A 142,385-nucleotide genomic window follows, 5' to 3' on the forward strand; every position below is an offset into this window, starting at 1 on the left:
TGGCATACCAATTATCTCTCTCTTGCTCCCTCTCTATAAAAAGGGGAGGGGGCGGGCATGGTGGCACACACACCTTTAATCCCAGCACTCAGGAGGCAGAGGTAGGAGGATAGCTGTAAGTTCAAGGCAACCCTGAAACTACATAGTGAGTTCTAGGTCAACCTGGATAGAATGAGATCCAACCTTGAAAAACCCAAAAGGAAAAAAAAGAAGAAGAAAAAGTGAGCATAGGACTGGGGAGATGGTTCAGAGGGTAAAGGCACTTACTGTGCCAGTGTGAAGGCCTGAAAGGGCCTAATTTGCCTTGTGTTTGATTTCCTAGCACTCACCTGAACAGCTGAGCATGGCCAAACATGCCTGCTACCCTAATCATGTCGGGAGCAGAGATGGAGAATCACTGGAGCTCACTGGTCAGCTAATCTGATTGAAAAGCAGCAGCTCCAGGTTCAGTGAGGCTCAGCCTCAAGGACACAGGTGGAGGAACAAGAGAGGAAGTACACAGTGTTCTCCTCTGGCCTCCACGTGAATGGGCCTTCATATGTGCATCTGCACACACCACACACACACACACGCACATGTATGCACACATTTCCAAATAAAAGTGAGTGTGGAGACAGACGGGAGGCTAGAGCTGGAAACCTCCTCCCCCAGCCATTTTGGAACCCAGATCTAGATTCTGTCCACCTGGGCCACAGCTGGGCACTACACAGGCAGGGCAACCAAGAGGAAAGTGTATGTCTACTCAGCAACCGAGAACAGGCAAGGATGAGCAAGGGGCCAGCAGCCCCCGGGGGGGAAATGAACGGCGGGGTGTCTGGCTGTGACCTGTTGTGCAGTTACCTGCTGGGCTATTCCTGCCCACAGCTACCTGGCAACTGGCAACCTGAGCACAGCCTAAGGATGGCACTGCTCACAGCCCTCTGGAGACTAGATCACGGATCTAACACTGGCGTCAGTTCTGCAGCCTCTTGTTTACGGTCTGCACGATCTGTCCCACCTTGCTTTCCTTATCTCCTCTACCCTCCCCTACAGTCCTTCTAAAACTCTGACATCCCAGTCACAAAGGAATGCCTTTGGGTCCTGACTGTGCCATCTCTTTTAGGGCTCCAACCCTTTGCTGAGAGCACTCTGTTCTTTCCTCCGGAAATGCTGTTCCCTATGTTTCATTCTCTGCCTATTAAGTGTGATATATCCCATCTCAGTACCACTTCCTTCATAAAAATCCACCTGTTTAGAGAAACCACTCTCTTTCAAAACCACCACAAATTCTGTCTCATAAATAAATCCTAGCTACAAATGTTTAGACGTGCATGTGAGTTGGGGTAAAAATCAGTAGCAAAGGCCAGTAAGCTAGAAAGGGAGGGAGGGGAGGACTGAAGGGATGGTATTGTATATATGTAAATTAAATTAAATTCAAAATGGAATCTTAAACACCCCGAATGCCATTTATAAATATAATACTTTATTTTATCATGGCATACCTCAGAACTGGGTCTCAGTTTTGTGCCTCTCAAGCACCTGCCACATGCCTAGCACAAATTAAGTTCGATAGAAATCTATAAGTCTATAGCAGCAAGTCAATAAAATAATTGAGCCAGGAGGCTGAAAAAGGTTAATGGATCCTTAAGGAAAAAAAAAATAGTGCCAGGTGTGATAGAACATACATGATTCTGCCAGTTGGGAGGCTAAATCAGGAAGAGCACAAATTCAAGGGCAGCCTGGGCTATCTAAAGTGACCCTGTCTCAAAAAGAAAAGTACATTGCTCTCTTTACCACCATTCAGTATTTATAATACATCAAATATGTTTTTCACATGGTAGCTGCTTCCAGGTATAGATCTGAGACATAATGTCTACCTTCTAGTCTCTCTCTTCCCCTCCTCCTCCCTCCTTCTTTCCTTTTATCTTCCTTTTCTTTTTTTTCTTTCTTTCTTCATCTCTCTCTGTCTTTGAATGTGTATGTGTGTGTGGCATGCCTGCCTGGTTTCCATGTGGTGGGGCTCTGTGGTTACCAACCCACAGACAGGTGACAGTGTCTGCATGCTGAGGGTCTGGGCGGGGCAGCACGAAAACTTGTACACGGTGTGTGCATGCAAGTGTATGCTCATGCTTGAGGAGGCCAGAGGTCAACATCAGGTGTCTTCCTCTATTTCTCTCTACCTTAGTCTTTGAGATGGGGTCTTTCCCTGAACCCAGAGCTCACCAACTGAGCTGCACTATCTCATTAGCATGTCCATCCCAGAGATTCCCTGTCTCACCTCCCCAGTGCTGGCATTAGAGATGTGCACCACCATACCTGGCATTTAATGTGGGAACTTGGAATTCGGGACCTCATGCTTGCACAGAAATTTAGCCCAGGCTGGCCTTGAACTCCATATGTAGTAGAGGACAACTTTGAACTCTCTTTCTCTCTTTTTTTTTTTTTTTTTTTTTAGAGGTAGGATCTCATTCTAGCCCAGCCCAGGCCAACCTGGAATTCACTATGTAATCCCTTGAACTCAAGGCAATCCTCCTATCTCTGCCTCCTAATTGCTGGGATTAAAGGCATGTGCCATCATGCCATGCTAACCTTGAACTCTTGATCCACCTACTTCTACCTCATAAGTACTAGGCTTAAAGGCATGGTCTACCATGTACAGTTTATGTAGTACTGGAAACTGAACCTAGGGCTTCATGCATACCAGGCAAGCAGTCTTCCAACTGGGCTACATCCCCATCCCCCGTTTGGTTTGTTGGTTTGTTTGTTTGTTGAGGTAGAGTCTAGCTCTGGCCCAGGCTGACCTGAAAATCACTATGTAGTCTCAGGGTGTTACAGTAATCCTCCCACCTTGGTCTCCCAAGTACTGGGATTAAAGGTGTGTGTCACCATGCCCAGCAAGTATTTCATTTATTTATTTATGTGATACACACACACACACACACACACACGGGGGGGGGGGGAGAATAGGCATGCCAGGGCCTCTAGCCACTGCAAACAAACTCCAGATGCACATGTCACCTTATGTATTTGGCTTACCAACTGGGGAACTGAACCTGGGTCCTTAGGCTTCATTGACAAGTGTTTTAACTACTAAGCCATCTCTCTAGCCCAACAGGATAAATGAAAATATTACTCATGATCATCTGGAATAGTATACAAACTCTTCAAGTCATTAGTACATGCTGTGTGCCAGGGCTTCTGATAGGGGCTATGATGAGACAAATCACCCGATTCCTGCCTTCAAGGCAGCTACAGGAAATCAAACCTTGGAGGAATCTTGAAGCAATGGGAAGGGCTTGGGTAAGCAGAGGATGGCAAGGGTAGTTGAGAGGGCAATGGAGGAAGTGCAGGGCTGGCGGGAGAGGCTGTCTGGACTGCAGGCTTGTTTGCTTGGTGGCAAGGAAAGCACTAGGGTGAGGCCAGAGGGGAATTCCTTCGAGTCTCTGAGAATTTAATGCAGCTGGTGGTGAGGTAACATTGCAGGGTTTGAGGCAGGTTAGTGAAGCAATATGCATTGTGGAGGGAGGGAGGAGGGCCTGGAGATGTGTGGGTGACAAGGTCAAGGTAGAGAGATCCAGGCCTGGGGTTCTGAAGATAGGGGGCAGGAGGTGCAGTGAACTCTAGGTGGGGAGTAAAGACGACAAGGTTCTAGTCCAGCTTTGCTATAGGAATCTGAACACATACTTATCTGTTCTGGAGCTTTCCGTAAGCATAAAACCTAAAAGCCTTCACAGCCACATTTCAGAGGTGATGACTTGCCATAGAGGAGCTGAGCCTTCGAGGTAGGACCTCAGATACAAAGGAAAGCAGGGACTAAGCCAACGGACGCTGGTAGCAAAGCAGCTGGGAGATGAAGACCACAAAGACTGAAGTGGCCTAGCAAGGAGAAATGGGGGAACTGAGGAGGCGATATTTGGTTAAGCAATTCCATTTCCAGTTCCCCCTTTCTTCCCTTTACCTAACTCAGCTTCACCTTATTTGGTGGGGAAAGAGCAGAACAGATCCATCGCTCACAAATCTCCCGCCTCCCACTTACCTTCTCCGTCCCTTTTTCAGACCCCTCATCACCTGACCCTGGCACCTGCCTTCCTCTGGAGCAGCGCAAGCAGCCGGGCCAAAGTACAGAGGCAAGAATTAAGGTCTTCATTATCAGGCGCACAGTCAACCACTTATTGAGACCTCCCTGTGTGCAGGCGCTGTGCTCAAACTACCAAGCTTTCCTTTACAGCAAACCGAGGAGGGAGTGTCGCCTGATTTGACGTTAGAAACCGAGATAAAGTTGTTAAGTAATCTTGCCCGACGGTCACACACCTGTCACTGGTGGACGCTGGACTAGATATTAGGTTTGATTCCCAAGCGAGGGCTTCGGCTACAAGATGGGACCTCATCTCTGCCGGCTAGCAGCCTCTGTAATCAGAACTCACCAAGCCGACCTCCCCCGCCGCCCACGTGACCTCCGAGTCCCTGTCTTCCCGGCGCCAGCCCCGCCCACCCTAGGCGCCCGCGCGGGCAGGTGGCGCCGCTCGGGGGCGTGGCCCGGGCGCGGGGGGGCGTGGCCCGGGCGCGGGGGCGTGGCCGGAAGCCTTAAAGGGGCGGGCGGTGCAAGCCCGGGTGGCTAGCTGCTTCTCTAGTCGCCTGCCAGCCATCAGCGGCGTTGGTCGGCCACCACCATGTCCCTGGCGGCCTCAGCGGGCCGGGGTCCCGGGACCATGTGGTCCCCAACCCACGTGCAGGTGACGGTGCTGCAGGCGCGGGGCCTGCGGGCCAAGGGTCCCGGCGGCACGAGCGACGCGTACGCGGTGATCCAGGTGGGCAAGGAGAAGTACGCCACGTCGGTGTCGGAGCGCTGCCTGGGCGCGCCGGTGTGGCGGGAGGAGGCCACCTTCGAGCTGCCGCCGTTGCTGTCGCCCGGGCCCGCGGCCGCCGCCACCCTGCAGCTCACCGTGCTGCACCGTGCGCTGCTCGGCCTCGACAAGTTCCTGGGCCGCGCCGAGGTGGACCTGCGGGAGCTGCACCGCGACCAGGGCCGCAGGAAGACGCAGTGAGTGCCCGGGGTGGGTGCGGCGGCGGGGGGGGGCAGTCGCGGGACGGGGCTCCCCGCGCCGCGCAGTCTCACCTCCAAGCTCCGCGGCAGGCTGCCGTGCCTGGGGTGGGAGTGGGGGGTGTGGGTGTGGGTGTGGGCTTTCGGAAAGCAGGCAAGGGTTTGAATCCGCAGGGCTCCTCCGAGCGCCCACCCTTCGGTGGGCACTAAATGATCACCTTGATGAATTGAAACAGTACGTGGAGTCGGGGAATTCTTCCTGCCTGGTACACTAACTCACTCTTGTGGAAGGCCTCCTGGGCGCCTTACCGAGCGGGATGCTTTGAACTGAGAAAGACTGGGGCAGGGGGTCGGGGAGAATTAACTGGGAGTGGAAGCCCCGACGTCCCCGCCCCCCCAGCCGGACCTTTGCTAAGTGGTGTCTGCAGGAGCGAGTGGGGGCAGGAATGAGGAAAGGCACTTGTCTTGTGATTGCCAACTCCCACTCCAACCCCCACCCCGCCCCGAATTTGCCCGCCCAGAAAGAAGAGTAGTTTAGTGTTCGCCGTGGGTCCCAAATTACTAAGGATTTCCCAGTGATGATAGATGGCTGCACATTTTGCTCTTAGCTGGACAGAATTGGGCATTGTTGCTCCTTGGAGTTTGGCTGCTCCTACTTGCTGGTGGGTGGCTGCTCACTTGTCCACCTGTTGGCTCTGCTCCTTGGTGGAAGGTTCCCACAGGACATCTCATATCTGCAGGAAAGGCTGGACAAAGCCCCAGTTCACTTTAGAGTATTACTGTTTGATTTGTTCTTGTTCACGGGTGTTTGGGAAAGGCAGGGCTCAACTAGTGGAACATTTGATTGTGCTTATCTAGTATACCAAAGCTAGCTTGGATTAGCCTACCTGGTTACTTTGCTTGACTATAAAGATGCTAGAATGTCATGTTATTGCCTAAATCCTGTAATTTATTAAGCATCCTGACTCTGTGGGTTCTCTTTTCCTTGAGAGGGAGACAGGAAAAGCCAGAGGAGTGGTGGTTACCATGCTCTTCAAGGTGGGTTCAGTTTCAGCATGCATACTTGCAATGGAATATCTGAGTTGCTTATCTGGTCACAGATGAATAGGGGGCATTTCTGAACTCAGGTGAAAATGGAGAGCCTTGATGTGAGGCCAGATGTTGTATCCATAGCATCTGTTTACAAGCCATGAGGTGAGCAGTGTCTTTTCTAAGGAGGAGCCGAAGCAATGCTAGCTTTCCATCTGATTAAATTACATTTGGGGGTCTTAGATTGTTTGTTGGCTGTTGGCCCTCCTTTGTTTTGCTTCATTAAAGGGTGTTTGAATGTTCACTTCCATCTCTGCCGTCTGCTTCTCACATGAATATTTCATCTCCTTGCGAGACAGATTACATGTCCTTGCTAGAAAGGAGAGTTCCAGAGCCCAGCTCTGGTGTCCACTGTGGTCACTCTGTGACTCATAGCTGGGTTGCTCTGGCTCTAAATACCTCTGGGTCCCTATTTATAAGTGGAGCATGCTACCAGACTTAATTGATGTTTGTAAGGGTTTTTGCTTCCTGGACTAATGAAATCAGTGTAGTGCTTGAAAATGATCTGTATTGCTGTGTGAAGGGTGCCAGCGTCCTTGAACCCTGTTTCATCTCTGCATCTTTATTTTTCTCAATTTCTCTAAAGTGACTCTAAACTTAAATGGTCATTCCTGTTTCTGTTACATGAACTGATGGCCCCTTAATGACCATATTGACTCTTGACTCACAGGAAAATTTGCTTAGTTAATGAGTTTTTATAACTGCCATGGAAGGCATATTTGGGTGCAATTTCAGGTTTTCATTTACCACTGCCTGGGCTTTCCCAAGCGAACCCAGTTAATCTAAGCCTGTCTGATTCCCTTGTAAATCTCAAGGGTGCCCAAGGTAGCTGAGATTTTGAGACTTAGGTATGTGCTGAGAGGCGGGAATTTTAACAGAAACAGGTTGGGCTCAGAAAGTTATTTGAACTAGTTATTAATGTGTTTGACTCCACCTTGACATTAAAAACCAGAAACAAAACAAGAGCTAAAATCTTGGGTGGTATGTGTGTGCACACACAAGTGTGTTAATCTCTAACAACAACAACAAAAAAGAGTGGCTGTAACAGCGGCTTTTCTCATAGTACAAACACTGAAATTCAGGCGCCGTTAGAGCGTTAGGCGTCAACTGTGCTAGTATTTCTACTTCTCTTACGTAATCCCCAATATGTCAAAGTTATTTAGACTCAGAAATGTGCCTTTTATCATGAAGTGTAAATTTTGCTGGCCTCAGGTTTCATGTGAGGGTTTACAACTTTAAAACACCAAGCAGGCTTATACCAAGGCAGGATACATTTAATAGGGTGGGGTGTGTGGCCTTCAGTTAGGAAAAATAGAAACAAATTAAGTTATCACTTTTATATTTGTTAAAGACCAGGAGGCCTTAGTGGGTCTTGGCAGAATGGGACTCCGTTAGGTATGATGACCACAAATGGACTTGAGTCTGAGGTACAGTTGGGTGGCCAACATGTAGCTTCTGGTCTCATGTGGTTTGGGGTCCTAGATTGATTTAAAACAACTTATTTCTGAAAAATAATTCTCCACCCATGCTCATGCAGGAAACCCTAATTAACCTCAGTGAATCACATCTACACAAGGGAGAGAACAAAAAGACATCATGGTAGAAGAGAGATTTAATTGAGAAGAAAAAGAGGCTAGGAGGAGATGGGGTGGAGGAATAAAGAGAAGGTAATGAGAGGGGATAATGATCAAAATACACTGTATACATGTATAAAAATTGTCAATACCTGTTGAAGACTCAAGAGAAATAGCCTAAGTAAAACAAATCAGACAAACGAAATCTTTTTAGAGTCCCTGGGGGGGGGGGGGAGGGTGGCCTTTAACCCTAGCACTCTGGAGGCTGAGGTAAGAGGACTGCCATGAGTTCCACCAGGCCAGCTTAGGGCTGCAGAGTGAGTTCCAGGTCAGCCTGGGCCTGCCTCAAAAAAAAAAAAACAAAAAAAAAAACACCAAAACTTTTTATGATACTAAGAACAACAAAATTTGGAGAAATAATCTCTTAAATACAGATTAAAATATTTACTCACTTGGCAGTTGGAGAGCCATTGTGTAAATAAATACTATGAAACTTAATATTGCAATAGTCTTCCAGATAGGAAGATAGAGTGAATGAAGGAGGATCATTTTCTTGTATCTGTTAAAGACTCAAGGGAGAATTTGCTAGTATGAAAAGGTTTAAATATTGTCAACATTAGATGCTTTGAAGAACTGTGTCTTAAGATACTGAAATAAGGTGTCAATGGAAATTTTGGGGTTGTTAAAAAGAAACAAGGCTGTGTACTTAAGGGGGGGGTTAGATGCGGAGCAATGGCTGTACTGATCCCAGGGTCTGTAATTCGCGAATGCCGAGCACGTGCGGGTGTGTGCTCATATAACTAATCCTGTACACATTTTGGTTTTTCACAACATACTGGAGAATTGGAGCAATGTTGTTACTGGTTACTCTTTTTCTTTCTTAGAATTTCCCTTCAAGAGGACGTGGGGCCTTCCTGGAAGCCCTCCTCTGCTCAGGCAGCCCAGCCCCCACCCCCACTGAGTTCTCTGTAGGTCATGTGATAACCCTGCCTCGCCTTGAACAGGGACTGAAGTGACAAAAGGGGAAGAGCCTGTCAAAGCTGTCATTGAGAAGTGTTATCACTTGTGATTTCGTTTGTGAGACGTCCAGGTAGTGGGGTAGTGTGCTTACCTTTCCCCCCTTATTTTAAAATTGGGGCCTATGGATTGAACCCAGGGCCTTACATGTGCCAGGGAAGCACTTTGCCAGTGAGCTACATCCCTAGCCCTCATAATTGTTTGTTTTTCTTTTCTCTCTCATAGTTTTTAGTATTCTCATGTATGGAGTGCAGATGTAAATTACATACAGTTGTGGACCAGAGAGGCATGATCCTTCCCTCTGAGAAGTTCAGGGCCTTGCAGGGGGATAGAAATTTAGCAGATGAGCACAAAAAGAAGTAATCATGTGGAAGGCCTTGAGAGGAAAAGAACAAACCATCATAAAAGAAAAAGGGTTGGAAAGATGGCTCAACAGTTAAGGTGCTTACCTCCAAAGTTGGCTCAACAGTTAAGGTGCTTACCTCCAAAGTTTGACTCCCTTAGTACCCACATAGAGTTAGATGCACAAGATAGTGCATGCATCTGGGGTTCATTTGCAGTGGCTGGAGGCCCCAACATGGCCATTCATATTCTTCCTCTCTCCCCATGAAAATAAATAATTTTTAAAAAAAAATTCTTAAAAAACCATAAAGGTCAGGCTTTCAGAAAGGACATTGGGAAGAAGGGCATGGTGCAGCCCTGTCATCCCAGCTACTCAGATTGAGGCAGAAGCCCCAAAATTCAAGGCCAGCCTAGGCAATGTATAACAAGTCTGTCTCATAGAATAAGCCATGTGTGTTGTGGGCTTGGTGCTGGGAATTAGACCCAGGGTCCTAGGAATGAGCCAGGCATGGTGGCACACACCTCTAATCCCAGCACTTAGGAGGCAGAAGTAGGAGGAGAATCACTGTGAGTTAGAGGCTACCCTGAGACTACATAGTGAATTCCAGGTCAGCCTGGGCTAGGACAAAACTCTACCATGGGAAAAAAGAAAAAGAAACAGGAATGACTTTATTTGAAAAGCATAGGAAGCCATTGAATGTTAAAAGCAGAGGGACATTGTGATCCGGTTGGTCATAGATCACTGTGGCTATTAAGTGGAGAATGGATTTGAATCTGACCTAGCCTGGAATCTCACAGCCCAAACAGGAGGCTGTTGTAGTACCTTGGACTAGGGTGATGACCATAGAGATGGACAGAAGTGGGTGGACTTCTTTTTTTAACTATTTTGAAAGTGTAATTGACCTGATCTGTGACAGATTAAATGTGTTAGGAGGTGAAGGAAAGGAAATGATAAATTAAACAAATAAAAGGAGCTTGGTGTGGAAAGTAAACCAGGAAGTTGTGGCTGCTTTTTTTCCTCCCAACAATCACCCTGATACCAGGGTGAGGTCACCATGACAAAGACAGCTTTGGGCAGTGCCACCTGTGAGTTGTCTACTGCTGGAAGAAATGACTAGGGCATGCCACTGGAAGCAGGGTGTGTAAACGTATCTTCAAGTACTGACTGTCTCACTGCAGACAGAGTCCCTCTTTTGTAATCAGGTGGTTGTTGTAACCTCATTGGTATGGTCTGTGAGGTTGATGATGCCTGAGTTTGGGGGGGATAAAGGAACAAGAAAAGGAAAACATAACAGTGGGAAGGCAAACCCATGAATGCAAAATAATTCTCCAATAAGCAAACTAACTCTCACATTAGTGTTGAAAAGTCTTGTCTTTTCACTTTGCTAAACTTCTTTTTGGTTCCAAATGCCTCTCCAGTATTTTTCTACCTACTGTTGTAGTTTTTTCTTTTAATTGTGTGTGTGTGTGAGCACATGTGTTAAGTAAGGTCAGAGGACAACTTGTGGGTCAGTCCTCACTGAGGCAGAGTTTCTTTTTATAAATCTATAAATTTATTTATTTGCACATGTATGTGCCCATACATGCAAGTGTGAATAGGGCCTCTTGTCATTGTAAATGAACACCAGACACTTGTGCCACGTTTTTGTGGCTGGTTTACGTGGCCATGTAAGCTGTTCTTGGGAACTGAACCACGGTTGGCAGGCTTTGCAAAAAATCACCTTTAACTGCTGAGCCATGGTCCCCTGCCCCACTGAGGCAGGGTTTTGTGACCGGATTCTCATTTTGCTATTCTTTGCACTCACTGTTAGCTTCCAGGAAACTCTCCTGTCCTCTGGCTGGGATTAAAGAAGCCTGCCGGAGCTGCTGGCATTTTACATGGAAGGTTCTGGAGTTGAACTCAAGTACTCTAGCTTCAGTTGTGAATGATTTATCCACTGAGCCATCTCTCTACCCATTTGTTTTGTTTCTTTGTTTGTTTTACTTTGTTTTGTTTTTTGAGGTAGGGTCTGGCTCTAGCTCAGGTTGACCTGGAATTCATTATGTAGTCTCAGGGTGGCCTCGAACTCATGGCAATCTACCTATGCCTCCTGAGTGCTGGGTTTGAAGGTGTGTGCCACCACAACCTGGCCCTAACCATTTTTTTGTTTTTGTTTTTAGTTGGTTTTTGTTGTTGTTTGAAATAGGGTATCACTCTAGCCCAGGCTGCCCTTGAACTCAGTCTGATCATCCTACCTCAGCTTCCTGAGTTACAGGATTATAGGCATGAGCCATCAAGCTTGGCTTATTAATTATTACCGTCAAACTGTAATTATATTACAAGCAATATATGTACTTATTAAAATCCCATCAGCTCCAGCACGTATTTGCTGTCGTCACACTTCCCGTGGTGGTTTGGAATCAGATGTTCCCCATAAACCCATGTGTTCTGGATGCTTTGTGCCCAGCTAGGGGCAGTTTTGGAGGTGGGGCCTTGCTGGAGGAGGGCTGTTGTTGGGGGTGGGCTTCAGGGTTTTATTGCCAGCTCCCCAATCGCCAGAGGTCAGCTCATTCTCCTAGTGCTCTTTTCTGCCTGATGTGGCATGGAGGTGTCCAGCCTCTGCTCACACCATGCTTTCTTTCCCCTGCCACCATGAAGCTTCCCTTGGAGACTGTAAGCCAAAAAGAATTCTTTGCTCTCGTCAACTGCGTTAGCCCAGCTAAGAGAAGCTGACTACAGCACTCCCCTTCTCCCATCATCTTAACTAACTCTCCCATCATTTCAGTTACCACATGTCCTGTGGAATCATTCTTCACCCCCTGTACTTTTGAGGGGACAGCTAGTTCTGCCTTAGCTCCAGAGAACTTTAGGGAGCCCAGGCTTAGGATAGAGTGCACAGAGGTTATTTGAGGCCTTATCTTCATCTCAGAGTAGTTCCTGGCATGGCTTTGAGCTGGATCTAGAGTTGGTCTCTAAACTTCAGGATCTTTAAACTCTAGCTTCCCAATAGGTGTCCTGGGTGAGAGCTTATGCTGCTGGTGGCTCCGAGAGACTGTACTTGAGTCACCTGTTTTTGCCTGACCACCCCTACTGGGGTTCCTTGTTGTATGACCCAATGGAGGGGCTAGTCATGGTCTCTGGAGTGAGGCTGAGGTTTCTGTGGGGCAGGTGGTAGAGAGCTTTTGATTTTTGAAAAATATTTTATTTATTTATTCATTAGAGATAAAAAGAGAGAGCGAATAGGCATGCCAGGGCCTCTAGCTACTGCAAATGAACTCCAGACACATGTACCACCTTGTGCATCTGGAGTACTGGGGACTCAAACCTGGGTCCTTAGGCTTTACAGGCAAGCACCTTAGCTGCTGAGCCATCTCTCCAACCCCCAATTTTTTTTTTTTTTTTTTTTTTTTTTTGAGGTAGGGTCTCACTCTGGTCCAGGCTGACCTGGAATTAACTCTGTCATCCCAGGGTGGCCTTGAACTCATGGTGATCCTCCTACCTCTGAGTGCTGGGATTAAAGCCGTGCGCCACCATGCCCGGCTCCCAAATTTTTTTAAAAATAATGTTTGACGAAAGCTTCCTTGCTTGACTGACTGACTGACTGACTGACTTATTTAGTGAGATGTCTGTACTCCATCTTCTGAGACAGTCTTTTGCTTCTGCAGCAGCAAGCTTCAGATGCATCTGTCTTTATGAGAATATTGAAGAATTGAACCTGAGATGGTAGGTTTTGCACTCAAATGCCTTTAGTTGCTGAGCCATCTTTTTTTTTTTTTTTCTCTCTCTCTCTTGTTTTTGGTCTTTTAGGTTTGTTTGAGACAGGATCTCATGTAGGTCATGAACTCTAGATCCTCCTGCCTCAGCTTCACAAGTGCTGGGATTACAAGTGTGCACCATAACACCCAACCAAGATAGCTATTTAATCTTATGTGTAGCCTAATGGATTCAAGACTTGGGAGGTTGGTCCCAAATAAAGGGTCAAAGGTCTGCTTCTTTGAGTTTCCCAGTGCCCTTTGTTTTCCTACAGAGAGAAGTATGTTGATAATGTGGAAGAGAAAAAAAAATGGAAGCTCTAAGTCTCCAGGGTGTTGATAAGGGACACACTGAGGAATGTGCCTGTAGAAAAAGGCAGCTGTAGTATGTGTCTTTCCCCGAATGCTAGCCTCTGAATGACCTGGAAGGAAGGCATTTATAAGAGGTCCCAGAGAAATTTTCTAGAGATGTGATGTCACATCCTTCACTTGTTCAGTTTGCTCTATGATCAAGGACATGGCTGACCTCTACATAAAATTGTGGCTTCCAGAAAGTCTGGTCTAAAAAGGCCTCTTAAGGCAGGCATGGTGGTGCGCGCCTTTAATCCCAGCACTCCAGAGACATAGGTAGGAGGATCACTGTGAGTTCGAAGTCACCCTGAGAATATAGCGTGAACTCCAGGTTGGCCTAGGCTAGAGTGAAACCCTACCTCGAAAAAACAAATAAAAATAAAAATAAAAATAATAAAAAGGTCTCTCGTTACCACAAAGAACGGGTGTGGCTGCTGGGAAAGGCAGCTGCTGCAGGCTGGGTCTCGGGCTAGTTCTTAGTGGCTGTTGCCCTCCAGCGCCTCCCTGCAGGGCTGGCCTCTCGGGGACAGAGTGTGAAACACAGGTCACCAAAATGGAGCCTTTCCTTTTCACTAATCATTCTGTTATTAAAATGGGATTAAAAAATGCTTTTGGTATGTTTTTTTCCTGCTTTGGACTTACTGTGATTACAAGATAAATCTCACAGCCTCTGCTCCCTTGCCAGGAGCCCATGGATGGGAGTGTGTTTATGGGGTGAGGAGTGGACCAAATGTCCTTTGATGTTGGTCATGCAGAAATTTGTTTTCTTTTGTCCTGGCCAACGATTTCTGACTTATACTGTGCATTTTCTTTTCCCATCCTTAAAAATCTCTTTGCCCGAGACCCCGTGGTTGCCATGAGATGTGATTCCTTTGGCTGACTAAATGCAGTGCTTGGGTGACAGCTACACCTGAGCAAAAGGAGGGTTCCAGGTCTGAGCACAGAATACTAACCTCTGAGGCTGTCGGAAATATGATAAAGCTTTCTAAGTAGATGACTGCAGGAATGGTAGGCTTCCAGGTTTAAAAATTAGTTTGTATCAGACTCCTTTAATCCCAGCACTTGAGAGACAGAGGTAGGAGGATCACTGTGAGTTCGAGGCCACATAATGAATTCCTGGTCAGCCTGACCTAGAGCAAAACCCTATGTTTAAAAAAAAAAAAAAAAGCTGAGTGTGGTGGTACATGTCTTCATATCTTTAATCCTGGCATTTGGGAGGCTTCTTTTTTCTTGAAATGTAAGTCCATTGTTACCTATATTAGATGGCTAAGTTTGGGTATTTGGTAATAAAGTTAGAATGGTTGATAATGTAATTTTACCTTCAGGAACCTTCTGAAGGGGTGAATTAGCATATATGCACACTTCCTGGAATATCACATAACCGTCACAACTGAGAGTTCAGAGATCATATTGCCTCTGGTTCCAGGGAAGTTGAGTGATAGCCATGACTCACAGCCAGGCCCTCTTCTGCACCCTTGACATGTATTAAGCTACATGAACTCTATAATGTTCATATGGGTGGTGGCCTTAACCTTGTGTTAGAGGGGGAACTGGAACCAAAGAAAAGCTGAACAACTTGCCCATAGTCTCTTCCTGGTAATTGCTAACTATACCAGAACAAAGACTTAAAGAAATCTATAAAACAGTAGCAATCAGATTAGCATGAATTTGGGTTGATTTTTTTTTTTAAACATTTGATTTTTTTTCTTATCTGTACCATGTCTTGATTGCTTGTAACATGTCTTACTTATTGTGTGGGGCTTTTTGGGTAGTTGAGGCTTTTGTTGTTGTTATTGTTGTTTGGTTTTTTGTTTTGTTTTGAGACAGTCTCATTATGTATCTCCAGCAGCCTGAAACTCATTATGTAGCCTAGGCTGGCCTTGAATTCTCTTGCCTCAGTACTTCAAGTGCTGCGATTACAGACATACCCCGCTATGCTCTGCTGTCTTGATCATTTTCTGAGAGAAGTTCTATAGACCAGATAATCTAAAATAAGACTCCAAATATTTTTAACCTGCTCTTCCTATAGTTTCTTTTCCATGTCACCAGCCCTTAGGATTGAGTTTGTGGTGGCTCATAATTGCCTTTTCAGTGCTACTAACATGGCTGTTTTAGAAGTGAAGGTAAGAAAACCAGCCACAAGCTGTCCACTGCTCACAGGACGTGCAGTTCTTCCAAGCAGTGACAGTGAGTGAAGGGTTCAGGGAGGAAAGGTTAGCTGATGGGTAATTCCGTATTCAGAGTTAGGCTTTGATGGCCATCTACCACATTCCATAACAAAACGTGTGTAGAGTGCACACTGCTACCGCGTCACGAGTCACAAACCTTTCAGTCTCTGTTTGCTGTATGTTGCTTCTAAGCTCTCAGGGGCCAAGACTTTTAATAACCTTTTTAGATGTTCTCAGAAGCTCACCTTATGGCATCCTGTCTCATTTTTAGTCCCTAGGGAAGACAACGCCTGAACTGCTTTATAAAATGTCTTCATCTAGAGGTTGGGGAGATGGCTTAGCCATTAAAGGTGCTTGCTTACAAAGCATGCCAGCCCAGGTCCGGTTCCCTAGTAGCCACATAAAGTTGCTCATTGGCCAGACTTGTTCGCAGTGGCAAGAGACCTTGTCCCTCTCTAGGGGTGGTGGCACACGCCTTTAATCCCAACACTCAGAAGGCAGAGGTAGGAGGATCACTGTGAGTTCAAGGCCACCTTGAAACTACACAGTGAATTCTGGGTCAGCCTGGGCTAGAGTGAGACCCTTCCTCTAAAGAGACCTTGTCTCAAAGAAGGTGAAGCACAAACAACTTCTGACCTTGACACTGCTATGGCGCCTGCATATACATGCACGCATGGATGTCTTCACCTAGGAAAGATAAGTGTATCCACCAGCTAAACACCCCATCAGGTGGGATTCTGTCCTTCCCAGTTCTCTCCTCACCTGAGGCCATCATCCTCTGGTATAGTGCTGGGTTACTCTGGGGAAGACTCATGCTTCAGCCTGACCGCACTGACCCTGGAGACTAAGCCAGACCCAGAGACTGTGGTACCTTGAGACCACCTCTGACACATCTAAAGTGGTTGAGCTGGTGTCTTCCTTGGCTGCCTTTTTTTCCCCTGGAGTCTCCTGAGGGGTATTTATTCCATTTTCCAAAAGGTCCCTAAATAGGTGACTCTGATAGCTCCTGGGGACTTAAATTAGCTGAGACCTTATTTGTAATGAAATCATATACTTCAGCAGGAGTATTTTTTTATGCAGATGTATCTTTGCCTGCTTCAAAGTGAGAAAGTTGTCCAGTAGATATCTGGATGTTTAAAGGTAGAAAGTTGAGGCTGGAGAGATGGCTTAGTGGTTAAGTGACACTTCACTTGCCTGCAAAGCCTAAGGACCCAGGTTCAGTTCCCCACTAAGCCAGATGTACAAGGTGGCGGCACATGTGTTTGGAGTTTTCAGTGGCTAGAGGCTCTGGCGCACCCATTCTTTGTGTATCTGCCTGCCCCCCTCTCCCCCCCCTCTTTTTCTCTCTCTCTCTGAGAAATAACAAACAAAGTGAAAAAGTTGGCAGCTGTGGTACCAAAGGACCAGACCTGTTATGTTTTTTGATGTGGTGTTGTCCACCTCTCCTGAGGAAAGCTGTAAAAGGCCCTTTCACTTTTGTAATTCTGGTGCAAGGCATGTAACTGTGTTGGCACTGCATATTGGAAACCATCATTTCCCTGTGTGTTTGACCTCGGGAATGTTTGGAAAGCTTGTTTATTAGACATACAGGACAATCCTTTACCAACCAGTATACACCTGAGCTTCTGTAGGGATGCGTTAGGGTGCTCATTTCCCAACAGCAGAATAATTAGGAGTCTGGCAGTGGACCCCGAAGCTATGTGCCCTCCCCCACCACCAATCAGCACAGCTACTCCACAGGTAGACCTGTGTCCTGCATCTGCATCCTCTTCCACCTCGTTATCCAGGCTCTGGTGCTTCCCCCTCTCAACCTCTTTGGATCCTGCCAGCTTCTTTTAACATTAAATAAATGCTTTGGCAGTTAAGGCATTTGCCTGCAAAGCCAAAGGACCCAGGTTTAATTCCCCAAGACCCACATTAGCCAGATGCACAAGGGGGCGCACACATCTGGAGTTCGTTTGCAGTGGCTGGAGGTCCTGGCATGCCCATTCTCTCTCTCCCTCTCTCTTTCTCTGTCAAATAAATAAAAATAAAATATTTTTAAAAAGAAAAAATAATAAATGCCTTGGACCCAAGAAAATCTGTCTTCACTCTCTTTTCTATTAGAACCCAAAAACTATAAGGAAATAAGTAAGTTACAGAAAAGATCATTTGATTTTTTTTTTGATAGTTTGAAAGATGTTTTTCAGATTATGGGTTTAAAAATCAACTTGTTACCTTGGGATTATGAGAGAGTTTCTCTCTGAACTCTGCCCTGTGGATAGAAAAATGAGCCCAGCCCAGATTTCTGAGATAACTCGAGCTTTCTGGGCCTATGTGAAAGGTAAAGCCGGGACACACCCAACTGATACGCTGTGTGGCCACAAACTGCTTCTGAGGTGCAGGAGTCAACTCGGAAACACAGACAGACACTGAGAGAGTTGAATTGATCATAGTGTCAAAACAACTGTATGCCATCTCAGGATCTCTCAGGATGAGACATTCATAAATGTTGTACTGGAGTTTTTAGAGTGAAAGTGATGAAGGATTTTGGGTCCAAGGAGAACTTAAATTCCATAAAGATACAGGAGATCTCAGGCCTGTGAACCCCGACTTTTGGATTTTTATCTGAATTAGCAAAGAATTGAGAACACGGACTATGAGAAGTGTAAATGATACATTGTAAGTTCTCTTTTAAGGAGTTAGGATCCAGAGAGAAAGCTAGCCGGAAGCCCAAGCAGAAAGGGAGTTCTCCTTCCCTGCCTGGCTGGGGAAAGGGAGTGGGGCCAGAGAAAGTCTCCGTCACACAGGGAAATGTTTGGGGAGACACACACACACTCACACACACTCACACACACAGAAAGCAAGCATGAGAGCGCAAGTCAAAAGATCCCCTCACATAAGAGAACAGAGAGATGTAATGTAGCAAAGTGAGAAAGCATCTAAGAACAGAATACATGTAGGAAGCAAACAGGAAAATTCCCAGACAGATAAGACCCCTCCCCCTTCCATCCAGGCTGGGAGATGGGAGGAGAGCTTATCTCTGGGAGCCAGGAAGCCAAGATGAGTGAAGTGAAGAATAGTGAGGAGATACACACACACAGAGTTAGGCAAGAGAGCACCCCAACAAGACACATGTGGAAACCCAACAGAAAGGCAACCCAGCCGAAAAGAAATCCATCCTCCCCTTCACAGCCAGGCTGGGAGGGGGAGAGTTTACCAAAGCAAGGGCCCGAGAGTCAGCGCTAGGGAATGTTGCTTGCAGCCATATCAGATGAGGCTGAGTCACACGCAGGTTCTAGCCCTGCCAGGGCAGGGCAGGCCAGGGGGCATCCATGTTCTCCTTGGGCCTCTGTCCCTAGGTGACTGCCTGTAAAAGAAGCTGTCTTGCTCCTATTTCTCCTTCAAAAGCATGGGTTCTTGTAATCCCAACAAGGTTAGTCACCTTTTTTGGGTGAAGAATTTTGGGGTTCCTTGCCAATGCACCAGTATAGTATGACAACACACCCATAATTTGGGGGGTGTCTCCAGATTCTTGTCTTAGGAATTCAAAGAAAGAAATCCACAGACCAAGGGATACGGCTCAAAAAGATTTTATTACGGGCTGGAGAGATGGCTTAGCAGTTAAGTGCTTGCCTGTGAAGCCTCAGGACCCCGGTTCGAGGCTTGATTCCCCAGGACCCACGTTAGCCAGATGCACAAGGTGGTGCACGTGTCTGGAGTTCGTTTGCAGTGGCTAGAAGCCCTGGAGCACCCACTCTCCCCCCCCCCCTCTCTGACTCTTTCTCTCTATGTCTTTACTCTCAAATAAATAAATAAAAAAAAAACAAAAAAATAAATAAAAAGTATAAGCCTTTAAAAAAAAAAAAGATTTTATTACAACTTACAGCTTTAAGAAGGGCAAGCTTTAAGAGAAGGGGGACTTAAGGGGAGAAAGGAAGACATAGCTCTTGCCCAAGGAAGCAAAATGGGGTTTGAGAAGCCCAGAACTTAAAAGAAGGGAACAAAGCAGAGCTCTTGCCCAGTGAGGCAAAAGGGATTTGAGAACCCCATTCGGAAATTCAGGTTGGAGATTTTTATGAGCCATGGACGGATAGCTGGTTTATCCAGTCTAGTCCTGATGTCAGGTGTCGGGGGTCAGGATTTCTGGAAAAGGGCAATCTCCCTATAAATTTTAATTTTTTAAGAAGGACCTTCTCAGAAGGGAGTGGAAGGATTCCTCAAAGGGGCAGAGATATGGAAAAGCCAGACCCTTCTAAGGTTTCTAATCTGTAGTAAATTGTAATGATCTAGATTTTCTCCTACAGGCTCAAGGGCAATTCCTACATTTAGTCAAAGAGAAAACTGTTTACAGCCAGGCTAGGTGGCCTTTAATCCCAGCACTTGGGAGGCAGAGGTAGAAGGATAGTTGTGAGTTGGAGGCCACCCTGAGACTACATAGTGAATTCCAGGTCAGCCTGTGCTAAAGTGAGACCTTACCTCCGAAAAACAAAAACAAACAAAAAAAAATTATTCACTTTGGGGTCCTGTCAACCCTAAACTGCCTCAGTAACATGTCAACTAAAGAGATGGCTTAGCGGTTAAGCACTTGCTTGTGAAACTTAAGGACCCTGGATTGAGGCTCGATTCTCCAGGACCCATGTAAGCCAGATGCACAAGGTGGCACATGCATCTGGAGTTCATTTGCAGTGGCTGAAGGCCCTGGTGTGCCCATTCTCTCTCTCTCTCTCTCTCTCTCTCTCTCTCTCTCTCTCTCTCTCTGTCAGTCTCAAATAAATAAAAATAAAAACAAAAAACCAAAAATATTAAAAAAAAAAAGAGAGAGATGAGTGATAGTGAAAAGCAAAGGAAGGAAATTTATCCAGTTTGGTCACATGGAAAGAAGAGCAAATAAAAAGGTTCAGTGACCCTTAAGCTTGTCTTTGGAATACTAATAGGAAATTTAGGTTTTAAACCTAAGTTTATATTTTGAGGAGGAGAGCTAGAGAGATGGGTTAGTGGTTAAGGTACTTGCCTGCAAAGCTAAAGGACCCAGGTTCGATTCCCCAGGACCCACATAAGCCAGATGCACAGGGTGACACATGCGTCTGGAGTTGGTTTGCAGTGGCTTGAAGGCCCTAATATGTGTATGCACATGTGTGCTGTCTCTCGTCTTTCTCAAATAAATAAAAAATGTTTGAAAAAAAAACTTTTAAAAAAATTAGAGGAGGAGGGGCTGGAGGGATGGCTTAGTGGTTAAGGCGCTTGCCTGTAAAGCCAAAGGACCCAGATTTGATTTCCCGGGACCCACATTCACTATGGAGTCTCAGGGTGGCCTCAAACTCACAGCGATCTTCCTACCTCTGCCTCCCGGGTGCTGGGATTAAAGGCGTGTACCACCACGCCCAGCTTTTTAAATTTTTTTGATTATTTATTGACCTTTGTATATAAAAAAAGGTGCTTTTAGACCCCCTTAACCCTGCCCCAAGTCTGCTGAGGGTCGTCTTTGGTGGGGTTTATTGGTCTTCTTTGTGGGGACCAGGATGCCTCAGTCATTCTCTGGGGAGTGGACATGGGCCCTTAGGCTATTCCCACCCCTTTGAGGCTCTTACAATCTTTCCATCCCCTTTTCCACAATATCCCCTGAGCTTTGGTGGACTAGGTAGGGATCTGACTTAGTGTTGCCTTCTCTGTAGACTCTGGATCTCTGTTTCTATGAGTTTTGAGTGACCACAGTATCTGTAACCATCTCCCCGGAACTAGCTTTTAGGCTAGCTGTGTGAGCAGTACCCATGTCCCCACTTCTTCTGTAGTGACTTCTGAGCCCGCAGATGAGGTGGAGGTGACCCATCTCAAGGTACACAGCTGGCTCTCTCTTCTTTTTTTTTTTTTTTTTTTTTTTTGGTTTTTTGAGGTAGGGTCTCACTATAGCCCAGGCTGACCTGGAATTCACTATGTAGTCTCAGGGTGGCCTCAAACTCACACCAATCCTCCTACCTCTGCCTCCCAAGTGCTGGGATTAAAGGCGTGCGCCACCACGCCCGGCTCGGCTCTCTCTTCTATTGATATATTCTGGTTCTCCCCAGTATTCTCCTCGTTCTGTCCCACACATGCTGGGCAGGCCAGAGCCCCTTCCACCTATTCTTGAACCAGAGTTTCTTACTGATTCCAGAGCTTCCATTTTTAACCACCTCAAGCCCAGATTTATTTTACCCTATTGGAGCACACCCACCCACACTCTGGTTTATTGTGCGTCCTATGGATCGAACTCAAGTGGTTTTAGACCTTCTCAAGACCCATGTTTGTACCGGAAGTTCTCTTTAACCACTAAGCCCTCTCTCCAGCCCATGGCCAGCTTTACATCGATTCTTGGGAGTCAAGCTTGGCAATCTCCACCACAAGAGGCCCCTGTGCTCTTTACTGCTGAGCCATTTGCCCAGCCCCCAACTTGTATTTTTAGAGTATATTGATAGGGCTGGAGGGCTGGCTTAGTGGTTAAGGTGTTTACCTGTAAAGCCAAAGGACCCAGGTTCAATTCCCCAGGACCCACGTTAGCCAGCTGCACAAGGGGCCGTACATGTCTGGAGTTCATTTGCTGGAAGTGGCTGGAAGCCTTGGCACGCCTGTTCTCTCTCTCTCCCCTCTTTGGCTGTCAAATAAATTAAAGAGTATATTTTTCAGGCTGGAGAGATGGCTTAGCAGTTAAGCATTTGCCTGTGAAGCCCAAGGACCCTGGTTCAAGGCCTAGTTCCCCAGTACCCACAAGCCAGATGCACAAGGTAGCACATGTGTCTGGAGTTTGTTTGCAGTGGCTGGAGGCCCTCATACGCCCATTATTTCTCTCTCTGCCTCTTTGCCAGTCTGTTGCTAGCAAATAAATAAATAAAAATAAACCAAAAAAATTAAAAATTAAAAAAAATTCATTTTATTATTATTTGAGAGAGCAAAAGAGGCAGAAAGAGAGAATGGATTCTCCAGGGCCTCTAGCCACTGCTAACGAACTCTAGACACTTGGGCCACCTTATGCATCTTGGCTTACATGGGTCCTGGGGAATCGAACCTGGGTCCTTTGGCTCTGCAGGCAAGCACCTGAACCACTAAGTCATTTCCCCAATCCCAATTTCTCTTTTTTTTTTTCTAGCTTTAATAAATCTAGTACAGATTTTTTTAAAATTCCAAACATTAGAGATGCTTAGTTGCCTATGTTTTTTTCATATTTTATTTAATTGTTTGAGAGAAAGAGAGAGAAAGAGGGAGGTAGAAAGAGAGAGAATGGGTGTGCCAGGCCTCCAGCCACTGCAATCAAACTCCAGACACATGTGCCCCCATGTGCACCTGGCTTACATGGGTCCTGGGGAATCAAACCGGGGTCCTTTGGCTTTGCAGGCAAATGTCTTAACTGCTAAGCCATGTCTTCAGCCCTGCCTATGGTTTATGGTCTGCTTTTGTTGTTTTGTTGTTTTTGTATATGTGTGTGTTCATGTACATGTATGTATGTATATCTGAACATGTGCATGTGGAAGCCAGAAGTTGATCTTGGGTTTCTTCTTTGATAAGCTTTCTTCTTTATTTACCGAGGCAAAGTGTCTCTCACTTGAACCCAGAGCTCACAGCTTCAGCATTTACATGGGTACTGGGGATCTGAACTCCAGTCCCCTCATGGAAAGAGCTTTACCCACTGAGCCAGCTCCTCAGTCTGTTCTTCATTTCTCAAAATAGCTCTGTAGATGTTCCTGGATACCTGGTGTTTGGTTTCTTCAGCTTTGTTTTTGAAAATAAGCGGTGGCAACAGTGGGTGAAGTTTGTACTCACTTCCTGGTGGTGTTGGACGTTTACAAAGTAAATCCCACTTTAGTGCCCGAGTGTTCTGGGGTTGGCTGCAGGTTTTTTCAGAATAAGCATTTTGGCCAAGATGGCTTTTAGGAAGGTAGGCCTGGTCCCAGCAATGGGCAGGTGGAAAGCCTTTAAGGTTTCTACCTCCCTGAATAGGTCTGACAGACGAGGCTGTGGGGTGGGCTGGTGGAGAGATCCCAAGCATCCCTATTCCCCAAGCTTGAACTGGAGCGGTCACAGCTCCCTACAGCCCGTTGTGGTCATCTGAGACTCAAATTCAGCTTTCAGGGGCTTCTTCCTTTCAGGCCACCTACAAGTGGTATTTACAGGAGGCAAACACCTCTCATCACCAAGGCTACCATTTACCACTTGGCTGGCCAGAGAAAAACACAAATAATCCTCTCAACATCTAAATGACAAATATGCAAAATATTCCAGGGCAGGTCCTAGAAAATGTTCTGGAAAGACTCTAGGTGGCTAAGAGGAATTGTCTGAACAGACTTTATCTTCCAACTCTGAATACCCTCCACACTTGGAATTCAAAAGGTATGAAGGAGTTAACATTCCAGAGAGGTATCGCACATGATTTTATTAGGTCTTGGCTATATTCTGTTGGATCGTTTCAAGCTCTTTCTGAGTTAGTTTAAAGCAAGTATCTTAATGGAAGAACTGAGTGTGGTGGCTCATGCCTTTAATCCCACCACCCAGAAGGCTGAGCTAGAAGGATTGTTACGAGTTCAAGGTCAGTCTGAGATACAAAGTGAGTTCCAGGTCATTCTGGGCTAAAGTGACACCCTGATTTAAAAAAAAAACAAAAAACCCAGGTGTGAGCTTTAATCCCAGCACTCCGGAAGCAGAGGTAGGAAGATCACTGTGAGTTCGAGGCCACCCTGAGACTACATAGTAAACGCCAGGTCAGCCTGGGCCAGAGTGAGACCCTACCTTAGGGGAAAAAAAAATCTTGCTGGGTGTTGTAGTGCATGCCTTTAATTCCAGAACTCAGGAGACAGAGGTAGGAGGAATGCTGTGAGTTCCAGGTCTACGGAACGAATTCTAGGTCATCCTGATGTAGAGTGATACCTACCTTAAAAAAATAATTTTAATGGAGGAGAGAGAACAAAGAAGAGGAGCTTTTGAAGACATGCAGAATCCTGACATGAGTTAGCAAGCAGGCGTACATCTTGGGGACCTTGCACAGATTACCTAGTTTCTTAGCTCTAATTCCTTCACTTGTGAGGTTCAGGGTGCACAATGTTGGGCAGGCTGCAGGTGTTTTCAAGTGTTGGGTTTCTACTTCTCTTTAAAATATTTTATTTATTTATTTAAGAGAAACACACAGATGGGGGCATAGAATGGGTATACCAAGGCCTCCTGCCACTGCAATTGTACTTTATATGCGTGCACCACTTTGTGCATCTGGCTTTACTTGGGTACTGGGGAATTGAACCCTAGCTGTTGAACTCTGTAAGGGAGTGCCTTTGGCCACTGCGCCATCTCCAAAACCCCCTAGAGTGGTAGCAGGATAGCAGTCTACCTCTGAGAAAACTGGAGGACAAGGTATGAGAGGAAATTGTGCTCATTTGAAGAAAACCATTATTTCCTTAAAGGTGAGGCCCTCATTTTTAAGTAGGTCACTGAAAAAAAAAAAAGAAAAAAGAAAACCACCAGAAACTGGGTTCTCCATTTACAAGGTGACTTGTAGACAGCTCTCTTAAGGCCAGGTTTTTGAAGTTTGACTCTTCACGGTCCTGCAGCTAACTGGACTCCCAGTTTGTGCAAAGGATTGAGTTCCCGATGGAAAGTGAATGCCACAGATTGCTGCCTTCTGCTGAAGTTGGTGGTCAGAGTGTGTCTGGTACAGAGTCTTTTGTCATATCATACAGTCATTGGCAAATGACTGAGTGAAATAATTGAATGCTATCTGAAATACTCTTTTCCTCTGATTACTAAACCAGAGGAAAATGCCTTCTTTCCAGTTTCTCATTTTCTTTTGGGGGGGGGGGGGATTTCAAGGTAGGATCTCACTCTAGTCCAGACTGACCTGAAACTCACTATGTAGTCTCAGGGTGGCCTTGAACTCACTGCATTCCTCCTCCCTCTTTCTCCCAAGTGCTAGGATTAAAGGCATGCGCCACCACACCGGGCAAGTTTCTCATCTTTTCAAATTGTGAAATACAAACATTTATCTTTTTCTATCGTAGTGCTGTAGAGTGAACCCAAGGCATACATGCTAGACAAATGTTCTGCCTCTGAGCTACATGTCCAGCCCCCCAAATACCTTTTTAACTATCTTGAGTGTACAGTTGTGTGGCATACAGCACCGTCCATCCCTAGAGCCTTTCATTTTCTCCAACCTGAACTAGAGTTTAAGACCCTTCAAGCACGAGCTTCCCATTCACTCATTCCTCCAGCCCCCGCAGCCACCATTCCACTTTTTCTGTCTTGATACATTCTGGGTACCTCATACAATTGGAATCCTACATAAATTATTGGTCACTTTGTGAATTTTATTCCTTTATTCTGCTCTTGAATGGTTTATGTGTGTGTGTGTTTGTATCTGTGTGGTGCACATTGTGTATGTGTGTGGAGGGCAGAGGTCAATGCCAGGTATCTTCCTCAACTCTCCACCTTATTGATTGAAGCAGAGTCTCTCACTGTAACCCAGAGCTTAACGATTCAGCTAGTCAGCCTGCCCTGGGGATCCTTCTGTGCACTGGGCTTCCATAGCTGACATTTATATGGGTGCTGGAAATCCCTACTGAGCCATCACTCTAGCCTGTCCTTTTTTTAAAAAAATTATTTATTTATTTATTTATTTGAGAGCAACAGACAGAGAAAGAGGAAGACAGAGAGAGAGAGAGAGAGAATGGGTGCGCCAGGGCCTCCAGCCATTGCAAACGAACTCCAGACGCGTGTGCCCCCTTGTGCATCTGGCTAACGTGGGTCCTGGGGAATCGAGCCTTGAATAGGGGCAGGCAAGCGCGCAACCACTAAGCCATCTCTCCAGCCCTAGCCTGTCCTTTTTTGTAAAAAAAAAAAAAAAAAAAAAAAACTCTTCTATGTTCCATCTTTCCTTGTCATACATTACACTTTTCTGTATACTTTTGATTTTTTCTGATACTTATGTACAATAAAATTTTTTTATTTGAGAGAGAGAGACACACACACACACACACTAAGAGACAGACAGTTCTGAGTATGGGCATACCAGGGCATCCTGCTGCTGCAGCAAATGAACTCTAGACACATGCACCACTTTGCAAATCTGGCTTTATTTGGGTAGTGGGGAATGAACCAGGTCATTATTCCATTCCATTGCATGGAAGTGTCTTTAACTGCTGAGCCATCTCTCCAGATCCCATCATGTCTTAGTTACTCTGTGTGGTCTGTAATTTACCCTTACTGAAGGAAAAGGTCATTGGAATGCATTTGCTAGGATACGCTTGCTTTCTCTTTTCCATTTTGAATCTTGCTATGGTGCCTAGGTCCCGGGTGTCAAACTCCTGGGCACAAGCGGTCCTCCCTCCCCAGCACTCCCACCCTGAGTAGCCTATGCCAGCATCACTATGCCAAGATCTTTATCTTTAGAATCCCCTTTAGTGGATACTATCTTAGTCCTGTTGACTTTCTAAACTATTTTGTTGGGGAGTGGGGTTTCAAGGTAGGGTCTCACTCCAGCCCAGGCTGACCTGGAATTCACTTTGTAGTCTCAGGGTGGCATCAAATTCACGGCGATCCTCCTGCCTCCGCCTCCGTGCACCACCACGCCCGGTAGATTACTATCTTAGATGATTCAGGTTGGGGTACAGCTCAGTGGTAAGAGTACTGAAAGCGTGCTCGAAGCCTTGGGTTCAGTCCTTGGTACTACAGAGAGAGAGCAGCGATTATAAACTACACATATCAATTCTCCCTTCCCCGAGCATGTAGGGCAAAAGTAGAATGTATTTCAAATGACAGTGCAGGGGTGAGATGTAGCAGGGTGGTAGCGTGCTCGAGGCGTCTCCCACCCCACGTGGTCGCCGCAGAGGCGGTGTGAGAGCACGCTGGCCTAAGGCTGCAGTCGCAGAGAGGCGAGGCCACTGACTAGGATCGGGAGCCCTGTTTGTGCGCTTCCAGCCAAAGGTCACCTCTCAGCTTTTCTCCCTGCAGGTGGTATACCTTGACGTCCAAACCAGGAAAGAAGGACAAACAGCGGGGAGAGATTGAGGTCGACATCCAGTTCATGAGGAACAATATGACTGCCAGCATGTTTGACCTCTCCATGAAAGACAAGTCTCGGAATCCATTCGGGAAACTGAAGGACAAGATCAAAGGCAAGAACAAGGACAGCACGTCAGACTCGGCTTCAGCCATTGTCCCCAGTGGGACGCCACCAGTTGACAGTGATGAGGAGTCTTTTTCAAAAGAAAAGAAAAAGAAATCCAAGATCAAGACTTTATTTTCCAAGTCAAACTTGCAGAAAACACCACTTTCCCAGTCCATGTTGGTCCTTCCTACTTCAAAGCCAGACAGAACGCCACTTCGTCCTGGGGACTTCCAGTCCCGGTGGGATGAAGATGACAATGGGGACGAGTCCTCCTCCGCCTCAGACAGTGAGTTCTCGCTCCTGCTCCCGCGCACACGGCCTCTTGCTCCAGTTAGCTGACCTTGCTCTGAGAAAGGGGAAGCAGACGTGCAGAGATTATAGTTTCTGCAGTGACCATGGTGATGAAATAATCTTGTTTAAATGCCTCCTCTATTTCTGAAGCTCTGGTACTTAATTTCATCTATTTATGTATGTATTTATTATTTATTTGATGGAGGAGTTTTAAATTTTTATTCATTTGAGGGAGAGAGAGAGAGAGAGGGAGGGAGAGAAGAGACAGACAGAGGCAGAGAGAATGGGCACACCAGGACCTACTGCCATGGGAAATGAACTCCAGGCATACATGCCACTTTGTGCATCTGTCTGTACATGGGTACTGGGGAATCAAACCCAGACTGTTAGTCTTTGCAAGTATGTGCCTTTAACCACTGAGCCATCTCTCCAGCCCAATACAGGATTTTATGCAGCCCCAGCTGGCCTCACGTTTGCTATATAGCAGAGGATGACCTTGAACTTCTGATTCTCTTGCCTCTTGGCAAACTAGGCAAACTAGGATTTGACAAGCACTCTACCAACTGAGCTACATTCTCAGCCTTAAGTCTCTGGTTTCTAAGAATGTATACGTGCCTTTTCTAAAATGTTTGGCTCTGCAATTGATATTCTTTAATTCAGGGGTTGTACCTTTCAGAATAAGTGCATTCCAAGTGTTTTTTTTTTTTTTTAATTTGTTTGTTTGTGGGTTTTGGCTAATGTTCTGTTTTGTTGGAGTGCTAGGGATCCAGCCCTGTGCCTTGCATATGTTTAGCGAGCACTTGTCACTGGGACACTCCTTTAGACCCCATTGTAGTTTTAAGCATAAAACTAACAAACCTTGGGCTGGAGCTGGGCACCTTTAATCCCAGCACTCAGGAGGCAGAGGTAGGAGGATTGCCATGAGTTTGAGGCCACCCTGAGACTACATGACGAATTCCAGGTCCGCCTGAGCTACAGTGAGACCCTACCTCCAAAAACAAATAAACAAACAAACAAACAAAAAACACCTTAAGCTGGACATGGTATAGCTCTTTCCTGGGTCACGCAAAGCCCTGGACTCAACTCCCTGAACCATATAAACTGAGCTTGGTAGTGGTGAAGAAGTTCAATGTTGCCCTTGGTTACATAACAAGCTGAAAGCCAGTCTGGTCTACTGCAGCGCCTTTCTGCAAATCTGATATTCTTTTAATTCATCACATAGTTACTGAGCTTAACTACCATGGGATAAATTCCTAACAGAAACTGAAGAACCCCTTAACTCTGAATTCAATTGAAATGACAAAATCCTTTCTAGTGGCAAAATTCTGTTACTCTCTCATGTGCATTGCCTTTCCCATTGGCTTATCACAGGATTTCTCAACTTCGGTACTAGTGACTCCTTGGGCCAGGTAATTCTTTGTTGCATAGGCTACTTAGGGGACATTGCTGGGCTCTGCCTGCTAGGTGTCCATAGCACCTTCCTCTCAGGTATTGATATACTGACAGCTGTCCCCACCTGCTATAAACCATGTGCTTCTCATAGCTGCGTTCCCTGCTTCTCTGTCTTTCTGTGTTTCTTTGCTGTGCTAAGGATCAAACCCAGGACCTCATACATGCCAGACAAGTGTTTGATCACTGAGCTGCTCTCTCTGCCCTCATTTAATCTCATTTTGTATTTTCACTGTTGGGAATTGAACTCCAGAGGCTGCTATGCTATATTCCCAGCCCTGGTTTAATGTCTTATTACCTTTCTGTTCTTTGTTTTTTTTTTTCCCAGTCATGTCCCACAAGAGAACAGCAAGTGCAGACCTTAAGCAGCCAAGCCAGACCAACTTGAGCCTTCCTCGGAAGGAAGGACTCTCCTTCCTCGGGGGCCTTCGGTCCAAGAGTGACTCCCTTTCCCGCTCTAACGTCTGTATCAACGGGAGCCATGTGTACATGGAGCAGCCAGAGGCCAAGAGTGAGAGCAAAGACAGCAGCCCTTCTCATGTCCCATCCCCCCAGGGATTCAGGAGGAAGCACTTGTTCTCCTCGACTGAAAACCTGGCTTCGCAGTCTTCAAAGGACCCCGAGGAAGGAGGTAGCCTGTCTTCTGACAGGCGGCTATCTGACTCTTTCAATAAGGACTGTCTGGAGCACATATCTCTGCCATTCTGTCAACCCCAGGATGGCAGGGACACGAGGGAAACCATGGATCCAGCAAACTCGGAGGCTATGAAAGAAGCTAAAGACAGCAAGAAGCAGGAGAGCAAGAAGTCATCTTTGCTCTCTCTGGTGATGGGAAAGAAGGATGTGGCTAAGGGCAGTGAAGGAGACAGTCCTTCCACTATCCCAGGAAAAGAGAAGGGAGACACAGTCATGGAAGCCCAGCTGCAGGAGGAAGACCGTGTGAGAAAGCCCGAGAAAGATACTGCAGCTTTTGCCTCCAGACAAGGCAACTCACTGAACCCCTTTGAAGATGTGCAACTCTCAGAACCAGAAGCTGCACTAGAGCTTAAGTCTGAACTGAAGCTACCAGTTCCCGCTGTAAGAGCTCCCCAGACCAAAGCCGTGAAGCCTCGGTGAGTCTTGGTCCTTCTACATGGGCCTTTCCCTCTCACTTTCTAGTATTCTGCTAGTATAGAGCTAGAGCGAACCTGGCCTGTCCCACAGTGATACTTGGGCGTGCCAAAGGCTTGCTAGTCTTAAGTCACCTGTTTTAACCAGTCACCTCTGCTTATCTGGCATGCCCGGCACAAAGGGCAGTAATAACGTCCCAGCTCAAAGCCACTGCCTGTGACCTTCTGAACAAGCTAACTAGAGCCAGTGAAAGGGTGTGGTTTGTGGCAGATTCTGAGCATGTCAGTTGGGAATGCAAGGTTGGGGTTGGTACAAGGGTGAAACCTGTGTTGATTGAGTTTTCAGAGCGTGTTTCACTGTGAGACAGATGCCTTTCCTCCTCATACTGTGGTTTAGGTTTGCCAGTGTGAGAGGCCAATTCCTCACTTGAGTGTGCCTGTGACAGCTGTCTCTTCTGTGTCTGATTGTAAAAGCCTGCCTGAGCCTGCAGCATTCACACTGACAGTGTTTCTGTGGTATGGGGACTGAGAAACCTTTTTGAAGAGTTGTTTTTTTTTTTTTTTCTAATACACACATTTACCTTAGAAATCTGTTTTTATTGCCTGGTGTTAAATCTCCTTTTTTGCTTTAAACTTTTTAGATGCTTTTTTCCCCTGTCATAATCAAGTACCAGGAACTTTGTGTTAGCCTCTAAAAGGAATTATAGGCTGAGTCTTTTCACTCCTATTTCAGCCATCTCTGTGTGACCCGCATGCTTGGTGGTGAAGCGTATCTCCGTTGTAGAGTACTTGCTTAGCATGTGAGAGGCCTGAGTTTGATCTCCAGCACCAAGGAAAGAGGAGGTGCCCCATGTGTATGTCAAGGGTGGGTGTTCTCTTAAACTTCATAAATACTGTCCTGAAGGTTAAAAAAGTTAGCCCCCTTTGATGACTTTATTTTTATGTTTCTTTGTTACTCATAATGCATCTGCATCTGACCTGCAGATTTCATTTTGTCCTTTTTGCAGACTGGAAGTGTCTCCAGAGGCTCAGCCCAAAGCCAGGCTTCCTTCTCCCCTTGACTCTGCTCTCCTTTTTTCTACTCTTCCTTCCAGCTCTCCTCAGGCACCTGTCTCCTTTGAATTGGGGTGTGAGTTGGAGACACAGTCCTCTGAAAGTCCTTCTGTCCTCGCCTCTTTCTCATCTCCCATAGTACCTCCCATTTCTACATCCACTCCACTTGAGCACTGGCTTCCCATGGGCAAGGGTGAGGCAAGTTCTGAAGCACCATCTTTGCTCCTTAAAGTTGACTTGCAAAAGGAGAGTTTAACACCAGCTCCAGATATTGGTCCTTCTGCCTTGGGGTCACGTTGTGAGCAGCTGCTTATCCCAGAACAGGAAGGGATAGAAACATCTCCAGGGGACAAGACCAGGGAGACAGGCACAGGGAAGGAAGCTGGTGATGAAGAGTCAGGAAAGTGTCTCCTGGAGCAGCCTGATGTGGGGCAGCAAGAAGGACTTCAGAGGATCCCCTCCCTAGAGCAAGGCTGCCTCCCCTCACCTCAGAAGGCTCAGGAAGCTCCCTTTGCACCTTCTTTCCATGGTGGCAGCATTGCAGGCCCTGTTGAAAATTTCCCTGTGGAGAGAAATACAGACTCTGAGGGTCTGTTTAGGTCTTTTGAGAAGAATAATGTTAGTGATGATGGAATGACTTCTGCAATCCCAGAAGTGACACCCCCTCTTCAAGAGGGAGAAGTGGCCACCCCACTTGACATCATGATGCAGAAACATGAAGAGATAAGTGTGGATGCTGGTAGGAGCCAAAAGAAAGTCAAGAAGCATGTGTCTTTTTCCAAGCAACTCTTTATGGAGGAAGAGGCAGAGAATCCTGCTGGGCTTAGGGAAGAAGATGAAAATCATCCTCAGCGGTTGGCACATGAAGGGGCTGCTGCTGGACATGAGGCCCATGCAGAGACCCCTGTGTCTTCCCACACAGAAGACATAGGGAGGGGACCTGTGGCCTCTGAGGCTGCTCTCCTTATCCACTCTCATGTGGATAGTTTCTCAAAAGGCCCCACGAGTGAAGCCAGTTCAGCGAGGGATGCTCCACTCTCTGAGACTGTGGAGGAGGATGCCCTCATGGCTCAGGGTCAGAGCAAAGCTAACGATCATGACGGCTGGTTGTCCAACCCCCTGAGCGGCCTTCCGTCTGCCTCTGATGTGAAATCTCCCATCACGGCCGATCTGAACTTGTCCTTGCCTTCCATTCCTGAAGTTGCATCAGATGATGAAAGAGTAGATGAGGCCGGAGATGTGAGGAAGGCAGCAAAGCCGGTCACTCTGGGAGCCGGATCTTCATCCCTGGACATGTCACCTCCCTGTCTGGAGAAAGCAGAGGACCTGAGTGGCGGGCCACTTGGGCCTGTGCCAGTGGAGAGTCTGCATGACTTAAAGCCAAAGGCCTCCAGAGCAGCTCCTTCAGCGCAGACAGTGGTGTTAGGCACCCCTGAAGAGCATCTTAACAAGAGCTCAAGTGTGGACAAACAGACGCCAGACCATGATGCTGGCGAGCAAGAAAAACTGAGGCAAAGCGAAAGACCAGGCCTGCCTCTGTGCGTGTCCCTGGACTGTCCTGTGCCTAAGCGCTCCCTCTCTGAGCCCTTTCCTGCCATACACTCTTTCCCCAGCTCTCCACATTCTGATACTCACACCACCAGTTCAGCAGAATCCCCCCAAAAAGCAACGCCAGAAGGCCCTGCTGGTAAAGTCGAAAATTTTGGCAAGAGGAAGCCGCTCCTCCAGGCCTGGGTCTCACCCTCAGAGCCGCATCTGGTCTCAGCCCAGCCGGGCGCTGGAGCTGGGGCAGCCAAGCACAGGTGAGATGGGGAGACTGTCTTTGTACATGGGAGAGATGGCCCCTCTTTGCTTTTACCTGCAAAGGCCTTGCCTTCAAACCGTGTGGCTCTCCTGATGCCATGTGACCTGCCTTTTTGCTGGCATGGCCTATCCCGAAAGGGCTGACTGTCCCCTGGGCTGGGAACAGTGCAAATCCTTGCTGTGTTGGTAGCAAGAGTGTAGTAGTCGCCTGTGAAGGCGGCTTAGGAGTGAGCGTTCCTGCGCAGGGGAGTTGCGCTTTCCCCTTTCCGAAGTGAAGAATAACTAGTCTCTCCAGAGTCTCACACCCAGCTGAGGCGGAGCGGTAGAATCAGATGCTGTTGAAAGCTTCTTGGGACTACCCAGATGTCAGCAGGCGCATGGTTCTCCACTTCCTTACTGCAGAAGCACAGAGGACCCTGTGGAATTCCTCAGCGGAGTCCTAGGCTATAGTTACCTCCAAGAATAAGAGACTTCCTTTCTTCCCTTTTAATTTACTATATTTATTTCTTCAGTGCTGAGGATGGAACCTGAGGCCTTCACATGCTGAACAAATACTCTGCCACTGAGGCACACACCATCCCTAAAAGATTGTTTTAATGTTCTCCTGCTACTCACAGCCAGGCGAAAGGGCTCAGAGACTATCAGGACACCTGGCTAGGAGCGTGTGACTTGTGTGTGGCTGTCTGCTTCCAGTTCCACAGGAACTAAGACATCAGAGTGGATGTGGGGCCAGAGAGACCTAACAGAGCGTGCTTCTCTGTTCCCCTCCCCTTTGTCGCGTTGGCTTCCATCTCTGAGATGGGCAGTTCTCAATGTTAGGGTTACAGGATTATTTAAGGACTATTTTCCTTTCTCTTTAGACTCCATCCTGTGAAGCCAATGAACACAGCACCCACCAAGATCACAAACTCCAGCTTGGGCACTGCCACGATCATCAGCGAGAACGTGATCAATGAAGCCATGATGAAAGTATGTGTTCTGAATAGTTGGCATGTTTTTCAGGATCTGTGAAGCTTATATTTCATCATCATAACTGAACATGGCTGAGTAGTTGCAGCTACTCAAGAGGCTGAGGTGGTAAGGCAGCTTGAGCTCATTGGTTTGAGACCAACCTGAGCAACATAGCAAGAGAACAGCAAAAGCTGAAGTACTTGTCTATGGAAGGATGCACAGTGCCTTCGATTTGATCCCTAGCATGTCACCATTACAGGCATTTCCTTGGGAAGCAGGCAGTGTTGAGTTGCCTGTCGAAGTCTTTGGTTAAGTAGGTCTCACTGTAGCTCAGGCTGACCTGGAATTCACCATGTAGTCTCAGGGTGGCCTTGAACTCATGGCAATCCTCCTACCTCTGCCTCCCGAGTGCTGGGGCCTTGAACTTTTTTTAAAATATATTTTTTAATTCATTTATTTGCAAGCAGAGAGAGAGGAGAGAGACACAGAGAATGGACACACCAGGGCCCAGCTACTGCAAATGAAATTCAAATACATGTATCACTTTGTGCACCTGGCTTTAATTTATTATTTATTATTTATTTGCAAGCAGAAAGAGAATGAATATGAAAATGGGTGTGCCAGGGCTTCTTGCCACTGCAAACAAACACCAGTTGCCACGTTGTGCATTTGGCTTTACATGGATATTGGGGAATTGAACCCAAGCTGTAGGGCTTTGCAAGCAAGTGCCTTTAACCACTTAGCAACCTCTCCAGCCCTCCCTTGACCTTTTGATTCTCCTGCCTCAGCCTCCTGAGGATCTGGACTTCCAGGCTTGTACCACCACAAGATCTGGATTTTTTTTTTTTAATTTTAATTTTTGTGGTTCTGGGATTGAACTCAGGGCCTCCCATGTGGTGGGCAAGTGCTGTACCACTCAGCTGCACTTCCCCAAACTTTGGTTCTTACTTTCAGTAAAAGGTGAGCAAGTATGGGGATAATTTCTTGTGTGTGTGTGTGTTTAAAAAAATTTTTTTTGAGGCAAGCCCAACAGACTGGCCTTGAGAGAGAGAGAGAGGGAGAGGGAGAGGGAGAGGGAGAGGGAGAGAATTGACGTGGCAGGGCCTCCAGCTACTGCAGTCAAACTCCAGACACATGCATCACCTTGTATGCATGTATTGCGTCATTTTGTGCATGTGGCTTATGTGGGACTTTGAGTGGACAAAGATGTGTTGTATTTCAGATAATGTGGAAAACAACTTCCTGACTATGGCAATTTGTAGATGTAAATAGTGTTTGCCTTGGTTTTTCAATAATGTTTGTTTTTGTCCCTTTCACTTCTGAAAGATCTTCCTATGAGTGTGTGTGTGCGCGTGCGTGCGTGCGTGCGTCTGTCTGTCTGTCTGTCAGTCTGTCTTATTTTGCTGAGTATTGAACCCAGGCTTTGGGCATGCTAGGCCAGCACTCTACTGCTCAGCCACATCCTTGGCTCTTGAAAACATTTTTATTTTGTTTGTGTTTATTTTGTTGTTTTGTTTGGTGTGTATGGAGGCCAGAAGTAGCTTTCTGCTGGAGGTAGGTCTCATTTTCACCAACTTGGCTAGACTAGCCAGCCAGTAAACTAGGGCTCATCTTGTCTCTGCCTCTGGAGCTGAGGTTACAGGCACATGCCACCACACCTGGCACTTTTGTGTGAGTACAGGGGATCAGATCCTCATGCTTGCTCTCCAGCATTCACCCGCTGAGCCATCTCCCCCAGTCTTCTTGAGTGTTTTTTTATTAGCCTGATCGTTGTTACTCACCTTGCATTGTCTGTTCTGCTTGCTTCTCAAAATTACCAGCTTTTGGCAGAACCCTGTACTTACTACATTTTAGCCATAGCGTAACAACTTGTATCTGTTGTAAATCAGCTGACCCACCTGTCTGTGTGATAGTTGCTGGTGATAACAGCACTGTCTTCCTGGAGTTAACAATATTTACCAGGAAGTTGGGTCAAATAACAGCATAAAGGTGATGAAAATGAAAACTAGAGCCATTTAGCAGCCTTCCGTCCCCATTTCCTTTTACTGCAAAGTGTTTTATAGCTCTATCTACTTAATATTTTTTTAGATTTTTTTTAATGGGTGAGGGGTGCTAGGCATTGAACCCAGGGAAGAGACAAACACTCCTATTTTACTTACTCTTCAAAGCTCATGGAACTAAGAAATAACTTAGCATAAAAGAAAGGACCCTGCTGCTGTTGCTGGGAACATGGAAGCTCATTGCTGCCCCTTTGCCTGCCACAAATCTCTTGGTCCTGGACCCTCTTAAGTAAATAAATATAGAAAGTTCCCTGGAGACTCCACTGTTGGCCTGCTGAATGAATAATGGATGCTTTGTTCTAAGCATAAAACAGTATGAAAATAACCACCCTTTGGAATGTTGCAAAATAGGAGGGAGGTTAGGAAAAGAAATTTCATAGCTAAAGTGAATGAAGAATCAGCTGAATCATTGCAACAGTGTTTTTTCCCTCCTTTGGCTACTGTTTTAGGGCCTTCATTCTTGAGTAACTTAGAACTAGGAGTGTATTATTTACCCAGGTGGCTTTAGCACTTCCCTTTATATTAGAAGAGCCAATTAGCTCGAAAGCTCTGTGTTTTACTTTTTGGAAAAGCTGTACAGGCATTCTAATGCACATCATTATTGCATCTATGTAAAAAGAAAATCCAGTGTGAAAATGCTGGGGAAAAACACATGACAGTGCTCACCATTTAGTAGATAAAGACTGGATTTGCTTAAACTTTTTTTTACTTGTATAACTAGAGTCTTTTAATGATTTCTGAATCCTAGATATCTTCTTTCCCCTTGGATGACAGAATTCAAGTTGAGTAGCTGTCTAGTAGTTTTGCATGAGGTGCCTTAAGTAAATCTTCCTCTTCAATCTAGGTACTTATATTAGGAAAATACTTAGAGATATAGCCAAAGATTTATGCTCATACATTTTAGTAAGAATGCAATATGTAATTGTGAAAGTTGAAAACAATGTAAAATATGTGCTCTGCAGAGAGATGGTTAAAATATAAAGAAATTTACCCAGCACTTGGGAGGCAGAGGTAGGAGGATCACCATGAGTTCAAGGCCACCTTGAGATTACATAGTAAATTTCAGGTCAGCCTGGGCTAGAGTGAGACCCTACCTCAGAATTTTTCTAAAGGGCTGGAGAGATGACTTAGCAGTTCAGGCACTTGCCTATGAAGCCTAAGGGCCCAGGTTTGATTCCCCAATGCTCACATAAGCCAGGTCCACAAGGTGGCACATGCATCTGGAGTTTGTTTGCAGAGGCCCTGGCACACCCATTCATTTCTCTCTCCCTCCCTCCCTCTCTCCCCCCCCCCCTCTCTCTCTCTCCCCCTCTCTCTCTCTCAAATAAATAAATAGGAAAAAAAAAAAGTTAAAAAGGAGAGATAGGGCTAGAGAGATGGCTTAGCAGCTAAGTGCTTGCCTGTGAAGCCTAAGGACCCTGCTTCGAGGCTTGATTCCCCAAGACCCATGTTAGCCAGATGCACAAGGGGGCACACACGTCTGGAGTTCATCTGCAGTGGCTGGAGGCCCTGGCACGCCCATTCTCCCCCCACCCCCGGCACTCTCAAATAAATAAAAATGAACAAAAAATATTTTTTAAAAAGGAGATATATAGAAAAAATATGAATTAAAGAAGGAGCAGATTTTGAAAAAGAAGTTTATTTCACCTGTTTATGTACAGGTTGACTTGGGTGTATGTGAAAATGCCTGTGGTTCTGAGCCAACATTGTGATCAGGCTTTGGTACCTGGCTCAGTGGGGGGATGGGATCCTTCCTCTGAATTCTGGGTTATATGTAAGCAGTTTGTTTTCCTGAATGGGATGAGGGCTTCTGTCATGTTGCTGAATTCTGCCCTTGACTCTGATTCTTGGAGAAGATAGGCATTTGTTTAGCCTTCCTGGGAGGCAGTGAAATTGTCAGATCCCCACAATGACTGACTGCTGTTCAACTTACAACCAGCAACCCCATGGTGAAGACCAGCAGTTGCACTGAGGAGGATCCTCAGTGGAGTAGAGGCAGAGAGGAGGGAAATGATGGTGCCCATACATGATGTGTCCATAAAAGAAGGCGGGGGAGAAAATTTCAGATCCTCAAAGCAAAACACTATTACTATTTCCAAGTTCTTTAAGCAAAATCACCTTGCACTTGCTCCAGAATCTGGTTTCTTTCAACCTATAAATTTCCTAAACTGAATATGATCCGATAATTCACTTATTTCTTCCTAACCACCTAGTATGGTATGATGTGTTATTTCTTAATCATTATCTTGTACTTCCTCGGTCAAGCCTCTTGGCTTGCAGTTGAGCCCCCGCTGTCCCAGATTCTTTTTTTTCTTTTTTTTTTTTTATTTACTTATTTGCGAGTGACAGACACAGAGAGAAAGACAGATAGAGGGAGAGAGAGAGAATGGGCGCGCCAGGGCTTCCAGCCTCTGCAAACGAACTCCAGACGCGTGCGCCCCCTTGTGCATCTGGCTAACGTGGGACCTGGGGAACCGAGCCTCGAACCGGGGTCCTTAGGCTTCACAGGCAAGCGCTTAACCGCTAAGCCATCTCTCCAGCCCTGTCCCAGATTCTAAACACTGGTTTAAAACAATTGCTCGGGATTCCTGCTTCTGTCAGAATGGGAACACTCAGCTCTGGGACAGGTCACTGTGTACACAGAGGGTATGCCCTTGGTGGCTGCCTGTGGCCTGGTGGTAATTAACTTTGACTCTGCGAGTGTGGAGTAAGTTCAGGTGAGGTCTCCTGAGTGGTTACTGCATCAACTTGCTGGAATGCTTCTAAGGGAGCTTAACCTACAGTAGGCCAGCTGGGACAAATGGTGCCCTGTTGTGTCAGCAAGAGTGCATTCCCATACTCCTCTCCCATAGGTTTCCCCGACTCCTCTGGGTAGGGGCTTGTCCTCCTTGGTTGTATAGCTCACTAAACTTGCCAGACTGATCTCAAACTTATGGGGTCAAGTGATCCACCTACTTCATTCTCCCAAGTAGCTGAGACTACAAAATCATACCATCAGACCTAGGCCTAGCTAATGACTCCTCTTCTCTGCCTCCCTACCAGGGCTTCATTACACTTCCAGAAATCTCACACCCAGAGCCTGTATCAGAGGTCTGGGGCCTGTGAGTCAAGTATGGTTCCTACTTTTTTTTTCTATTTTTGGGGTGCTGGGGATCCAACCTATGGACTCACATATGCTAGGCAGTTTTCAAAGGGTCTTGAAAAAAACCACATGCAACAAAAGCCCCATGCGCTCCACACAGTCTAAAATGTTTAACTCCTGCCCTCTACAGAGACTTCTGCAAATGACAACTTATTTTATCCCAAGAGTCTCCCATCACTATTTTCCTCTTCTGTATTTATTCCCTTTAGACATTTGATTTCTATGCTGACTTTATAACCTTTCCCCTTCCTTCTTTCTACAAAGAAATACAGCCCCTCGGATCCTGCCTTTGCCTATGCACAGCTGACCCACGATGAGCTCATCCAGTTGGTCCTCAGACAGAAGGAAACCATCAGCAAGAAAGAGTTTCAGGTCCGGGAGCTGGAAGACTACATCGACAATCTACTAGTTAGGGTCATGGAGGAGACTCCCAACATCCTCCGCATCCCAGCCCAGATCAAGAAAGCAGGAAAGATGTGAACGTCCAGAAGAAAACACTGAGATGGTTTTGTGAACTTGTTTCCACCTCCTGTTAAGGTCAAGGACAGGGTCTGCCCAGTAACTAGCCAACAGGTTCCCAATCTTTCTGTGTGTTATCTGTGAAGAGTTCTTCCAGTTGAAGCCAGGTTAATTATTACAATGAATCTTCTACTGTACATTCCCAGGATTTTATTTTTAAATGCCACTGTGCCTTTAACTAGGTTGCAAATTGAAGATCTGATCCTGAGTCAGAGATTCAAATGGCTCCATAGATACTAATATACATGCATAGCCCCCACACATATATATTTACAAAGAGGTTTCTTTGGGGTTGAGATCTTTCAAGTATGTATCCTCCAGCCATGAAATTGCTAGGTGAGGTGAGAACCATGTGATGGGTGCTATGTTGTGCCTTCTTTCTCAGCTTTTAATAGCTTGGGTGCAGCTTTTTGCCTGCAAATGCTAAATTTTTATAAGGTGTAAACTTCTCCAACTTTTTTTTTTTTTGGTTTTCTGTTTTAGTTTTGATTTCTTAAGATAGGCTCTCATGTAGCCCAGGCTGCCCTTATACTCACTATATAGCTGAGGGTAGCTTTGAACTCCTGAACCTTTTTCCTCCTTAGTGCTGGGATTACCACACCCAGCTCTCAGACTTGGTTCTTGTGACTTTAACTGGAGTAGAGCCATTTCGGGAAAACTTCTGAAAGTGTTTCTTAGTTAGATTCTGAAGAAACTGCCTCTTCCAAACACCACTTCCCACCCCTCTTCTTGCCTTAAAGATGTACTCTGTAGATCCACAGGGCCATGTCCTGGGGACAAGAAAGGTAAGGTGGGGGAATTGCAGACTCTTTGTACTCAACTAAGAGAGAGTCCCATCTCTTATCATGGCAGGGTTCTTACTGTTCCGTGCAGGTCTGTGAGGTAGAGGGTAAGTTCAGTGGGGCTCCTTTGGCTTTTCCATCAGTGCCTTTGCTTGCCAGTTTCCTGAAGGGGAGTGGACAACCCACTGGCCCCTCAAGATGAGGAAGCCTGGGGGAAAGCACTTGCTTAGCATGGGCGAGGCTCTGGGTGCTGTCCCCAGCACTGCAAAAATAAATAAGTAAAAATTATGAAGAACATGACAATACTTACTTTTGGATTGCTGCTCTTCATTTTTGTTTTTATTTTGCAGGGGGGTGGGGGGTGGTGGTTGCTGCTGCTGTTTTTGAGATGGGATCTCACTGACCCCAAGCTTTCAATCCTCCTGCCTCAGCTTCTCAAGTACTGGCATTACAGGTACGTTGAACCATGCCTAGTAGATTGCTCTATTTTTTAAAACTATATTAATATACACGTGCTTTTTGAACTCACCCCCCTTTTTAACTAAGGTAATCTCACTGTTGCTCATTTCATATTGGAATTAGAATGTTTCCTGTTCTTTTTCTTTCACAGTTGTGATAGAATCCCATTACATTTTAACATCTGCACTGGGGAGGAAGGACCACAGGCCAGTGGCGTGGGTTGGATAGTGGCAGTTCTTAGTGGAGCATCTCTGCTACATATATCCTTAGTATCCTGAGATAAGCAAGATGATCAGCAGCTGAATCCCTTTGCAGGATTGCACTTGCTGCATTGGTTTTATTGGAGCACTTTAATCTGAGGGACTATATTGTAACTTGATTTATATAATTAGCTTTTAATAATCCACACCTATTTAATTTAATCACTTCTACAGTGCGGGGGACCACTGCAAACTTTTGAAATGACTTGTGTTTTTATAGTGCTATGAAATTTATTACATACTTATGAAGAAAACTGTATTGCTTGAAGTCAGGAAATGTACATGTATATATGTGTTCAGCATTGCGTGTTTTCTACTGGATATAAATGTATTTTTACTGTGATAACCCAAGTGCACTTGGCACGCTTCCTTAAGAGAGCCAGCCTCGAGAGCTGCCGTCATGAAGGATCTAGACATACCTGCTGCTTGCACCTCAGCTACGAAACTCAGTCAGCGCTGGAGAGGAATGTCTGGGCGAAGGAGTGACTTTCTGTACTCTGAAATGCCACTTGGGAACTCTTAAGAGAATGAAGGACAGTTTACTTCAGAGATATCTGGCTTCTGCCAGTAAGCATTCCATTTATAGCATTGCTGTGCCTCACAACGCTGTTAACACAGTGCTTGTGTATTTTAACAAGTGTCCTTGAAGACACAGTTGGGGACTGGGGAAGGAGGCTTGTCTAAGAAAAGCTTAGCTTGTACTAAGCCATTAGTGAAGGTTACTTACTTGTAGCACTGGAGCTCTTATGACTGTTACCTCAGGGCACCCATGGCTTGTAGCTACCACAGATGTGAACCTGAGGGGCCATGGAAGGAGCCACGCTCTTCAGAACAGAAAGGGCTCTTCCCTTGCCCTAGCCTGGATGCCTCAGAAGGACCAGCCAGGATGTTAGAGCACTGAAATAATATCAGTGAACTCCGATTGGAGGTGAGCTCTGTGAAGACATGTCAGTCCTTGGCCTGGTCATTCGATACCATCTCGGTCCTTGGCCTTTGTCAAATGGCCTGCCCTCCCCCTTTTATTCTGGGGTGCTAACTTACTGCAGTAGCAGAAGAAAGGAGCAGGCCGCTGTGCACGTGCACCTGCCTGGTAGACGAGCTGCGTGCTTGCAGCTTTCTGCCTGCGTGAGTCCAGGAGGTCAGAGAGGGGAACGGGTCCGCGCACCTTTGCCACATACTGGATTGAGGCCAGAGGTTTGATCCTCCTGTCTCCACCTCCCAAGAGCTGTTCACGTGCCTGACGTGCTGCCAAGCCTGAACTTGCTTTCTTTGTTTCTTTCTATTAATGTCTATTAAGGATCCCTCAAAGCTAAAAAATAAATTGCCTTGAATGGCAAACCTAATTTCCTAGTACCCATCCAACCCCGTGAGTTAGTAAATTGACTTCCCCCTCCCTCCAACTGAAAGCTCACCTGTTTTTTTTGTTGTTGTTTTTCGAGGTAGGGTCTCACTCTAGCCCAGACTGACCTGGAATTCACTATGGAGTCTCAGGGTGGCCTTGAACTCACAGCAATCCTCCTACCTCTGCCTCCCGAGTGCCTGGATTAAAGGCATGCGCCACCACACCTGGCTCACCTGTTTTTTTAATTACAGAATTACTATTACTATTTCCTCCTTCATTACTGTGGGGATTTTGAACTTTAAATATGGTTTTAAGAAGTATTCTTAGGATGGGGCATGTATCTCAGTTGGTAGTAGTTTGCATGAAGCACGTGAGTTCAGTTCCCAGGACCATGTAAGCTGGGCATGGTGGCATGCACTTGTAAACCCAGCACTTAGGAGGTGAAGGCAGGAGGATCAGAAACTTAGGACTATCCTCTTCTATATAGAAAATTCAAGGCCAGCTTGAAATTATGAAATCCTTACTCAAAAAAAAAAAAAAAACCACCTAAAATTTCCTATAACACTAAATAAAATGTTACTATCTTATAAAGACTGTGTCTGTACTGGAGTGGTACAAGTCTCTTCTGTCTTCCTGGAAAACTGCCTAGGGTGGCAGTGTCTCATAAGGCCCTCTCACTTGATAAGCCTTGCTGCTTGCACCATGATCCATGCCCAAGGATCTCAAGGCCCCTTCTACAGAGGACAAAACACCATGTGAATGCTCTATCCAAGTGGTAAAGCAACATCTTCTCCCTTTTAACGGGTGCCCTTGACTAAGCCCGTGGACAAAGGTGAGTTTCTTACCCTTAGACAGAGGTTTTCCCATGACTTCACTTTGAGACAAGAGTTGAATTCACAGTAGGTTCAGAGGCACACCATCTGAGAAACAGGCAGTCAACTTAACTATCCACTTTGGGTAGAAGTTAGAGGGCAGGTTAAGGAACCTTCTGCTCAGCTCAGCTTCCTTGGCTCAAAAAGAGCATCTACTGACCTCAGTCCAAGAGTTCTGGAAATGGGACAGATGCTGTTTCTCTTACAAAGGTCACATTGCAAAACATGTGAAGTGCTGAGTTGGGACCCAGAGATTCTGTTGGGGCATCGGGAACAAGAACATCCATGTTAAGGGCTCTGAAAACTTTTTCTCATCCACAGTCTCTTTTCTTCTCCCCCCCCCCCACTCCATTTTTGTAGTGCTATAATGGGATGCTTGGGTTCCAGGAAAGTCCTTAAACCCCAAACCCTAGTTTAGTTTATAATTTTAATCAAAGGATTAAATTTAAAAAGACTGAGAAGGTGGCTGGAGAGATGACTTAGTAGTTAAGGTGTTTGCCTGAAAAGCCGAAGGACCTTGGTTTGATTCCCCAGAACCCACATAAGCCAGATGCACAAGGTGCATGCGTCTGGAGTTTGTTTGCAGTGCCTCTGGCGTGCCCATTCTCTCTCTCTCAAATAAATAAATTTTAAAAATGGAAAAAAAGACTGAGAAAGATAATTACTAAATTATTACATTTATCAAGGTAAGTACACAGCCAAGGAAAGACACCCACATGGCTAGAGATACCTGTGTGGGGGCAGGCCCTAGGAAACCATGGGGAAAATAAAAGTTCAAGGAGCTCCTGCCATGTGGCAAGCTGGAGGGGGTAAGAAACCCACATGGAGGGTAAGGGCTAGGGGCCTCTCTCAGCTCAGCCCCGGCCCAGCTGAGGGAAAACTCATCCACAGAGAAGTTCCCAAGTGGTCAGGGAGCCTGCCCTCCCCTTGCAAAGGTATTTATAACCTTACAGTGGTGGACTGTCTTCCCTCAGGTAAACCCGAGGGCAGCTGGTTGGTTAGGGCTAGGGGCTGTCTCAGGAAGAGGCTAGCCCTGACACCTACTTCTGGGGGCTGAACAAGACCTCCCTCCCAGGAAGGGTCCTGGTTGTTTGTGGGAAAACAGGTCTAAGGAACTAGGTAAGAGATAAGTTGGATCATCTTTGATTTCTAGCAAGTGCAGAATTTCCTCCCTCTTACTTTCAAGGGTCCAGTCACGCTAACTGTATTCCCTCTCAGTACGGGAGAGGTGAACCCAGTGCCTCATCTACCTTAGGTGCCATATCCCCCACCCCCAAACAGCTTCTTAATAAAAATTTACAGCCCTCTAGCATTCTTTTTTTGGGGGTGGGGGGCAGGGACAGGTTCTAGAAAGTCTTCAAGAGATGTAAGCTTACACAAACAACTAGCCTTGTGAGATTTCTCTCACCTTGTTTGAAATTTCCTCATTGGTTCCTGCTACTTCTGCCAAACCCAGCCCTTAGGGGCCAGTCTGTGAGCTTCCAAACTCCAGCCCCACAAGGGACACAAATATCTTGAGTTCCTTCTTTAACTGGGATAAGATTAGCAGGAAGCTTTTAAAGTATTAAGAAAACAAAGGACTCTAGTTGTGACACATGCTGGTAGGAAATTGCTGATGAAGTGTAGGGAAGAGGATCAGGAGTTCGAGGCCAGCCAGTGCTACATAGAGAAAGAAAAGAAGGAAGAGAGAAGGAAAGTGGTTGTAGGGTGTATAACAGGAAATTTCCTAATCTGGAATTTTGAGCTTGAAAGGAATCAACCCCCAGGCTAAGTGGCTCACCGTTTATCTGCCCATCTCATCAAGAAGGCCTTGGGTCCTTCTTCGCTGACCTTGATCTAGTACACTGTGGAAGAGCAGTAAAAATGGAGCACACCTATAATCCCAGCAATCAGGAGGTGTCTAGGGTGGGATCAGAAGTTCAAGGTTACTTGGCTCCATGGCGCAGATTTGAGATGCGTCTGAGTTATGTGAGACCCTCACTCAAAAATTTAAAAAAAAAACAAAAACAGGTGTGGTGGGGCACACCCTTAATCCCAGCACTTGGGAGACAGAGGTAGGGGCATCAATGTGAGTTTGAGGCCACCCTGAAACTACTAGTGAATTCCAGGACAAGACCCTGTCTCAGAAAAAAACAATAACAACACTTAAAATTATTTTTATTTATTTATTTGAGAGTGACAGAAAGAGGCAGATAGATAGAGGATGGGTATGCCAGGGCCTGCAGCCACTGCAAACAAATTCAGATGCGTGTGCCATCTTGTGCATCTGGTTTATGTGGGTCCTGGTGAATCGAAACTCAAACCAGGGTCCTTAGGCTTCACAGGCAAGCACTTACCCAGTAGCCATCTCTCCAGTCCAAATAGCTTAATTTTATTTTTTGAGGCAAGCCCAACAAATTGGCCTTTTTTCTTTTTAAATGCAAGAGAGAGAGAGAGAGAGACAAAGAAAAAGAGTTGGCATGTCAGGGCCTCTAGCCACTGTAATTGAACTCCAGAAATGCTGAACATAGGTCCTTTGGCTTTGCAGGCAAGCACCTTAACCATAAAGCCATATCTCCAGTGCCAAAAAGTTAATTTTAAAAAATACTTTTTATTTGCAAGAAGAGAGTGGGTGTGCCAGGGCTTTCTAGCACTGCAAATGAACTCCAGATGCGTGTACCGGTGTGTGCATCTGGTTTTACATGGGTGGTGGGGAATCAAATTTGGGTCATTAGGCTTTGCATTTTTTTAAATTATTTATTTATTTATTTATTTATTTGAGAGCGACAGACACAGAGAGAAAGACAGGTAGGAGACAGAGAATGGGCGTGCCAGGGCTTCCAGCCTCTGCAAACGAACTCCAGACGCGTGCGCCCCCTTGTGCATCTGGCTAACGTGGGACCTGGGGAACCGAGCCTCGAACAGGGGTCCTTAGGCTTCACAGGCAAGCGCTTAACCGCTAAGCCATCTCTCCAGCCCAGCTTTGCATTTTCTTAAGGAAGAGAGGTAATTCAAATGTTCCCCAAAGTCCTATATATTAAAGGCTTCTTGCCATGGTATTATTGAAGTGACAGAACCTCTAGGAGAGAGATCTAGTGAAAATAATGTAGGCCAGTGTGGATGTACTCTTGAGGGTGCCACTAGAAACCCTACCCTTCTCTCTGTGTCCCGGCTACCTCAAGGGGAGGGGCTTTGCCCTACCACATGCTCCAGCCATGGTGTGCTGCCTCAGCACAAGCTCAGGAACATCAGAGCCCGTGAACTCAGACCGAAACTTCTGAAGCTATGTCTACCTTTAAGTTGATTACCCAGGTGTTTTATCCCTGCCAAGGCAATCTAACAGTCACACAGAACATCCTGTTTTGTTTTTTTTTTAATTTTTATTAAATATATTTGATTATAAAATATATCCCATGGTAATTCCCTCCCTCCCCACCCCCACACTTTCCCATTTGAAATTCCAGAACATCCTGTTTTGAATTTGCCTTTAGCTTGTTTGCAACAATCTAGACCCTTCAACGGAGACTGCTAAGTATTGAGAAGATAGTACCCCAACTAACGCCCTCAACACAGAAGAGCTGAGGTGTCTGTGAAGATGGCCTGTGTCCCTCTGGCTTAGGTTATGACAGACTGTTCTGGGCCAACAAGAGAACTTGGGGGAGGACACTCTGCCTTCCTTCCACCCGTGAACAAATTATCATTTACAAGGTTTTTCCCAGTCTTTCACCAACCTTTCAACCTGTGAGAGGCTTGAACAGAGGCTCTGGGACACAACTTATTGTGCAGAAAAATCCTTTATTAGCAGCTCAATGTGGTAAGGTTTAAGAAAGAGGAAAAAGGACTGCAGCTGCCAAGAACCCAGCCACTGCCAAAGCCTACCACAGCAGTGCCCGTCACTGGCGTGAGTGGGTGTGCAGGTGTTGGCAGCTGTAACTTGCCCTGTGTCACTGGCACAGCCAGGCAGGTGTATGAGAACTCCAGAATTAGGGAAGACAGATCTGAGCTGGGGAAAGAGGGAGACAAGAGGATGCCTGTGTAAGAACAGATGAGAGGCTGAGACAGGGACAGCACAGGGAGAGATGCAGAACATAGGCATGCACTTTCAAGAAAGGGGGCCAGGGCTGGAGGGGTGGCTTAGCGGTTAAGGCACTTGTCTGCAAAGCCAAAGAACCCAGGTTCGATTCCCCAGGACCCACATTAGCCAGATGCACAAAGGGATCGGAAAGGGAGAAAATGGCATCTGAGGAGCTTTCATTCCCTTGGGAAGGGGCCACTGCCCAGTGAGAGGAGGGCCTTGCGGAGGTGTCGGCTAGCACTCAGGTATTCTAATTTCCATACCTGGCAGCCTTCTTAGGTCTTAGCCTAACCCCTTTTTTTCCGGGGGGGGGGGGTAGCTCAGAGACTAACAGCCCTTAAGTTTTGCCCAAAGTCTGAACAAATGGATCCTGTGCCTGGGGCTTTGTTTCTAGTTCCTTCATTCCAGGATAGCGTGAGCTATCACTTCTGACTCAAACTGGCTGAGTTTGCTCTGCATCTCCCAAGACAAAAAAATATTTTTTGTTTATTTGTTTTTCAGTTTTTCAAGGTAGGGTCTCACTCTCTAGCTCAGGCTGACCTGGAATTCACTATGTAGTCTCAGGGTGGCCTTGAACTCTTGGCGATCCTCCTACCTCTGCTGGGATTAAAGGTGTGCGCCACCACGCCCAGCAAAAACCTCTTGAGAGTAAATGTCCGCAGCCTTCTGAGTCTCTATTATCTCACACAGAAACCTGTATCCTGAGTTTAGGAAAGAGTCACCTCAGTGTTGAGAAAAATCTGCTTCTGCCCTTGTATTTTAAGTGCTCCCTTCAGGCTAATCCTTCACTCCACAAGGAAGGCCTTCCCACTCACTAAGCACTAAACCACTATTTCTAATTCTTGGCAAGATAGATAGTGACAAGGATTAGATTTAGAACTTGCCTGGGTGTGGTGACACATGCTTTAATCTCAGCACTTGGGAGGCAGAGGTAGGGGGATCACCATGAGTTCTAGGCCACCCTGAGGCTACATAATGAATTTCAGGTCAGCCTGGACCAGAGACCCTACCTCGAAAAACAAAACAAAACAAAGATGATAATAATAAAATAAAAAAAGAAAAGGTATTAGAAATTTAGTTTGCCTAAGTCATACCTGAGAGCTAAGTAAGGAGTTAGCTGGGAATGGTAGCCTGGAACTCTAGTCACAGCTACTCAGCAAAAGCCCAATATTCCTGAGGCAAGAGGATTGCTTCAGCCCAGGCATTTGAGACCAGCTTAGGGAAAATATTGACACTGTCTCCCCCATCTCCTATTTTAAAAAGAAGCTAGTATTTAGCCTCCTAACCTACCTGACTTAGAGATCTAGAAAGGGGTCAGCAAACTATGGCTTTCCACCTGTGTTTGAATAGCTTTCAAGCTGAAGAAACTTGCACATTAATGAATAAAGATTAAAAATGAGCTGGGCATGGTGGTGCATACCTGTAATCCCAACACTTAGGAGGATTCCAGGGCAGTCTGGAACTACAGAGTGAGTTCCAGGTCAGCCTGGACTAAAGTGAGACCCTACCTTGAAAGAAAAACAAAAAATCAAAATGAGGGGCTAGAAAGCTGGGTAAGTGGTTAAGGTACTTGCTTACAAAGCCTGATGGCCTGAGTTCAATTCCCAAGTACCCACCTAAATCCAGATGTACAAACTGGTACATGTATCTGGAGTTCATTTTCATTGGCAGGAGGCCCAGGAATACCCATGCTCCTCCGCCTCTTTTTCCTCTCTCTCTCTTTTTCTAATTAAAAAAAAAAACTTTTCAAAAAAAATTAAAATGGGCTGGACATATGGCGTAATGGTTAAGGTGCTTGCCTAAGAAGCCTAAGAACCCAGGTTTGATTCTCCAGGTCCCACATAAGCCAGATGCACATGGTGGTGCATGTGTCTAGAGTTCATTTTCAGTGGCTAGACACCCTGGTGCGCCCATTCTCCCTCTCTCTCTCTCTTTCTCATACACACACACACTCTCTCTCTCATAAATAAATTTCAAAAATAGTTTAAAAAATCAAAATGATAGCTTTGTATAGCAAAAGAATTACATGGAATTCAAATTTCAGTGTCCATAGATCAAATTTTACTGGGGCATAGCCATGCTCATTTGTTTTTGTAATAGAATGCTCATATGTTATATACTGCCTGTGGTTATTCTGACTTTACAATAGCAGGTTCAGATAGTTATAGCACAGTCCTATTTGTCCTTGAAAAATAAAATATTTGCTGTCTGGCTTTTACAGAAAAAGTTTGCCAGCCTCTACTCTAGAATTATTTTAGGGGCAAGGAGATGCAGGAAAATGGAGTCTTCATAATTCAGCAGGCCAGATAATCCACAGGCCCCTGGAAAAAAGTTCCAGGTAAGGTGATTAGAATTCCTGGTCTGAGTCTTTTCAGGATCACATTGCTGGCAGAAATCACCTGACCAAGAGCAGCTTGTGGGGGAAAAAATACTTATCTTGGCTTACAGACTTAAGGGGAAGCTCCATGATGGCAGGGGGAAATGATGGCATGAAAAGAGGATAGACATCACCCCCTGGCCAACATTAGGTGGACAACAGGAAGAGGAGAGTGTGTCAAACACTGACAAGGGGAAACTGGGAAACAAGCCCACTCCCAACAATACACTGCCTCCATGAGGTGTTAATTCCCAAATCTCCATCAGCTGGCATTCAGAATACCTAAGTTTATAGGGGAAATCTGAATCAAGCAACCACATCCTGCTCCTAGCCCCCATAAACTGATAACTGTACATGATATAAAATACAATGCATTCAGTCTAACTTTAAAAGTCCCCATAGTTTTATCAATGTTCAAATTATGTTCAAACATCCCCATAATTCAAGGTCTTTAAAAAAAAATTATTTATTTGCAAGCAGAGAGAGAGAACAGACACAGAGAGAGGATGGGCGAGCCAGGGCCTCTAGCCACTGCAAACGAACTCCAGACGCGTGTACCACTTGTACATCTGGCTTACATGGGTACTGGGTAATTGAGCCTGGGTCCTTTGGCTTTGTAGACAAACGCCTTAACCACTAAGCCATCTCTCCAGCCCCAATCCAAGGTCTTTTAATTGAGTCATAATACAAAAAAAGGAAAAAAAAAACATAATGGCAAAGAATAAACATTCACACTGCATCCCTGACAATGAAAACCTACAACCAGGGTAGTCATGAGCCCTAGAGGTGCAACGTCTGCTGGTACCTGCCTAAGTGCATATACTGTGCTCACCAAATTGCCCAGTAAGCACTTCTCTTAATGTTCACACTTATATATTAATGCTACTCTCATTTTTGGTTAGCGAAACTTCTCTTTTCAGATGGCAATGACCTTGGGTTGACTCAGAAGGTACCATGATGCTGAGAAGAAGTGACAGAGGAGTGCTCAACACTGCAGTATCTCTATCACATCTTTCAAGGCTCAGGGTCCATTGTGAAACAGGTGGTGGAAAGAATGTAAGAGCCAAAGGAAGGGTAGGACTCCTTACAATGTGCTCCTCCAGACACAGAATGGCCTGGATATCCATGACCTTGCAGTACCTGACACTACCTACACAAGACCATCATAATAAGAAGAAAAGATCATGCCATCAAAGTAAAAGACTGATTGAAAGTGGGAAGGGATATGATGGAGAGTGGAGTTTCAAAGGGGCAAGTGGGGGGAGGGAGAGAATTACCATGGGTTATTGTCTACAATTTTTGAAATTGTCAATAAAAAATAAGTTAAAAGAGAGAGCGCTCCAGGCATGGTGGTTCATGTCTTTAATCCCAGCACTTGTTAGACAGAGGTAGGAGGATTGCTGTGAGGTCAAGGCTAGCCTGAGACTACACAGGAAATACCAGGTCAGCCTGGGCTAGGGCAAGGCTCTACGTGAAAAAAGAAAAAATCAAAAAGAGAGGAGGAAAAAAATAACAGATGCTTTTGTGCTAGGTAATCAAGAAATTGAACATAGGGGGCTAGGGACCTGGCTCTGCTAGTAAATTGCTTACCATGCAAGTGTAAGGATCTGAGTTCAGATGCTCAGGACCCACTTAAATGCCAGGCCTGGTGGCACGTGTCTGTAACCACAGTGCTCAGAAAGTGGAAAGACAGCTAAACTAACCCAGTAAAGGAGCTCTGGGATCAATAAGAGACCCAATATATAAGGCAGGAAGATAGAGGAAGAGACTGAACATTGACCTCTGGCCTCCACATGCCCATGTACACAGTGCTTGCTTGCATGCCTACATACATGGATGCTCGTGCATACACGTGCAAAAAAACTGAACATTCATCATCAGCTCAGGATACTGAGGGGCATAATAAATACAAAATGAAAACTGAACATGAGGATAGTCTGAGGTGTAGGAATTTCTGTGGCCCAGAACTAAGGGAGGAGGGGCTTCAGGGGTACTTGTGAACCCAGAAGAAGCACATGTGAACCAGAGGCACTGCTGAGCAGACAATTCTTGTAAGGCACAGCATTTCTTTCTAATTAAAATTATATAGAAGAAGGGTTGCTGAAGCAAGGAAGACCAATGGTCGGTTATAGCCCTGCTCTCCACTGTGATCCAGTGAACTTACAGTCTCTTTAAAGGCAGAGGGAGACCTCTTGTATCTCACTTCTCATCATACCTCCTTCAGAAAAGAGACAGCCCTGCCTAATCAAATTCTCCCTCTCTCCTTGCAAGTAAATAAAAAAATAGTTTAATAAATCTTGATTATTGGGCTAGAGAGGTGGTTTAACAGTTCAGGTACTTGCCTGAGAACTCAGGGTCGATTTCCCAGTACCCACAAACACCACATGTACAGGGTGGCACATATGTCTGGAGTTCGTTTGCAGTGGGTAGAGGCTCTGGCATACCCATTCTCTCTCTCACCCCGCTTTCTGCCAAAATCAATCTCTCTCTCTCTAATGAAAAAACAAAATAAAAACTTTAAAAAAATCTTGATTGTTGCCAAGCATAGTAGTGTACACGTGTCCCATTTTCTCTTTTAAAATATTTTATTTTTATTTATTTGAGAGAGGGAAAGGGGGAGAGAGAGAATGGGTGCACCAGGCCTTCCAGCCACTGCAAACAAACTCGAGACACTTTGTGCATCTGGCTTATGTGGGTCCTGGGGAATTAAAGCAAGGTCCCTTGGCTTTGCAGGCAAGCACCTTAACCACTAAGCCATCTCTCCAGCCCCTTGTTCCACATTTTTGATGACCAGGAGGGTCCCTTGAACTCAGGAGTTTGGAGCCAGCATGACAACATAGCACAATAGGTTTGTTTTGCTTTGTTTTGTTTTTGGTGGTGCCAGGCCTTGGGCTACTTAAGCAGATGTTCTACCACTGAGCTATACCCCATCCCTAAAAAATTTACTCTTAGTGAGTACAATTAGAACTTTTTATATGAAAATATCATCTTTGTTGGATATGGTGGTACCCACCTCAAATCACAGAACTTAAAAAAATTTTTATTTTTATTTGTTTATTTGAGAGAGAGCGAGAAGGAGAGAGAAAGAGGCAGATAGAGAATGGCATTCAGTCGAAGAGGTGGCGGAAAGAATGTGAGAGCCAAAGGAAGGGTAGGACTCCTTACAACGTGCTCCCTCCAGACATAAAATGGCCTGGATATCCATGACCTCACAGTGCCTGACACTACCTACACAAGACCATCATGAGAGGAGGAAAAGATCATGACATCAAAATAAAAGAGAGACTGATTGAGATGGGGAGGGGATATGACGGAGAATGGAATTTCAAAGGAGAAAGTGGGGGAGAGGAGAGGGAAGGTATTACCATGGGATACTTTCTATAATCATGGAAAATGTTAATAAAAATTGAGAAAAAATAAAAAATATTTTCGGGGCTGGAGAGATGGCTTAGCGGTTAAGCGCTTGCCTGTGAAGCCTAAGGACCCCGGTTCGAGGCTCGGTTCCCCAGGTCCCACGTTAGCCAGATGCACAAGGGGGCGCACGCATCTGGAGTTCGTTTGCAGAGGCTGGAAGCCCTGGCGCGCCCATTCTCTCTCTCTCCCTCTACCTGTCTTTCTCTCTGTGTCTGTCGCTCTCAAATAAATAAATAAAAACTTAAAAAAAAAATATTTTCGGAAGCCAAAAAAAAGAATGGCATTCAGGGCCTCCAGCTACTGCAAATAAACTCCAGATGCATGTGTCCCCTTGTGCATCTGGCTTATGTGGGTCCTGGGTAGTTGAACCTAGGTCTTTTGGCTTAGCAGGCAAACGCCTTAATGGCTAAGCCATCTCTCCAGCCCCACTTTCCATTTTTTAAAGATTTTTATTTATTTATTTATTTATTTATTTATTTATTTATTTATTTATTTATATATTTGCAAGCAGAGAGAGTATGGTGCACCAGAGTCTCTAGCCACTGCAAATAAACTCTTTTATTTCTTAATTTTTTTAAAAATTTATTTGAGAGCGACAGACACAGAGAAAGGCAGATAGAGGAAGAGAGAGAGAATGGGCGCGCCAGGGCTTCCAGCCTCTGCAAACAAACTCCAGACGTGTGCGCCCCCTTGTGCATCTGGCTAACATGGGACCTGGGGAACCGAGCCTCGAACCGGGCTCCTTAGGCTTCACAGGCAAGCGCTTAACCACTAAGCCATCTCTCCAGCCCCACTGCAAATAAACTCTTGATGCATGCACCACTTTGTGCATCTGGATTTACATGGGGAGTTGAACTCGGGTCATTAGGTTTTGCAGGCAAGTGCCTTAACCACTGAGAAATCTCTCCAGCCATAAGCCCAGCACTTTCGGAGTGAATGTAAGAAGATCAGGAGCTTAAGATTATCCTCAGGAAGCAAGTTCATGGCCGACCTCATGGACCCCTCTTCTCTCTGAGGAGAAATTTCCCTTCAGTTGTGTAGTCATTGGTAAATTGCCCATGCTTAGGTAGGCAGCCCTAATTACACTCCTTGGATCACACATACACACACACACACACACGCGCGCGCGCGCGCACACACACACACACACACACACACACACACACACCATGAAAGTAGAAGAGGGTGTAGTTGAGAGTAGGAAGAGGATCAACAGGAGTGGGAGGAGGATAAAGGAGATTAATGGGGTTAAATATGAGCAAAATACTTTATATAGATGTATGAACTTATCAAATGAATAAATGAATAAACCCAAACACAAGACACACTCCTTGTGGTCATTTAATTTATATTAAAATGTATATGTCATACACAATATATCTTTTTTTGTTTGTTTGTTTGTTTTTGTTTTTCGGGGCCGGGTCTCACTCTAGTCCAGGCTGACCTAGAATTCACTATGTAGTTTCAGGGTGACTTCGAACTCATGATAATCCTCCTACCTCTGCCTCCCAAGTGCTGGAATTAAAGGTGTGCACCACCATACTCAGCCAACATATCCTAATCTGTGCTATTATTACAGAATACTCAAGAGTAGGTAATTTATAAAGAACAGGAACTTCTTTTCTTTTTTTGTTAAAAATATTTTTTATTATTTCTGAACACACACACAGAGAAAGAGAGAGAGAGAGAGAATATGAGTGTACCAGGGCCTCCTGCTGCTGCAAATTCCAGATGCATGCTCCACTTTGTGCTTCTGGCTTTACATGGGTACTTGGAGAATCAAACCTGGACCAGCAGGCTTCACAAACACTTTTAACCACGAAACCATCTCCCCAGACCTCTTTTTTTGTTTTTAGCCCAGGATGTCCTAGAACTTACTATATAGCCCAGGTTGGCCTTAAACTCCAGACCAGCCTGAGGCAGAGTGAGAACCCTACCTTGGAAACAAAACACCATAGCACAAGCCAGGGTGGTGGCTCATGCCTATAATCCCATCATGAGTTTGAGGCCAGCCTGGCCTACAGAGTGAGTTCCAGATCAGTTTGGGCTAGAGTGAGACCCTGCCTTAAAACAAAAAAACAACAAAAAGACCATGGCAGGGGCTGGAGAGATGGAAGGTTCAGTGGTGAAAAGCACTTGCTTGAAAGTCTGCGAGCCCAGGTCCAAATTTCCAGTGCCTACATAAAGTCATATGCACAAAGTGATGCATGTGTCTGGAGTTCATCTGCAGTGGCAGGAGGCCCTACCATGCTCATATTCTTTCTCTCTCTGTTAGTAAATATTATTTATTTATTTATTTATTTAAATATTTTTTGTTCATTATTTATTTATTTATTTATTTGAGAGCAACAGACACAGAGAGAATGACAGATAGAGGGGGAGAGAGAGAATGGGTGCGCCAGGGCCTCTAGCCACTGCAAATGAACTTCAGACGCATACGCTCCCTTGTGCATCTGGCTAACGTGGGACCTGGGGAACTGAGCCTTGAACCGGGGTCCTTAGGCTTCACAGGCAAGCACTTAACCACTAAGCCATCTCTCCAGCCCTATTTATTTATTTTTGACGTTCTAATTTATATTTTATTGCATTATGAAAATAATACATTTATTTGGCAAAGCAACTAGACTCCAAATTCAAATAAAAGAAAATTCTGTAGTGTACGGATTATTTTAAAATGAAATAGATGTATTCTAACCAATACATACTAGCATCTTTATTAGACCAATAACCCATTAAGCTAATTTTAATAATTCCATATGAAATTACAAGGTGTTTTTGAATTCATCCTTTAGTGATTAGAACAAATCTCAAGAACTGACCTTCATTTTGTCAAAATGAGTATTGTTAAAAAATTCCTGGAATGGAGTTTCAAAGGGGAAAGTGGGGGAAGGGAGGGTATTACCATGGAGTATTTTTTACAATCATGGAAGTTGTTAATAAAAATTTGAAAATAAATAAATAAAAATTTCTGTTCAGCTGGGCATGGTGGCTCACACCTTTAATCCCAGCACTTGGGAGGCAGAGGTAAGAGAATTGCCGTGAGTTCAAGGCCACCCTGAGACTACATAGTGAGTTCCATGTCGGCCTGGGCTAGAGCAAAACCCTACCTCGAAAAACAAAAAAAAGAAAGAAAGAAAGAAAATTCCTGTTCAGAGGACAATTTGAAATACTACCAGAAATTACTTCCTTTGGTTCTATAAGTTGCATTTTCATCCTTAGCACATTACATTTTTCATCAACAAACACTGCAGCAGCATTAGGCTCTGCCCAAGTATTTTTAAGTAAACTCATGTATTACATTTGTTGAAAAACTGTTTTTACAAATGCAAAAATGCATTTAGTACATGCCTATCTACACCAGCAAAATAAAAATCTCTGGATCTCAATGCCACTTTCTGATGGGAGATTCCTGGGATACCTTTCCAAATCCTAATGGTCATGGTAGCCTGATTGGAATTGTCACCTTGGCCACACGTTTGAAAGGTACAGTTGTGAGGAACGCTAAGTGGGTTAAACTCAATACCTAAAATACCATTTTCACTACTTGTTTTTGTTCCACCACATTTTCAGAACTAGTTTTCGAAAATGTGTGAGGGTTTGTTTTCACTTTTTAAAAGGGAAAAGTGCTAAAAACGCATTTACGATTTCCTCCTTGGCATCAGATTCCATCTCATTTCAGAAGATGGCCATCTGCTGAGTCTAAGGACCAAGAAGTAGCTGGGCATGGTGGCACACGTCTTTAATCCCAGCACTTGGGAGGCAGAGGTAGGATACCACGAGTTCAAGGCCACCCTGAGACTATATAGTGAATTCCAGGTCAGCCTGAGCTACAGTGAGACCCTACCTCGAAAAAATGAGAAAAAAAAAAAAAAAAGGACCAAGAAGTAATCACTAACATCCTGACTCCCTTTTATCTTATACTGGGACTTTGCTGGGCAGGTTTAGGGAACTAAGTCTGACGTGAGCCTTTTCAACATCACCAGTGAATAAATATTATATTTTAAAAACAGATCATAGAACATTTCTACTTTGTAACTTGGTTTCTGTAATAGCCTCAGTGGAGGCAAAATTTTTCTAAAGATTCTTTGATCTATACCAAGCTAATAACTCTGGAGTCAGAATTTTGGATGGTCTTAAAGGTCAAAGTTTTATTTAATTAATTAAGTTATTCATTATTATTATTGCTATTATTTCGGTGTTTTCAGACAGTCTCATATAGGGCAGGTTGGCCTGTAACTTCTAATCCTTCTGCCTCCACCTTTCGAGTTCTGGGATTACAAGTATGTACCATCATGCCCAATTTAGAGCTCAAGGTTTTCATTACAGAAAAATCTGCTAGGATCCCCCACTTTGCCAAAAGCCTCACTACTCTTTATTCTTTCATCCAAAGATGTCAGGTGTCTGAAGGCATCTACATTTGCCACAACAGATTTCAATTAAGCTCCCTCATTTTATTTATTTACTTATTTATTTAAGCTCCCTCATTTTAAAGTTAAGAAAAACCGCCTTCAAAGAGAGGAAACAACTTGCTGGGGAAGCAGCTCTGGTAATAACAATTTACTGCCCTCTTGCCTCTGAGTGATGTACTTTCTTTTTTTTTTTTTTTGGTTTTTCGAGGTAGGGTCTCACTCTGGTCCAGGCTGACCTGGAATTAACTCTGTAGTCTCGCGGTGGCCTTGAACTCAAGGCGATTCTCCTACCTCTGCCTCCCAAGTGCTGGGATTAAAGGCGTGCACCACCATGCCTGGCCTGAGTGATGTACTTTCTATTGTGGCTAAATCAACATTCTTTACTGGGGTGGGGGGGAGAACTGGGAACCAATTCTTTAGCTTTTTTTTTTTTTTTTTTTTTTTTTGAGGTAGGGTCTCACTCTAGCCCAGGCTGACCTGGAATTCACTATGGAGTTTCAGGATGGCCTCGAATTTACGGCAATCCTCCTACCTCTGCCTCCCAAGTGCTGGGATTAAAGGCGTGCGCCACCACGCCCGGCTTCTTTAGCATTTTAAAAAGAGGATGGAAGGGCTGAAGATATAGCTCAGTGGTTAAAGGCACTTGCTTGTAATCTCTGGTGGCCAGGGTTTGAATCCCCAGTACCCACATAATGCCAGATGCACAGGATGACTCATGCATCTGGAGTTCATTTGCAATGGAAGGAGGCCCTGGCATATTCAGTCATTCTTTCTGTACTTGCAAATAAAAATTTTTATACCGGGCATGGTGGTGCATGCCTTTAATCTCAGCATTCGGGAGGCGGAGGTAGGAGGATCCACTGTGAGTCCTAGGCCCTGGGACTGAGTGAGTTCCAAGTCAGCCTGGGATAGAGTGAGAATCTACCTCGAAAAAAACAAACAATAACAAAAGAAGAGGATGGACCAGGCAAAGAAACATATGCCTTGTGATCTCATCACTAAGAAGGCAGAGGCAAGGCCTGGCGTGGTGGCGCACACCTTTAATCCCAGCACCCGGGAGGCAGAGGTAGGAGGATTGCCGTGAGTTCAAGGCCACCCTGAGACTTTATAGTGAATTCCAGGTCAGCCTGGGCTAGAGTGAGACCGTACCTCGAAAAACCAAAATAGAAAAAAGGAAGAAGAAGAAAAAGACGGCAGAGACAGAAAGATTAGGAATTCTAGGCCAGCCTGGGCTACAAACCAATAAGCTGTAACATACACACACACACACACACACACACACACACACACACACACACACACACACACACACAAACACATACATCACCAATTTATTCCTGTCTGTGATATGTGTCCATTTAGGTGGAAAGAAGACCGAAATTCAACTCCCAGTATGGTCTGAGGCAGGAGACAACCTGAAACTCAGTTCAGGCCGGAACCTCTCTTCCTAGCGCTTGTTTCTACTCGAGCCTGTAAGAGAAGATCACACGGCACGCAGCCGCGCGGCGGACGCAACCACTTAAAAGCGCCGGTTGTCCAGCTGGCCGGAAGAGCGAGAGGTGCATGCCTTATAGAGGTCCCTCCTAGTTCCTGCTACGGCTGCGCTGCGTTTTTAGGAGTGGGCTCCCGAAGGCTACGACGGCGCTGGGTAAATGGTGAGATGCCGGGCGGAAGCTGCCCCGACTGTGGCTCTTCCGAGCTCGTGGAAGACTCGCACTATTCTCAGAACCAGCTGGTGTGCTCGGACTGCGGCTGCGTGGTCACCGAAGGGGTCCTTACCACCACCTTCAGTGACGAGGGCAACCTCAGAGGTAACCTGTGTCTGCCCTTTCTCGCTGCTTAAAACTAGATTCCTCTCGCTGGTTTTCCTGCTCAAGCGCACAGTTAAATATGGAAGGATCCCGCCTAAAGTAAACAAATGAGGTCGCGGACTACCGTTCATTCGGTTTCCCCAGTGCTTAGTGCGGTGGCTGGCATATAGTAAGTGGTCAGTAAGTGAAGCAGAAATTGTTCCCCTCATATTGCTCGGGCTGGCCAGTGTTGAGGAATTGTGGGTTCTTTAGGATTATAATACCAGTATCCAAAGTGTTTAGCCTGGCAAGACAACAACAAAACTCACTCTTTTTTCCTGCACTGTCCCCTAGCCCCTGACCAGTTGTACAGGAGAAGATTGGAGTAATTGGAACTTCTTTAGTGCAATCCTGATCTTCCTCTGTAAATGTGTTGGCTATGGATAACCAGATGGGTGCTGGGGATGTAGCTCAGTGACCGTGCCTTTGCCCTTCATATTCAGTCCTTAGTACCAGAGGGGAGAGGAGAAGTGTGAGGAGAGAAGGCCTTTATAAGAATAGAGTATCATCTGTAAGATAGAGAGCAGGTGCGTACTAATACCTCTCCCTTTCTCTTTCTCTCTCCCAATGACTTGTGTGGTGGGAGGGCAAGGGGTTGAAGGATAAACGTTAAGTGTTCTGTTTGTTTATTATCTTACAGAAGTAACATATTCCCGAAGCACTGGGGAACATGAACAAGTTAGTCGCAGCCAGCAACGAGGTGAGAAGAAACTTTTTACTACACAGTGGCTTTAAGCAAAATTATGGGGGCTGGAGGGATGGCTCAGCAGTTCGAGGCACTTGCTCACAAAGCCTGACAGCCTGGGTTCAATTCCCCAGTACCTACATAAAGCCAGATGCACAAAGTACATGTGTCTGGAGTTCATTTACAGCAGCAAGAGGCCACAGCGTGCCCATTCTCTTTATAATAATGAATAAATAGAAATTTAAAGAATGAAAATTATGTTGACAGCCTAGTCCATTTGTGTGCTTTTCTTGTTCCAAGTATACTGGTTTAAGGTAGATTAGAAAAGATCAGTAATTAGAAATAAAGGCTAGAGGAGCTGCACATGGTGGTGCATACCTGTAATCCCAGCACTCAGGAGGTGTAGACAGGAGGGTGGAGTGTTTGAAACCAGTTTGTATGACTGAGTGGCCCTGTCTCAAAAACCAGAAAAAAGAGAAGTAAATGTTGGGAGATGGTTCTGATAGTTGTAGCAATTCAGTATAAGGTTTAGGTCTGCATAAAGTTTAAGGTAGCCTCAAAGAGCCTGGTGAGCTGGTAGAGTGTGTGTTTAGCTTATGTGAGGCCAGGGGTTCCATCTCCAATGCTAAATTAAAAAAAAAAAAATGGTTTCACCATGAAACAAATCAGTCCCCCAAAAAGTGGTGGGATGAATGTGACCTCTTTCTACAAATGCATCTTTAGAACAGCTATACTGGGGTTAGGTGTGTAGCTCAGTATTAAAAGAGCTTGCCTAGCGTGCCTGAGGACTTGAGTTGAGCCTTGGCACCACAAAAGAAGTGACTACACCAAAACGCCTGTTATACAGAGAAGCAAGTTATATGTCCATTTAATATCTGTGATAAATTCAGCAAAATACACATAAATCCTAGCAGAACTTGCTAGTAGCTATACTCTACTTCCTTTGACCCCTGTACTTGTGGTTTTTCCTAGGCCTTTGCCGAGTGAAAGACCTTTGTCGAGTTCTGAAGTTGCCACCTACATTTGAAGACACAGCAATTGCCTATTACCAGAAAGCATACCGGCTGTCGGGCATCCGTGCTGCTAGGCTGCAGAAGAAGGAAGTGCTGGTAGGATGCTGTGTTTTGATCACCTGCCGGCAGCATAACTGGCCCCTAACCATGGGAGCAATCTGCACCCTACTATATGCAGATCTGGATGTGTTTTCTGGCACCTACATGCAGATTGTGAAGCTGCTGGGGCTGGATGTGCCATCTCTGTGTTTGGCTGACTTGGTGAAGACCTACTGTAGCAGGTACCTGCCTAAGAGACACTGACATAGATGTATCCTGATAGGTGCATGCTTTCACCCGTGGCTGTTTTCTTATTTTCTTTTCTTTTTTTTGAGATCCTTCTACCTCTGCCTTTTCCCAGTGCTGGGATTAAAGGCATACGCCACCACACCCAACCTGTGGCTGGTTTCATCAGAGGATATGGGAGGAAAGCATTCTTCCTATCCTGTGCCTACCACTAACAAGGTTGACAACACTGTATGTTTCCAGAATGCTATGCTTTTCAAATTCCTTTTCCTTCACAGCACTGTGTGATATAGAAAATTAGCTGCCAACCTTAGCATAGGGCTGCTGAGATGCATGGCAGGAGCTGTGTGTCTTGCTGAGTGCAGCAGCCCTGCTTTAGCAGGATTACTTACAAATGGAGCTTAAAGGATATTAATTAATGGAAGAACAAGATTAAAAACTGGCCTTGAACTCCTGGTCTTGCTGCTTTCATCTGCCTAGTGCTGGGATTACAAGCAAGCACCACCATATATAGCCCAACTGGTATACTTAAAGAAATGCACTGGCTGGCCAGGTGTGGTATTATACACACCCTTAATCCCAGCACTAGGAAACCTGAGACAGGATGATCAGGAGTTGTAGGCCAGTGTGGGCTACATAGTGAGTCACTGTCGGAAAAAAAACCAACAATGATTGTTGAAGCTTGGTTACGGTGGACAAGGGCAAGTTTTCAGCTTTAATAAATGTGGAATAAGGAGCACTTATTCTACGTTCATTATCACCGCTGGCAGGGAGGTGCTCAGTGATGTTAGTACACTGCTGCTTGCTTCTGTCCTTCAAGCAAAACACCTGCCAGGTTTATCTCAATGCTTTGAACCTGCTCCCCAGTGAACTTGAGTGTCCCCAGGTTAGAACAACTTCCTCATGTATAGTGGGCTGCCCTTCCTCATCTTGCAATAGCAGCCTGTCATTGACCTGACTTTCCTTTTGGTTGTTCCAGCTTCAGACTGTTCCACGCTTCCCCGTCAGTGCCAGCCAAGTACATAGAAGACCAAGAGAAGATGCTTTCTCGAACCTTGCAGTTGGTGGAGCTGGCAAATGAGGCGTGGCTGGTGACCGGGCGGCATCCCTTGCCTGTTGTCACTGCAGCCACCTTCCTGGCGTGGCAGTCTCTGCGGCCTTCTGATCGACTAACATGTTCACTTGCTCGGTTCTGTAAATTGGCGAATGTGGACCTGCCCTACCCTGCTGTGTCCCGTCTCCAGGAACTACTGGGTATTCTGTTACAGATGGCTAAGCAGCTGGCCTGGTTGCAGGTTTTGAAACTCGATAAGCGGTCTGTAGTAAAGCACATTGGTGACCTGCTCAAGCACCGCCACATGCTGCTTCGCATGGCTTTTCGAGATGGAACTGCAGAACTGGAAACCCAGGAGAAGACACCGGAGCAAGGACGGGGAGAAGAGGTGGGGCTTGACTCCTTCAGTTTGCCCAAGGGGAAGCGACCAGCCAGTCCTTCCCTTCTCCTCCCACCCTGCATGTTGAAGTCCCCAAAGCAGGCACAGCCTACACCCCCTGTCTCCACAGTAACAGGAGATGAGGACATTTCTGATAGTGAAATAGAACAGTATTTGCGTACCCCTCAAGAAGTTAGGGACTTTGAGAAGGCCCGGGCTGCCATAAGTGTCCCCAGCCCTTCTTGATGCTCACTCATTAGGGGCATTTGGCTTAACTGCAGCTTGATAGGCCAGGGACTAAGTGTGTGTGGCCCTTTGGATATTGCTGTTCTTGTGTTAAGGAATCAGAAGTGGCCCTGCAGTCAGTTGGACCTAGGTCCTAAGGTAGAAATTGGGAGTGCAGGGAGCCTTGTTGGGAGGGTCCTGTCCCTTGGTGCGCGGGAGCAAGTTACCTGTCTGTATTCTGTACTAAGGCTTTCTTCCTAAGATTGCTGAGGGAAATGCAGGCACCTTTTGGCCTGGTTTAATTAAACATTGCCTAGGAAGCAGCTGGCATCCTAATGGTGCCAACCCACAGAAGAGCAGAAGCTGAGGAATTCTGGGCCCTTTGTTATAGGCACTAGCGAGTTTGTATCTTGCAATCCTCGACCTCATTAACAAAAGGAGCATTTGTGTGGACTAGTTACAGCTCGAAGGGCTTTAATTTTAATATATTAAAACAAGAGGCATCTGCTAGAAAAATTCTATTGTATAAAACCCAAGCTTTTAAAAACATGTTTTCTTTGGCACTTTTCATTCCCTCCCTCCCCTTTCCCCAGCGTATTGCAAAAAGCTCTCCAGTGCTAAGGCATTGGCAGGGTGTGTAAACAGCAGCCAGCATATGTGGAAAAATAATACAAAGCTTTTTCTTCTACTGTCGTCTTGTGCAGCAAGCATAAATAACAGGACCCATCTCAGGGAGCATGGGCTCCTCCCCTCCTTCATGTCCTCTCCACCGGACCAGACCTGGGTGACACTGAGGGAGGGTTCCCTGTGGCTCTTCACAAAGCCCAGGGTTCCCTGTACTTCCAGGTGGTCCTGTGCTAGAAGCCTGGTGATTGCACTGTCATTGGGGAAAAGTTGGACACTGCAATTTTAGAAGTAGTAAGGCCACAGACCCTCGAACAGCCAGGACCCTAGCTGCTGCCTCGGGGTTTGGTTCACTTCCGACTTGAAAAACTGACACTCTGGAGGTTCCTCCTTACTGTCGAGTTAGAAATCAGATTGGTATGGTTCCCATAAGGCCTACCGAGGCATTCCTTCCCCCAATGTCTTGGGAAGCTGGGACCAGATTTGTAATTGAACAGTGCTTGGACACCTACGGCCTGTGGCGGAGCTACTGTTAGCATTGCTTACAGGCTGAGCCTAAGCCAAGTACCCACTCCCTCCTTTGCTCAGGTCAACCCTACAGCGTGTTCCTTGGGCTCCGGCTTTCTTCTGAATACTGCTGTAGGGTTTGTACACCAACTCCACTGAGGATGTCTGCTCCCCTCCCAGAGGACTCCGCTTGCATAGTTAACCTGAAAAGCAGCACCTGCTACTCCCACCGGGCCTGGCACCTGGCTCATCTCCTAGGATGGCTCCCTGGGGTTAGGCCTGGGATCTAGGCAGTGAACTGGATTCTCGGGCTCCTCTCCTCACCTGTTTTCCTGAGCCCTCCTGGGGCTGGGCCTTTCCACTCCATTCACGGATCACCCCTGGCCGTCAAACCCAGTTTGAGCGATTTCTGAGATTGTCCCTACTGCAGAAGGGTGACCCTCCAGGCACGTGGCAAACATCCGCCTGTTCTTTCCCCAGCCTCAGGACTTAGAGCCGGTGAGCCCCGGAGCAGCCTGACATCAGCAAGGCCACCTCCAGCCAACTGACGTCCCACGAGACGTCTCTGATGGCCCGGGAGGAGCTGGGGTAACGAGTGCCCGGGCTGTCCTCGCCCTAGACGGTAGTCTCGCTTTTCCAGAGGCCAGTCTTCATAGAGCAGCCCCCCGCGGCCTCTGCCCCGGTCACGCCGGCGTCCTCATACCTTCCCCCCTTGGGGGCACCGTTGAGGCTGGCGGTGTTGAGCGGGTACGAGCGGCGCTTGCTCTCCTTCTCCAGCGCGCCGCCCCTGAGGTTGTCGCGGCTGGCGCTGCAGCGCGGCCCGGGCCGCCCGGCCTCGGGGAACGGGGCGGCGCTGGCGTCGCTGCCCTCCGACGGCGTGAGCACGGGCTCGCCGTCGAACGGGAGGCCGGCGCCGGGGCTGTTGCGGCTGCTGCCCAGGTAGCTGTCGGAGGGGCTGTGGCGCAGGCTGCCGCTCTCGCTGGACAGCAGCTCGGGCGCGCCGGCGGCCGCCCCCGCGCGCAGGGCCCGGAGCGGGCTCCTGCCGCCCGCCTCCCCGGCGCGGTGCCCCTTGGCCCGACCCTTGTGCGCGCGGCGCCCGTGGTGCAGGTTGTTGGCGTGGCGGGCGGCGAGGCTGCCCCGGGAGCCCGTGGAGTCCGGCTCTCCGTTCTCGCGGGCCGCCAGCCCGGCCTCGCACGCCTGGCTCTGGGCCAGCTGCAGGTTGGTGAGTTTGCAGGGGGCCCCGGGCGGCCCGCGGCCGCCGCCGCTGCCGCCGCCGGGGGAGGACGTGAGGGAGGCGGGCCCCTCGCCCGGCGCGGGGGAGCCGTCCTCCGAAGCCGGGGCCAGCGCCCGCGGCGGGGCTCGGGAGGCCGAGGCGGCCGGGGGACAGCAGGCGCGCCAGGAGGCGCGGACGTCCGTGCGCCGGGCGCAGTGGTGCGCGAAGACGAAGAGGCCCAGGGCCGAGGCGGCCGCCCCGTACAGGCAGCTGCAGACCACGCGGGGCAGCCAGCGCTGGGACACGGCCAGAGCCCCGCACGCCCACATGGCCAGGTACAGGAAGTGTGTGGTCACGAGCGCCCCCAGCTGCGCCCCCGGGGAATACAGACCGTCCCCGTCCTCCCGGGGCGCCGGCGTCCCCGTCCCAGCGCTGCCCGCGGCCAGAAGGGAACCCGAGTCACTCAGGAGGGCCCCGCCGCCCCGGAGCCTGGCGGGACTCCTCAGTTCTTCTCCTGGCTCCAGGGAAAGCCTGCTGTTGCCTCCCTTTGGGCACTGGGCCAGATGACTCCTTAAGTGCAGCCCCGAACACAGGAAGTAGATCCAGGTGACCGGCAGAATCAAGGCCACCGGGATGTAGAAAGCACCCAAGCTCGGACGCCACACCAGCCAGCAGCTGAGGGAAGACAGAGGCGGTGGATGAGGAAGGGGAGCTGCGGAGGGGACGGGTGATGGGTGAGACGGGATACGGGGAGTGGAGAGGCAGGGGCTGGCTCGGCATGCACGGGCTCCCTGGCAGTGCAAAGATTTGGGGCAGACCGACAGTGGCGATAGGTGCGGGAGGGAGGGGTGCTCACTAGGGACTGTGGTCCCGGTAGTTGTGGATGTTGACCGCAGCCGTGACGCCACAGATTATGAGGGGGATCCCTCCAGCAATCAAATAGAACCTGGGGAGTGTTGGGTTCGGAGGTCAGAGAGATGGGGCAATGGAAGTTAAGAACCAAGTGCTCAGAACCTTCCACTTGGTGTCGCTGTCCCTTCCTTTATTCTCTCAATCTGTTGGGAGTTTTTCCTTTTAAACCAGGGATGTACTAGGGCCCCAAAGAGCAGGGCTGCTCCCTCTAGACCTTGGCCAAGACAATTCCAAGGGTCAGGAGTCAGAACTGTTCTCTCCAGCCTTAAACCGTGCAGGACTCAGAGATGTCAGTTTTATTGGGATCCCTGCCCAGTGTCCTATGAAGTTACCACCTTCCCTATCCTTGTCATGCCTGAGAAGCCAGCACAGCGTACCCCACTCCAGGTCCTGTGTCACCTGGCTACAATGACAGCCTTGCCTCTTGTATTTGGAGAGTGAACTCCCCTCCAGAGAACCTGCGCCCACCCCCAGGAGCTTTGCTACACTTTCTATGAATCTCCTCCCATTACAAAGCTGACAATAAGAAAGCACTTACCGGAGCATGGGGCGGGGACCAGGTGGGGTGGCATCCCCTTCTTGTGGAGGGGGTGCCCTCCAGGTGAGCTCCTTGTGAAGGACGCGGGCCTTCACCCCCATCCAAAGCAGTGTGGACAACGAAGAGTAGTGTAGAGTGATGCCCACCTGCAGGGTCGAGGCACCGAGGCTTGGGGTCTGCACTGCTGACCGGGCCACCCTGGAACCTCAGCAGCGCGTAGGTTCCCATGCCTCCCTGTCTCCAGCCCCAACCCCAGCTCGCGCTCTCTACCCACCCCATCACCCAGGTGTTTGCCTTGCTCAGCCCTGCTGCTGTCCTCTCTGCCTCCACCCAGGGCTCCCTCCAACCACAGGAGTTCTCTGGGATCGGGCATTGCTGGTCGGCCAGCCCACGACCTCTCCATTGTCCTTTCCCCAGCCTCCACCTTTGAGGCTCCATCTCTCATTTTCTCAGACTTGGTTCTGACCACTTCCTGTTGCTTTCCACAGTACCCCCCCCCCAAGGCTGGCACAGAGAACAGTGGAGCTGGGGTCTTTTCCTATGGCCCTTTTTTCTTGCTGTCTACCCTCCTACTCTATGCCTAGACTGAAGTCCCTCATTTTGGAATCCCTAGCCCCTTCTTACCGCCTGGCAAACCATTTGGTAATTGGTGAGTGTGATGCCCCCAGCAAAGACAGCAGAGGTCATGGCCATGTGGAAACACAGATTCAGCAGCATGTGCCAGCCCTTGCGGGACACATGGATGGAGCTGCCCAGAAAGAGGCTTTCATTAATGGGATATCTAACTCAGTGTCAGGCCCACAGTATCTCCAGACCACTGGGTGAGCCGAAAGGACAAGGCAGATTATCTGGGGGCATGTGTGTGAATGTGATGAGGTCACATGAAGGCAGTCTTATCTTCCAAGATGTGTCCTCCAACCCCAGAGCCTTGGCAATTCATATGGACCTGACTGAGGAAGAAACTCCTGCCGGTCCGTGGTGAGACCTGGCTGCCTTCCTCCCTCGCCCTGCTTTCCCGGAGCGACTCCCACCTGTGGTTAAGGATGTAGGTGATGATGGTGGAGAAGAGGCAGAGCAGCAGTAAGGCTGTGCAGGGGTACACAACAGGATGCAGCCCAGCCCCGGAGCCCCCTGCCTCCCGGGAAAAAGCACTCAGCTCCTAGGAAAGAAGAGAGAAGAGGACTTAGCAGATTCGCCAGTTTCCCTCCTCCCGAGCTTTAGTTCTGTACCTGAGTGCTTAGACCATCCAGGCAAGCATGGATGGATGTGCCGGGATGACCACTCAGCAAGCCAACCTCAGGGGACACTGGCTGACAGTCCCCTGGCCTGTGCCCCTTCCTACTGTCCTTTCTGGAGACTTCTTTTCAATGCCCCGTGGTGAGGAGAAAAGGCTGTGCGGCAGTGCTACAGGTTTCCTCAGTATGGGCAAAAGTTGTTTGGGTAACGAATGGCATGAGGGTGGGGGAGGGGAGACGGGAAATATTCCAAGATTGCTTCTCCCCTTTATAAATCTGGGTCTCAGGCTGGGCATGGTGGTACACACTTGTAATCTCTGCACTTAGGAGGTAGAGACAGTAGGGTCAGGAGTTCAAGGTCATCCTCAGCATCCTCATGACCAACCAAGGCTACATGAGACCCCATCTCAAACACCAATAACACAAGCAAGGGTCTCAGGAGGTACAGGAGCGAATCAGTCATCTCTGCCTCCTAAAAGATGAAGAGGCATGCGAGGAGCCAGAGGGCCATTTCCCATCCTGACAGGAATGGAGATTAACAAAGCCGAAGTCCTTTCTGTATTTCTCTGTGGCCCCAAGTGATCAGAGTACCTCAGTCCCACTTCCCACACATTTTGTCCCCTTGCTTCTCCGCTCCCCATGAAACCCACCATGAGCACGGCCACATTGCCCAAGTGCTGGCAATGCAGGGAGCTGACATTGGGCTGGCTGGAGCGGAGCTGGCAGCCTTCAGAGCTCCAGCCCCCTGGCCCTTCCTGGTTCCACCAAGCTGCCATGGGGTCGGCCCCCTCAGCCCAGTGCCGTAGTGAAACAGCCACTGGCTCCGTCAGGTTTCCCACACCACAGCCACCTGCAGGGAGAGGGAAGTCCAAGTAGACACACCTGCCTAGCAGGGGGCTAAGCAGGGGCTGTTACACTGTTAGCCTGGGGTGGGGATGGAGTTGGACTTGGACATGGGAGGTCTAGACCTGGGACGACAGCCTGCTCTAATGTCCAATGAGAGGCGATGTGTGCTCTGAGAGAGGACTTGGGCTGCAGCGCTAACATAGAAAGAGAAAAAGGTCACCTCAGAAGGACAGACAGCACATCGGGAAGGAGGAATGGAGGGGCAAGAGAGTTTAAGAGAAGAATTAAGGACAGGTGGTAAGGGGAACATGCCTGTAACACGGGTCACATAGACCAACCCCGGAGACACACACACACCTCTGTCAACCCATGTGGCTACTAACACTGACTCTGCCCCTTCCTCAGGATACTTATCTTTCAGTTCTCAAGGAAGACCCCCCCCCTGGCCCCTAACTAGGTTCAGCTGAACCTCATAACTACCCTCGAGCAACTTGTACTGCTGCTTGCTTACAGTGACTTGTTCAGTCATCTCTGCAAATGTGTATGCTCTTCAAGGACAAGGACACAGCTCTCTGCATGGGTGTGTTTCACCCCAACACAGACTGGCACCTGCCAGATACTCAGCAAGTGTTTCCACCCAGATTGGAAAGAGGCTATTCTAGAAGAAGGAAGGTACTAGAAGGGAGTACTGACAGCAACACTTTCAGGTGCTGAGAAAGGCATGGCAACAGGTAGATGTTATGATGCGAAACCATAGAGGCTTGATGTGCATGGTGGCATTTTCAAATGAACCTAGTGTGGCAGTGTGAGATCCACTGAGGACAGCCTGGTGAACAGGCAGAGGCTGGAGAGTGGGAGGAGTCGTAGAAGACTGGCATGTGTGGGCGGCCGGAAGGAAGAGCTCTCCTTTCTGAGACAAGCAGCTGGGCCATGAGGCTGCAGGTGACCCCCAGTTGCTGTTTCCCCCACCCTACTCTTCACCGCCTCTGACTACATGCCAAAGCTCTTCTGCCTTATTAGGACACTTCTCACCAGGGCTGCCTGTCCAGCAGCCTGGTGAACCTCTGGCTAGGGTGGCCCTGAGGTGTTATTCAGGCTTTCCACAAGTCGGGGAAGCGGCGGTCCCTGTAGAACAAGGCATGGCCTTCAGGATTTTCTCCTTCTAACACTACAGGTAGTACCTAGCTATCAGGAGGCACCTATGGTGTTGCTTGTCTGCCTCGGGCCCATGTGTCAGTACAAGAAGTCTATAGGTTTTGAAATGAGCAGAGGGAAGGAGCTGAGGGTGTGTGCTTACAGCTTCCTTGAAATGGGATACACCTGGAATGTAAGAGTGTGTCCTCCTAAGCCTTTTCTCCATCAGACCCTTCCTTCACAGGTTGGACAGGCTGGGTGAGGGGCATGGGACAGAAATGTGCCGGGAGTTAGTCCCTTACTAGTTCCTGCAAAGATGACCGGAGTGGCCACGCCACGCCTCTTGCCAGGCCCAACTGCTCCAGAGCGGGAAGTGTTGCCATGGCTGCGGAAAAGGCGGCCATTTCGGAAGACCAGCAGCTGCAGGGTGCAATCTGGGGGGCCTGGGGGAGCCAGGGCAGCCGGAAGGGTTGAGAACAGGCTGGGAGGCAGCTGGATGGAGGCCAGGGCCACGCTGTTCTGAGGGGACACAGGAGCTCCTCAGAGACACTCGGCACCCCTGGGCTCTGATGTCTCCCGCAGCCTTCCTGTCTTCCTCTTCCCCACCTCCCACCTTTTACCACCTCTTATACCCACCTCTGCACCAGACAGCTGCATCCCTCAGCACCACCCTCCGCAGCTGCTGGTCTCCAGCCCCACACCTCCTCCCCCAGTGCCCACCTTGATGTGGAAGGAGGACAGCGAGATGTTGGGCCTCCCAGTGGTGCAGCGGAAGCGGAGCTGCTGGTCGGCCAGGGGCTCGGGCTCGGGCAAGGTGTTCTGGCCAGCGTTGCCCAGCGACGTCCCTGACGCTCCTACCTCCCTCCTCTGGAAGGCAGTGCAGGTCAGGCCCACATAGCTGTGCGGCTTGATGAGGTAGGCCTCCAAAGCCACGTTCCGTGAGTTCTAGGATGGGAAACTTGTCACCCCTGAGTTTCAGATATGGTGGCCTTCTGCCCAAGACCACACATTCCCTCTCTGCAGATCTGTTCCAGCTGAGTCCTCACCCTTTGTTCCTCACTGACTTTTCCAGGCATGGCCATTCTGACACAGGCCATGAGACCAATCACCCACACCACCCCCGGCCCCGCGGGCCTTCTTCCCCCAAGGGTCTGGCGTGCTCCCGCACTCGCTGTATCTGCTTATCTTACCTCTTAACAAGTGCTAATCCTGTTGCCCCATTTCAGCTGCCATGCAGGGTCCATGTCTCACCTCCCCTGTTTCTCCCAAGGTACCTAACACATGTTACAGAACGCTCCCATGATTGTTCTCTCCTCCAGCTTGGAAATGTCAGTGTCCCCTCAGTGAACTTCAGACACTCCTCAGTCTGTTTCAAGTTCTGAAAGCCCTGGGACCAAGCCTTCCTCTTCCTTGCACTCCTTCCCTGTGTGCACCTATTGGCTTCCATCAGGCTCAGCCTCCTACTCGGTTCCCCACCAGGCAGGCAGTCCTGCATAACTCTAGAATTGCTGGGACCCTTTCCTCTGCACTACCCTGATAGCTCACAACTCAGCCATGTCTGCTTCACTTGCCAGCTGGAGCCTGGTGACTGTATCTGGAAGAGGGCATCACTTCCCTTCTGTGCATTATGAAGGCTGGCCCCATTCTACTCTAAGGCACCCCATCCCCAGTCCTCAGCCCCTGAGAAGTCCCTCCCACGCCAACCTACAGTACCACAGAGATGTGCTGGGCATGGGGGCTGAGGGCAGCTCCCCCAATGCGCTCCAGGGCACCCACGATGCCACTGCAGGCCTTGTCCTCACGCTGGGCCAGCCACAGAAGGTGCTCATCCACCAGCATCAGGTTACTGGCCATGTCCACCATCACCTCCACCAGCTGTGGGGGTGGAGCAGGGCCATCACCGAGGGCAAAAGTGGGGTTTGCCACCTAGGACTGGGGCATGAGAGGCCTCAGCTGGTGGGAGGGTGGCATCCAGGAGCCCTGAAGGACAAATTCATTCTCACCTCTTTGATCTGGTCAACATAACCCAAAAATTTCTGGATCATCTGAGCCACATAGACTACATCCATCATGTCTGAGAAGCTGGCGGCCTCCGCGGTGTACACACGCAGCTGGTGGGCCAGGGTTAGTGCATTGGAGGCATTGATGGGCATCTGAGAGCACCAGGGGGAGAAAGACAAGGTCACTTGCTGGGTCTGTTAAGATTGAAGGCCACTTGGGCTGGAGAGATGGTTTTGTGGTTAAGGTGCTTGCCTGCAAAGTCAAAGATCCCAGGTTTGATCACCCAGGACCCAAGTAAGCCACATGTGCAAGGTGGCATATGCATCTGCAGTTCAGTTGCAATGGCTGGAGGCTCTTATATGCTCATGCTCTCTTTATCTGCCTCTTTCTCTCTCTTAAAAAAAAAAAAAAAAAAGACTGGAGGCTACAGCTGGGCGTGATGGCACAGGCCTTTAGTCCCACCACTAGAGAGGCAGAGGTAGGAGGATCACTGGGAGTTTGAGGCCATCCTGAGACTACGTAGTGAACTCCAGGTCAACCTGGGCTAGAGAGAGACCCTACCTTAAAAGAAAAAAAAATTAAAAAAAAAAAAAAGACAGGGCTTAGCAGTTAAGGCGCTTGCCTGCAAAGCCAAAGGACCCACGTAAGCCAGATGTACAAGGTGGCACATGCATCTGGAGTTCTTTTGCAGTGGCTGGAGGCTCTGGCATGCCCATTCTCTCTTTCTCTCTCTCTTTCTATCTGCCTCTCTCTCCCTCTCTCTCTCTCTCAAATAATTAAAAATAAAATATTACAAAAGACAAAGTTTGGAGGCCACACATGAGACCCTGATCATCACACTAGGTCACACAAGCATCTTCCACTGACCTAAGACAGTGGAAGTGACTCAGGGCACTGAATAAGGCAGGGAGTGGGGTGGAGGAGGCCTGGCCTCTAAGAGGGAGGTTGGAGAAGAGTGCCACAGAGAAGGTGCCAGCCCAGTGGTCCCACCTGTGCCCACCCTCTATGTTCACCCAAGGGCACAGGGGTTGGGTACCCATCCCTCATGGAGCACAAGGCTCCATCCCTGGCTACTCTAAAAGACCAAAGCACGAAGGGCAGCCCCTGCCCACCCCAGCTTACCAGCACAAAGGTGTAGAGCACCCTGGTGATGTCATTGGTGTACAGACAGTGGGAGTAGTCCCCTGGCTCCCAGCGGCCAGCTCGATCACAGCGGCGTGAGGCTCGGGTACCTGGGGCCCCTCTACTCAGGGGCACCGAGGTGAAGGGATACTGTAGGCAAGACTGGTAGGCTGTGATGCCCGCCAGTGTTCGGGGCCATCTGGAGGAAAGGTGGGAAGGTGTCATGACTCAGGCTCCTTAGGACAAATGCCTCTCCCCAGCCTTGGGATTATGCCAGTAGACCCTGAGGCGTGTGCTTCCACTATTGCTTTTCTGCTTGTCTTCCTGAGATGGAGTCTCGAGCTGAACCAGAAGTGGCTGTATTTTTGGTCACAGTGGCTGTCCAGCAAGCCCCAGGGGTGCTACTGTTTCTGGTTCTGATACAACTGGAGTGACAGGCACACATGACCACATGCAGCTTTTTACAGGAATGCTGGGGATCAAACTCAGTTCCTCTCAGGCCCTCATACTTGAGTGGCAAGCGCTCTTACCCATCTCCCCAGCCTCCATGTTCTGCTTTCTCTCAGTTTATTTGGGCAATGCTGTGGCAGGTGATATGGGAGTACAACTCAGAATTACGTACTTAAGTCCAACTTCTACCCTTTATTAGCCAGGTCCCCGTTCCTTTCTGAGCCTCTGTATTTTCAGCTGTACTGTGGGGAGAATAGTACCCCCCCCCCCTGCCCTGCCATACACAGGGTCTGTAGAATATTAAAATTTGACACTTATTTGTGGGGGGCCTTTGCAAACCAGTAGTGGACAAAAGCAATTAAAAGCCTTTGTTTGGGCTGGAGAGATGGCTTAGCGGTTAAGCGCTTGCCTGTGAAGCCTAAGGACCCCGGTTCGAGGCTCGGTTCCCCAGGTCCCACGTTAGCCAGATGCACAAGCGGGCGCACGCGTCTGGAGTTCGTTTGCAGAGGCTGGAGGCCCTGGCGCGCCCATTCTCTCTCCCTCTCCCTCTATCTGTCTTTCTCTCTGTGTCTGTCGCTCTCAAATAAATAAATAATTAATTAATTAAAAGCCTTTATTTTAGTTGTATGAAGATAAGGTCTCTAGAAATGCAACAGCAGGGCTTCGGGCTAAATGACAGGCTGGAGTGTCTGGGGCTCAAGGGAAGAGGTGAAGGTGGAATAGCTGGGCATTTGTGCTCACAAAGGATGCAGGGGTGGGAGCGGCCGGCCCTCTGCAAAGCAGGCTACCTAACCTGAAGTCCCCGCGACTGTTGGCCACGCGCTCAGCAGGGCAGTAGGAGGCGGACGTCTCCAGCACCACTATCTCCACCCTCCTGCTCGCGTTGCCCTGGACTGTGGACACAGAGCACTCCCACTCGCCGGAGGCCCACACGCCGATGTGAGACAGGGTCAGCTCGCTGCGGACGGGGGTGGGGGTTAGCAGCGGAGGTGGGGCAGGGCCCAGCCCTGCGGCCACTGCCCTCCCCTCCACGCCCTCGGCCCGCCCACCCACCTGTACCTGGTCCTGAGGCATCAGCTTCAGATCCTTTATTTTATTTTTGAGGGGGGGGGGCATTCTTTTCTTCAAGGTGGGGTTTCACTCTAGCTCAGGCTGACCTGGCATTCACTCTGTAGTCTCAGGGTGGCCTCAAATTCACAGTGACCCCTATCTTTGCCCCCCCCCCCCCAATGCCGGAATTAAAGGCATGCACCACCACACCCTGGCTCAGGTCCTTCCTTTAAATACACATTCCTCCCCTTTATCATTGAATGCCACTATAGGCATTGTAAAAATACTAACATTTCAAATGTCACTTTTCCCTATCAGGCATTTGTTTACTTTTGGGGGGTATTAATTTCTAACTTCTCTTTGTTTGTTTGGTTTTCAAGATAGGGTCTCACTCTAGCCCAGGCTGACCTGGAATTCACTGTGTAGTCTCAGGGTGGCCTTGAACTCATGGGGATTCTCCTACCTCTGCCTCCCAAGTGCTGGGATTAAAGGCATGAGCCTCCATGCCTGGCTAGACCATTTATTATTGCATACTAGCTTTCCATAAACAGAGACGGAAAGAGATTTTGTCAGGAGCATGTCCACAGGGTGATAGAAACCGTGGCTGTCCTTCCCTATCCCCTGGGCTAAGAGAGGATGCAGGAAGCAGGGCCTTTACCTGGTGATAAAGGTGCAGTCATGAATGAGACTCTCAGCCAGGATGATGCCTGCCTGCTCATCACCCTCTACGGGTGCCCCATTGTGGTACCAGTGGATGTGGGTGTCGTTGCCCAGGTAGCCGGCAGAGCATTGGAAGGGCAGCCGATCACCCTGGAACACCACTTGGCGCAAGGATGGGATGAGGTGGTGTGTGTGCAGCTCCAGAGTCCCCTCTGTGGACGAGACACCAATGGTGAGGCCTGAATGCACAGATATGTGAGCCTCTGTGTGTGAATGGGACTGACCCACTGTCTGTAGCCTGCTCTGGCTAGGAAGGAAAGGGGTCAGGGGAAAGTCTGCTAGATAAGAGCAAGGGAGAGGAGCAGATGAAGGCGTTATCCGGGGTGTGAGACAAGATGAAAACATAAACAGGCAAGCTTTCCCCAAAGAGGGTCACCCACTGGGGGATTAGAGAAAGGGTTGCCTCAGGGCATGCTCATTACACAGCCACACACAGGACCCAGAGAGTCTTAGGCCACTGGACTGTAGGTGGAGGGATGGATCTCTTTGCCTGGGACCTGAGGTTGGGGATGGTCCCTGAGGGTTGTTCAGGCTGAAGGTTTGCTCACCACAACGGAGCTGAGCCTCCTGGAGGCTACCCAGGGCCTGGGCATGCAGGGTGCTGGGATAGGCACAGAGTGTGCGTTCAGATAGCTGCAGGGAATGATTCCGGGCCCAAGGCAGCAGCCAGCGCAGATGGCAGTCACAAGTCAGGAACTCGGTGCCAAAGTCCCTGCAAGGGCACAGTGTGGGCTGGGAGTGAGGCAGGCAACAGCTAGAAAAGACAACCTTTTGTACATGTGTACCCTACTGACCAGGACATGGTCAATCTAGGGCATTTCTGATGGTCTGCCTACTCAACAGGCTGTCTGGGATGGGCTTGGCAGTGCCACAGTCATGCCAGAAGTACCCACACATTTAGACCCAGTCAACTGGATGAGTAGAAGCTTAGGGATTGAGAAGAGGCTGGATCTGAGATGTTCATTAGAAATAAAGGTGGGCTAGGTGGATGGGCTTCAGATCCCTCAGGCCCAGCATGCTTAGGGGTGTCCCTCTTGGGCAAAGGATCAGAACAGGGCTTTGGTCCTGGTCAAGGGAAGATACTCACACCACCTTAAGGGCTAGCAGCTCGTCAAAAACCCCAGGCTGCAGACTGGAGAAGATGTTTCCAGATATGTTTCTGCAGGGGGATGGGAGAGATGGGCTCTTAGGGTCTCTCTAGGCCAGAGGTGTGGGGAATGGAAGAAAAGGAGACAGGAATCAGTGGAGGTACACCACCACCTTCTTCCTCCCAAGCACTTCCCTTTCTCCTTCCCCCTTCTTCCCACCTTAGGCCCATCACTCACAGTCTGAGCAATCTGGGAAGGCCTTGGAAGGTCTCAGAGGAGAGACAGCCAATCCGGTTATTAGAGAGATCTCTAGAGAGAGAGACACATTCAGCAAGTTGGGTACCCAGCAGGTGATGGATCCACTTGGGAGAGACACATGTGTGGCTGGAACTATGTTGGGGGTGGGCTTGGGGTTGAGATGAGATAGCGGGAGAGTAAGATGGGCAATTCATAGGATTTAGGAGTTTCTCTGGTGAGAAGGAGAGAACCGGAAGGCTCCAGGTTGCATAATTTGGGGCTCAGGACATGCCACTCACAAGCGCTTCAGCTCCCCCAAGCCCAGGAAGGCTCCAGGCTGCACAGTGCTGATGACATTGTTCCTCAAGTCCCTGTGGGAGACAACAGGAAAGCCTTTACACCTCTCCCAGTCTGGGGACCGCTCTGCTTCCAGGGCAGGGCATCTACTGTCACCACAGGTGCTGGCCTTTAGTGGGACTTAATTGCCTTCTGAAATTCAGCCCTTCTCAACACTGGTTGAGAGGCTAGGTTAAGGACAGCACCCCTTGGCAGGTTTCTTCAGCTCCTCTGGTCGCCATCAAGGAGTACTGTTCAGAGATTTTTGTTTGTGAACTGAACTTTCCCAAAAAAGCCACCCATACGTTGAAGATTCTGTGGACTGAGTCATTGAGTAGAACTTCATGACTGCAGAGAGCTGGACTATTACACGTGGAAAAGCCACAATTATCTTGAGTTATCATTAGTCTCAATAGCCATTTATCACACACCTCTGGATCAGACCTAACATTCTTGAAACTACCAGGTAAGACCTTTGTAATATATTAACTTAGGAGACCACCAGCTTCCACCAACCCAAAAGCTAAGAATGTTATCACATAGTCTCTGAGGCCTAATCCAGAGATTTCCCCAGTCTCCTGTCACCCACCTACCTGTGGGTCCCACCAATGTATTTGGTAGGCACATTGGTTTATGATTTCTTTGTTCTGGGACTGTAAATGTTCGTGTAACCTCTTCCACATGGAACAAGTCATTCGGAGCAAACTGAGTCCGTATTCTTGGCCATCATCACCCACATGTGGCTCAGAGTGAACAGTCTCGTTTTGTATCACTATCTTAGAGATAATGTAGGAGACAAGAGACATGTGGGAAGGGCTTCAGGGACAAGGAGTGGAGGAAGCTCTGAACTGGAGTTACCAGATTTGGTGTTCCACACCCCTCTACCTCCAAGCTGCTCCAGGACACCAGAGGGATGCTCTGGAAAACCTCTGAAAATAGCTAGGTCTGGCTATCAAGAGGAAGTGAACATTCATTCTATCCCTGGAGAACAGGAGGAAGCAGACAGGGTGGCTGATGGGTGAGCAATGGACTGTGCCCCATGTACAGTTCCAATTCAAGCTTGCAGGTAATGGGTCCAGATAAGGCCCAGGGCTGATGCTTGTTTAAGGTCCTCAGCCTTGACTTCCCCAAAGTGTTTCTTAGGATCTCAGTACTGACTGGAAGTGGCAGGGAAGCTGCCTGCAAGCTGAGGAGATTATGGACAAGACAAGAGGGATCTCAAAGGTTGCCTCTCCAGAGGAGCAATTCATACTGAGTTTCACAGCAGCCAGACCCTAAATCCAGTGCCTAAAATACCTCTGAGACTAAAGTTCAACTCTCAGCTCCTCCTTTTCAGAGACTGCAGGTGATTCCAGATGAGGGAGGTAGAAGGCTGCTGGTGCCCACCTAGGCCTCAGCCCAACACCTCATATATAGGCCTCTGGGTACCTGGGACTAAGGTAAGTCTTGCCCCCCCCCCCTAATATTCTGCAGCCTGTCCTCTGTGCTGGGTATGATTAAGGAAGGCTGGGGGTCATAACTTACCTACCCAATACAGAGCAGGCCCAAGTATACAGAGCACTTCCCAGGGAACATTCTCTCTATCCTCATCCAAGGGCCCATAAGACTGGGAAGCAGAAACTGAGGTTGGGCCACTGGCTGAACAAGAAAACAGGACACTGACAGACATCAGGGGTTAACCTGGTTTCCAAGGCACTGCCACCCTACCCCACCCCAGACAGAAGAGGCAAGGGGTCTTGGCTTTGTCTGAAGCCTTAGGAACAGGTCTGGTTTATGGACAGGAGAGGGTTAACTGAGCCAGTTCCATGCTGGGCAAGAGGAAATGGTTGTCCTGGACAGGGAGGTGCTGTCCTGTCCCACCAGGGAGCCTGTTTGTGCAGTCACCTCTTGAGGACGGAAGCAGAGACAGAGATAAGATACCTGATCAGTCTTTACCATGACCACAGCTGCTTATACCTCAACTCCCTCTATGTGAAGGATTCACTGGTGGCCTAAGTCGCTTGAGGAAGAAGAAAAGCCACTAGTAGGGCCCACGTTTCTAGAGAAAGCTGGAGCACTTGGAAGGTGACCCAGTGCTGGACATACACAGGGTATGTACCAGGGTTCGGCCGGGCCCTAGATTTGCCCTGCATGCCCCACGCAGAGGATACAGGACGAGTCTCTCTGCCTAGGCTTCCTTGCCTGTGCATTCCTCCTCCGATGGCCAGGCCCCGCCCTCTGCGTAGCTCCAGCATGTGCCCCTGGCCCTCGTTGGGGTCTGGCCATTCTCAGGGATCTGCCTCCCACCCCCATGGAGGGGCGGGCAGAGGGAAACACATTTCTCATTGTGTCACTTCCCTTCATGGGCTGCCAAGGGGCTGAGCCCCCCCACCCCTTCCCTCTCTGCTCACTTGTGTTTATTCTCATTTCCTCCCTGGCCCCCCTTCCGAGCCCCACCCGCCTGCCCCACCGATGCTCTACAGATGGGAGCAGCCCTGGCCAGCCCCTCTCCCTGCCCTCTTTCCTGCAGCTTGGGCTATTTGGGGCCTCTCTACAAGGCGTCTTCCACAGAGCCTGGCATTCTTCCCCTTGGCCTCGAGCTTGCCCACAGCATGGCTCAGAGATGACCAAAGTGGTTCCTTGGAATGATCTAGAAAGTGGGTCAGCCTTGGGACTCCTGCCAGGTCTGACGACCCAGTTCCATGGGTAGCCTCCTGATCCCTGAGTGAGGGAAGTAGCTAGGGACAGGAGGAAATGCCATCCTAGGATTTGGATGTTTTGGGTCTGTAAGGCCCCTGACAGCTGGCTATTCTGAATGATTATTTATCCCATTTCTCAGAAAAATTTAAGATTGGAGCTCTTCCCCCCAAAATGCCCTATAACTTAACATCAGGCACATAATCTCAGGGGCTTGTGGAATCCAGGTTTTAGAATATTTGTCTAGCATGTGCAAGGCCCTGTGCTCCAATCTTCAGTACTGTTAAGAAAGATGGGGGTGGGGGGGCACTGGAGAGATGGCTTAGCGGTTAAGTGCTTGCCTGTGACGTCTAAGGACCCTGGTTTGAGGCTCAGTTTCCCAGGACCCACATAAGCCAGATGCACAAGGAGGTGCATGCATCTGGAGTTCGTTTGCAGTGGCTGAAGGTCTGGCACACCCATTATTTCTCTTTCTCTGCCTCTTCCTGAAAAAATTTTTTTTTCATTTTTTATTTATTTATTTGAGAGCGACAGACACAGAGAGAAAGACAGATAGAGGGAGAGAGAAAGAATGGGCGCGCCAGGGCTTTCAGCCTCTGCAAACAAACTCCAGATGCTTGCGCCCCCTTGTGCATCTGGCTAACGTGGGACCTGGGGAACCGAGCCTCGAACCGGGGTCCTTAGGCTTCACAGGCAAGCGCTTAACCGCTAAGCCATCTCTCCATCCCCTGAAAAAAATTTTTAAGAAATTAAAAAAGAAAGATAGAGGGAGGAGGGAAGGAGTGGGGGAAAGAGAGAAGGAAGGAAAAGAAGGATGGAAGGACAGAAGGAAGGAAAGGAGAAAGGGGGAGGAAGGAAAGGGAAAGGAAAAGGCAAAGGAGGGAAGGAAGGACTGAGAGAAAATCCTTGCTCTAGCTGATCTGTTCATTCATTAGGTGAGGTCACAAGACATAAAGACACACAGAAGTTTCTAGGATGTAGAATCCACCACTGTTCCCTGTCTGCTTCCAGAACGTTCCCTGTCTGCTTCCAGAAAACCCTGCTATGGAACCTGGGAAAATGCAGCACACTGATGGAACTTCCCCATCCCCTCTCCTTGGGCTCTGAATCCAGGCCACACTGTCTTTCTCTTGCCTCTAGGCACACTCCTCTCCCCTTATGGGTGTCAGCGCTGAGGAAGGAACCATTGGGAGCAGAAGTGGAGGGCAAGGTCCTGGAAACTGTCACACCCTGTGGCCTTTTGAAGGAAACAGAAACTCTAGAGCCCAAGTGGGTAAGAGTCAATGTGTGAGCCATAAGAACAAACTACAGCTGGGTGTTGTGGTGCACACCTGCAATCCCAGCACTTGGGAGGATGAGGTAGGAAGATTGTGAGTTTAAGACCAGACCAGGCTAAATGGCCAGACTCTGTCTCAAAGGGTAGGGGGAGTAGATGAATGTTCCTAGCAGAATCAATCCTAGTAATTTAAAAACAGATGATACCTAAATGTCCATCAATTCACAGAAGAATAAAAATAATATATTTACACAATAGAATATCATTTGCCTACAAAGAGGAATGAAGTACTGATACATGTTAAGTCATGGATGACCCTTGAAAATTTTGTTCTGTGTGAACGAATCTACTTGTTTAAGATTGTTTATAAGCCGGGCATCAGAGCTGATGCCTGTAATTCCAGCACTCCGCAGGCTGAGTAGGAGGACTGCTGTGAATTCAAAGCCAACCTAAAAAATTATGTATTATGCGATTGCATATCTATGAGCTATCTGTAGGAAAGCAAATCTGTAAAGGCAGAAAGTGCATTAGTGGTTGCTTAAAGCTAGTGGAGGAACATAGAGTGACAGCTAATGATTTGAAGCTTCTTTTGTGGATAACGAAAATGTCCTAGATTAAAGTGATGGTGACATAATTCAGTAAAATATACAAAAACCGATTGGACTGTGTATGTTAAATGGGTGAACTTCACGGCATATGAATTCTATCCCATTAGAGTTGAGAAGAGTATGAGTTGGTATGATTGTGTGTGTGTGTGTGTGTGTGTGTGTGTGTGTAGGCGGGGTGAGGTGGCACAAAACTGGTTCACAGACCTCCCTGCTTGTTTGTGGGTTTGAAAACCAAATTATAGGTTTGTTGGCCACAGAGCAACTTGTCCTGAGCCCTACAAGGCTTTCAGAGTTCACTAGAAAGTGTGGGCTGGCTGAAAAACCCATCAGAACACCCCTTCATGTACAGAGGCTGTCTGGGGGAAGAGAGGGAAGGGCTCTGGCACCCAGGGAAACCCACTGTGGTCCCAGACTCCACTCCTAACACCCAGCTCTCAAGGCCTCTCTGGACATTCTGCACGTGTCTGTTGAGCACATACACTGGTGCTGACCTCAACAAACCAGACTGCTGTTCCTGAACCTCTCAGCCTTCCTCCCTAAGCTCAGTGCCTGTCAGCCCCAGCGGAGGGCAGCTTCTATGTGGCATTCCTCTCCTGTTGGTGGGAATGGGAATCAGAGGGAAGGACAGAGCCCTAGGCCTCACCCTTGGCCCCGCCCACAGATTAATGGAAACCACCTGGCCTGAGAGTAAAGCTGCCCCCGCCTTCATGCCCCTGAGCATCTGCTTCTAATGAGCGCCCTGCGCCCGCTGCATACCAGCCCCCAGGGCTCATTAATCTCATTAGGCAATGACAAATCATCCCTGGGCTCACCAGGCTCCCCTCCCTGGGCCCTTCCCTCTAGCTTCGCACAAGCATCTAAGTGCCTGTGTCCACACAGAGCCTCATACCCACACAGATGCTTGTCTGCCCTTGTGGCCTGATGAGTGGACCTCAGGGGCATCTTGTGGTAACTAGAACGCCCTCGGAGCCCTGAAACGTCTTCTCGCAGTCTGCTTCTCATTGCATGGGCTTGGTGGCTAGAGGATCTGGTCAGAGAAGCAAGCCAGGAACCCAAGGGACAAGTCCTCTGCCGACTTTGACACATGTTTCTGGTGGAGTGTGGCTCCATGATATGGGGCTTCAAATGCATGCAGGAGGTCCCGGGTTCCTATCCTTAGCACCACAAAAGTAAAATAAAATAAAATCCCACAAACTAATCTCAGCAATCTGGAGGTAGAAGCAGCAGCCTGGGCTATACAGACTCTCTCTAAAAAAAAAAAAACAAAAACAAAACAAAACAAAAAACAAAGACACCTATGTTTCAAGTACACAACTGCTTGATAAGGCTGGGTGGTCTGCACAACTCTACAAATAACAGGCAGCTGGGCTAACACTGTGCAACATGGGATTCTTTGAGGGGAGGAGAACCCATTTACTGAAAGCTGATGCTGTTGGGGGCACTCAGTAGATGAATTAATCTATCCCCATAACAACTTCTCGGGGAGGCACTCCTCAGGCACCCAGAAAGAAACAAGTGACAGATGCACGGCTCAGTCTCGAGCCTTGTTACACCAGAGAGTACTCCTATATTCTCTCTCTCTCTCTCTCTCTCCTTCCCTTTCTTGTTACCTTCCTCTCTTTTTCCTCTCTCTCTCTTTTGGTTTTCTTTTCTTTTTTCTTTTTTTTTTTTTTTTTTTCTGAGGTAGGGTCTCACGCTAGCTCAGGCTGACCTGGAACTCACTACGTAGTCGCAGGGTGGCCTCGAACTAATGGTGATCCTCCTACCTCTGCCTCCCAGGTGCTAGGATCAAAGGCGTGCGCCACCACATAGACAGTATCTAGAGTCTGTGTATCCTTAGCTGGCCTGGAACTTGATAAATAGATCAAGCCAGCCTTGAACTTGAGGCAATTTTAGTGCTTCTGCTGGGATTACATGCTGGCCCTGACTCATGCCATTTCACCAGTGTCTCCCACCCACCCTACCCAGCCCTACCCCAGAAATCTTTCCTTTGAGTCACACAGACTTGTCTAGGCTGAGGAGCAGTAGGTCACAGAGAAGATCCCTCAGGGGCCCTCTGTATACTCCCGGGGCTAGCCATGAACTGCCTCTCCTAGGCAGCAGGATCTCAGGTCCATCCTGCCCAGTTAATAGAGATGAGTCTCCCATCTCTACCCTGCATCCTCCTCTAAGATCCTCTTAACACATCCCCCCTTTGCTTTGCATCCATTCTTCCTTCCTTCCCCCTGTCTTTTTGCCCCCACTCACACAGATGGACCCCACCTGCACTCTCCCCGGCGCATAAAACAACTGGCATGCACGCGTACTGCTCACACTTGTACATTCTCACTCTCTATAGCCCCCCCCTCTCCATTTTCAAAGGGTTGGGGGCTTGCAGCTATAGGATGCAATGTGGGCACATGCTCTGAAGTCTGAACCTTCCATTGCAGTTACTAGACTAGGTCCCAACATTCCCATGGAGCTTACTGTCTACAGACAATGGGAAATGGAACTTTCATGGCCTCAGCTTCTCACACCTTGACATCTGAATCCCACTGGACAGAAAGATCAGTGTTTCTTGGGCACCAACTACATGCCAGACTGTGGCGTCATAGTTGTGATGAATAGGCCCATAGTCTAGGGGTCATCTGGTTCACTGGCTCCCAACTCTACATGAACATGAGAATCTGCCTGCACACTGTATAAAAAATTCCCAGGCTGGGGACTGGGGAGATGGCTCAGGGGTTAAAGGTGCTTGCTTACAAAGCCTGCTGGCCCAAGTTCAATTTCACAGCACCCACATAAAGCTGGCTGCAAAATGCTACATGCACCTGTGATCCCCCTGCCTTTGACAACGGGAGACACAGGCAGGAGAATCCAAAGCATGAGGGCTAGGCTGATTTTCATTTGCAGTGGCAAGAGATTCTGTCTCAAGGCAGGTGACCTATAAGCACGTTAATTGTCCTCTGTCCGCCACACATGTGCTGTGGCATATATACCCACATACATATTAATTAATTTAAAAAAATCCCAGTTCCTATCTGATCCAATGACCTGGCAGCTCCAGGAATGGGGTACAAGACCTATATTATTTAAGGGCCCTTCCTTTACCCCAGGACAGTGGTTGTGATGTGGCTACTTCTGTTGTCAATGAATCAGTCATACACTCATCCAGCTAGGTGCCATGACATGCACCTGGAAGCCCTTGTGACGCTGACGCAGGAGGATCACTTGAGCTCAACACCTCAAGGCCTACCTGGGCAACACAGTTTTGAGACCCTGCTCTCAAAACAGTGAACAACTAATGTTAGATGCTACTGTCAAATTATTTTATAGATGTAGAAACACAATTGATTAAGCTTAAGTAATGGAAATCATCCTTAACAATGTAGGTGGTTTTCTGCTAACCAGAGGAAAGCTTTGTGGGGGGAGCTTTCTTAGAAAAAATTTCTGCCTCAGGACGGTAGCATCCGCTCCTGTCTAACTTCTCAGCCTGCTCCAGGACTGTGGACTTTCCAATCCCCGCGATCATGAAGTATACTCTTTCGAATATGCTGCCTTCTATCAGCACAGCTGTGGTCAGCAGGCTGGAGGCCCTGAGCTCGCCCAGCCCTGCCCAGGAACCCTCCCTGTCTTGCCATGCATACCACAGCTCTTGTCTGCCCCCACTTCGCTAAGCTCTCATCTTCCCATGTACACTGCACACAGCACATAATAAATAGGATTTATTTTTATTTTTGAGGTAGTTTCACTCTAGCTCAGGCTGACCTGGAATTCACTATGGAGTCTCAGGGTGGCCTCGAACTCATGGTGAGTTCTACCTCTGCCTTCCAAGTGCTGGGATTAAAGGCGTCTACCACCACACCCAATTTTTCTTTCATTTTTGAAGTAGGGTCTCACTCTAGCTCAAGCTGACATGGAATTCACCATGTAGTCTCAGGGTGGCCTCAAACTCACAGCGATCCTCCTACCTCTGCCTCCTGAGTGCTGGAATTAAAGACATAAACCACCACATCCAGCCTGTTTTTTTGTTTGTTTGTTTTGAGGTAGAGTCTCACTCTAGCCCAGGAAGACCTAGAACTCTTTCTGTAGTCCTAAGGGTGGAAAAGAAAGCAAGAAACCAAAGCCATACCTATAATCCCAGTACTTGAGAGGCTGAGGTAGCAGGATCACCACTGAGTTTGAGGCAAGACTGGGCTACAGATGCTGGGCTTGAACTCACAGCAATCTTCCTATCTCTGCCTCCAGATTGCTAGGATTAAAGGTGTCCAGCATTTTTTCTTTTTTCTTTCTTTCTTTTTGTCGGGCAGGGTAGTACAAGCTTTTATGAGACACAGAGCAAGAGAGTGAGAGCAAAAAGAGCCAGGTGTGGTGGTACATGCCTTTAATCCTAGCACTTGGAGGGAGAGGTAGGAGGATTGCTGTGAGTTCGAGGCCACCCTGAGACTACATAATGAATTCCAGGTCAGCCTGAGCCAGAGTGAGACCCTACCTCGAAAAACCAAAAAAAAAAAAAAAAAAAAAAAGGAGAGAAGAAGAGAAAGCCACCTGAGGTTCTGAGAAATGAACTTAACTAACAACTCTGGGAAGGAAGAGCACCTATGGGAGGAACTGGTCCTCAGGGGTAGCACAAAGGGTTTCAGAGGTTCACCTTCTTCTAAAAGACCCCCTGAAGGAGCATTTGGTTTCCTTGGTCTTGATATCAAGCCTTCCAGGGAGAAGATCCAGTTTTAGAACATACAGAAAAACATGTTCTCATGCCTGTAATCACAGAGGCTCAGGCAGGAAGATTCTGAATTCAAGGCCAGCCTTGGCCATCCCTCAAAAACGAAACAAAACAACAACAAAAAAACCCCTCAATCTACTGGTCCCCAGAGAAACATAGATAGCAACTTGGTGACAGTCCTTTGGTCCTGGCCTCTGCTTGAGCCAGAGGGATCCAGACACAAAGCTATGTGTCCATACCACACTCTCTCTCCCTCTTGGTACCTTCTACCCCTAGCCTGACCCACATGTGGACTTGGCTGCTTTTCTTGCCCAGGCCACCAGACGCCCCCCTCCTCCTGGCCTTAGAGGGTTTGGCCAAAAGCTTTCACATCCACCAAAAGCGGAGAGGGGCTCCTCTTGAGAAAGGTATCCTGGTTAGACCTGAACACCACTGTAAGAGAAGACTCTCTTCAGCCCGTGAAACCCTCTAACCTTGGTATTGCTTCCTTTGAAGGTGACGGGGTTGGGGGGAGGAGAAAATTCAATCTCCTTAATATTCATAGGTATTGGTGACATTTGTGGTTTCTACCAGGCTTCAGTCTCTGGCTCTTTTTATATCTTCCAGCACATGGATTCAAAGCCTTGGGACAAAATGTACAAGAGGTGGCCAAGGGTCCTATTGAATGAATTAGAAGTACCCCAAGAGAGGGAGGGAGACATGGCAGAGGAGGGGGAGATAGTGGCAGAGAGGGAAGGGGTGGAAAGGAAATCTAGAAGCCAAAGCCAGGAGTGGTGGCTCATGCCCCTAATCCCAATACTTGGGAGGCTGAGGTAGAAGGATCACCATGAGTTCAAGGCCAGCCTGGGCAAAAGTGAGATGCTAGAAAGGAAGCGAGAGTGGGAAGGAAGGAGGGGAAGAAGGAAGGGAGGAAGGGGAAGGAGAGAGTGAGGGGGGGAAGCAAAAGTTGGTCCCCAAGAGACCAGAGAAGCCAAAATGATGGTACAAGCGGCAGCTCTTGTGAGCAGGCAGGGAATTGAGAGGGGCCAATGTAAGCCCCTCATTTGGCCAGTTAAGTGACTTGGCCAGGATGCCAAGTCAGGTGTCCTGCCCAAGCCTTATCCCGACTCCCCTCATTTTCCTAACAACCTCCCATGGCCCATAGCTCACTCATTAATTTTCCCACAAACTGGCTCCAATCAGCCCTCAGGGGTCCACAGACAGGGAGGAGGTCCTCATGGGCTAGTGGTGAGGTTGGGGAGGAGGGTCAGAAACGATGATTCCTCATCCTTAGTCTAGGACTCTGCCCCTCCCTGAGCCAGCTTTGTTTGTTGATTTGTTTTTCTGGGAGGAGGAAAGAGGCTTCAGTCGAATTATATCTCAGCCATTTCTTGCTGGGTCCCCAGCTGGGAGGAGGAGGCTGACTAAAGGGCTCAGCCCTGTCAGCTAATTGCTCATTAAAGAGCATTAATGAGCTTCCCGTAGCCCCGTTCCCACCTAGACCAGTGAGGACTCCCTGCATTTCCTAGTCCACCCTATGGTGGCTGCAGGAGAACCAACTGCTCTCTTTCCGACCAGCTCTGTCCTCTACCAAGTCCTAGCTTGGACTTGGCCCTGGTTCTGGGCTCTCTCAGCAACCATGCTCCTCATCCTCCCCAGAACGCCCCACCTTGCCCAGCACTTACAACTTCTCCAGCAGGGACAGTCCCCAGAAGGATCCATTGCGGAGTCCAGTGATCTTGTTGTTGCTCAAGAGCCTGGAGGCACGGGGAGAATGCAGACAGAAGGTGCTGTTAGAAGCTGGGAAGTGCAGATACTGTGTTTACTCCAGTTCCCATGACAGCCAGCCTGTACTGCGAGTACGTGGCACCCTCAGAGTTGTGCAGCAGCTGACCCACCTGTCACTCAAGGAGGTTTTAAGGAGAAGCCAGTGAACAGTCCAGGCAGAGAGTTGGATCCGCCGAATGCCAAGTCACACAGTCTTCCCATAGACTGGATCTAACTTGGGACTTGGAGCCGGGAGGCTGAGCAGGTGTGAAGATGTAATGCCCCATTTCTACTTTGGAACCCCAGGACTGACTTCCAGAAGCCTCTGTTGTGCCTGCTACACAGCTCCATTTACATTCAAACCCTCAACCCAATATCTAGAGCAGAGTGCTGGGGGAAGACTGGCCTCATCTGGGCCAGGAATTGCAGAGGAAGTGGTGGAGCCCAATGTGGTGGCACACCCTTGTAATTCCTATACACCTGGGAGGCTGAGGCAGGATGATCTTGAGTTCAAAGCCAGTCGAAGCTACACAGTGGGTTTGAGACCAACCCATGCTACATGCTGAGATTCCATCTCAAAACACAAAACAAAACAGCTGGCCTGTGGTGGCACACAGCTTTAATCCCAGCACTCGGGAGGCAGAGGTAGGAGAATCATCACCAAGAGTTCAAGGCCACCCTGAGACTCCATATCCCAGCACCTGGAAGGCAGGGGTAAGAGGATCACCATGAGTTCGAGGCCACCTGAAACTATGTAGTGAATCCAGCTACCCTGGGCTGCAGCAAGACCCTACCTCAAAAAACAAATACACACACACATATATATATATATCTTAACATAGGTGCCCAGCAAAATGGCTCAGTGAGTAAGAGCACTTGCTGCATAAGCATGTGGACCTAGTTTGATCCCCAGCTCCCATGTAAAAAGCCAGACATGGCTGCACATGCCTGCAACACCAGCCCTGAGGGGGACAGAGGCAGGATGATTCTCGGCCTTGCTGGTCACCAGATTCCATGGGAGACTGTCTCAAGGAAACAAAGTGGAAGAGTTATAGAGGAGAACATCTCCCTCTGGCCTCTATAGCATGCGCATCCACACACATGCTCCTCTACACACATACATACACCACCACACACATTCACACATACTACATAACACACTAATTTTTTAAAAGGATGTCATAAACCAAAGGAAAGTGTGGTGGTTTGAATAGATGGCCCCCAATATATTCAGTTTTTTGTTTGTAGTTTGCATCTGCAGCCACCTGGCTGGAGGCAGTGTCACTGGGTGGATCTTAAGGTGTGGTGGTGGGCTTGAGATTCCAATCTAAAGATAGGCAGAGTGTGCCTAGCTGGAGTTCCTGATGTGTGCTGTGGCTTCTGGCTTTTGGCTTGTACTTCTCTCTCCCTCTCCCCCCCCCCCCCCCTGCTTGGACCTGTGAAGCAGGCCAGCTTCTTCTGCCATTATGGAACTTCCCCCGGATGTGTAAGCTTCAATAAATCCCTTCCTCCATAACTGTGCCTGGTCTGGAAGTTTATCTCGGTGAACCTGAATCTGTCTGCTATAGAAGGGTAGGACTGCTTACAATACACTCTTCCAGGCACAAAATGGCCTGGATATCCATAACCTTGCAGTGCCTGGCACTACCTACACAAGACCCTCATCATAGGAGGAAAAGATACGACATCAAAATAAAAGAGAGACTGATTGAGATGGGGAGGAGATATGATGGAGAGTGGAGTTGTGAAGGAGAAAGTGAGGGCGAGGGAATTATCATGGCTTATTATCTATAATTGTGGAAGTTGTCAATAATAAAAAAAAATATTTAAAGTATAACATAGCCCTGGCATGGTGGCACCAGGTGTGGAGGTAGGTGGATAGCCATGAGTCTGAGGCTACCCTGAGATGACACAGTGAATTCCAGGTCAGCTTAAGCTACAGAGAAAAACCCTACCTCTAATCCCCCACCCTCAAAAAAAGTACATCATAGATGCCAGACATGTACTGCACACCTGCAACCCCGGCACCCTGGAGTCAGCCTTGGCTACGTGGCTACATCAGTTCCAGGCCAGCTTTTACTGCATAGTGAGCCCTTATCTCAAATCAACAACACACACTTCATGGCAGAACTGCGGTACAGCTCAGAGGTAGAGGAAGGGCATGTACTTGTGTTGAGCCTGAAGGAGGCCCTAGGTTTGATTCATGACACACAGTAAAAACTAAGCAAAACCTCACAGTAGGCATTATATGAAACAATAAGTAATTTTATGAATTCCCTTTTTTTTGTCTTATGGATTAGAATAGTTGACTTGCATTATACACAAAATGTACTTGTCTGTTCTTAGGGTTTCTAAAGGGCTCATCAGTTCCCTTCATTAATGCTGACAAGCCCTTAACTGTAAGAACTACCTTTAAAGTCAAAAGCCCACCTAATCCCACTCCAAATTCCCTCCCTTTATATACCACAGAGTATGCATTAAATGTCAGAGGAGATCTGGGTGTGGTGGTCCATGCCTTTAATCCCAACACTTGGGAGGCAAAGGTAGGAAGATTGCCATGAGTTCAAAGCCACCCTGAGACGACATAGTGAATTCAAGGTCAGCCTGGACCAGAGCAAAACTATACCTCAAAAAATAAAAACATCTTTCTCTCTCTGTCTGTCTCTCTCAAATAAATAGATAAGCAAAAAATAAATTAATTAAAAATAAAAACAAATGTCAGAGGAGAGAGGACCCCTCAGAATGCTTGGGAATGCCAGGAAGGGATCCTAAAATGTCAAGATGAGAAAGAGCATCTATTCCTGCTTCCTCTCAGCCCCAAGAGCCTCTCTCAAAAGTTTCACTTCCCACGCCTGGATTGCTACTGGGAGTGGGGGAATGGAGGGGAAATGGAATATGGAAGGACAGCCCAACAGAGCTTCTGGATCACCGCGTGCCTGTCTGCAAATGCAGAAGCCCCAGGGCAGCACTGCTCAAGCTCCAAAGTGTAAGGCTCTCTTAGGGAGAGGGAAGGCAGGTCTGATTTCCTGGGAATGTCTCAGGATTGAGAATTCTAGTTTGAAAAACTCTGACTTTAAAAATCTACACTAGAGGTCTGGAGAGATGGCTTAGCAGTTAAGCGCTTACCTGTGAAGCCTAAGGACCCCGGTTTGAGGCTCCATTCCCCAGGACCCATGTTAGCCAGATGCACAAGGGGCGCACACATCTGGAGTTCCTTTGCAGTGGCCAGAGGCCCTGGCGTGCCCATTCTCTATCTACCTATCTGCCTCTTTCTCTGTTTGTTGCTCTCAAATAATAATAATAATAATAAAATCTACACTAGAGAGATGGCTCAGCTGTTAAGGTGCTTGCTGCAAAGCTTAAGGATCTGGGTTTGGCTCCACAGTGCCCACATAAAGCCAGATGCACAAGGTGGTGCATGCATCTGGAGTTTGCTTGCAGTGGCTAGAGGCCCTGGTGCACCCATTTTCTCTGTGTGTGTGTCTTTCTCTGCCTCTTTTTCTCACTCTCTCAAATAAATAAATAATTTTAAAAAATCTTACACTCGCAAAATGGTCTCTCTCTGTGTCTACCTGATCCTCATGCCTTCACTCCCAACACCTTTCCAGGCTAAAAATGCCTTCTAATAAAGAAGTAAAATATTGGGCCAGGAGATGGCTCAGTGGTTAAAGATACTTGCTTGCAAAGTCTATCAACCCCAGCTTTGATTCTAAACTATACACATAAAGTCAGATGCACAAAGTGGAGCATGCATCTGAAGCTTGTTTGTAGCAGCAAGAGGCCCTGAAGAACCCTCTCACTCTCTGCTCATAAATAAATGAATATATTTATATAAATATATATAAGTATTTTCTCCAAACAAATTATTTGAAAGATCATTAGATAAAAAACAAAGTCGTGGGCTGCGGAGATGGCTCAGTGATTAAAAACACTTGCTCATAAAGCATGTTGGCTGGGGTTCCTTTCCTAAGTACTCATGTAAAACCAGATGCACAAAGTGACACATTGTGTCTGGAGTTAATGAGGCCCCAGCATGTCCATTCTATCTCATTCTTTATCTCAAATAAAAAACTCAGAATACTACAAAATTCTCCCACTTTCAACTTTCCAAGATGAAAACCTGAGACTTCAGTTTAAGAATCCTGTTCAGAGGACCTCTGTAAGTGGTGGTGGTTGGGGCGAAGTCCCTACTTTTTTTCTTCAGCCATCAATCCTAAACTCAGAGCTAGCCTATAGAAACATAATGTGATTGCCAAGGCCCTCGGTATCCCACCAGGAACAGATGGTTAAGACCTTATTGCTAAAGACTCCACATACTTGGCTGCAAGGTCACTGAGAAATCCTGCTGAAGCTGAGCTGAAAACCTCCTCCATTTAGACTGACAGAAAGCTGGAAAAAGCCATGTTGCATACAGTTCAATGGGACAGAGAGAAATCACCAGTGAAGACACTCAACAGTGGCCATTGCAAGCCTTAAATTTGGCCAGCTAAGCCAAATAAACCAACAGGTACAACAGTGGCATATCTGTTATGGGGGGAAACGCAGCGCTCTCTAATTGGACTGGAGGCCTACTCCGTGGGAGGGAATACATCCCTGATACTGAAAACCTATGACATGGGTAGTCATGAACCCTAGGGGTGTAATGTCTGCTGGTGTTTGGATAATTGTATTACTATGCTCATTAAACTGCCCAGTAAGCACTTCTCCTAATGTTCATACCCATATATTAATGCTACTCTCACTTTTGCTTAGAGAAGCTTCTCTTTTTATTTATTTTTATTTTTTCCTTTTTATTGACAGCTTCCATACTTACAGAAAATAAACCATGATATTTCCCTCCCCCACTTTCCCCTTCACAGATCTACACACCCCACCATATCTCCTCCCTCTCCCCATTAGTCTCTCTTTTATTTTGATGTCATCATCTTTTCCTCCTATGATGAGGGTCTTATGAAAATAGTGCTAGGCACTATGAGGTCATGGATATCAAGGTCAATTTCTGTCTGGTTGATTGTATTGTAAACAGTCCTACCCTTCCTTCAGCTCTTACATTCTTTCCGCCACCTCTTCCACAATGGACCCTGAGCCTTGGAAGGTGTGATAGAGATGTTTAGTGCTGAACATACCTTCATCACATCTTCTTAGCACTATGGTGTCTTTCAGGTCATCCCAGTGGTCACCACCATTTGAAAAGAGGAAAAACCTTCTCTTTTTAGATGGCAGTGACCTTGGGATGATTCTGAAGGCCACACGGTGCTGAGAAGAAGTGACAGAGGAGTGCTCAGCATTGAAATATCTCTATCACACCTTTCAGGGCTTAGGGTCCATTGCAGAAGAGGTGGCGGAAAGAATGTAAGAGCCAAAGGAAGGGCAGGACTCCTTACAATGTGCTCCTCCAGACACAAAATGACCTGGATATCCATGACCTTGCAGTGCCTGACACTACCTACACAAGACCACCATAACAGGAGGAAAAGATCATGACATCAAAATAAAAAAGTGACTGATTGAGAGGGGGAGGGGATATGATGGAGACTGTTGTTTCCAAGGGGAAAGTGGGGGGGGGGGGACTTACATGGGATATTGTTTACAATTATGGAAGTTGTCAATAAAAAAAGAAATACAATGTAAATAACATCAATAATTTAAAAAATTTTAGTGGCTACATTAAAAAAGCATAAAATTTGTTTTGCATGGTGTAAGCACATGTGTGTATGCAGGTGGAGGTCAGAGGTTGACATGTGTTATCTTCCTCAATTGCTCTCCATTTTATTTTTTGGAAACAAAGTTTCTCACTGAATCTAGACTCCCTGATTATCTGGCCAGCAAGCCCCAGGGATCTTTCTGTCTCTGCCTCTCCATTGCTGGGATTATTGGTATGTACCACTGAACTCAGCTTTTACAAAGGAGCTGGATATTAAAGCTCAGCTGCTCTCTTTTGATTCATTTATTTGCATGGGAGTGGGGCACACCAGGATCACTTGCCACTGCAAATGAACACCAGATGCTTGTGTCACATTCTGCATTCACCATATATGAGTGGCTACAGAATTTAAACCCAGGCTGTCAAGCTTTGCAAGCAAGCACCTTTAACCACTTAGCCATTTTCCTAGTCCCTTTTTAGAAAAGTATATATTTATTTTAAAGAGACTGACTATGGGAGGAAGGCACCTGGGCCTCTTGCTGCTGGAAGAAAACTGCAGACACATGGACAGTTTTGTGCATCTGGCTTTAAGTGGACACTGGGGAATTGAATCCAGGCTGGCAGGCTTTGCAAGCAAGCAGCTTTAATTGCTCTTCCATCTCCCCGGCTAATTAAAAAAATTATCTAAATACTTTCTCCAATATGCTCGTACTAATAAGCACTTTACTGACTAAGCAATCTCCCTAGGGTCTAAAATTAATTTTAATAACATTTTATTTGACCCAATATGTGCAGAGTATTACCATTTCAATATGTAGTCAGTATAAAATTATTAATGAGACATTTCCCTCTGTGTATGCACCAAGATTTTGGAGTCTGGTGTGGATTCTGCCCTACAAGCACATCTCAATTTATACCAGTCACACTGTAAGTACGTGTGTGTCTTTGCAGGGTTAGGGGGTAAAAGAAAAGATTGGGGTCTAGCATGTGAGGCAGGCTAGGATGAGTATCAGGCACAAAACAAATCATCTCTTGGCCTGGCTACTGGGCCCACTTAAAGCCACATTCTCCCCTTCCCCCACTCTCTAGCCAGCTTCCTTCTCTCTCTGCCTCTGAAGCAGACCCTCTGCTGGGAGAGGGCAGAACAGAAGTGGGGGGCAGCCCATGGCTCTGGCTTGGCTTGTAAAACTCAAATGCCAGCCCTGAAAGTCTCAAAATGCTTTTTTTTTTAAAAACTTTTTTTATTTTATTTTATTTATTTATTTGAGAGCGACAGACACAGAGAGAAAGACAGGTAGAGGGAGAGAGAGAGAATGGGTGCGCCAGGGCTTCCAGCCTCTGCAAACGAACTCCAGACGCGTGCGCCCCCTTGTGCATCTGGCTAACGTGGGACCTGGGGAACCGAGCCTCGAACCAGGGTCCTTAGGCTTCACAGGCAAGCGCTTAACTGCTACGCCATCTCTCCAGCCCGCTTTTTTTTTTTTTTCTTTCCAAACTGCAGAGAACATGGTCCTGATCCCAACCTCCAACTCACTGGCAGAGGCTGGCATCAGACAAATAGCACCTCACTCTTCTCCCAAGGCCCCCTTCTGGCAACAGTGGCAGCTCTTGACAGACTCAAGTAGATTGCTCTATGATTTGAACCCCCAAATACCCAGAATTGAGTCTTTTGCCTTAACCACCCAGAAAGGACTAAGGAATCTTACATTAAACCTGGATTACCCAAACAGTGTGCTTCTGTTCTCATTATATGCTGTTACAAGTACTAGGCATGGCCGGGCGTGGTGGCACATGCTTTTAATCCCAGCACTCGGGAGGCAGAGGTAGGAGGATTGCCGTGAGTTCGAGGCCACCCTGAGACTCCATAGTGAATTCCAGGTCAGCCTGGGCTAGAATGAGACCCTACCTCAGAAAAACAACAACAACAACAAAAAAAAACCACCCACAAAACAAATACTAGTCATAGAACCTAAGGTCTTGTACCTCACTACTTCACAGGTCTGGAGAGATCACGGGCCGGTAGGAAGTTGGCAGTTATAAGGCTGTTAGTAGGGTGGATGAACGAACACACACCCACACAGCTCTTTGAAATGGGGAGAAAAATATTCCCCCAACATGCTAGGCTGTCTCACGAAAGACAATGGACAGGACAGTCACTGGGAGGAAGGGAGCTTTGGCCCCACAGTTCCATCTTAAGACTCACTGCCAGCTTGGGACTTCTTTAAATGCTCCAGTCACAATTTTCCCTCCTCAAGCTACACTCCTCTCTCACCAATGCCTCCCAGACAGCCAATCTGGTGAACCTCCCTCCAACCACACCAGCCTTGCAGGCCCCCAGAGCTCTGGCTTACCTAGCCAGGCATCTTCCCTACTTACTCCTCTTGCCCCAACCTCAAAGTTTTCTATGGGAAGAAGGGTCAGTCCCTGGGGTCCTGTCTTCTCTGGCAAAATACAGGGTACACCAAGGCCACTGCAGAATTCTCTCTGGGATGGGGTCCTATTTTAGGGAAGCCAGTGAGCACAGTTACCGCTAATGAGACTGGAGGCTAAAAGAGTGAGTGGCTGGAGTCTACAGACAGCCACAGGAGCTTGCCAGATACCACTCCCACAGCAAAAGCAACTATAGGATAGGACTCCCATGAGCCCTGTTCTTTGGGGCATGGAGCCACCACGTGCCAGCTCTGAAAAGTGTTCACATGTGCAGGAAGACCATATATATTCAGCCCTCCTTCTCAAATCAAACAGATGTGACAATCAAATCTCTGGGATCCGGGTTATCACTGGCTTCCTAGGGTCTGGGAAGGTCTCAGGCTCCTGCTGCTGGTGGCTTGGCAGGGTCTTGAGGGAGCGGGCGAGTGGGGGAGAGGGACGTGGTCTATTTGCTGATAGCCCACTCTGAAGCATACAAAGAAAAGCTAAGCTCCCAGCTGGTCCTGCAGGCACAGAGTCCAGGACCTCTGGACATTTCTAAGGCCCACAAAAATGCCTGAAGCCTAAAAGATAATCACCACCTATAGATACAAATGCTATAAATGTATGTAGTTCAGTGGTAAAACAATGTAGTAATGGTAATACAATGTAGCAGTGGCAATACAAATGTAATACAGTGGTAAAACACTTGCTTGACATGTGCAAGACCCAATCCCAAGCACTACAAAAGTAAGTAAATAACAAATGCTACCAAATTGGAAATTAACAAATGCTTAATTACATAACTACGAAATCCCATACTTTCCCAATAAGCATTACTATATTTAAACAAACAATGTAGGTACACTTGGGTATGGTAGGAGCTGCAAAAGTGACCGTGCTTGTCCTCCCCGGGCCTTGCTGCACATGCTCGGGACAGTGACTGCCCTTCTGTGCATGGCTTCCTTTGCCTTCAAGGTCGCCCTTCGTGTCTGCTTAGACTACAGAGCACAGAAATGCTGGAGTGGATAGGCAAGATAGATTGTCCACTTTTGAACCTCCCTTGGCCAGAAGCCTGTCCAGCCAGTCCTGAACAGCTGCAGGTAACAGAAACCCAGGTAGGGGCTTCCTTCCCAGGCCTTAGATGAATTTGTCCAGTCACTGCCCTTGAGCTCAACCTGGAGTGGGGCCAGCCAAGGAGGGCTTAGGTTAAAGCCAAGGCCAAGAGAAAACAGTCCTGTGTTGTGATTCTTGCCTGCTTTTTTCTAACCATTTTTTCTTTCTTTCTTTCTTTTTTTTTTTTTTTTTTTTAGGTCTTGTCTCCATCCTCTAACTATCCTCATTTGGCGGGGAGGAGGCACCACACCTTTTGGGTTGAATCTGGAGGCAAACTTAGGCAAACAAGTGCTACAAGTGTTTGTGGAAAGTGACAAGGTAGTTTGATGGGGATTGTGGGGTTCAGCACCCTCACTTGAACACAAGAAACAGTTTGTGCTATACGCATCCACATGTAGGCATTCATTCATCCACCCATTCATTCACTTCTCCAACCTACCAAAGCGCTCAGTCCTTTGGAATATGCCAGTGCAGCGAACACAGCGGCACATGCGGAGGGAGAAGTACCACGCAAAGGAGCAGTGTGAGGCGTGTCCATATGATCTGCAAGAACTGGGACGTTACTTTCCATCCAGTTTAAAAACTTCAGCTGGGCGTGGTGGCGCACACCTTTAATCCCAGCACTCGGGAGGCAAAGTTAGGAGGATCGCCATGAATTCGAGGCCACCCTGAGACTACATAGTGAACTCCGGGTCAGCCTGAGCTACAGTGAAACCGTACTTCGAAAAAAAAGAAAGTAAAGAAAACTTCCTCCACACATGGTATATAATCCTGCCAATGAGATTCAAGGTTGGGAGTGAAGGATACAGCCCTGAGCTGGAGAGATGGCTCAGTGATGAAAAGTGCTTCCATTCTCTCTCTCTCTCTCTGCCTCTTTCTCTCTCAAGTAAATAAATGAATAAAAATACTTCTAGTAAACTTTTTTATTTATTTAAGAGAAAGAATGGGCACGCCAGGGCCTCCACCATCTGCAAACAAACTCTAGACGCATGCCCAACCTTGTGTATCTGGCTTATGTGGGTTCTAGGCAATCAAGCTGTGGTCCTTTGGCTTTGCAGGCAAGCGCCTTAACCACTTAGCCATTTCTCCAGCCTGAAAAATATTTTTTTAAAAGGCTGGAGAGAGAGATGGCTTAGCGGTTAAGGTGACTGCCTGCAAAGCCAAAGGACCCAGGTTCAATTTCCCAGCACAAGGTGGCACATGGGTCTAGAGTTTGGTTGCAGTGGTTAGAGGCCCTAGCATGCCCATTCTCTCTGGGTGCATCAGGGCCTCCAGCCATTGGAAATGAACTCCAGATGCGTGCATCTGGCTTACATGGGTACTGGGGAATGAAACCTGGGTCCTTAGGCTTTGCAGGTATGTAGTACCTTAACTGCTAAGCCATCTCTCCAGCCCCTGCCCCACTTTTTTAACCTGACACAGGATCTCACTATGTAGTTTAGGCTAACTTTGATCTTCTGCCTCAGCCTCCTGAATGCTGTGAATACAGGAGTGGACTAGCATATATGGCTTCTCAGTCTTTTAGACCTTCACATGTTAGTCCTATAATAATTTTTTTGTTTTGTTTTTGTTTTTTGAGGTAGGGTCTCACTTTAGCCCAGGCAGACCTGGAATTTACTATGTAGTCTCAGGGTGGCCTTAAACTCACAGCAATCCTCCTACCCCTGCCTCCCGAGTGCTGGGATTAAAAGCGTACACCACGAAGTCCAGCAGCTATAATGATTTTATTTGGAGCTCAGGTCCTACCCAGTTTTGTGAGTCTGAATATCACTCTTGCAATGACTGTAACCCCCCCCCCCACACACACACACCCAGGATAGACAGCATATCTCTCAGCTCCAGCAGGGGATATGGTAGGTGCTGGCTGAATGAACGGAGGGCCAGAAGGGGATGCTCAGTGTACAGGCAGTTCAGGGCTCAGCCCTGGGTTGTCTCAAGTCAGGGGACAGTTTCCTTCTTTTTTCCTATTCATTCTTACTTCTTAGGCCTCTCCCCTCCATCTCTGGAACCACAGCTACCTGGCATCACAGAGTGGTCCTCTGTGACCCCTCTCCCATAGGTGTCACAGACAGTCCACCCTAAGGCTGTTGAGGATGGTATAGGACAGCAGGGCAGAACACTTAAGACAATCGATTTAGAAAGCACAGGTCTCATACTTCTTGGATCAGGGTGCCTCCAAATGCTCTGAGGGAGAATACTGCACAATGATCCCCTAGGTCACTTGCACTGGTTAAGCCATCATTGGGGGAGCTCTTTTTCCTGGTTCATGTATCTTCATGGAAGAAGACGGAGGGGGTGGATGTACCCTGTCCCCAGTGTGACCCCAGTCAGCCTGCCTGTCTTTGAAGCTGTGTGGCATTGGGCTCTGTCCCTCCCAGTGTGGACGTGGGCTGAAGATACTCACTGTACTTTCCTTCCTTCCCTTCCATTCCTTTAAAGCTACAGCACTGTTCCAATTAACTTCTGTCTCCCCTGCTGCCAAAGCTATGGCGCCACTCCAAATCTTGGGGCAGATTAATAGAATGCTTTGATTCATAATGTATCTGGTCTCAGACCCTCCTACTTGTACTGTCCCCCCAAAAATCTAGCACCCACTAGGCTAGTAATGTCTGGTTAAACCTATTGTTGCTCAACCACTTGCCCAGATTTCCCTATTGGTTTCTTTTTTGTTTTTGTTTTTGTTTTTTGAGACAAGGTCTCTTATTCTGTAGCACAAGATTGCCTTGAGCTGGTGATCCTCCTCCCTCAGCCTCTTGAGTGCTTTGATTGCTGGTATGTACGACCATTAACAGGCCACCGATGTAGCTTTTTAACAGTAACAGAATACTGTTTCACTTCTTTTGTTTATCTATTTATTTGAGAGGGAGAGATTGACAGAAAGAGGATGAATGGGAATGCCAGGCCCCCGAGCCTCTGCAAATGAATGCCAGAAGCATGCGCCACCTTGTGCATCTGGCTTACGTGGGCCCTGGGAGATTGAACTTGGGTCCTTTGGTTTTATAGGCAAGCACCTTCACCACTAAGCCATCAATCTCTCCAACCCAAAATATTCTTTTACTTCTATCTGCCAACCTTTTCTATGTCTCAGCAACCCAACCCACGGGTAGAACTGGGGAGGTATTTTGGTGGCCCATTCTGAGCCCTGCTGCCTTAGGCCTGTTACTTTTGGGGCAGGAAGAGAGCCTCCCAGAGACCTGAGAAGCTCCAATCTCTCTGTCCTGCTTCCTTGGATGTGGCCTGTGAATTCCTATCTGTAGAGGTGACAGGAAGTCCTGAGCTCTAGATTCTAGATGTGGTGGTCTGAGGCGGGCCCGGGGAGCTGAGGCAGGTCAGCGCGCCCCCCTCTGGGGGATTACTAATGAGTAAAGAAGGGTCTAGACTGGAGACCCCATTCCTTATCAGCCTTTCCCGCCCTGAGGCTGGCATTGCCCCAAGCCTGAAGTCACAGTGTTCCTGCCTCCCCAGCAAGGCAGGAGCCCCAGCGGCTGTGGCGCTGTGGGGGTGGGGCGAGGGAGGCGCCCAGACCTCCCTTTCCTTTCCAGCTGGGAGATGTCTGATGTCTGGCCCCTCCACTCGAGCTGGGACTCCTCCTCAGGCCACACCCCCACCCTGCCCTTCTTTGACAGATGGGTGCTTCTGCCCCTCATCCGGCCCCATCCATCTTGTGTACCCCTTGCTCCCCCTCTAGTCCTCCCAGGCTCCCAGGGGAAAATGGAGGCAAGGGCTGGAGGACAAGTCCTGGGAGGTGGCTCACTCCAGTTTCTCTGCTCTCCCCCTCCTCCCCCTACCCTCCCATAGCCCAGTTCTAAAAGCGAAGGAATGTTCTGGAGTTTGGGAAGGATGGGGGCCCCCGGGTGGAGGAGGGAGGAAGGGGAGGAGGCAGCTTCGTTCTGTCAGTGTCTGAGCTCTAAATAGAACACAGAGGCTGGGCTGGGGGAATGAAAATAAACAGCCCCTCTAAGCAGCCCTTCCTCATGGTCACTGGATTTTCCTCCTGGTCTTTCCACCCAGGGCCATTTCCCTTCTCTCCCTTCCTCTCTCCTGCCCAGGCACCGGCAGAGGCTGCCGTCAAGGGAATGGGAGAGCTAGTGGTTCTGGGCAGGCCATCTGGCATTGGGGACCTCCTGTACCCCCATGGGTTTTGGTGAGGAAAGCGGCCAATGGATCTACTGAGTGGTAAACCTGGATAAATTCACAAGTGGCTGAATTTTTTTCCCTGACAGAAAAAGTTCATAGCCCAATGACTCCCATGTGAGATAACTTGGAAACATGCTTTAAAAAGATGATTTCCCCCCCCCGAAAATAAAAAAATAAACATGACCCCAAATTTAGGGGTTAATCTATGTTAGGTTCAAATTGTACTGGTTTACCTTTGAGGGGGGAGATTTTCAGACACCCCCAGGTTACAGTTGCCACACCCCACCCCAGTCACTGAGGGGGTGATCCACAGAAGCCTGCAGTAAGTGATTTCCTTGAGGTTCTAGAGGGTTCATGCACACATCCTGACAATTCAGGCAAATGATCTACCCTGGGTCCTGGTGCCACTGGGGGCTGAAGTATCCATGTGCCCTTGAGGCTTAGCCCACAGGCCTCTCCAGTCTCTCTGCTGCAGAAAGCACAGGACCAACAACCACAGGGTTCTGCTCTCTGCCTAGGGCTCCCCTGAGACACCACCACACACTGTGCCCTAATCTCTGAGCCCTGAAGACATGAGTTTCTAAGGCCACAGAACAAGGGCAGATAGGCTCCTTGGCACCTCGACTGGCTAACCTTCAGCCCCTCAAGGAGGTAGACGGGAGGAGTTAAAAGGGCCCTGGGACTCCTCCTGGAACCCTCACTTAAGACAGGAAGGGGGACCAGAAGTCCATCCCTGTACAGCTAAGACCTGTACCCTGGTGGCCCGAGCATCCTGGCCTCCCTCACCTCATCGTCTCTGGCCTCTTCCCTTCCTTCTTTCCTTCTTTTTCTCCACTCTCCCATCCCCCTCCTCTGCTCACAAAAGCTCTCTGTACACAGCCACTTCCTCTGGCTGCTGTCTCTGAGCCCAGACCTTATGAGAACCATATGGGGGAAAGCTGATGGAAGAGAAGGGGGTGGGGAAGGCCAGCTGGACCCGCCCCTCTAGCCAGCATCTTTCCACTGCCCTCAGGCTGTGTGCTTGGCGGTTGGCACACTTTGCCCCGCACTCTCTGACTGGCTCCTAGTAGCTACAGTGCCTGAAGTCCAGGCCAGAGCTGGAGGAGCAAGGCGCTGCCGTGGGGGGCCTCCCCCATTGCTCCCCGCCTGTCCCCTACCCTGCCAAACTCCCACCACAAGCACCAGGCCAGTGCTGGGCACATCTGTGCAGATGACTTGACCCTTCGCCATGCGACAGAGCCTCTGTGGTGGGAGTGGCAGACTGAACAGGTTGAGGGGTCGCCTTTTATGGGAGAATGAAGAGTGAGTGCCCGCCCCATCCTTACCCAGCCTGGAGTGTCCCCAGGTTAAAGAATTTTGGTCCTGCTGGGAAAAAAGAAAAAAAGTTGATTTTTTTGTTTTGTTTTGTTTGTTTTTCGAGGTAGCCCAGGCTGACCTGGAATTCACTCCAGGGTGGCCTCAAACTCTCAGCGATCCTCCTACCTGCGCCTCCCAAGTGCTGGGATTAAAGGCATACACCACAATGCCCAGCAAAAGTTGATTTTAAGAGCAGTTCTTGTGTCCACTAGGTACAAAACAGTGAGACCCTCACGGGATAGAAATGCTAAGAGACCCTGCTGACTCATCCCGGCCTGATCCCCCTACCTAGCTGTGCAACTGTTAGCAAGGCACCCTCACTCCTTCCAGTTCAACAATAAAATGTAGGATTGGACTCACTAATCTCAAAGACTCGTCAACGCAAACCAAGTAGGAATTAATGGCACTGGCTGGTGTCCTCTGAGATTTTCTTTTGGAGTTATCTAATTTATCAGTCTTTCCTGGAATCCTTATTCTCAGCCTCCCTCCCCCTACCTCTGACTCACAGAACCCGGGACCAGAGGACAGGCCCTCGGTGGCAGCCCAGGTGGGGGAGGCTCCAACCCAAAGCCAGGTTCCCTTTGATAAGCCATCTATCCTGGGACCTTCCCCTTCAGGGGAGGCCCATCATGGCCTCTGCTCTGGACAGGCACATTTAGGCCCACTGCTGCCCCGAGACTGGGCTGTGAGGCCTGGGGGAGGGGGACGCCGGGACACAGGGATCAGGAAGGAAGCCAGGAGCTCTGCTTTCCTGGAAAACTGCAAATGAAAATCTGCCACAGGGAGAAACAAAGCAAAGGGTGGGGGACAGAAGGCAGAGGTTGAGATAACAGGGTGGAGGTGGAGGAAGGGTTTTTCACTGAGGTAAACAAGACCGGTTCAAGAAGGAAGGCCTCTTGCAGACAGGGGCGTTATCTGGCACTTTTCTTTGAGTCCCAGTACTGTCTGCCGGGCTTCTCCGCTGAGGCCCACCTGGGAGGGAAAAGGAAGGTCCTGCATGGGGAGGTGAGGGTATCTGGGAGGGAGGACACAGCCGTAATGCAAAAATAGTTGGCGCAAGTCCTGCTGCTAGCACCAGGTGACAAGCTAAAAGGTGAAAAGTAGGAGGAAAATTTGGAAAAGCAATGAGAACACAGAAGAGCCAGGGAGGATGAGGCTAACCTTTTGGTTGTTTTGTTTTGTTTGAGAAGGGTCCCGTTGTATAGTTCAGGCTGGTCAGGAACTCACTACCCTCCCACCTCTGTCTTGAAAGTGCTGGGCTCACAGTTAATATGGGCGTCTCGGTGCTCTCAGCCTTTGGCTTTGCTGCTAGGTGGAAGCAGCAGCCCTGCCCAGCCCTTCTTCCTTGTCTCAAGATGCACGCAGGCCAAGGTGTGGTGGTGTGCTGCAGCTGAGCATCAGGGAATGCTTGCCCAGCCTCTGTTGAGGAGAACTGTTTCTTTTTCCTCAAATGCCAGCTAGGTTTGGGGGGGGGGGGAGGGACGGGGAAGAGGTCTGTGCAGGGTGGGATGGGGTCACCATCAGGATAATAAATGTGCTGGGCTGAGAAACACATCTGTCTGGGAATTCAGTCACACTCCAGACTGGCAGGTGAGCGGGCTTTCGATGGCTTCCCTATGCTGCCTTGTCCATTATCCTGCTAGGCTTTGGAAGACATCACAAGCCAGACAGGTCGGTGGTCTGGGAGCAGGGCGGTGCCTCTCTTCTGGAGACAGTTTGGGAGAGGAAGGTAAGTTAAGTGGTGCGTCTGCTGCCATTCTACCACAATCTACGTTCTCACCAAGAGTGGGTCCCACTCCTTGGAGTGGCGTCGATGGAAATTAGCCGTGGCTGGAAAGCATTAGTTGCCAAAATCATTCTAAGATGTACGGCGAAACCACTGTTCTATTTTTTTTTTTCCGCTTGCCTTTTGCCTTGGCCATGTTAGGATTCCCTAATCCTCACCAGCAGACACAGAGACAGCTCCCACACATGTGAGCGCACACAGCCAGAAGGGCAGACGTGCTTGCACACCCCCTTCCACCCCGCCCCACCCCCAGCTAATCTAGCCATCGTGCAGCTGTGGCTCGCACATACTGAGTGGCCCAAGCTTTCCACACGGCATGCATTTTTCTCCCCAGACCTGAGTGGGCTGGGCGGGGGGGGGGGGGGTCCCAGGCCTGGCGGGACCCTTCAGCACAGGCGGACACTCAGACCCGAGCTGCGAGCAGGGCGGTGGGAGGGGAGAAATGCCGCCGCCCCTCCAAGGTACATAGCCCAGCTGGAGAAAAGGCAGGCCAGCGTCACGGGCGGCCCAGTTGTGTCCTGTCAGGAAGCGGGCAGCCTCTGAACTCCCCCAACCAGGGGCATTACTGTATTGTTCTGGACACAATCGAGCAGACCAAGCCAGCTCCAGCTCGGAGCTAGGGCAGTTAAGAAACGGTTGCCACCCCGGCCGGCCGGGAGGAAACGGCGGCAGGGAAGGGAAGCAGCTTTTAGGTTAGATTCGGGACAGGAAAGCCAGGGGCCCGCTAGGGTGCGACCCTCAGCTCCACGTCGTGCGCGGAGCATGGCGCACGTGGCCCGAGCAGCAAACGGGGCGAGGAAGGCTGTCCTGCGATTGCTCGAACTCGAGACCCTGGGAAGGCGACTTGGGGTCCCGCCGCGGGGCACGGCCGCTCGCTCGTGACCAGCAAAGCAAGGACTGCTTTAGTTGAGAAGCGAATCCCAGGCCGGGTGGCACACTCCTCCCTTCAGATGGATTTATTTTTTTTCCTACCTAATCTCGGCACAGAAGTCAATCAAGTAACAGTCTAGGTTACTTCCAGGGGAAGGAACGTGGAGGGCCTAAACCAAGCTCATTACACACATTCACGCTCCGGGAAGGGGACCCAGGAGGAATGAGGACTCAGGGGTCTCTTTGAGACCAGGAGCGCCCGCATTCCGAGCACAGGCTTCTTCGAACTCAGAACAGATGGGAGAGCCCAGCGGAGCCCGGCCCTGTCCACTGAGCCTGGGAGGTTCCCGCAGTGTGGACCCATCCCAGGCGGTAGGGACCACAGCCACCCACTGGGCCGCGGGCGGCGTCGACTTTTCTAGAGCCTTCCAGCTCCCGCTCAGGTCCCTAAAGTCCACAATACCAGTCCAGCTGGTACAAGGAGCGCGGGCGCCCTGCTAGCAAGCACTCACATTTTACCTGTGCAGGTGAGTGGGCGCCCGCAGCGTCTCTCTCTCGCGTGCGCGCCCCTGCCCCCGAAGCCCCTTCTCCTCTCCAGGCTCCCGAGGTTCTAACCCTTCCCCAGCTGCTCTTACGTCTCCTTGCTCGGAGGCTTGTCCTCCGACCTTGCCCCCTCCCGTTTTGTAACCCTTCGTCGTCCTGGCTCGGCACAGGCTGGGGTACTCACAGGGTCACAGTGCCGTTGGGCAGAAGGCCGGGTTCTGGAGGCTCCGGGAGGTCTCCGCCGCCGCACACCACCCTTCTGCGCGCGGGGTTGGGGGCGCCGCTGCTCAGTCCCTTGGGCCGCTCCCCCGAGCACTTGCAGCTGCGGATGGGAACGGGACAGCCGGGCGCGCCCCGAGTCTTGGGCGCCAGGAGCAGCAGCGGCGGCAGCAGCAGCAGCAGCAGCAGGCGCGCGGGCGCCCCCCGCATCCTGCATCCCCCAGCGCCCATCAACCCATCGCCCCGCGGGGACCCACAAGCGCTGGGGCGGGACCGCGCGCCGGCCGGAGGGACTCGGGCCTGCGGGAAACAGCGCTCAGCGGGGGCTCAGGGCGCCCGAGGGAGGGGCCGGGGGCCCGGGGCGGAGGCAAGCCCTGGGGTCCCCGCCGTCGCACCCTGGAGGCATATCCCGCGAGCGCCCGGCCGGGCAGGACGCGGGAGCGGCTGACAGCGCAGCGCGGGTGGCCCCTGGCGGCGCGGCCGGAGTCTCAGCGAGCGCTCCGGACCTGGGGAAGCCCGGCCCCTAGTCGCCGGCAGGCTCGGCTGGCTGGGACCTAGCGGATCGCGCTGGGCCGCCGCCGCCGCCGCTCCGTGCCGTGGATGGGGGCAGCTCGGCGCCGCTCGGGCCGCCGCCAGCCCCCGCCCGCCTCCCTTCGCCACTCCGCCAGGCCCTAGCGCCGCCCGCTACGCAGGCCAACCTCGGCCCTTCTTCACGAGCGAGCACGAGAGCCGGCGGGGCCCCCCAGCCCCACCCCTGCACCCGCCCCGAACCGAGACTCCTTCCTCCCGACTCTTTTCTGCTAGGCCAGGACCCTTCCTCTCCGCAGTCCGCTTCAAACCTCTAAGCCAGCCCTCCGCAGAACCCTCCCGCTTGATGCAGCCTTCATGCCCATTGCTCCTGAGGCTTTGATTGGACTGCGGGGCTTGGACCGAGCTGTCTGATGCTCCACGTTTGGGATTGAACTTTACTCAAGTTCTAAAGTTTTCCGAGGGGCTGCTTTAAGCGCTGACTCTTCCTCTCGCAGTCCTGCTCATGCCCTCAAACTCCGACTGAGGCCCCAGCAGGCGGACACCAGCCAGAGAGGAGGCAGCAGACCTCACCCAGGGAGCAGTGACCTTGCCCAGCGGGAAGTGCGTGTCATTTGGCCAAGGAGAGGTCAAAGGCCATGGCAGACCTAGCCGCCTCCCTGTGTGTGTGTGTGGATAGGCCGGGGACGGAGAGTGGGCAGAAAACTGTGTGGTGAGCCCTGGCACATAGAAATCCAGGCTCAGCACTGCCTTCAGTTAGCTGACTTTGGACACAGCTTATAACATCTAATCTCTGCGGTCAAAATGGGGTCCTGCCTACCCCCCTAGTTTATAAGTGTAAATTGTGGCATAAGCAGGAGGAAAAAGGGGCCAGCCTTATGCAATGTCTGACCCTGACAATGGGGGTGGGCTAGGGTGGGGGGAGGATGCTAGTGCCTGCGTAGCCAAGCACTCCACAGAGGCGGGAGCATCAGTAGTTAGAGGCCAACCTGGACCACACAACAGATCCCATCTCAGACAACAGCAGCAACAACAAAACGTGCTTGTGAGTGATACATGGTCTGCAGAGCAAACTCCAAAGAGAACTGGGGTCCGAGGGAAAGAGGTGTGGCCCAGTCCCGCCAAAGGATGACTTTTCTGTCATCTCCTCCTCTTCCTCCTCCTTCTTTCTTCTTTTGGCTTTTTGAGGAAGGGTTTCACTCTAGCCTAGGCTGACCTGGAATCTTGGAATTCACTATGTAGACTCAGGGTGGCCTCCAACTCATTGATCTCGTACCTCTGCCTCCCGAATGCTGATATTAAAGGTGTGCGCCACCACACCCAAGTTTTTTTTTTTTTCTTGGTGAATGTGTGTACGTTCATGTATGTGTAGATGCATGTGTGTATGTTCATGTGTGGGAGTGCACATTTGTATGTGTATGTGTGTATGGGTGAACATATGTGCATTCATAGGGGGGTGCACTGTGGATGTGCATGTGGAGGCCAGAGGACAATCTTGGGTGTCTTTCTTCTCAACCACTGTCTTTTAATTTTTTTTTTTTGAGATAGGGTTTCTCATTAGCCAGTGAGTACAGGGATCCATTTGCCTTCTACCCCCCCCCCCCCCGAACTGGGATTACAAATTCCAGCATTTTTGTTTGTTTTGTTTTGTTTTTCTAGGTAGGGTCTCACTTAGCCCAGACTGACCTGGAATTCACTATGTAGTCCTAAGGAGGCCTTGAACTCACAGCGATCCTCTTCCTTCTACCTTCTGAGTGCTGGGATTAAAGGTGTGTGCCACCACCCCTGGCCAAGTTCCAGATTTTTAAATATTTTGCTTATATTTAGTTATTTATTTGACAGAGAGAAAGAGGGAGCAAGAGAGAAGGAGAGAGAGAATGGGCGTGCTAGGGCCTCCAACCACTGCAAAGGAACTCCTGACGCATGCACCACCTTGTACATCTGGCTAACGTGGGTACTGGGGAATCAAACCTGGGTCCTTTGGCTTTGCAGGCAAACGCCTTAACGGCTAAGCCAGGGCCTGGGTATCAAACTAGGGTCCTCATGTTTGTGAAGCAACCACCTTACCTGCTAGGCTATCTCCCTTGTTCTCCTTTCTGTCACAAAGGTACCCTTGTTACTAGAAAGTCAGCCTCCAGGATTAAGGCAGGACTCTTACTCCCCACCCTTGGCTGTGCCATCAAAGTGGCCCTTGAGATGACCACCAGCCTCTTCCATGAGCTTGACCCTGCTCGGGCGTCTTTTCCACTGCTCGGCTCGGCTGCCAGCCAAGTCTCCCACCTCCTTTGCAGGGAAGTGGCTTCTCTCTGGCCTGCTGGCGGCAGACACTGGCTTCTTTGCTATCCCTCTCTAGATTCCTTAGTAAATCCCAGTTGCAAGCTCTGGTTCCTTAAACTTCCAAAGATAAATAAATAGTGATTGCAAATGGAGGAAATGAGAAGGGGAATGGACTCTCCCAGCAGGAGCTCTGGGCAGGCCTGGTGGAGCCTGCATTCCTTAGGAAAGGGGACAAAGAGGGGCAGAGAGCCTGTGCAAAGACCAGGCTGCCCAGCCAGGCTCCTGTGCAGGCCAGGAAGACTCGCGGAGAAGAGGCTTCCACCTGGATCACAACTTCTCCGTGACTTCCTTTTGCTAAATTCAGACAAGCAAAGTCTGGGGAGGAATTTTCTGTCCCAAGAACTCTTTGAGGCTAAGTAGAGTACAGATGGCATTGGCATGACCTTGAGGAGAGGACAGGCAGCACACCATAGTGGGCATGAGATGCCTGGTAGTCATGGATATGGCACCTCTGCCCTGAGGGTTATCACTTTGGCTTCTGTATGATCCAGGGAGGTAAGTGGAGGGTTAGGTATCCTCATTTTATCAATATGGAGGATGAAACCAGAGTCTCAGAGTTGTAACAGCTTGGAGCCCAGGGCTGGGGGCTTTCCCTCAGAATCCTACATAAATGCCCTTTGAACACTAAAAATCTTTCTCATCAGTTATGGCTGTGTACCTGTCCTTAGGTGCATGGAGGAATGAATGAGTTTATATCAAAATCTTTTTAAAAAACTTTTTATTGACAAGCTCCATACATACAAACAATATGCCATGATCATGATCCCCCCCCACCTTCCCTTTACTCCTCCCCAGCCCCCCTTCACTAAGTCCCTTCTTCTTCCTAACTAGTCTCCTATTTTGATGTCATCATTTCCCCTCTTATTGTGCGGTCTTGTGTAGGTAGTATCAGCCACTGTGAAGTCTTGAATATCAAGGCCACTTTGTGTCTGGATGACAGAATTGTACACATTCCTTCCTTCTTTTGGCTCAAACATTCTTTCCACCACCTCTTTTTCAATAGTCCCTGAGCCTTGGAAGGTATGATAGAGATGCCTCACTTAGTGCTGAATATTCCGCTGTCACTTCTCAGCACTGTTGTGAATTTTGAGTCACCCCAGTGTTCACCATTGTGACAGGAGTCTTGGAGTTCCTTGCCAATACACCAGTATATGCCAACACACCAATAAATTTGGGGTATCCTCAGATCTTTGTGTTATGAACTTAAAGAATTTAATTCCATAAACCAGAGGGTAAGACTTAAATAGACTTTATTAGATTAAGAGAAGGAAGTCCAGAAAGCTCCTGCACTGTGGAAGGCAGGAGGAAAGACAGCCCATGTGGGAGTGGGGTCCCCTTCCTCCATGGGGCTAGGATGATGGGGCCTTACCAGAGCAGGGACCTGGAGGTTCAGGAGAGACGACCAGCCGAAAAGAGGCCCTGCCCAACCTGGGAAGCATCCATTTATAATCTTATTGTGGTGGGCTTTACCCTCAGGCTCAGGTGAGTCACAGACAGTTAATTGGTCAGCGCAGGGGGCGAGAGTGAGCTGACTGCATGAGACCAGAACAGATGCTGAACTCCTGTTCTGGTGAAGCAGACAGGCGATGTGACATCTTTTGGTTCCGTCTCCTAAGAGGCTAAAGACTAGCTCCCTCCCAATCATCATCTGAAAAGGGAAGCTTCTCTAACCAAAAATGAGAGTAGCCTTAATATATGGGCATAAACATAAGTTTATGCAGTTTGTTGGGCATAATATACCCATCTAGCAAGACAATAGTAGCAGTACCACCCTAGAGTTTATGATTTCCTAAGCCATAGGCTTTTCATTAGGTTTTTAATATAAGATATGGGTTTCCTCCCATGGAGTGAGCTTCAAATCCAAGCAGAGAGCATTTGGTTTCCCCCATAACAGACATGCCACCATTGCACCAATTGGTACATTTGGCCCAGCTGGCCAGCCCTAGAGTTTGCAGTGTCCACTACTGGCTAAGACCATTGGTGACTTCTTCCCACAACAGGCTCCACCATCCAGACAGCTAGTCAGCAGGGAGGAGGCTTCCGGCTCAGTGATTTCTCAGTGTCCTGCAGCCCAAGCATGTGTAATCGTCAGCAATAGAGTCTTACCATCCGGCTCTGGCGGACAACTAAGAGCCTTGCCAATAACCTTAGACCATTTCCTCCTGGGCAGTATTCTGACCCTCTATTTATATATCTACTCTACCCTCCCCTTACGCCCTCTCCTCTCTTCCCTCCCTCTTAATAGCTTATTGGTCTCTACTACTGACTTTTACTCCAATATACATACAAACTAAACATTTGAAACTAGCATCCTTATATGTGACAGAACATATAACATTTGATTTTCTGAGCCTGGGTTAACTTGCTTTGTATAATCTTTTCCACATTCATCCAGCTCCCTGAAAATTTCACAATGTCATTTTTCTGTACAGCTAAATAGAACACCATTATATAAATAATACCATATCTGCATTATCCAAACATCAAAATCTTCCTGTGTTAAAAGTAAATTAGAGGACTGGAGAGATGGTTTAGTGGTTAAGGCACTCATCTTCCAAGCCTAACTACCTGAGTTCAATTCCCCAGTACCCACATAAGCCAGATGCACAGAGTGGCACATGCATCTGGAGTTTGTTTGCAGTGGGCTAGAGGCCCTGTGTACCCATTCTCTCCCTCCTTCCCTCCTTCCTCTCCCTCCCTCCCTCTCTGTCTCTCTCTTTCTCTGTATCTCTCTGTTTGCAAATAAATAAAAATAAAAAAATACATTAAGAAAACAAAGTCAACAAAAAGAATTTTTTAAAAAAGTAAGTTAGATGCTGGGTGTGGTGGTGCACGCCTTTAATTCCAGCGTTTGGGAGGCAGAGGTAGGAGGATCACCATGAGTTCGAGGCCACTCTGAGACTACATAGTGAATTCCAGGTCAGCCTGGACTAGAGTGAAACCCTACCTCAAAAAAAAACAAACAAACAAAAAAAAAAAAAAACAAAGAAAGTAATTTAGAGGGGTTGGAGACATGGCTTAGCAATTAAGGTGCTTGCCTGTGAGGCGTAAGGACCCAGGTTCAATTCTCACGTAAGCTAGATGCACTTGGTGACACAAGCATCTGAAGTTCGTTTGCAGTGGCTAGGGGCCCTAGCGTGCCAATTCTCGCTTACTCTCTATCTGTCATAATAAATAAAAATATTTTTTAAAGTAAATTAGAACTGGGTGTTGTGGCACAAGCCTTTAATCCCAGCACTTGGGAAGCAGAGGTAGGAGGATCCTTGAGTTCAAGGTCACCCTGAGATTACATAGTGAATTCCAGATCAGCCTGGACTAGACTGAGACCCTACCTCAAAAAGCCAAAAAAAAGGGGGGGGGGAGGGGGAAGGCTGGAGAAATGGCTCAATGCTTAAAGGCCCTTGCTGGCAAAGCCTGGGGTTCAATTCTATGGCACCCACATAAAGCCAGATGCAAAGTGGTGCATGTATCTGTGATGCCAATATGCCTAAACAGTGGGAAGTAGAGACAGGAGAATCCAAAGGTCAGACCAGCTAGTCTGGCATTTGTTTGGAGTCTGACATTTGTTCATTTGCAGCAGCAAGAGACCCTGTCTCAAAGAAAGTGGAACACAGACCTCTCAAAATGATTCTTTTACTCCACACAAATGCCATGGCACATGTAGTCCCCCATCCCCTCACACACACACAATATAAAAAATTTTAAAGTAAATTAAGGAAACTGGGGATATAGCTCAGTTGGTAAAGTGCTTGCCTCCTAAGCAAGAGCACCTGAGTTTGATCCCCAGAACCCACATTAAATAACAACAACCAAGTGTGGTGGCCCCAGAACCCACATTAAAACAAAAAACAAAACAAAAAAAAAAAAAAACAACAAAAAAAAAACAGGTGTGATGACATGTGTTTGCAATCCCAGTGCTGGGAAGGCTGAGGCAAGCTGAGGGATCCCGGGGGCTCCCTTGCCAGCCAGTGAGCTTCAGGCCAGTGAGAGGTTTTGTCTCAAAACACTTATATACATACATAGGAACAGTTCCTGAGGAACAACACTGGGGTTGTTCTTGGCCTCCACACGTCCACCTACATGCCGTGAACACGCACACAAAGTAAATTGAGTCCAGGCACTGACTGAGTGCACGTGTTATTGAACTACTTAGGAGGTTGAGGCAGCAAGGTCACTTGAACCCATGAGTTAGTGGCAACACTGTGGGACTCTGAATCACAAAGAAAAAACTCGTTTTATGTTTAGAGATAGTTTATTAGATTATGAGAAAGAAAGAGGAGAGAGTATGAAGAGCTCCTGCCCATGAGAAGGCAAGAGGGGGTAAAAGCCCCCCCAAATAAAAAATATTAAAATACCTTTTTTTTGTCAGAATAAATTCTTATTTAATTTGTGTGTGTGGATGGCTACACATGCCACAGCATAGTTGTGGGAGTCAGAGGACCACTTTGACGTGTCGGTGCTCCACCTTCTTTGAAATATGGTCTCACTGCTGCTAATGAACTGCCAAACTATGAAAGGATGTCAAAGCAACTGGCCCACATGTTTCAGACTCCTGGCCCTGCTTCCCATTATCACAGGCACATTGGGATTACAGATGCATGTACCATTTTGCATCTGGCTTTATATGGATGCTGGAGAATTGAGCCCAGGCTGGCAGGCTTTGAAAATAACTGTCTATGACAGCTAGGTTATTTTCCCAGCCCTTTAAGAAGGCACTTGCCTGCAAAGCCTGATGGTCAAGGCTCAATTCCCTAGTACCCACATAAATCCAGAATCCAGATACACAAAGTACATGCATATGGAGTTCTTTTACTGTAGCAGCAGGAGGCTCTGACACACCCATTACACACACACACACACACACACTCTCTCTCTCTCTCTCTCTCTCTCTCTCTTCCTTCCTCTCTCCCTCAAATAAATAAAGAAAGGTTTTTGCAAACAAGTGCCTTTAACTGCTGGGCCATTTCCCCAGCTGCACCCCTGCCTGCACTTTGCTTTTTATTTTATTTTATTTCATTATTATTACTATTATTATTATTATTTTGGTTTTTCAAGGTAGGATCTCACTCTAGCTCAGGCTGATCTGGAATTCACTATGTAGTCTCAGGGTGGCCTCGGACTCTTGGCAGTCCTCCTACCTCTGCCTCCCGAGTGCTGGGATTAAAGGCGTGCACCACTATACCTGGCTTTGGCTTGCACTTTGCTTTTTGAGACAGGATTTTATATAGTTCAGGTTGTCCTTGAACTCACGAGGTAGTGTCCTTCTGCCTCTGTGGAGTGCTGAGGCCACAGGTGTGTACCACCACACACAGTCTATACAGGGCTGGGGATTGAACCCGGAGCTGTGTGCATGCTAGGCTAGCACTCTACCAGCTCCCCCGCCCCCAAATTTCTTGCCTTGAGGTTTGTTTGAGATAGCAGCATAATTCAAATTTAATTCCCAATCTCAATCTGGCTAGGGCATCTGAAAAGGTAAATATATTTTAAATTTTATTTTGCACCAGACTTGACAGTGAACACCTGTAATCACTTGGAAGGTAGAGGCAGGAGATCATGGCCATCCTAGGCTGCAGGAGTTACACACATGCACACACACACACACACAACCTTGATAGGGCCTGGGGAGATTGGCAAAGCTTGCTGGCCTGGATTTAATTCTCTGGCACCCACATAAAGCCAAATTCTTGAAGTGTTGCATGCATCTGGAGTTCATTTGCAGCAGCAAGAGGCTCCCATCCTCTTTGAATGAGGATATGCTCATTCTCTTTCTCTGCTTGCAAATTTAAACAAACAAAATATCTTCATTGGCTCTTCAAGAGCTCTGATAATAGAGGCAAGGCTGGTTTAATTAACAGAGCAAGGGAGAACAGGCTTATCTAAAGTTTTAGTCCAGGGTAGAAGTGTAATCCATCGGTCTCAAGTAGTCCTAATTACACAAGGGTCTGGGGGCTTACATACATCATCTTACTATTTGTCTTCAGTATTTTTTCAGAGATAGAAAGAGGGAGGGAAAGAGTGAGAGAGAGAGAGAGAGAGAGTGGGCATGTCAGGGCCTCCAGCACTGCAAGAACTCCAGGTGCACGCTGCACCCCCTCTGCCCTTGTGCGTCTGGTTTACGTGGGTCTTGGAGAACCAAAGAAATTTGGGAGCTGAGAAGATGGCTTAATCAGTAAAGTGCTTTGCCACACAAGCATGAGGACATGAATTCATATCCCCAGCACTCACATAAAAGCTGGGTATGGTGGCACTGTGTCTCAGGGTGCCCTCAAACTCATGGCGATCCTCCTACCTCTGCCTCCCGAGTGCTGGGATTAAAGGTGTGCACCACCACGCCCGGCTAAATTGCCATTCTCTATAAATTCTAGGAGGAGTATAGTTCTCAACAATCTTCCCAAGTGTTTCACATCCCTCGAAATTTGCTCACTTTGAGTCCCTGGCTTGCTTCGAGCCAAAACTTGAACGAGGACTACTTCCGAAGCCCAGCTCGTACCAGAACTGGGTCACCTTCTCTCAATCCCCAGCACGGGAACAGTGGATATTTTCCAGGGGAGCGTCACTTCTTAGGGGGTGAGTGAGGCTGCTATGGTGGTTCAGGCTTGTAACTCCAGCTCTTAGGAAGATGGGGCAAGAAGATTTTGAGTTTGAAACTCTGTCTCAGATATCTAAAAAGAAAGTGTGGTAGCACATGCTTTAATGCCAGCACTAGGGAGGCAGAAGTAGGAGGATCATTTTGAGTTTGAGGTCAGCCTGGGATCCTACCTCAAAACAAAACCAAACAAAAAACAAATAAAAATCTTAAGAAAGGCTGGGGTGGGGCTGGAGAGAGGGCTTAGTGGTTAAGGTGCTTGCCTGTGCAGCCTAAGGAACCAGGTTTGTTTCCCCAGTTCCCACATAAGCCAGATATACAAGGTGGCGCCTGTGTCTGGAGTTCATTTGCAGTGGATAGAGGCCTGGAGCACCAATTCCCTCTCTCTCTCTTTCTCCCTGTCTCTTTCAAATAAATAAAATATTTAAAAATATATTTATTTGGGCTGGAGGGATGGCTTAGCAGTTAAGGCGCTTGCCTGCAAAACCAAAGGACCCTGGTTTAATTCCCCAGGACCCATGTTAGCCAGATGCACAAGGGCACATACAATCTAGAGTTTGTTTGCAGTGGCTGGAGGCCCTGGCACACCCATTCTCTCTCTCTGTCTCTCTCTCTCTGTCTGTCTGTCTCTCCCTCTCTCCCGACCTTCCTCCCTCTTTCTCTGTCAAGTAAAAAATAAATAAAATTTAAATTAAAAAAAATTATTTATTTGAGAAAGCGAGAGAGAGGAAGAGACAGAGAGAAAGTGAGAATGGGCATGCCAGGGCCTCCAGCAGTGCAAACAAACTCCAGAGGCGTGCCCCCGTTGGGCATCTAAAAAGACAATCTAAAAAGACAGCACATGATAGGCAGAGGTAGGTGCAGGAGGATTGCAATGAGTTCATAGTGACTACATACTGAATTCCAGGTCAGCCTGGGCTAGAGTAAGACCCTACCTTGAAAAACAAAACAAAAAATATCTAAAAAGAAATGGAGGTGGGAGTTGGGTGGAAAGGAGTTCTAAGGGAAAGGAAAACAGCAAAACACATGTATTATGTAAGTAAGAAAAATGAATATTAGCAGAAGAAAGGTTTAAGCATGAATGGGGTGGAGGATGGATAAGGAAAAGGTGGAGGAGAAGATCAAAACTAAGGATTATGAAAATGCTATATAGAAACCTCTACTTAGTAAGCTAACTAAAAATGTGATTTTTTTTTTAAAGGAACCTTTCCAGGTATGGTGGCACATGTCTTTAATCCTAGCACTCAGGAGGCCGAGATAGTAGGATTGCTGTGAGCTTGAGGCTAGCCTGAGACTACATAGTGAATTCCAGGTCAGCCTGGGCTAAGTGAGACCCTCCCTCAAAAAGCCAAAAAAGTTCAAGAAGAGAAAAAGGAGAGTGAACAGAGGTACTCTGTGTGGGTTGATAATGATGATCGCAGAAGCCATAGGTTTTTAAACCAAAATTCCAGTGCCAAATATGGAATACTTCCCTAAGAGCTGCTACTCAGGCAGCCCCCAGAGGCTCCCAAGCCAGTACAGGCCATTGTTTCTGCATTTGACTGCCCACCAGAACCCCTAGATGGTAAGACACTATTTTTTTAAATTTTTATTTATTTATTTATTTGAGAGTGACAGACACAGAGAGAAAGACAGATAGAGGCAGAGAGAGAGAGAATGGGTGCTCCAGGGCTTCCAGCCTCTGCAAACGAACTCCAGACGCGTGCGCCCCCTTGTGCATCTGGCTAACGTGGGAACTGGGGAACCGAGCCTCGAACCGGGGTCCTTAGGCTTCACAGGCAAGCGCTTAACCACTAAGCCATCTCTCCAGCCCTGGTAAGACACTACTGCTGAAGACACCATACACTTTGGATATAGGCCATGGAGAGTCTGGGCCGGAACTGAACCCGAGTGTCCTCCCTGCTGGCTAGCGTTCTTAGTGTCAGAAGGCGCTGCACAAGCTGTTGGGGGAGAAGAGTCATCAACAATCTCACCCAGCCATGGGTCACAGACCCTATGTGCCATAACACTGAATTGCCAGGCAAGATGTGCCCACTGGCACAATAGTGGCATGAATGTTCTGGGAGTAGCTAACCTGATACTACTGTAAACTGGGTCCAAAGTCTATGATTACAGAAGCCCCGGGACTGATGGGGGAATGCGCTACTATGTTTTACTTAATGGAAATGTAGTTAAACTACCTTCTAAGTATTTATGTTTATACAAATGGGCTAGTACACCTTTCAATCTTAATTAGAGAAGCCACTTTTGGCAATGGGCCATGGTCAAAGCAGAGACCCCTAATTGGTCACGGTGCTGAGATTAAGTGAGTTGAGTGCTCAGCCCTAAATGAGGCATCTGTGTCACCCGCTTCAAGGCCCAGGGAACACTGTGGAGGAGTAAAGGCTGTAAGCCAGAGGATGGGGAAGATTCTATGAAGCACTGTCTTCTGAATATGACACGGCCATTGCAATCATGAACACACAGCTGCGGCAACCACCTGTCTAAGACCTGAGTGTGCGCGTGCGCACATGTATACGCACACATGCAAAAGACATGAAGGAGGGGGGCTGGTTGGCAGGAAGAAGCGGGCTAGCAGGAGTGGGAGGAGGTAAGAGAAGAGGGCTGAATATGATCATAATACATTGTACGCAAATATGAAATTGTCAGAATGTTTAAAACATCTAAGAAATCTAAAAAAAAAGAAAGAAAAAACTACAAAGAGAACATTCAGAGGTGTGAGAGTGACCGAGTGTATATCCAGCATGCTCAAGGCCCTGGGTTCTATCCCCAATACTACATGCAAATTAAGATAAAATAATCCCAGAAAATTATAAATCTGGGGCTAGGGATGCAGCCCAGTGGAAGAGCATGTGCTTAATATGTGCATCCTCAGCTGAAAGAAAACAAAAAAGAATGAAAGAAATATAAAGGTCATAACTCATGGAGGTATCTGAGGTTAGAGAGGCATTTTCCCAGCACTGAGCCCTGTCCTCTTCTGATGGCTGCTGAAAGCTCCCTCCAGGCTGTTCACCACTGCGCTCTAGGGTTCTCCAGCTCCCTTCCATTCCCTGTCTTTTAGAAGCAGGATTCTGACAACAGCTCTCAGGCCCACAGTGGAGGAGTAGCTAACAGGTCATTATTGGATCAATAATGCAAATGTGGGGCTGCGGAGATGGCTTAAGGTTAAGGTGCTCGCTTGTGAAGCCTAAGGACCCAATGTCCAAATAACTCTCCATGTCCCACATAAGCCATACGCACAGTGACGCAAGTGTGTAAGATTGCACATGTGCGCAAGGTGGCACACATGTCTGGAGTTCCATTTTAGTGGCTGAAGGCCCTGGCTTGCCAATTCTCTCTCTCTCTCTCTCATAAAAAACACGGGCAGTCTGAGCCAGGTGTGGTGGTGCGTGCCTTTAATCCCAGCACTCGGGAGGCAGAGGTAGAGTTTGAGGCCACTCTGAGATGACATAGTGAATTCAAGGTTAGCCTGAGCTAGAGCGGGACCTTACCCCCCATGATAAACCCCCCAAATTCCACAAAGGCAGTCTGTTGGGCTTGCCTCAAAAACAAAAAAACAAATGCAAATGTGGCCTTTGGGGCTCACAAATACAGTGAAGCGCAGGGCTAGTGGGTCCTACCTCCCTCCCAAGAGGCCCTTCAAGACAACCCTATGAGTCTGCTATCCTGTTTTGTTCTTGCCTGTGAGGGCTGTGCCAAGTTGCTTATCTTGTTGGAACAGTTAAATTGAGTGTTTATGACAGCTCATATCTCCACCATAAAAAATGAAGAGGGATGTGGGAAGCTACCCTGGTAAATATCTAGGCCACTAGGGCTTTCCTTTGATGATTAGATTGTACCACATAGAAAGCTCCTGTGTATAAATCAGGCTTTCCAGCCAAGTGTGGTGGCACATGCCTTTAATCCCAGTACTTGGGAGGCAGAGGTAGGAGGATCACCATGAGTTCACCCTGATACTACATAATGAATTCCAGGTCAGCCTGGGCTAGAGTGAGACCCTACTTCAAAAAAACAAAAAAATTAAAAAAAAAAAACAAATCAATACATCAGGTTTTCTTAAGGAAAGGGTTATATGCTGCCTCTACTCAAGTAGAAGTTATTCCTGAAGTGTCATTTTCTCACCTTCTCCCATACCATGGAAAATGTCAGTGGAAAATTTCCTGTACAGTATCTGCACATGGCTGGATCATGAATGCTGACATTAAATTCAGGCCTTTCCTCTCAGTACTACTAATCGCATACCTGTGCTTGGGTACAGTGCTCTTGTCCATGAAGTAGGGCTAAAACAAAGTGTAAAATGCCATAATGGGGCCTAGGAATATGACTCCGTGGACGCAAAGCATCTATTACTCAAGCCTAAGCGCCCAAGTTCAGTACCCAGACTCCATGTAAAAAGCCAGAAACCTTGGCGAGTGTCTGTAAGCCCAGCAAGTGGACAGCAAGATGGGAGGCAGAGACAGAAGAACTTCCCAGAAGTTCAAGGTCAGCACAATAAAGAACAATAGCACAGAGAGATCCAAAGAGAGAAACCCTGCCTCAAAAAAGACAGAAAGATATTGCTGAAGACTCCACATACTTGGGGTACAAGGTCATGGAGAAATCCTGCTGGAGCTGAGCTGAAAACCTCCTCCATGTAGACCAGCTAACAGAAAGCTGGAAAAAGCTATGCTGCATGCAGTTCAATGGGAGACAGAAGTCACCAGTGGAGATACTCTACAGTGGACACTGCAAGCCTTACATTTGGCCAGCCAGGCCAAATAAGCCAACAGGTGCAACAGTGGCATGTCTGTCATGGGGGAAACCAAATGCTCTCTAATTGGACTTGAGGCCTGCTCCATGGGAGGGAATACATCCCTGATAATGAAAACCTACGACAGGGGTAGTCATGAGCCCTGGGGGTATAATGTCTGCTGCTGTCTGGCTAAATGTATATACTATGTTCATCAAACTGCCCAGTAAGCACTTCTCTTAATGTTCATACCCATATATTAATGCTACTCTCACTTTTGGTTACAGAAAGTTCTCTTTTCAGATGACAGTGACCTTGGGACGACTCAGAAGACCCCATGGTGCTGAGAAGTGACAGAGGAGTGCTCAGCACTGAAATATCTCTATCACTTCTTCCAAGGCTCAGGGTCCATTGTGGAATAGGTGGCAGAAAGAAGCCAAAGGAAGGGTAGGATTCTTTACAACATGCTCCTCCAGACACAAAATGGTCTGGAAATCCATAACCTCGTGGTGCCTAACACTACCTACATAAGACCATTAAAAAAAAGGAGGAAAAGATGATGACATCAAAAGAAAAGGAAGACTATTGAGAGCGGGAGGGGATGTGATGGAGAGTGGAGGTTCAAGGGGGGAAGTAAGGGGAGGAAGGGAATTACTATGGGTTATTGTCTACAATTATGGAAGTTGGCAATAAACAAATAAAAAAAATAAAAAATAAAAGACTGATTGAGAGGGGGAAGGGGTATGACAGAGAGTGGAGTTTCAAAGGGGGAAGTGGGGAGAGTAAGGGAATTACCATGCATTACTGTCTGTAATTATGGAAGTTGTCAATGAAAAAATAAATTAAAAAAAAGAGGCAGAAAGATGAAAACCTACCTGAAAGTTCTCCTCTGACCTCTACATATACACCATGGAAGGCAGATAACTGCACAAACACACACACACATGAAAATACACACATATACATGTATACTTATAATGAGGCTAGAGAGATGGCTATGGATTAATGCGCATGCCATGCAAGCATAAGCACCTGATTTTAAATCCCTAGAACTCATACATAAAGCTGGGTGGACATGTCTGCAATCCTAGCACACCTGCAGTGTGGAGGGCAGCAGAGAGGAAAATCCACCAGAAGCTCATGGGCTAGCTAGCCTGAAGAATGGAGTGGTGAATAAGACAGACCTTGTCTCAAACGATGGAAAGTGCGGACTGTCACCTGAAAGTGGCACATATATGCCTGTGTTCACTCACATGAACCCCCCCCCACATATCAAAAAATGATTAAAAAAAAAGCCGAGCGTGGTGGCACACGCCTTTAATCCCAGCACTCGGGAGGCAGGGGTAGAAGGATCACTGTGAGTTTGAGGCCACCCTGAGACTATATAGTGAATTCCAGGTCAGCCTGGGCCAGAGTGAAACCCTATGTTGAAAAACCAAATCCTCCCCCCAAAAAGCCATAATTAGTTTTTGTTGTTGTTTTGAGGTAGGGCCTCACTCTAGCTTAGGCTGACCTCGAATTTACTATGTAGTCTCAGGTCTTGGTGGCCTTGAACTCATGGCGATCTTCCTATCTCTGCCTCCTGAGTCCTGGGATTAAAGACATGTGCCACCACGCCTTGCTCACTAAATTTTTTTTATTAATCTGATTATTAAGAACATACTTTGTATGGATACATCATGTATTGGTATCATCTTTTCCCTCCTCCTTGCCCCCATTCTGCAGGGAACCCTCCTCAGTGGGGTTGCTGGTATTCTCCATGGGGTTGTGGGTTATGCATTGTGGGAGCAGCAGTCAGTTATTTAGGGGAGGCAATGCCTCTGGGCATGATGTCCCAATCTGTGGCTCTTACAATCTTTCTGCCCCCTCTTCTGCAAAATTTCCTGAGCCATGGTGGGTGTGTTCTAAGTCTACTCCAGTGATGAGCTCTCAGGAGCCTCTGGATCTCCGTTTTGGTATGTGTTGAGTGTCCTTAGCGTCTGTCTGTCTGTCTCCTGCACCCTGGCGCTGCTCATCAGGCTCACCATGGAAGCAGTGCTCTTGCTCTTCTCCCCACTTCCTCTGTGGTTTTGTCTGGGCCCTGACTGAGATGCAAGGGGGTGGTTTATCTCCTCGGGTCTCATTACCTTTCTGTGTGCTCACCCTCTGGAGTACATATTTGAAAAGGGTCTTGGTTTACAACTTTCTTTTGTTCCATAATTGTAAAAACCTAAAGAAATTGTTAAGATATTGGAACATAGAATTTAGGGTAACCTAAATCTGTGTTCTTGGACCATGGTCACTCATATCTGGCCCCAAGATAAACTCTTAATTTCCTTTGAGGTGAGAGCTGTGTGTTTTGCGCTGACAGTTTATGGTACCCACACATGGGGCCCTAAGAACAAACCACTTTCTCCAGAGAACTTACCAGGATCAAACCATGGACTAGCATGGACTCCTCGTGCCCAACTGTCTTGTTTTCTCCTCCGGTGTATGTTAGTGAGTCCTTCTGGGGCGAAGTCCTCCCTTGATTTGCTCCCTGGTCCATTTGTTTATTCTGAGCTGGTTTTAGGCTCCTATTTGCTGGATACCTTCCCTTGTTTACTCTTAAAAGTGTTTGGTTGGAGGTACCCATTTTGTTTGTTTGCTTTGAATGCATTTTGGTTTATGACCATTCTGTTGTTCTTGTTTTTTTTTTTTTTCTTTCAGATCTTTAAGCTCATTTTGGTTTCTGACTCTTCAGTTTGTTAATCTGCTAGCATTCAGCTTGTTTTCTCTTGCAGTATTTCTCCAATATTTAATTCAAAGAAGGAGGAAATGTTTGGAGAAAAGCTGCTGTTTTGGAAATTCAGCTGGCTTTATTTTTGATAATTGTGTTAATTCAACTTGCAAGTATTTGAGAAAAATGGGAAAACCTAACTAAAAATAAATTGGCTTTACATCTCCCTCAATGGGGAACATTTTATCTTCAGTTTGGGTTTATTCTGAGGGGGTTCATTTTTATTCTTATTTTTGTTTTTATTTTGGCATGCTAAACTAGAGTCTTAGGCAATAGAATTTTTAAAAAATCATTTATGGTCAGCCTGCTTTAATCAGAGTTTTAAAACATCTAAAGAAAAATGATGAAATTAGTAATTTAAAAATTAATTAAGTGGAGTTCTAGAAATCACATCTAAGTAAAAAGTGATTAAAAACAAGTAAGAAATAGAAAATTTGAGAGGTTATGTCAGAACTAAGGATACATTTTGAGAAATCTATTGTCAACCTCCTCAACTCTCATCTGTCATCCCCTGACCTTGTCTCTTCCTTCTCTATCTTGAAGCAGAACCAAATTTTACATTAAAAGAAAAGATTGTTGTGACATGTCATAGGATAAAACCTACAGGGAAAAAGATGCCATACTCTATTAAAAACCACCATTGGTAAAGGTCATTCTTTCTCTTATAGAGGACCCCACATCCATGCGTTCAGGTGCACTTTCATTCTCCTGTGCACCTCTTCTTCCTCCTAACCCTCATGCTTAGCTCTGTATTAAAATATCTTTAATAAAATCTTCAAGTCAGCTTCATACTGGCTCTTCATGGAATTCTTTCCTGTGTCAAAGCCTCAAATCTTGGCTTTAACCCAAGTCTAGGCTATTGAGGGTGAGTGTGGAGCTGTCTCAGCCCTCACACCACTGACATTTTTGGAGCTCACATACAATTCATTTAAAGTATTGTTGGTAAATCTCCATAATTTCTGCTGCTGTTCAGTTATATTCTTGGTTTGCACATTATCTTGGTATCTTTGCTTCTGTTTTTCTGGCCAATAACCCACCCAACTGTTTAATGAGTGCCATTGGCATCTAAATAAGAATTTCCTAGATATCCACACCTTGTTCTTGGGACATATGGAATAGCATATAGCTGTTTCTTTTTTGTTGTTGTTATTGTTTGTTTGTTTTGCTGTTTTTTTGAAGTAGGGTCTTGCTCTAGCCCAGGCTGAATTGGAACTCACTCTGTAGTCTCAGGCTGGCCTCAAACTCATGGCGGTCATCCTACCTCTTCCTCCCAAGTTCTGGGACTAAAGGTGTGTACCACCATGCCCAGCTCCTAATCAATACTGTTTTTAAAACTTTTTTTAATGACAATTTCCATAATTATAGACAATAAACCATGCTAATTCCCTCCCTTCCCACAGTTTTCCCATCATATATCCAGTCTCCATCAAATCCCTGCCCCTCTCAATCAGTCTTTTTTATTTAAAAAAATTTTTCTTTTTTTTTTTAAATTTTTTTTGTTCATTTTTTATTTATTTATTTGAGAGCGACAGACATAAAGACAGATAGAGGGAGAGAGAGAGAATGGGCGCGCCAGGGCTTCTAGCCACTGCAAACGAACTCCAGACGTATGCGCCCCCTTGTGCATCTGGCTAACGTGGGACCTGGGGAACCGAGCCTCGAACCGGGGTCCTTAGGCTTCACAGGCAAGTGCTTAACCACTAAGCAATCTCTCCAGCCCTAAAAAAAATTTTCTTTTGGTTTATTTTTACTTAGTTATTTGAGAGAGACAGACAGAGAAAGAGGCAGAGAGGGAGAGAGAATGGGCGCACCAGAGCTTCCAGCCACTGCAGACGAATTCCAGATGCGTGTGCCCCCTTGTGCATCTGGATAACATGGGTCCTGGGGGATCAAGCCTCGAACCAGGGTCCTTCACAGGCTTCACAGGCAAGCATTTAACCACTAAGCCATCTCTCCAGCCCAGTCTCTTATTTTTATGTCATCATCTTTTCCTCCTATTATGACAGTCTTGTATAGGTAGTGTCAGGTACTGTGAGGTCATGTATATCCAGGCCATTTTGCATCTGGAACACTGCATTGTAATCAGTTATACCTTCCTTTGGCTCTGACATTCTTTCTACTACCTCTTCCACAATGGACCCTGAGCCCTGGAGGGTATGATATAGATGTTTCAGTGATGAGCACTCCTCTGTCACTCCTTCTCAGCACTATGTTGCTTTTTGAGTCATCCCAGAGCTCACTGATATCTGAAAAGAGAAGTTTCTCTAACCAAAAGTGAAAGTAGCATTAATATATGGGCATGAACATTAAGAGAAGTGCTTACCAGGCAGTTTGGTGAGCATAATATATACATTTAGTCAGACACCAGCAGACGTTACACCTCTAGGGCTCATGACCTCCCCCATAATAGGTATTCAGGGAAAGTCATCACTTTAGATCTGCAGAACAAGCCTCATCTTTTGATCTTTTGGGTTACTGAGCCTTTCTCAATCTCAAGGAGAGAGGGATATAAACTTTCTACTTGATTTTTCTTGGGGTGTACCTTGATTTTATCTAATTCTGTCATGTGTAGTCATAATAAATCTTTTATATATTTGCTTTAATATGCTGTTTTATAAAAAGAGAAACAACATAGAGTTCCAAATATGTGTGCGTGTATAAAACTAAACAACAAAACTTAAAGTCTAACTTTAATAATGATGATACAACTAAATAAAAACTACAATTGCTTTAGTTTTTATTTAATCTATATGTGTGTACATATTATCTACATGTGCTTATGTTTCTGTAATGTTTATATAATAGCAAATTAGTTTTTAAAACCTAAACTGACTTAGGGTACAGCCTTACTCTTATAACAACTGCCTTCCTCTGAGGGATCATGCTTTAGTCTGTGTTACTCCTAGAATCCAGATACTGAGACAGTGACTTATCTATGCTTCAGCTTTTCTTGAATAACTTAGTAGACTTGCCAATAGAGGTATGCAGATGAACAAAAACAATTGTGTGTGTGTGTGTGTGTGTGTGTGTGTGTGTGTGTGTAGTATGTGTGTGATGTATACACATGTATGTGCCCTTGCTGTACCCCATATGCTTGATTGTGGTGGCTGGAGCGGAACATCAGATGTCCTACTTCATTGCTTTTCTGCCTGGTCTTGCTTTGGGCCAGAGTCTCTAGTTTTACTAATTCTGGAGCTTGGGTTGCTATGAGGATTCTCTGGTCTCTGCTCCCCTAAAAGACTGAAGTTATGGGCTGGAGAGATGGCTTAGTGATTAAGCGCTTGGCTGTGAAGTCTAAGGACCTTGGTTCGAGGCTCGGTTCCCCAGGTCCCATGTTAGCCAGATGCACAAGAGGGTGCACGCGTCTGGAGTTCGTTTGCAGAGGCTGGAAGCCCTGGCGCACCCATTCTCTCTCTCTCCCTCTATCTGTCTTTCTCTCTGTGTCTGTCGCTCTCAAATAAATAAATAAATAATGACCAAAAAAAAAAAGGGCTTGTTATTTATAAAAAAAAAAGACTGAAGTTATTATAGATATATATAATTTTACGTGAGATCTGGAGATTTGAACTTAGCAGTGTTGGCCCCTTCAGGCCAAGCACAACTAACCACTGAGCAATCTCTCCAGCCCCCATTCAAAGTTTTAAGATAGAGATTCTAAGATTTTATTCAGCTTTGACTGTATTAAGTAAATGCTTTTAATTTTTTAAAATATTTTATTTATTTATTGAGAGAGAGAGAGGGAGAGAGGCAGATAGAGAGAATAAGCATGCTAAGGTGTTCAGCCACTGCAAATGAATTCCTGTGGATCTGGCTTACATGGGTCCTAGGGAATTGAGCCTTGGTCCTTAGGCTTCACAGGCAAATGCCTTGAAAGCTAAGCCATCTCTCCAACCCAATAAATTAAAAAAAATATATTTTACTTATTTATAAGCAGAGAAAGAGAGAGAATGGGCACACCAGGGCCTCTAGCCACACTGCAAGTGAATTCCAGATGCATGTGCCACTTTGTACATCTGGCTTTACATGAGAACTGGGGAATCAAGCTCTGGTCATTAGGTTTTGCAGGCAAGCACCTTAACTGATGAGTCATATCTTCAGTTCAGTAAATGCTTTTTAGCAAAAACAGTTTCTAAGTGCTCATTATAATACAGTAAATTTTTTAATGAATAACTCTTTTACTTTATTAAGAAAACACCAGAATGTTCATATGCTTTGCCTGTATTTGGATGCCCAAGTGTATTAGTCAGGGTTCTCGAGAGAAACAGAACTGATAGAATAAATTGTATTAAAAAAGGAATTTATTGGATTAGCTTATAGCAGTCCAACAATAACATTATTCAGGCTTGGGAGTATCAGTCCACATGGCTGGATGCCTCAGCAGTCCCAATCCAGCACTGAGGGCCTAAAGGCTTCCTGTAGAGCCGCTGGTCTTTAGTCCACATGGGAAAGCGGAGGAGACGTGGTAATGCTGACAAAGGATGGCCGCACAGGATCAATACGTGTGCAGGTGGAGCCCTCACCCGCACGCAGCTGTGGCAGCCGGGTGGGGGGGGGCTTTCTTCTCCCAGAGCTGCCTTACATCAAGCCCCCCACCGGGAGAGCTGCCCGCGCTAGGGGAAGGGCTCACTCTGGAGAAAGGACTTGCTCCTTCAGTCAGTACTTCCTGGAAGCAATCTCAAAGACCTGCCTAAGAGGAATGTCTGTGGATTCCTAATCAGATTAAGTTGACAACAGAATTTAATAATCACACCAAGATACTGTATGCATGCTTTCTTTCTGTGTTTCACATACAGCTTCCTGGGTTTTCATTTAAAAATGTTTTCTAAATTTTGGAATGACAACAACAGAGTTATAAAAAGTGTATTTTTGGTAAAGAAGGTGTGGTGATTTGAATTTAGGTGTCTCTCATAAACTCATGTATTTTTTCTCTCAATTTTTATTAACATTTTCCATGATTATAAAATATATCCCGTGTTAATAAAAATTGAGGAAAAAAAATATCCCATGGTAATGCCCTCCCTCCCCACCCCCCAAACTCATGTATTTTTGAATGCTTGGTCCTCAGCTGGTGGCAAGTTGGGAGGCACAGGAGGTGTATTGTTGTGGGGCAGGCTTTGGTGTGTTATAGCTAACTCCCCCTTCGCTAGATTTCAGTTCACCCTCTTTCTGGCATTGCCCACCTGCTGTGGCAGAAGTGACGTCATGTCCAGCCTCTGCTCATGCCATGCTTTCCCCTGCCACCATGAGACTGACCCTAAAGACTGTAAGCCAAAATATATCCTTTCCTCCCATGGTCTGCTTTTGGCCAGGTGTTCCCCACCTCCCCAGCACAAAGTTAGCTACTACCGAAGATTAAATAAGAAAGGACTTCCGAAGATTAAATAACAAAAGACTTAGTAAAGGATTGTTCCAAATGGAGAGATAGAGATAAGCTAGAAGGGTAAGGTATGTGGTAAAGGGTTATGAGAGTTGAACTGGGAAAAAGATGACATGGTTATAACTAAGTTGGTTATTAAATTTCTAAGGTCAAAATTCCAGTGCTTTAAAATAAACTAATGCCTCATTCTCTGTTTGCAATGATAAGGATTTCTTTCTTTTCTTCTTCTTTTTTTTTTTTTCAAGGTAGGGTCTCACTCTAGCTCAGGCTGACCTGGAATTCACTATGGAATCTCAGGGTGGCCCTGAACTCATGGTGATCCTCCTACCTCTGCCTCCTGAGTGCGGGGATTAAAGGCATGCACCACCATGCCTGGATAGGATTTCTTTAAAAAATACATATATTTTATTTTATTTTATTTATTTGAGAGAGAGAGAGAAAGAGGGGGAGAAAGAGAAAGACAGAGAGAGAGAGAGAGAATAGTTACACCAGGGCCTCTAGCTACTGAAAACTCCAGATATATGCACCCCCTTGTGCATCTGGCTTACATGGGTCCTGGGAAATTGAACCTGGGTCTTTCGGCCTTGCAGGCAAATACCTTAAACCATTAAGCAATCTTTCCAGCCCAAGGATTTCTTAACTGTGGTTCTGTTCTTAGTAATGTTTACAAAATGACATAAAAACAGAAGTTTTATGTTTTATCATTTTACCAAATATGACATTTAAAACCCGTGATTATATATTGTTTTGTTTCTTTTGAGGTAGGGTCTCAGTGTAACCCAGGGCTGACACAGAACTTGCTTTGTTGTCCCAGGCTGGCCATGAACTCATAGCAATCCTCCTACCTGTGCCTCATAAGTGCTGGGATTAAAGGTGCCTGGCTCTGTAATTAGATTTTACCCCAATGCTAAGCTTATATATTTTTCAATTGGGTAAAGCCTTTACTTGTTTTACTGGATAGACACTTAAATTTATTTATAAAGTTTGGTTTATTATATAGCAACTTTCATTGTGTTTATGGTTTTTAACCCTCTAGACTAGTGATTAAATAAATAAATGACATTAATTGTCACAATTAACTAAAGCTTTTGGCTTCCTTAGCTTAAGATAGTCCCATTAGTTCTTCTAAATCTAAAATACACCCTTTTGGAAAACATCTACTATCATCTCATAAAATAAATACTGAGTAACCTATAATTATAAGAGAACCATCTCTATTAAAGGGAGACATATACAATTATAAGGGATTTTAAATTATGATAACTAAAAATTCAAAATTGGTTAATTGGTTATGCTCTCCCACATTGAACTACCAGGAGATGAAGAAAAAAAAAAATCCATAGTGTTTAATTAACTAGAAGAAAAAGATCACATCAAAGACTCTTTCTACCTAGAAAAGAAAAACTATTAGGGACTTCTAACCAATTTTAGCCAGTTGAAAGTAAGAGATGTTCTTGCTACAGAACTTAAAGAGATGGACTCTAGATTCATATTTCCCACCTCAAACATATGAGCACAAATTCATATAAACTTCAGAAAAGCTGGGTGATGCTCATTTTCAACTATGTCAACAATTAGGTACCCTAAGTAACTGAACATTACTAACTCTTAGTTTTATATTTGTAATCCTTTTGTATTTATATATTTTAAAAATTATCTATGGAGTAGAGAGATGGCTTAGCAGTTACGGTGCTTGCCTGCAAAGCCTAACGACCTGGGTTCAATTCCCCAGTACCCACATAAAGCCAGATGCACAAAGTGGCACGTGCATTTAGAGTTTGTTTGCAGTAGCTGGAGGCCCTGACATGCCTATTCTGTATGTGTCTCTTTTCTCTCTCTCTCTCTCTCTCTCCCTCCCCCTCTCTGATTACCAATAAAGTTTTTAAAAGAATTATCTAAAATGTTTATTTTCTTTGATATGTTTCTAAGTGATAAAAATAATGCTGATTTTGGTTTCAATAAAGCTATAAATGAGGACAATATTATTTTCTTTCATTAATTATATTTCTGTAACAACTGTTTGCTTAGCCAGACCCCCTACCTTACTTAAACAAGATTTTTTTTTTTTTTTCGAGGTAGGGTCTCACTCTAGCTCAGGCTGACCTGGAATTCACTATGGAGTCTCAGGGTGGCCTCGAACTCACGGCAATCCTCCTACCTCTGCCTCCCGAGTGCTAGGATTAAAGGCGTGCGCCATTAAACAAGATTTAATATTTTTATTTATTTATTTTTATTTTTATTTTTTTGGTTTTTCGGGGTAGGGTCTCACTCTGGCTCAGGCTGACCTGGAATTCACTATGTAGTCTCAGGGTGGCCTCAAACTCTTGGCGATCCTCCTACCTCTGTCTCCCCCGAGTGCTGGGATTAAAGGCGTGCGCCACCATGCCCGGTTAAGATTTAATATTTTTAAAACATTCTAGTTTTCCCTCATTATTCAGCATAATTTGGATGCAAACTATAACTCTAGTTTTAAATTAACAAAAATTTATTTTAAACCATTCAAAAGGAACTCTGTTCTGGGATACTTTTATTTTAAATTTAAACTCCAAAATTTAAAAATTTAAAAATATTTTCCTAATAAAAATAAATCCATTGGGCCCAATCAATTAGATTATTATGTTTACAAGTGTTAAGAGACAGCAAATTAAAAGCTCTAAAGAAAACTCTATGCCACATTCAGACTTGAAACAACTTAAACATAATTTCAACTTGCTCCTGTTAGAGATGCCAAAAGATTTGGGTTAACATTTCATATCCTACTACAAAATACATCAATCTCTAATAATAACAATATTCATGGTGTTTTATAACTTAAAAGCTCATATTTAGTTTTATTTATTTGTGTGTGTGTGTGTGTGTATGTGTGTGTGTGTGTATGAGAGAGAGAGAGAGAGAGAGAGAGAGAGAGAGAGAGAGAGAGAGACACACACACACACAGAGAGAGGGACTGAGATTAACTATGGGCACACCAGGGCCTCTTGCCACTGTAGAAGAACTCTGGAAACATGTGCTACTTTGTGCATCTGGCTTTTATGTGGATTCTGGGGAATTGAACCCAAAGCTGGAAGGCTTTTCAAGTGAGCACCTTTAACCATTGAGTTATCTCCCTAGACTGACAGCTGATATTTCTTAATTATCTAAGATGTTCTATACTATAGATAGCTGGGATTAAAAATAATATTCATAATACATTAATAAAAAGGGAATAGATGAGGTCACAATGACTCCTATCAGAGTCCCATTTTATTTCTGACTATAAAATAAAAAATAGCATTTAGCTGTGCCCACAGAAGTCATAAATCCTAATTTCTTTTTTCCTTTATGTTTATTTATTTATTTGACAGAAAAAGAGGGAGAGAGAGAAAGAGAGAGAGAGAATGGGTGCACCAGGGCCTCCAGCCACTGCAAACAAACTCTAGATGCATGTGTCCCTTTGTGCATCTGGCTAACGTGGATCCTGGGAAATTAAATCTGGGTCCTTTGGCTTTGCATGCAAACGCCTTAACCACTAAGGCATTCCTCTAGCCCATAAATCCTAATTTCTAACTCATTTGACCTTTTGTTTCAGTCCTTATCACTAAAAATATTTGGTACATGAAAAAAGACAGTTATTTTGTTGAAAGAAATTATATTGTCATCTGATATTTTCTACAATGTGACCATCCATTTACTTCTCCAAACTAGAATCTGGTTAATACTAAGATACTAGGGCAGATGAAGTAATTATTGACAAATAGTACTTATAATAAATTTACATGTTAAAGACTAATATTTTCTAGAATGCAAGCTAGCCACTTCACAAGAAGTTATAACTATAGAAAAAAACTGGCCAAAAAACCCCCTCGAATTAAAAGAGAATAAATTCTTTTAAATATTCCAAATTTCAAATAAAGTATTTCATAGACAGCAAGTAACTGTAAATACAGGGGGAAACATAGTCAACATAGTTTAAAATATATATGTAATTTTTACTTGGTTAAAATGCTTAGTTCTCTCATCTGCTGCCTTAACTTTGTTAGGTCAGACTGTGTTCTTCATTATATTTAACTTTAAATATAATACTCCTATTACATGTCACATACAAATGTTTAGTCAGATACAGAGGACAAAGGAAGAAAAATATTCCCACCCAGATCTTAATGGCTAATAGAATTGACAGGATTCTTAATTGCCTAGCCAGCTATTCCTCTCTCCTAAAGACTGCTTTCCTACCTACCATCAATATCAGATCCTTCCTAGAGATGTGGGACATAAAACAATACTTAATGTTTAGCTTCTGCATGCACAAACTGTGATGCTTGGCCAACAGGGGAACTGGGAACTAAAGATCCTAAAGAGCAGCTGCACATACTTGTAACTTACAAGTCGGATTGACAGAATGTCTGTGATTGTGAAGAGATGGAATGTTGCAGGTTCAAAGCCAAATTATCTTGGGCTATCTTTAGCCTCCTTAGTATTTATTTATCACACACCTCTGTATCTGACCTAACATCCTTGTGACTACCAGGTGATCAGGTGAAACCTTTTTGCAATGTACTAACACACCATGAACTTTCACCAGCCCATAGGCTAAAATGCCTTGAGGCAGCATCTGAAACCTAGAGCAGGGATTTTTCCATTTTGCTGTAACCTACCTGCCTGCTGTTTCCACCAATGGATTTGAAAAGAACCTTGGTTTATGACTCTCGTTCTGTAACTGTAAAAACTTCATGAAATTGTTAATACATTGGAACGTGGCATTTGGTAACTTAAATCTGTGTGTCTGGGCCATGGGCTCCCATATTTGGCTCCAGAATAAACTCTCTCTTAGTTTCTTTGAGGTGAGAGCTGTGTCTATTTTATACTAACAAAGACCAGCCTGGCTGAGATTCTGTCTCAAAAACTAAAAATTAAGATGGGCTCAGAGGGTAACAGTCCTTGCTACACAAACATGAGGTCCTGAGTTCAATCTCCAGAACGCATATAAAAAACCAGGTGGGCCAGGCATGGCGGTTTATGACTTTATTAAAAACTAGCTACAAATGTTTAGACTTGTATGTGAGTTGCAGTAAAAATCAGTAGCAGAGGCCAGTAAGCTAGACAGGAGCTATAAGGGAGAGAGGAGAAGGGAGGACTTAAGGGCATGGTATTGTATATATGTAAGTACATGATCAGATTACTGGGGATGGAAAGGCCTAAGTGAGGTCCGAGGAAGAGATTAAATAAAGGAGGGTGGGGGAGGGCTAATGAAAATTTAAGATGTTATGAATAAGCCATATGGAAACCTACTTTTTTGGATAATGGCACATCCTGAAGCCATAGATTGTTACTAGAAAAATTTCAGTGCCAGACATGGGATATCTTCCAGTGAGTTGTTGGCCAGGGAGGTCCCTGATATCCCCAAAACATTTGGTTTCCCACCAGAAATAGATGGCAAGACCCCATTGCTGAAGATTACACACATCCCCCATAACTGAAGGCCAACCCCACAATGCAGCACCCACAATCTGTAAGGGCGGGTGACAGGGATAGGGCTAGCAATGCTACCGTCATGGCTGTATACACACTATATACATAATTAATAAAAACACACTTTTGAAAATTCTAAAAAAAAAGATTACACATGCTTGGGCTGCACGGTCACTGAGAAATCAAGCTGGAGCTGAGCTGAAAACCTCCTCCATGTCGACCAGCTGACAGAAAGCTGGAAAAAGCTATGTTGCATGCAGCTCAATGGGAGAGAAATCACCAGTGGAGATACTCAACAGTGGACACTGCAAGCCTTTAAATTTGTCCAGCCAGGCCAAATGAGCCAACAGGTGCAATAGTGGCATGTCTATTGTGGGGGAAACCAACTGTTCTCTAATTGGACTGCAGGCCTGCTCCATGGGAAGGAATACATGAGTACTACTAAAAACGCAGTCAAAAGCCTATGGTGGGGGAGGTCATGAGCCCTAGGGGTGTAATATCTGTTGTTGTCTGGCTAAATGCATATCTTCCGCTCACCAAACTGCACTGTAAGCGCTTCTCTTAATCTTTATACCCATATATTAATGCTACTCTCACTTTTGGTAGAGAACCTTCTCTTTTCAGATGGCAGTGACCTTGGCATGACTCAGAAGGCATCATGGTGCTGGGAAGAAGTGACAGGAGTGCTCAACACTGCAATATCTCTATCACACCTTCCAAGGCTCAGGGTCCATTGTGGAAGAGGTGGCAGAAAGAATGTAAGAGCCAAAGGAAGAGTAGAATGCCTATAGTGCACTCTCTCACACACAAAATGGCCTGGATACCCATGACCTCACGTGCCTGGTACTATCTACACAAGACCAGCATAATAGGAGGAAAAGATGTAGACATGAAAATAAAAGAGAGACTGATTGAGAGGGGGAGGGGATGTGATGGAGAGTGGAGTTGTGAAGGGGGAAGGTGGAAAGGGAAAGGGAGGGAATTATCATGTTCATTGTCTATAATTATAGAAGTTGTTAATAAAAAAGCAAAAATAAAAACATTTTTTTAGGGCTGGAGAGATGGTTCAGCTGGTAAGGTTTGCCTGCCAAGCTCAAGGACCCAGGTTTGATTCCCCAGTACCCACATAAAGCCAGATGTACAAGATGGCACACTCATCTGGAATTCATTTGCAGTGGCTAGAGGTACTGGCATGCCCATTCTTTTCCTCCTTCTCTTTATCTTTCTTCCTCTCACTGCCTCTTTCTCTCTCTCTCTCCTTTTTATTTTTTATTTATTTATTTATTTTTGGTTTTTCGAGGTAGGGTCTCACTCTAGCCCAGGCTGACCTGGAATTCACTATGGAATCTCAAGGTGGCCTTGAACTCACGGCAATCCTCCTCCCTCTACCTCCTGAGTGCTGGGATTAAAGGCATGCATCACCACACCCGGCTGTTTCTCTCTTAAATAAAGTAAAAAATAAAATATTTTTTAAAGTTTTTATTGACAACTTCCATATATAAGCCATATACCATGACCATAATCCCCTCTCACTACTGTCCCTTTCCTCCCTCTTAATCTCCCCTCCACTGAATTTCTTCTTCTTTCCAACTAATCTCTCTTCTATTTTGATAGCTTCATTTTTTCCCCTCCTATTATGCAGGTCTTGTGTAGGCAGTGTCAGCCACTGTGAGGTCATGAATAACTACGCCATTTTGTATCTGAAAAACAGTATTACAAGCAGTCCTCCCCTTCCTTTGGCTCTTGCACCCTTTCTGCCAACTCTTCCACAAAATGCTCCCTGAACTTTGGAGGGAAGGTAAGAGAGAAATGTCTCAGAACTGTGGTGAGTTTTTGAGTCACCCCAGTGGTCACTGCCATCTGAAAAGAGAAGCTTCTCTAACCAAAAGTGAGAGTAGAGTTAATTAAGGGGCACAAACATAAGTATTTAGATAGCAGTTTGGTGGGCATAATGCATCCATTTAGCCAGATAATAGGAGTAGTATCCCTGTAGGGTTTTTGACCTCCCACGCCATAGGGGCTTACTCATCGAATCCTGGCACTTGGGATGCTAAGGGAGGAGGACTGCCATGAGTTCCAGATCAGCCTACCTCAAAAAAAAACAAAAGCAAAAACAATTTATTTTATTTTATTTATTTGTTTTGTTTTTTCAAGGTAGGATTTCCCTCTCTCAGGCTGACCTGGAATTCACTATGTAGTCTCAGGGTGGCCTCGGATTTATGGCAGTCCTCCTCCCTCTGCCTCCCTAGTGCTGGGATTAAAGGCGTGTGCACCACCACATTTGGCCCCAAACCAAATTTTAATTAAATGCCAGATGGGGTTGAGTATGCCTGAAACCCCAGCACTGAGAGGGCAGAAACAGGAGGATCACTGGGGCTTGCTGTCAGCCAGTCCAGCTGAAAAAACAGAGAGCTCCAGGTTCAGTAAGACATCCTGTCTCATGAAACTAAGGCAGGAGAGTGATGAATGAGGACTCTTGACATGCATACAACCATACACACCACATACACTACACACAGAAAATCTATAAAAACATCAAATATAAATACATATCGTCAAGGAAGATAGCTCAATAATTAAAAAGCAGGGGTGCCCTGCTTGGCTTAAAAGCACACAGAACTGAGTTTGATCCCCAGATCCCATGTAAAAATGTTGGGCGTGGGCTGGAAAGAGGGCTTAATGGTTAAGCACTTGCCTGTGAAGCCTAATGACCCTGGTTTGAGGCTCGATTCCCCAGGGCCCACGTTAGCCAGATGCACAAGGGGGCGCACACATCTGGAGTTCGTTTGCAGTGGCTAGAGGCCCTGGCGTGACCATTCTCTCTCTCTCTCTCTCTCTCTCTCTCTCTCTCTCTCTCTCTCTGTTGCTCTCAAATAAATAAATAAATAAAATAAACAAAAAAAATTTAATGTTGGGCATGGTGGTGAGTACTTGTAATCTCAGCACTGAGGAAACAGAGACAGGTAAGTACCTGGGGCTTATTGGCCAGGCAGTCTGCCTAATTGGCAAACTCCATGCTAATGAAAGACCCTGGTTCAAGAAAAGGTAGGAGCAGGAGAGGTGGCTTAGTGGTTAAGCACTTGTCTGTGAGGCCTAAGGACCCCGGTTCGAGGCTCAATTTCTCAGGACCCATGTTAGCCAGATGCACAAGGGGGTGCATGCATCTGGAGTTTGTTTGCAGTGGCTGGAAGCCCTGGCGCGCCCATTCTCTCTCTCTCTACCTGCCTCTTTCTCTCTCTGTCTGTCACTTTCAAATAAATAAATAAAAATAAACAAAGAAGAAAAGGTGGATAGTGTTCCTGAGGAATAATATTCTGACCTCCACACACATGCACACCCATACACATATGTATGTACCCATTCATACACAGGAACACATACACATTTTAAAAAAAAGCCAAGTTTCAGGTCAGCCTACGCTACACAGCAAGACCTTGACTCAAAAGAAACAAGATTAAGTCCTGGCATGATAGCACATGACTGAAATCAGAACATTTAGGAAGTGGAGGCAGGAGGATCAGGGGTTCATGGCTAGCCTAGGCTACATAGCAATTTTAAAGATGGCCAGGGCTTCATAAGACCCTGTCTCATAAATGTGAAATAAGGGGCTGGAGGGATGGCATAGTGGTTAAGGCACTTGCCTGCAAAGCCAAAGGATCCAGGTTCAATTCTGCAGGACCCATGTAAGCCAGATGCACAAGGTGGTCACACATCTGGAGTTCATTTGCAGCAGCTAGAGGCCGTTTGTCTGGAAGCCCTGGCATACCCATTCCCCCCCACACACACCTCTTTCTCTCTCAAATAAATAAATAAATATAAAATATTACAAAAAGAAAAATAAATAATAAAGTGGAAATGAGGGAACAGTTTGGGGACTGAGCCTTCAACCCATAAATGGTGTTAAACAACTCAGGTGTTATCCACTTCAGCTCTTCTTGTCTGCCAGTGGAGAGACCACTCTCCACACATATCTTTTGGGGTTATAGAAACCTAACAGGGAAAGGAATATGTGTCCAGACCAACCCCTAGGTAAATCCTGTGGGGGTTTGGATTAGATGTCTCCCATAAACTCCTGTGTTTTGAGTGCCTGGTCCCCAGTTGGTGGCCATTGGGAGGGGTGCCCTGCTGGAGGAGGTGGTGTTGGTGGCAGGCTTTGAGACGGTGTGGCCAGATCCCCTTCCTAGAGCGCAGCTGCCTCTTCCTGCCTTCGTGACACTGTCACGAAGCCTCTGCTCGGGCTCTGCTTTCCCTTGCCATCATGAAGCTTTCTCTGTAAGACTATAAGCCAAAGTAAGCCTTTTCCTCACATCAGCTGCTTTTGGTTGGGTGTTTTGTCCCAGCAATGCAAAGATAGCTACAGCCACCACCAACTCTAAACCAGGCATGGTAGCACAGGCCTATGATCCTAGCACTTGGGAGGTGGAGGCAGGAGGATCAGGACCTCAAGGCCAACCCTTTAATTAAAACAAATAAAACAGGGGCCGAGGAGATGGCTCAGTGTGTTAAAGGCATTTGCTCCAATTAGTCTTCTGACCAGAGTTCAGATCCCCAGAACCCATGTAATGAATGCAAACTATCACATGCATCTGTAATCCCCAAACACATATGGCAATGGGAGGCAGAATCAGGAGCATTCCCAAACTCACAGGCCAGCTAGTCTGGCTTTCCAAGTAGCAAACAAAAGACACTTTCTCACACAATGTGGAGGGAAAGAACAATCACCTGAGGTTTACACGACACATGTAAATGTGGATGAACAGCCCTTAAGGCCAGGCAAGGCAGTGCATACCTGTAATCCCAGTACTGAGAAGCCCATGTCAAGAGGATCATTAGCTCCAGATCAGCCCTGATTACATAGGGAGGCCCTATCTTAACAAGTTATCTTAGAGCAAAGGTGGGTGGGTGGGCAGGAAAGAGAAATAAGATCTGAGGAGTAAATGAAGTTTGGATCACCACCCTACTAGGTGAGTAACAACGACATGGAGTTGACAGTTTAGTAGGAGAGGTCATTGTCAGAGAAGGACACAATTATAATTAAAAACGGTGACACATGCTTTAAACTGGGAAAGTGGGGGTGGTGGGGAGAGAGGGGTTATTAGACAGAAAAATGGGACAGAAGGTCCTCAGTTTCCCTGGGTATCCAGAAAGGCCTATTTCAGAATGTAACAGGGAAGCTGGCTCCCTTCTTCACTCCCACCTTCCCTCCTTTTTGTTATCTCTATAGGTAAGCTGACCTCAAAGCCAGACCGGCCTTGGCCTGTGTGGTGGTTTGATTCAGGTGTCCCCCATAAACTAAGGTGTTCTGAATGCTAGCTTCTCAGCTGATGGACTTTTGGGAAATAATGCCTCCTGGAGGCAATGTATTTTGGGGGGCAAGCTTACGGGTGTTATAGCCAGTTTCCCCTTGCCAGTATTTGGCACACTCTCTTTTCCTGTTGTCTACCTGATGTTGGCCAGGAGGTGATATCCACCCTCTGCCCATGCCATCATTTTACCCTGCCATCGTGGAGCTTCCCTTAACCCTGGGAAGAGTTTCATGCCTTACAGTGGAGAGCCCATGCTGGAGGGAACAGACAAGATCAATAAAGGGGAGAAAGCATGCCTGAGGGTGAGGGCTAGAAGCCAAACATTCGCTGCTTTGTCCTTCTCCCTTCCCGTACTTCACCAGTTTGGAGGGTTTTAACTGGAGGACTGACTGCAGGGTAGTAACTTCCCATCTGTTTGGGGCAGGGTCTGTGAGCTCCTCCTTCCACAGTGTTTTCTCCTCAGAGACAATGGAGGAGTCCCCTTCTTCCGGAGCTCACTGGGAGTAGACAACTCCATTCCTGAAGGTGGGGAAGCAACTTTGAGCCTAGGGAAGACAAAGAGGTGGGAGGCCAGAGTTTTAACAATATTATTTATTTATTTATTTGAGAGAGAGAGAGAGAGAGAGAGAAGCAGAGAGACAGAGACAGATAGAGAATGGGCGCGCCAGGGCCCCTAGCCACTGCAAACGAACTCCAGACGCATGTGCCACCTTGTGCATGTGGCTTACATGGGTCCTGGGGAATCGAACCTAGTCCTTTGGCTTTGCAGGTAAGCACCTTAACTGCTAGGCCATCTCCCTAGCCCAAGGCCAGAGATTTTACCAGCCATAGCGATATGAAGCTTTAAGGTTGTAGAAAAGGAGAGAGAGGAGGAAAATGTGAGCCTTGAAGTGGGGGGTGAGGTCAGGGCTCCGAGATGGCACATCTTTGGATATATCCAGACAGGATTGACTGAGGTGCTGGTGGGAGGGGAAGACCTGCCCTGAATGTGGGTGGTGCTCTCCTGTGGGGTGAGTCCTGGACTGAATAAAAAGTGGAAAGGGACAAAGAAAAGGGAGAAAGCCAGCTGAGCACTGGCAGTCCTACTCTATGCTTCCACTGACATGTGAGCAAGCAGCCTCCCACACGGGGCCTTTCTTCCCGTCATGGACTGTATCCACTGAAAAGTGAGCCAAAATAAACCTTTACTTCCTTAAGCTGATTCTTTTATTTATTTGTTTGTTTGTAAGGAGAGAGAGAGAGAGAGAGAGAGAGAGAGAGAGAGCGGGAGGGAGGGAGGGAGGGAGGGAGGGAGGGAGAGAAGGAAAGAAAGAAGAAGGAAGGAAGAAAATGGGCACAAGAGGGTCTCTAGCTATTGCAAACAAACTCCAGATGCAGGTACCATTTTGTGCATCTGGATTTATGTGGGTACTGGGGAACTGAACCTGTGTCATCAGGCTTTGCAGGCAAGCGCCTTAACCACTGAGCAGTCTCTCCAGCCCTTTAAACTGATTCTTGTCCAATATTTGGTCGCAGTGACAAAAGAAGTAAGTGTTAGGTCCAGATAGAGTGTCTGAGACTTGGGTTTTGATTTTGAAAGGGTGTTGAGGTTAATTTTGTGTCAGCTCAGGGCAGAGTGGTTCAGTAGGGAGCAGAGAAACACTGATACGACGCAGGAAAGGAGGAGATCAGTGGCAGCAGTTTGCGTAAGGGAAGGGACCAGTAGATGGGAGAAACCGGGGCTGCCTTGTGCTGTAGGAAAAAACAAAAAAAGCTGCGGGCTGCTGTGGTCCGCACCAGGACACCTGTAAGGGGACTTGGAAAACCTGAGGCAATAGTCAGAGGGACAGAAGGGGACTGGGAACCATGGACCTGGACTCTGAACCAAAAAGTGGAGGAAGAGAGCAAACAGAAGGAAAGGGAGCAGGAGAGAACCAAAGAGGAAAGTGGCATGTGCAGCAGGGAGGGAGAGCGAGACCAAACAAGATACAGAGAGCAGGCGGAGAGACACACGCGATAGATGCACCTTAGACCCCCGCTGAGCCCTTTTATGGAAGTGAACCCCTTGAAGCCTCAGTTGTGGCTGGTTGGGGAGGGGGGGATGGGTACGACCAGTAACCAATGCAAGTGCAGAGCGCGCCGCGTACTGACCCCCGGCAAGGGGCTGCCGCTCTTTCATAGAGGAGGGCGCGCAAACTCCGAGGGAGAGGGGGGAGGAGAGAGAGAGGAGAGAGAGAAGACACCGGAGCAGGCTCATTCCTTTTCCTTCATGGCTTGTTTTCCTTTCTGTGCTGTAGGCAGCCCCCCCCCCCCCGCCCCCGGGCTGAAGCGCCAGCCCCTCTGACTCCCCTCACCATACTTGCTACCAGCTGCCTTGCATGCTGGTGGCAAGTGTGGGCAGGTGTGAGCCCTCTGAGGCTGCCGAAGCCTCATATCAGAGAGAAGTCGGAATCTGCCTGGAGGAGCACTGAGGTGTGGCTTGGGGTTAGAGTGCTTGCCTAGCATGTAAGGCCCTGGATTCTACCCCTGGAATTGCAGAAAGCACCCAAGAAGCCAGATGTCAGACGGTTGTGAGTTCTAGGCCAGCCTGAGCTATATAGTGAGTTTAAAAAAGAAAAAGAGGAGAAACAAGCTATTGAGCAAATGTTGTCTATTTCCTTAGAACTGAAACATTCTCTCCTTGAGGGAAGGAGTGGGGCTTATAAGACTTAGCAAGCTAATGAAACTTACACAACTCAGAATTACAAGGGTCAAGAGGCCTTTCCCAGAGGTTATATACAGTAAACAACTGCTGGGGAAGAGAAGAGCCTGGAGCAAGTGGGACAAGGGACCCTAGGATGCAGTTTTCATTTATTGTCACACATGCTGAGGTGGATATTTTGGTACCACAGCTTTCCAAGAGTCACCCATACTCCTGTAAGTAACCCTGATCAACTCATTGGTTCAACAAGCTAGACTGGGGTGGAATCATTCTTTGGTTTACCAGCAGAGCCCTATCTGGAGTGA

The 142,385-nt window shown here is 47.2% G+C and overlaps 3 protein-coding genes across 4 annotated transcripts; 2 read left to right on the top strand and 1 right to left on the bottom strand.

Annotated features, from left to right (window-relative positions):
- The first annotated feature begins 4,649 nt into the window (after positions 1-4,649).
- Rab11fip1 (RAB11 family interacting protein 1) lies at positions 4,650-40,238 on the top strand. 2 transcript variants are annotated; one of them, XM_004671497.2, is made up of 6 exons: positions 4,650-5,020; positions 27,234-27,676; positions 29,459-30,242; positions 31,247-33,094; positions 33,956-34,064; positions 39,513-40,238. In XM_004671497.2, the coding sequence occupies exons 1-6, from the start codon at positions 4,650-4,652 to the stop codon at positions 39,726-39,728; spliced, it is 3,771 nt and encodes a 1,256-aa protein (XP_004671554.2). In that variant the 3' UTR covers positions 39,729-40,238. The 2 variants fall into 2 exon arrangements, with proteins under 2 accessions (XP_004671554.2, XP_004671556.2); XM_004671499.2 differs by lacking the exon at positions 31,247-33,094.
- A 19,084-nt stretch (positions 40,239-59,322) lies between these two features.
- Positions 59,323-63,915, top strand: Brf2 (BRF2 RNA polymerase III transcription initiation factor subunit). The gene is made up of 4 exons (XM_004671489.2): positions 59,323-59,547; positions 60,227-60,286; positions 61,244-61,565; positions 62,549-63,915. The coding sequence occupies exons 1-4, from the start codon at positions 59,397-59,399 to the stop codon at positions 63,246-63,248; spliced, it is 1,233 nt and encodes a 410-aa protein (XP_004671546.1). The 5' UTR covers positions 59,323-59,396; the 3' UTR covers positions 63,249-63,915.
- On the bottom strand, positions 63,685-106,616 carry Adgra2 (adhesion G protein-coupled receptor A2). Its single transcript, XM_045130655.1, has 19 exons — positions 106,297-106,616; positions 88,170-88,241; positions 77,204-77,275; positions 76,905-76,976; positions 76,667-76,738; positions 76,128-76,291; positions 75,518-75,731; positions 74,603-74,767; positions 73,360-73,558; positions 72,240-72,389; positions 71,950-72,111; positions 70,957-71,181; positions 70,539-70,755; positions 68,907-69,106; positions 68,053-68,180; positions 67,646-67,769; positions 67,022-67,167; positions 66,428-66,517; positions 63,685-66,246 (listed from the first exon to the last, which is right to left on the bottom strand). The coding sequence occupies exons 1-19, from the start codon at positions 106,560-106,562 to the stop codon at positions 64,974-64,976; spliced, it is 4,011 nt and encodes a 1,336-aa protein (XP_044986590.1). The 5' UTR covers positions 106,563-106,616; the 3' UTR covers positions 63,685-64,973.
- Positions 106,617-142,385: the final 35,769 nt, after the last annotated feature.

This window comes from Jaculus jaculus, chromosome 12 (assembly GCF_020740685.1).
Source record: "Jaculus jaculus isolate mJacJac1 chromosome 12, mJacJac1.mat.Y.cur, whole genome shotgun sequence".
Taxonomy (NCBI): Eukaryota; Metazoa; Chordata; class Mammalia; order Rodentia; family Dipodidae; genus Jaculus; species Jaculus jaculus.

Coding starts and splice junctions, on each gene's coding strand:
- Rab11fip1 (XM_004671497.2), top strand. CDS start 4,650: ATGTCCCTGGCGGCCTCAGCGGGCCGGGGTCCCGGGACCATGTGGTCC. Junction 5,021..27,233: donor CAGGGCCGCAGGAAGACGCA/GTGAGTGCCCGG, acceptor TTCTCCCTGCAG/GTGGTATACCTTGACGTCCA. Junction 30,243..31,246: donor ACCAAAGCCGTGAAGCCTCG/GTGAGTCTTGGT, acceptor TCCTTTTTGCAG/ACTGGAAGTGTCTCCAGAGG.
- Brf2 (XM_004671489.2), top strand. CDS start 59,397: ATGCCGGGCGGAAGCTGCCCCGACTGTGGCTCTTCCGAGCTCGTGGAA. Junction 60,287..61,243: donor TAGTCGCAGCCAGCAACGAG/GTGAGAAGAAAC, acceptor GGTTTTTCCTAG/GCCTTTGCCGAGTGAAAGAC. Junction 61,566..62,548: donor GTGAAGACCTACTGTAGCAG/GTACCTGCCTAA, acceptor TGGTTGTTCCAG/CTTCAGACTGTTCCACGCTT.
- Adgra2 (XM_045130655.1), bottom strand. CDS start 106,562: ATGGGCGCTGGGGGATGCAGGATGCGGGGGGCGCCCGCGCGCCTGCTG. Junction 77,276..88,169: donor CTGTCCCTGCTGGAGAAGTT/GTAAGTGCTGGG, acceptor TGTCTCCCACAG/GGACTTGAGGAACAATGTCA. Junction 76,292..76,666: donor CTGCTAGCCCTTAAGGTGGT/GTGAGTATCTTC, acceptor GTGCCCTTGCAG/GGACTTTGGCACCGAGTTCC.